Genomic DNA, 109,719 nt, shown 5'->3' on the forward strand with positions numbered 1-109,719 from the left:
ACAATTCCCATGCTGTGTATTGTTAGCACCACTTCATGCCTTGCACCTTTATCTCACGTAGCTTGATTTGTTTTCATAGTGTTCTCCCTGAACTTTTACAAGAACACAAATGAGAAAATACCAGTGAGTATAGTAAGTTCAAGTTCCAAGCAAAAATGCAGAGCTGAAAGAACTGCCTCCTCAATGATTTTTTATCTTAGACACGTCATTACTACACTCAGAAACTGTTTTCTCAATTTTTCTTGCTGTGTAAAAACAGCTGCAAAATTGTTTCAGAGAATGCTTGCACTTTGTTGAACTCAAAATATGAAAGTCAGGTTTACCTTTCTAATCCCTGACTACAAATAAGAAATATAAAAGTTTCTTCTTGACTATTCAGGTTAGCAAGAACAAAACCTGCTTTTTGTGAGTGTTAAGTAAAAGCCTGGCTTGTGTGACTATTCCTGATGAGAGAGAAAACACAGGATATGTCAAAATAAAAATAAAAGCTTTTAAAATGTGAAGGAATAAGTCCAACATAACATGGCTATATACAACATTACTTCATCCATATAACAAGATAAACAAAAGAGAGCTTTAAATACTTCAGAGTTTGACATCTCATTCCCTGCCTTCAGCTGAAATCCAGCTTGTTCATAAGTGAAAAAACCCACATGTTAAAAAAAATCTTTAACTGGCAATAAATGCACCATTAATAAGACTTCATGTCTATTTTTGCTGTAGAAACTGTGAGAATTATTCATGACATATTGCAAAAACACTTAAGCATGTATCATGCTCAGTTCTTCAGATATAAAAAATGTAACCAAGAATACCACTTGCAAATGGATATATAACATAGATACCATACAGGTGCTTTGTTCTGTCCACACCACTCGTTTGATGTGTTTGCTGGAACTACCTTTCTATCTCATTTCAACTTTGACAATCGGTCTTCCTGTGCTTGTCTTTAACACAAAAAAAATCGTCTGTAATTGAGGAAAATAATGAAAATTCCATAAGCATTAATTTCTCTCTTCACATTAATTCTATGCAGAGGACTTCAAAATCAATTACTCAAAGTGAAGGAAGGAATATGCTGTCCTATTAAGAGGAATTATGAACATTATTGCCTTCTTAATTTATGCAGTCTTCCCTAAACCACTCTTTACTAGGAAACTTTTTGTATGGGAGAAACAGTGGATGCACTAACACCAATGGAACTTTGACCTTTACATTTGTTTTGGCCAATACTTAATTCCACAAAAATCTTCAGTCTCAGCCACCACAAAATCCCACCCCTGGGTAACCATGTGGTAGTAAGAACTATGTAGCTGGGCTTACAGCTGTAATGGAGTGGCAGTGCTTGGCAAAAAGTTTGGATTTACCCCAAAGAACACTACAGAAAAAACAACAGGGTTTACTTCCAGAGGAAGACTGCGGGTGGAGGATTGGCATCAGCACAATCTGAAGTGTGATGCTGCAAATGCAAAGTAAGGTGATTTCCTGAGTGATTTCCCCAGAGAAATCTGTGAGGGATAAAGAGTCCCAGGTCTCCACAGGCAATCAGGATACATTTACATTGCATTCAACACACAGGGAGAGACAGGGATAACAGATTTCAATTACTGAAGCCTGGTCACTTGGAAATGTATTTCTCCTCAGCCATGCATTCCTGCATCCATGTATTCCTGAATCCATCCGTCCCTCCACCTCTCTCCAGTAGAATAAACAACAGGAATTACATACCCTTCGCTGCAGCCAACTCGCTGGAAACTCACGCACCGCGACTGGCAGCCCCAGGGCCCGGCCCTACGAGGAAGGGCCCGCCCATCGCACCGCCCCGTCTGGTCCCGTCCCTCCCCGCCATCGACGCCTGATGCTGCTTACGCTTTCCGCCCGGCCTGCCGCCCGCCATGCTGTCCCCGGGGGCGTTCCGCCAGCCCCTCGCAGCCGCCGCCGCCCGCCTGGCCCGGGCCCGGCCCTGCTCTCAGGTAACACCCAGGGCCCGGCGGCAGAGTGAAACCAGGCCGTGGGGGCGAGGGGAGGGGGCGTGGGGCGTGTCCCGGTCTTTGAGGGGCGGGGCTTGTGCCGACGGTGCCTGGCGGTCCCGTCCGCGGTTCTTGCCCTCCGGCCTGCTGTTGTCTCGAAGTCGTACAGGTCTTCTCAATTTCGTGTGATGTGTTCTGTGGACGGGAGAGGGGGTCCGGTAGCGGTCCAGTGTTTGCTTGAGCGACAGGAAACATTCAGGCTTGTTTTTCCCTGCGGAAATCCGGCACTGAATGGGTCTCTGACATATGACTGCTGTCGTGATTGAATCATAGAATCACAGAATCATCGAATCATAGACTCATAGAATTGGCTGGGTTGGAAGGGACCTCAGAGATCATCAAGTCCAACCCTTGATCCACTACCGTTGCAGTTGCTAGACTGTGGCACTGAGTGCCACATCCAGTCGCTTTTTAAATATCCCCAGGGATGGAGAATCCACTACTTCCCGGGGCAGCCCATTCCAATGCCTGATCACCCTCTCAGTAAAGAAATTCTTTCTAATATCCAACCTAAACCTCCCCTGGCACAACTTAAGACCGTGCCCTCTTGTCTTGCTGTGTGTAGGATCTCGGTTTACCCAGGATCATGTAGAAATTTGGAAACTGTAAATGCTAAACAAAGCAAAGTGACATGTAGCAACCAAAATCAGATGTGTGGTGCTCCACAGGGTCGCGAGGAAACAAGGCTGCTGGTCTTGGCTATTTGTGTTTTGTGGCTTGAGATGTACAGTGCACATGCCTGCTGATGTTTGTGAAATAAGTCGCTTCCAAAATCTGTTCTGAAACCACCTCTCTGCAAATACAGGCAAAGGCCAAAGATCTGGTTTAGCCTTAATTTTCCTGGGTTTTTTTGAGAGTTGAGTAGGTTATTGAGGCAGTTGCAAAAGTAATCGTATTCTGGGACTTCTGAAGGGGTTTGTGTTATATGAATAGAAAGCTGGTTTTCATAGAATCATAGAATTGGCTGGGTTGGAAGGGACCTCAGAGATCATCGAGTCCAACCCTTGAACCACCGTTGCGGTTGCTAGAGTATGACACTAAGTGCCACATCCAGTCTCTTTTTAAATATCTCCAGGGACAGAGAACCCACTACTTCCCAGGGCAGCCCATTCCAATGCCTGATCACTCTCTCCATAAAGAAATTCTTTCTAATATCTAACCTAAAATAACCCTGGCACAACTTGAGACCGTGCCCTCTTGTCTTGTTGAAAGTCGTCTGGCAAAAGAGACCAACGTCCACCCGGTTACAACCTCCTTTCAGGGAGTTGTAGAGAGTGATGAGGTCTCCCCTGAGCCGCCTCCTTCTCCAGGCTGAACAGCCCCAGCTCTCTCAGCCTCTCCTCATAGGGCCTGTGCTCGAGTCCCTTCACCAGCCTGGTTGCCCTCCTTTGGACCTGCTCCAGGACCTCGATATCCTTCCTGAACTGAGGGGCCCAGAACTGGACACAGTACTCAAGGTGTGGCCTCACCAGCACTGAGCACAGGGTCAGAATCTCTTCCCTGGACCTGCTGGCCACGCTATTCCGGATACAGGCCAGGATGCCATTGGCCTTCTTGGCCACCTGGGCACACTGCTGGCTCATGTTCAGCTTCCTGTAGATCCAGACTCCCAGGTCCCTTTCTGCCTGGCTGCTCTCCAGCCACTCTGTCCCCCAGCCTGTCCCCAACCCCAAGCATGGGGTTGTTGTGGCCAAAGTGCAGGACCTGGCACTTGACCGTGTTAAACCTCATCCCATTGGAATCAGCCCAACTCTCCAGTCTGTCCAGGTCCCTCTGCAGAGCCCTCCTGCCTTCCAGCTGATCGACACTCCCCCTCAGCTTAGTGTCGTCTGCGAATTTGCTGATGATGGACTCAATCCCCTCATCTAAATCATCAATGAAGATATTGAACAGAACTGGGCCCAACACTGATCCCTGGGGGACACCACTAGTGACTGGCTGCCAACTGGATGCAGCCCCGTTCAGCACCACTCTCTGGGCCCGGCCCTCCAGCCAGTTCTTAACCCAGCACAGGGTGCTCCTGTCCAAGCTGTGGGCTGATAGTTTTTTCAGGAGGATGCTGTGGGAGACGGTGTCAAACGCTTTGCTGAAGTCCAGGTAGACCACATCCACAGCCTTCCCCTCATCCACCAGTCGGGTCACCTGATCATAAAAGGAGATGAGGTTGGTCAGGCATGACCTGCCCTTCCTAAACCCGTGCTGGCTGGGTTTGATCCCTTGCCCATCCTGCAGGTGCTGTGTGATTGCACTGAGGATGATCTGTTCCATGACCCTGCCAGGCACTGAGGTCAGGCTGACGGGCCTGTAGTTTCCTGGGTCCTCTTTCCGGCCCTTTTTGTGGATTGCTGTGACATTTGCCAACTTCCAGCCATCTGGGACATCCCCAGTGAGCCAGGACTGTTGGTAGATGATAGAGAGAGGCTTGGCAAGCTCTTCTGTCAGCTCCCTCATCACCCTTGGATGGATCCCATCTGGTCCCATAGACTTGTTGGGATCCAAGCATCTCAATAGGTCACTGACTGTGTCCTTCAGGATTACAGGGGGGCTGTTTAGATTCTTGTCACCTTCTATAAGCTCTAGAAGCCATCTGTCTTCAGGGTAACCTGTCTTTCTTTTGAAAACTGAGGTAAAGAAGGTGTTAAATACCTCAGCCTTTTCTTCATCTTTGACAACTATATTCCCACCCGTGTCCAGTAAAGAATGGAGGTTTCCTTGCCCCTTCTTTTTTTGCTGCTGATGTATTTGTAGAAGGACTTTTTGTTATCCTTCACAGAGGTGGTGAGATTCTGTTCACATTGTGCCTTTGTCTCTCTGATTTTCTTTCTACATGACTTAACTATATTCCTAAATTCCTCTTGAGTAGTTAGCCCTTTTTTCCATAATTGGTAGGCCCTCTTCTTAACCCTAATTTCTTTCAGAGTCTCCCAGTTCAGCCAGACTGGTCATCTTCCCTGCCGGCTCGTCTTTCGGCACACTGGGACAGCCTGTTCCTGTGCTTTCAAAACTTGCTCCTTGAAGTACGTCCATCCCTCCTGGACCCCTCTGTTTTCAAGGGCTGTTTCCCAGGGTATACTCTGAACAGGTCTTCTGAATAGGCCAAAATCTGCCCTCCGGAAGTCCAACGTCGAGGTTTTATTGACGACCCTCCTTGTATCCCTGAATACTGAAAACTTTATTATTTCATGATCGCTAAGTCCCAGGCGTCCACCAACCACCACATCTCCCACCAGCTCCTCTCTGTTTGTGAAAAGAAGGTCAAGCAGGGCTCCATCCCTGGTGGGCTCATCTACTAGCTGGAGCAGGACCAGCCCTGGGGAAGTAGCCAGTGAAGAGCATAGATACAGAACTTAATAATCTGGTCCTGGAAGGAATCAGTCTTTTCCAAAGCATCTATATCTACTTCTTTCTTTTGACAATGATATGTAATTTGCTAGTAACTGATGTCATATTTTAATTATAAACCAGGCTGCAGTAGCGTGAGCTGGTCAAGTAGAGGCAACACAAGCTGATGCTGATGTTCTCACTGCTGTGGTTGCTTCAGCAGCCTCAGGTTTGATTAATGTGTTTAGACAACTCACTATGTATTGCTTTGGCTTTTCATCCTGCTAAATTCCTGAGGAGAGACTATGAGAAGAGGAAAATACTGGTTTGTTATGGGCTAATATTTAAACTAAAACTAAACTAAATATTTAAAATTGAGTTCAACCAATAGAAGATGCATCATGGCCTGTTTCTCTGCCTAACAGAGTTGCAGGAAATAATGCACATGTGAAATATTTCCAAGGGAAAAGGTCACAAGATACTTTTGTACTAGAGATCATGTAGTACTCCCTCGCACAGTTTCCAGTTAAAAAAATTAAACATAATAAAAAAAATCTGTAGCCTCTTAAAAGAAGTCTAGAAATAATTAGTAGCGGTCAGTTTCTTGTCTTGCTAATTTGCTCTAGTTCTTTTTCTTCAGGTACTTGCATCGTTTGCTACAGGGCCCAGACAAAATAATAGCATTTTCTATGAAATTCGCACATATGATATTAAGCCATCAAAGATGAAGGAATTTGTGGAAATGGTCAACAAGTACTTTCACCTTCGCACAGCTCACTCGGAGCTGGTGGGATTCTGGTCAGCAGAGCTAGGAGCAATGAATAAGGTTGTCCATGTGTGGAAGTACGGTACGCTGAGCATACCTGTATACCGCTCTGCTCTCTTTCTGTGCTTTCTGTCTCCTAGGCAAGAAGGTGGGGAGAATGCTTACCAGGCTTTAATTTTTGATCTTATTGGGACAGTGTTCAAAAAATATTATTCCTGTACTGATTACTGAAAAGAGCACTGCAGAGCCTGTCAGGGCAATTTTGAGTTATTGGGACAAGGGTGTTACAACTGTTCTTAAACAATAGTCTTTGCACTTTGTAGAGCCCAAGAGAACTTGATAATTCAGTTATGGAGGGAAGGCACCCTAGGAGAATTTCTTTGTATACCTGCTGCAGTCCAGGGTACATCTGTATGCTGAAGTAGAAAATTTTATTTCTGAATACCTCAGTCTGCTCACTGAAATACAGCATATTTATGGTACCTTTTGAGAATAAGGTCACCTCTTTTGACTTAGAGAGGTGAAGGTACCCCTGTCAATGGGAACATTACAAGTTCACATGCACCTATGATAAATAAATTGTCCTGCTTCTCAGAAGTTTTCAGCCTTGTTATTTCTGCAAAGACAAATGCATTTTTCATAATCTATGAGCAGGTTTTAAAATAGGAAACTAAGGAAAAACCTACAATTTCTGTTTGTATCCTAATGGTGTTTACATGTATAAGGTACAACATCCTTTCTCTTTGATTCATCAGACCCCTGCTTATAATTTTTTAATAGTAAAAAAAATAAATGGGATATTTTTCTCTTGGTCCCAAGATACTGATAATTTTCAGGGTTCTTCCCATTCTGAGATGCTTTTTTTTTTCCTTATTGAAAGCTGTCTGCATAAATATACTGCTAAAGATGACACTGCAAACTAGCCAGTTGAAATTCCAACACTCTTAATTCAGTGGATTTGGGTTTACTTAAAAAAAAAAAAAAAAAAAAGTAGGGTCTAGTAGAGTCTAGATTTTATGCATTTAATAACTTGATATGCAGAGGAACAAACAAAAATTACTCCTACACTTGTTATTTTAGTTTTCTTTTATATAAGCCAGAACCCAAGTTTATTTCTTTATTTTCTCTTAGTAGCATAATATTCCTTCTGAATTTTCTTTTCCACTTTACTTCTTTATCCACTATGCTTTCTACAAGTCTCCTTATCACTGGTAACTGTTGACACATCCAGTAGTCCCTGCCATATATGAATTTCTTCTTTACAGTAACATTGTTTAGTATATTTTAACTCTTTTTTCAAAGTTCTTTGGAAAATTTGGGTTGGCTTGAAACCACTTAAATCTCAGAGTTAAAGCAAAGATTTTTTCAGAGATTAAAGGAAACTACCATATCTGATTCAAGCTAATACACTGTTTGAAAATGTGAGTTTCAAACTTAAGTACCACTTGCTTCCTTGTAATTGCATATTTGATTGGATTTGAGGTGAAAGTAAAGGCATTTTTTCATATTTTTGTTTGGGTTTGTTTGGTTTTTTTTTTTTCCTTTCTTACAGATAATTTTGCTCACAGAACATCAGTTCGGCATGCACTAGCCAATGACAAAGACTGGCAGGAGAAATTCCTTTCCAAAGCTCTCCCCTTGATAGAAGTGCAGCACAATGAAGTTGCTTATCTGGTACCCTGGTGTCAACTTGGGAAGCCTCCAAAAGAAGGGGGTGAGCTTATCTTCTCTTTTGCTGATTAAAGTTACTATTGCTGACCAACTAACAAAAAATGGTTTAAAATTTAAACCAGATATTACATGGCTTTATAACCCCTTATGTATCAAGTGCGTGTACATACAACCATGTGAAAAAGGTGACATAACACTGATGAGGGACTAAGTTTTTAAGAGGGGTTTTACACTATCTTATATTAGTAAATGCCTAAACCCCTGATCAGTAAGGTTGCAAAAAAGGTTTGTTGTGAATTGCCTAAACTAACATGCAAAAAGACAGCAAGGTAGTAGTGGTCAGAGCAGTCATCCCAGACTTGCTTTGTCCATCTTTCTGTGAGAGGGCATTTTCTGTAGACGCAAAAGACAATGCTTGTTCTCTTTCATAGAAGTTTTTTTTAATCAATTTCCTTTGATGTTTCTGCTTCTTACATTTGGTAGTTTTAAGAAAAAACACAAATAATCCCTACTTTTAAAAGATACATGCAAGTCAAGCATGCTTTGTAACAATCATTGGTGGGGTGTAGATGTCTTGTCCTGATGTAGTTTAGTTCTCTCTGTAGCAAATGTGCTATTAATAGTATTGACTGTTCCCCACTTCGTGAACTTTTGTAAACTTCATTGCAGAGTGACGTCAAGCAGGCCTTGCTTTAGCCATCAACATGTGCATAGATACAGCAATCTTTCTTCTTTATTTCCCTATGATTCTCAATTTTCTGCTGTTACAACTGAATTTGAAAGCAGGACAGAGAGATGACTTTTCAAATACTTTGTTTTGATTTATTTCTAGCCCATTGCTGCAGAATGAGACCAGACAAAGATCACCATATGTCAAGGGTCTAGTTTTCTATTAAAGTGTCAGAAATTGTGATATAGAGTAACTTAAGGGATAGGAGACAGAAAAGATGTCTTTTAGCAGGATTGGAGTTTTTTGGCAAATCATGCCATTTGTCTACAAATGAGGGGGATTGTTTAGCTGAGCAAAAATGCTAAGCTAGTCCTGATCTGTCAGCTCTGCCTTCAGATCTTGCTCTGACCAACTGCCATGAGTGAAAGAGGTTTTTATAACATCATAAACCACTTCAATGCTAGAAAACATCACCAGTCTTAGAAAAAGCTGCCTTGAATCATTCAATCTGCCATCCATATCCTGCACACATGTATGAGTATTTGTGATTTCTGCAAAGTAGCCTGAATCTCAACAAATTTACAGGTAACACTGAAAATTACTATGCTTCGCTTTGTCTGAAGCCTTCTGTTCCTTAGGGTCTGAGTACTGCCCTTGAACTATCTGCACTCCTTCAGCCACTTTTATGTGCTTTTTTGAGCTCTGGGTGCTGAGAGATGATGTACACACTGGGAAGAAGGGGCAGTTTCACGTCCTACTGCCCTCAGATGGCAGGGATTTCCAGTATTGATTTCACAACATATATGTCATGGTCATGACATGCTGGTATGTTAGTATGTTAATTTAATTTCCTTCCTTGAGGATCACCTTTGCCTTTTCTTCCAGGAGTGTATGAATGGGTGACTTTCCAAATGAAGCCTGGTGGGCCAGCATTGTGGGGTGAAGCATTTCAAGCAGCAATAAATGCTCACATCAACACAGGCTACACCAGGTTGATTGGTGTTTTCCACACTGAGTATGGGTTACTCAACACAGGTACTGTTCAATTTTTTTAAATACAGACTTTGGCATGGCAAGGGGCAGATGGAGAAGGGCAAGCCCTTGTCCTGGATCAGGATTGGCCAGCTTGATGGAAGTGTTGGTATGGGTCACCAGAGTTCTGTAAATAGTCCTTGAATCCAGTTTTGTGTACTGCTACCTAAAAGACGATTAGATCTGATAAGAGTTAAAACATTTTGAAGGCTAAGCAAAGCATCATCCCACTACTCATTTTCCTGGATGTTTTTTTCTGCTAGTTGCAAGGCATCTACAAGGTAATGGCAGAGTGCTAGAACTTAAATGAATGTGTTTTATTGCAGTAAAAGTAATCAGCTGACTCTATTTATACTTTCTCAGTTCATGTCATCTGGTGGAATGAGAGCCCAGATCACCGGGCAGCGGGAAGGCACAGTGCCCATGAAGATGCAAGAGTGGTAGCAGCTGGTAAGAGCTTATGGATCCAGACAGCTCACTAGAGTTACCTGCTTGCATGCTGAGAAAATTATTATTTCTCACTGGATTACTGTTAACTAAATATGCAATTAATTTCAGTGCGGGACAGTGTCAGATTCTTGGAGTCCCAGCAAAATATGCTCCTAATTCCGCTGCAGTGCTCACCATTGAAATAACCTGCTTCTAAAGGATGTGTCTGACTGCAGAAAGGACAAGATGGAAATGCTGCCAGGAAGTACCTTCACAGGGAATGTCATACCCTCTTGAGCTCAGCCAACTGATCTTCAGCTTACAATAACTGAATGTAAAATTATCACTAATGAAAGTCAGTAAATTTTTGCATTCTAATAGCAAATGCTAAACAGAAGTTTATGGTGATGTTCCTACACCTTCTGGATAAAGAACCCAACCCATATCATGTATGGCATGAACGGAACTTCAGTTATCTTTTGTTTTAACCTATGAGTTCTTAATACTTCCCTACACAGCTAGATCACTTATCATACCTAGTAAGTTAAGTGCTCTCATTACAGCTAAGGGCTGGTTTAATTTTCATTACATGCTTTGGTAACTCCTGCAATGATCACATCTTGGATAGTGTGTGCTGGTTTAAAAAGGAGAGCTCCCATGTATCTGTTACCCAGTTATGTTTTCATCAGACTTCTCATTGGGATATTTTTTATTGTCTAATGTAAAACATGAGCATGGTTGGAATTGCTCCTAGGAGGTGCTGCAGTGAAGCTGGTCAGGTGGTAGGTGACCATGAACACAAGAAGAGCATTTACTCACTATCTTGTTTAGAGTTATCACCCCTTTCCTTTTTTGTTCAGTAAATATTTCATTAAAACTGTGGATTATATACATAATGCTGTGCCTTAGGTATTTTAATACTGGTTTAGGGTGCTGGTATTGGACTGGTCCTTCTTGTTCGACTGTGCAGACCAACTCATCTGCTCTTACAACATGTGCTAACAGTCTTTGAAATACTTCTGACAGACTCTTAAAAGCCAAATAAATGCGGATAAAGCATTATTTTTTACTGTTCGCAGCTCAAGCTCTTACTCTTTTTAAACTGTGGAACAATAAACTACATTCTCCAAGTACAGCATTCAGAAGGTCTTGCATTTTTGCCAACAAGTCTTGGTAATAGTTACTGTAGAGCCAGTAAGCTAGAGTGAATAGCAGCAGGGCAGAGGGCACAGAGGCTGAGAAGTCAAACTTTTGTTTTATGTGCAGTGGATGGAGCCCCCTCTTCTCCTATTTAAAGGTCACGAACTGACAGAGCACTTGGGAGGCTTTTCCACAGATCAATCACTGACCTGAGTAATTGATTTCACATCTCTGCTTGACTATTTTCATGCATTCTTCCTAATGATGACTGTGAAGTCCATTAATATCTCATCAAAAGCACTAAAAAAACAGCTGTGGGCAATTATGCTTACATCCAATTGCACAAATAGGATCCAGTTGCTGTAGTAAGGTAGTATGTGACAGGAACCAGCTCCTACACCCAAGTCTTCACTGTCATTCCTCCAACAGAGCCATTTAGCATTCTAAGGGTGGAACACACACTACTTCAGAAACCACTGTTGTGTATTGTACAAATCAATTCTTGAGGTATAGGTGGCTGAAAAATTGTCACTACCAAGTTGATTCAACATGATTAAAACAGAAAACAGAGGAAATATGAATTGGCTTCTTATTTCATAATTTTCCTGCTGAGTATAACTTCACAAACTGGTTGGATTCTGGAACTTAATTGGTTGACAGTGAGACTACAGACAATAGAAGGCAAAACTTAAAAACCAGCTTTCCTTTGAACAACTGGGCAATTACTCTGCTCTCATTTATAAACAGCTCTTCATAATCAACCTAGTATTAACTGTAGTGATCTTCATTTATTATTAGCTAAGGACTGGTTAAGGTTAGTTCATTTCAGATTCTTTATACTCAAACACAGCATTTTGCTTTGTCAGTGAAAACAAGTATAGGGTTTTTTAGTTAAGAGGAGGAAGAATTGCCAACAGCGTCAACTTGCTGTGTCTCTAATGGAAGTACTCAGAGGCAGGCTCCTGACTTGAGATTTAAACACCCAGATTCACAGAACTGTCACAGTTGGAAAAGACCTCTTAAGATCACCATGCCCAGCCACCAACATCACCCCCCCAATAAAATAAGAAAGATATATTTATCAATATCTCTATCACCATGCCCACTAGAACATGTTCTTAAGTGCCTCATCTACAGAGACTTTAAAGACTTCCATGGATGGTGATTCCACCATATAAATTTGTTAGGCGCTGCAGCTGGATTTGACAGTTACTCTAATCACTTTTTTCCAGACTTGCTGGAGACCTTTCCATTTACTAAATTCTAACTTAAAGTAGCATTTGCCTTTCAATCTTGTGCCACTTCACTTACCTGAAAATCAGATGTGGCCCTTGTAATTTGCAGATACTGCAATTTGGTTGTACATCATGCATCAAAGTTCACAACAAAACAAAACCAGGCAAAATGAGCCACTAGCAGTAGTTCTCAAAAGAACATAAGCAAACAAGACTCTCTGCAGACCAATGGTGCCAGAACAGCTTTATTTTTCACTTAATACAAGGCAATTAGAGTGCCTTTTAATACTTCACATAACAGATATTAGCAAATACAAATATACATTTTCCTTGCTTTTAGAGAAAACATCCACTTAAGGATTTAACTTACAAATTTCGGTTGTGAAAGATCTCTAGATTTTTGCAAAGTTAACAGATATTCCAGTGCAAAAATAGATCCCATTACAGATAGCATAAAGTGCTTGGAATGAAGGACTAAGTATAATTCAGGAGGGAAGGATATGGGATATGCACAAAGTGGTGGTTTACCTGTGGGGAAAATACAACTCCTTACTCAAATATAAACATACTACAAAGAGGATGGAACATGTCAATAGTAATAAACTTTAAAATAAGTTAACATCTCAGTGCAGTTTCATTATCAAGAGTGGTTCATACACTGTATGTCATGCTAGAGTGTTTTTTTTCCCCCAACACACACTTAGAAGCGTAAATTAGTGGCTTCCTGAACTTATGACAAATCTTCATGTCAGAGTTGCGTTATGCTGTCTGTTCAGTACAAACAAGACAGATAAGAACTGTGAAACAGTTCAGTTAATATTCATGTTTACTGTAAAATTTAATCACAGATAACACTCTGTATGACCATGACAGTCACAGGGGAATAGGAATCAAGAATCTCTTTTCAGCTAGCTCAGGAAAGAAGATGACTGTGACTTTTGTTTCCTGCTAAATTAATCATTTACACAAGCAATTAAAAGAGCAAACCACAGCCCATTCAGGACCAAATCTGCATCCTCCTAGAAATTGTTCTAGTTCTACACGCACTAGTTTGATGCAGTGCAAAACTCAGGCCTTCACTCCGGTGACTTAGTGCTGATTTGTAATAGTGATTTTTAGCAGTTGTAATTTTTAATACATACTATTTTTTTCAATGATACCATAACATACCTGCAGCCTGTTACAGAGAAGTCATAGCTGTAGCTCAGGTGTTAGTAATTTTTCTGCACCTGGATGTCTGGTGTATCCATCACCCTGTAACACATCCCCATAGGGTGACTATGCCATAAAGGTAATAACAAAGCATGTTTTAAGTGAGGTATGCCAATCCCCATTACACTCCTTTCTCAATCCCCTTACCAATGTATTATACAGATGAGAAAAAAAAAAGAAAAACAGAAAAAAAAAAGAAAATCAAACCAACAAAAAGTATGAAAAAGGCACTTCAGCAGAGCGTGTAGTAAGCTCTTACTTAATCCCAAGGCAGGAAACAGCAGGTACTGGGAACTTGTGCTAAATATTTAACTGTTGGCATATTAAAATATGCTGAATTGGTCAGTGTTACCAAGCACACCTGGAAATACGTACTCTGCCTTCTTTCTGGCTCATGCCAGCCTCTTTGCTGTTTGTTGGGCTGCTATGGGCATTCACAGAAAGAAATGGTCCATGACAGATGCATGGCAGAGTAGCATCAAGAACAAGTGCAGAACCAGTTACAGGTACTTAAGGCGGAAGCATGAGATACAGGAATAGGCCAGGACCTGGGCCTGGATTCAAACCACATTACTGAACCTGTTTCTGAATGTAAAAGCAAGACAGAGGGGCCTGTAAGTGTATTAAAGAAAGAATTCTCTCCTATCACTGCTGTACAGTGCAAGCAAGAATTGGTTACCATTTAATATCCCCTCTAATATTATTCTGGCTTTATAATAACTAGCATTACTATTTTGAACTACCTTGTTCTTGAAGGGGATTTTTACTAAAGCAGATTTTCACATGTATAAGAAGGATGTGTTTTCCAGTTAGGGATCACCTAATGACAGAAACTACACTGCACAACAGAAGTAAAAGTTTACGCATTAGTCTTACATGATACCAGTTCCCAAATGGGAAAATTTTACATGAACAACTTGCAGTAATTGCAGATAGCAGCTGATTGCTCGAATCTGGAACTTGGTCAGATCGTGAATGTAGCTATTGCTAAATGGATAGAATGAGAGCATAGCATCACAGGCATAATGTAAAGAAATACTGTGGCTACAAAGATCAACTGAAAGCACTTTCAATCCCTAATTATGCTACCTACCTATTTAAAGTCATAAATAATACTGTTAAAAAAAAATCTACATCTTATTTCTAGCTTTATCTGGCAAAACCAGAAATGGCAACATGCTTGTGCTAAGCAGTAACTCCAGATGATGTGTACCTTTCTGGTGCAAAGCAGGCATTAAAGAGCAGATATTGCATATGTGAGTGACATCTCATGATTTAGAATTTGCTCTTGGCATTAGCAGCTTGTACAACTACTGAGTTTGTTGCTGTGGTCCAAACCCTAGGACTGCTTCTCACCCACTTCCTCCTATTAGGTGTTCATGCAGCTATTGCAGTACCTCAAAGGAGACGGAGAGTACTTAGCCACACAAAAACCTAGTCAGAGTAGGTTATTGGTTGTGATGCTGGTGGGACAATCCTGTGCATTTGCAGGGTTCACAGTTCTGGGCATCACCACTAACTTACGGAGATGTATAGACACGATGGCCTGCCTCTTGCCATCCTGTTTGTAGAGTACAGCTTTGTGGCCCCAGATTTGTCACCAACTGACCTACAGCAGTCCAGGAAAAGCAGCTGGTCAGGTAAGTTTTCAAAACCTAGTTCACTGGTGGTGAATTTTCTTGCCACTGACTATCTTGGTGCATTCATTGCCAGCAATGGATGTAGCACCAGGTCATTCCCACTCCTGACATGATTGTTTTAAAAACTAAAACATGCATGCCTAAAATATCTATAAATAACCACTGGCCATGATTCCTCAATGAACAATTTCTGCCAATTTAGTGAGAACATACCGTACATGGCAAGATACGGCATGGTTGGGATCCCACAGCATCTGGTGGGTGCTTTACCACAGCTTCAGAGTTATACTGTAATGAGCTAAGTTCAAGTCTTTCACTTGAGAACAGTACGACTCCATGAGGCACTGCCCCTGTAAAGGAATTTCTGTTTTCATTGCATTGAATTGCATTGCATTGAATGGTTATCAGTAGAGTGTCCAGTTTCTCTTCCTCTAGCTTCTTCTTTGTGAGTATCCTATCCCAGGAACAGGAAATTGGATTCTGCTTATCATTTCTTTGCTGAAGTTGGCTCACACACAACTTTCTTTTACCTTCTCATCTTGCAGGAAGGAATTGAGGATTGCAATGTCTACCACAGTCTGGTTTTTGTGCAATGACAAGTCCTTAGTGTGGTCGTCGTCACTTTGGTCCTTAGCAAAATTTACAAATACCTAAAAAAAAAGGCCACGTCACACATCACCCTGTATTTTCATTAACCTGGGGCATTTTATACACTGGAGTTCAATACTATGCTGAAATTCCCTTTAAAAGGTAAGTCCAGTAAACTGGTGGATTTATTCCTACCTCTCACAAAGAGGTTTGTGGCAGACAGGCTACTAGAAACTTACTTGGTCAAGTGTGGTCTGAGAAACAGAGTAGTCTTCTATATGGAGTCTCTTTTTGTTCTGAGAAAGAATACTGAATATTCTGGCCAGGGAGGATGGTGAAGATGGAAGCTGGTACTGCAGCATGTTCCGATGCTTTTCCTTCAAGACACTTCCAGGGAAGGCATGACCAAAGAACTCCTCTACAGGCTTCAGGTCTGGGCTTGCCCCTGCAATTCTCACTACTATGGTGTAACCATCTCCAAACCTATGAACAAGAAGGCCAGCACAGTAGTCAAGTGTCCTTGAAATAAAAGTGCAGCTTAAAATCCAACATTTCCCATGGCCAGAATCTCAATGAATATACTGTGTGAGGAGTTAAGTCTGACTGAATCTCCCCCAAGATGCAGAGAACTTTGTGGTACAAGTGAAAATAGCTACCTGTTCTTTAGATGCTGGACGCTGCCCAGACACCTGAATCGTCCGTTGACCATTATCGCCATCCGAGTGCACAGGGCTTCACATTCCTCCATGCTGTAGGCAGAAGTAACTTTATTAGCACTGCAAGCAGCAGTGAAGGGAAGAGCAGCCAAGCAAAGTTTAGCATCTAGCCCTGGTAGATGCAAAACCCAAGGTATGATACAATCATCACTACTTGCCTGTGTGATGTGAGCACCACTGATCTCCCTTCTTTGATTACGCTCAGAGCACAGTTCCACAAGAAACGACGTGCTTTAGGATCCATCCCTGTTGTTGGCTCATCCTGCCATCACATGCAAAAAACAGACTATGTTGTTACATTCTACAAACAAATACCTCATTTCTGAAATGACTTGTCCATTCTTATCATGCATACTGGAAAAGTTGAAAAGAAGCAAGTTTGACTAATTGTGCAAAATGAGAAAGTAATTTATGCTCAAAATTTTAAATTAGCAACCATATATTTTAGAACTGAGTAGTACTGCTTATTCCGTAACTGTAACAAGTTGAAATACCAGATCTAAAGTTAAAATCAATTAGCTTGTTTAAATAGAGCGCTAGATTACTTTCTCCTATACTGTGAACTTAAGTAATTTTAAGGTTTGTTCTTCAGTTTCCTGTAAAGAATTCTGTAATACACATTTCCAATTTTCACTGAATTATTAAGAACACAGGACTGATTCTTCTGCATAGTAAGATTTGCTTTTGCCCAGCAGGAAGGCTGTTACTTTTTTTGATGTATTCAAAAATGTATTTAAAAATATTTGCAGCAGTACTAAAATTGTGAAGATGCTGCAGAGCTGACAGTCTGGCATAATATTGGAGCCCCCCACTTCCCCAGTGATTTTTTAGAAATTGAAACCTGAAGGCACACTATAGCTTGCACCTACATTTATATAGGGCATCTTTATTTCCATATGACCTTTGTATTTAAGCATTAGTTGGCCATGAAATATCTAGACTTCATTTGAACCTGATTTTTCTGTTCTTTAAGGACAATGTTAATGAGCAAAGATTGTACAACTCACCAGAAATACCACAGGTGGCCCTCCAATAAGGGCAATGGCTGTGGAGAGTTTGCGCCTGTTCCCTCCACTGTAATTCCCAGCGTATTTTTCTCCATATTTCACGAGGCCCAGTTTCCTAATTGCCCACTCGCCAACCTACAAGAGACAGCACACCACCATCTTGAATCAAGCAAAGAAGCCTCACACGGTGACATTTTTTGTTATGAGCTTTGACTTTACATTTTCAACCACTCATCTGAGGATCTATTGTGGCATGGCTGTGGGTTTTGAAACACCCTATTCACCTCTAGATCAGAATATAAGCAATTCTACCCCTGAGAGCTGGAAAATCAAATGGCTGCATTTTATTGGGCAGTGAGCATGAATTCAACATCAGCTGAGCCACCATTAATCACCACTGTGGCACTCTTCACAGCTCTGGCTTTCTAGTTGCTGCGGGCTTATAGCAGGGACATGGTCACTCCTGACACACAGCAATCCCACTGTGTGTCTTAGCCCTTCGGACAGATGAGGAGGAACGGGTTTGTTATCCAGGAGTATTGTGACAGGTGACAACAAGCAGGCATTGCTGCCCTGAGGACTACAAAGTGTTAGGATGAAGAAATTCAGTTATGACTCAGATCATACCCAGAACTGAGTCTCGTTTTCATAAGGGTCTGGTGGGAACATCACACAGAGGAACTCGCCAGCAACCTTAGAAGTAGCTTGCAGATTTCACCCACCATCACTCCTCTCAAAGAAGGTATTCAAGCTACCTGGACACATATCAGGCACCAGTTCTGGCCCTATTCAAAGCACCACAAACATCACTTTCCTAACCTATGGCAGTTCCTGTTGTGCAGCTTGCAGGACACATACAGAGAAAACTGCTGTTAATTTAAGGAAACAGCACTGAGAAGGGTGCTGTATGGTACTGTCAGCTGTCATTAATTTCCTAAAGACTGTTAGTATAACCCCATGTCTGAATGCTGAAATAGCAGCACTTCAGTGATGCAGTGCAATCAATTGGAAAGATTTAACAGACAGCATGAGGCTTCTGTTAATCTTTAGGGTGTTTGTTCCCTGGACTTCAAAGAATTAACTCTTGACAGAAGGTGAAGCTCTGCATGACCTGCAGCTCCACAGGCCTTAAACTCTTAAAGGAAAGAAGTCATTCAATGGAGAAGTGCATCCACTATGAGAAGGCAGGACCCAAACTATCTGCCCTTCCATTTAGCACACTTCTCCAGGCAGCACTGAAAAAACGCAGCAACTTTGGTTTGCTCTAGAAAAGGGGGGCAGATTTCATCATATAGTATCTTCAGCAACTTCACATGATGACATTGCAAGTGTTGCAGCGGGGATGCATGCAAGCAGGAACATCTGGTCACTGGGGTAGGTTCTGTGGTATTTCATTCACCTTGCAGACTTCTTTCTCTGGAACACCTCTAAGTAGTGCGAAGAACTCCAAGTGCTCCCGCCCTGTTAACAGCTCATTAACAGCATCGAACTGTGGGCAGTAGCCCATGTTCTGATGGACTTCTTGGATGTTGGACAAGATACTGTAAAAGAAAATAAACTTTTGTTCGGATTTCACACCTATGCTGCTATTTTAGGGGTTAAAAGGAGAACAGTAAACCAGTTTTTGGAATCGCTGAACTCAGAAAAATAGCATCCTAGAAGTCTGTCTCAGGCAAATTATTTGCTCATATTTGCATATTATTTACTCTGTCCTCACCCCCCATTTTATTTTTTAAAAGATTCATATATTAAATACATATTATATAATTAAAAAATAAAATGTTGTAATGAATGTTATATAACATTCAAATGTGAGGGGGCAGGCAGTCAGAAATGACTATGAGACTAAATCAGTTTTCCTAAGCCACTGCAGTACTTTACCAGACTTGGCAAAGAGCTGCAACAGATGCCAAGAATTGGAATAGGGAGAAGTGGGATAGAGTTTAGACTTGCAAAAAACAGAACAAAGGCTATAAAGCTGAAGAGAAGGACAGAAAGAGGAGAGATTAATGGTCTTTCACCTGTTTCCTTTGAGGAAAGCTTCTCCTCCTGTCACATCTGTATCACCAGTTAGCATCTTAAAAGTGGATGACTTGCCAGCACCATTTACTCCCAGAAGTCCAAAGCACTGGGGATAGTAAAGAGCAGATGAGAGTGTATTTCAGAACATTGTTCAGCTATGTCATTTGCAGTGCTGACAAGATGAGAGAGAGCAAACTTGACAGCTGAAGGGAGTGTTCGGTGCATTCCCAGAAAAACGCTTCTGGACTTTCATTTCAAGTACAAATCTTTAGTCTGGAAAAAGGAACCAACTATGGTGTCACTTTGGTGCATTGCCACCATAATACATCTGTGCCAAAACTCAGAGGGTACCAGAGTTTGGCCTCTCACCCCAGACAGAGAGTGCAGTATCTCCTTCAGAGGCAGAGAGAGACAAAATCAGAAACTGCTTCAACTTCTGGGCAATTTCCTGGGATGTAATTTGAAAATCATCTGGTTTTGATGTTACCCTACCCTTTGCTGTTGCTCTTAAATACGGTGGTAATAGCAAAGCAATGAATTTGACAGATGAGCCTACCTCTCCAGGGGGGATTCCAACACAGATCCTATCAACTGCTGGCTTTCGCTTCATTCTGTAGATCTGAAACCAGAATAAAAAGAATGAGAAGGACAAAGAGAACTATAATTATATGTATTCAACACTCCAAATACCCTCCAGTCTTAATCCCACTGAATTCCTCTGAATGAGGCTTCTGGTAAACTGTGGAGTGTATATGCTAGTTGTAAGAATGCAGAACTTCTCTTCACCTTGGTTAGCTCCTTGATTTCCAAGATGTCACTCTGCCCTCCTCCGCTAATTATCCTCTGTCTCTCTCTGGTTACATCCTCATCTTCATCATTCACAGGAGGCAGTTTAGCATAGACAGGCCTGGAAAAAGCAACATGATAAAGCCTTAGCAGAAGATAATGGCTTCCACAGTTAATAGTCTCCCCACTTCATGAGGGACATCAATGAAAGTTCACCTGATTACAGTGGTGAGGTGGAGTTGACAACCTACCTTGGTTTGATGAAAAATCTGTACTGGATAAGCACCGTGATGAGGAAGAAAACAACACCCTCCACTGCCATGGCAAAGAGGTTCCTTCCTACCAAGTCCCAGGACAGAGGGGACACAAAACGATTTTCTCCTGCCATGAGATCAGAAGCATGGTCACCTTTTCACACAGCACACTAGCATTTCTTCTTGAACAGCTCACCAAGTTGGACAACAGGGCAACTGGAGAGAAGCCACTGGGAGGAGGAATGGGACAGACCACACAAAGGGCCAGCTGGGGCATGCATATTTCTTACTGAAGGAAGCTGGGATTCATGCCCAGAAAATTTATTCTACCAAAGAAGGGCTGGCCCACCTTCCCAAAAGGTTAGTGAAACACAGAAAGCCTACGATTCTGGCCTGACAACTGCATCCCAGATAAAAAAAAAATAATCCGTCTTTTCAGAATCTCGGCCATTCCTTACATTTGGCCTACTGAGACTCTTGATACAGTTGGCTTTATGCATTTTTAATTAATGCCCCTAGTAACTCAAAAATATGGGCATCTACTTGCCAGCCCCCACTTCAGTCCTCATAACAACCTTAAGAGGACAGCTGTGAAGATGTGCCAGCTTTGATCAGACCTGTGACGCAAATCATTCACTTTCAGTTCAGACCACTATCCCTGTGACTGTATGCAATCTCACTTACCAAATCTCTCCAGAGCATCAGCCATGGCCTGGTTTTTCACCATGTCAATCAGTCCCCGCCCCAAGCAGAAATGGGGGAAGATTAGGAAGACAGACTTCAGAATGTCATTTATGTTGTTCAGCTTCTGTTAAGACATAATTCAAGTGCCAGTGAGGCACAGCAGCAGAGTATTGCCCCACCTTCCAACTGTGACCCATGCTGTAATTGACCTCTCCCTCCCCCAACACTGCAATCCCACAAAAAATCAAAGATTAGAAATGCTCTCTGAAGAGCCAGTGCCATGACTCTTCTGGATGGTCAGTGTTTTTTTTCTGGATGGTCAGGGTTCTACAAATACAAGAAAACAGCAGCAAAGGAGAGATTTCTCTAAATGCTCCCCATCTAAAAAGCAGCATCTACAAACAATAAAATCCAGAAACACTACAGGTTGATGAGACAGGAAAGCTCATGTTGCACAGACTGTTTATCTCACAAGCTCTGAGTAGCACCTCCCATACTGTTCCATACTAGAAGCTCTAACCCTTTTATTTTTTTGACTTAGTCCACAGGTTTGACTGACAGTAGACTGAGGAGATGCTCTTGTTCTACCCTGCGCTTATTTTCTGCCATGTACATGTTTGTACTAAGCTAAAATATGCCTCATAATAAAAGGGGCCATCACCAATGTCTATTAATGCCCCTAGACAATGCTACAATCAACAGGTAGTTTCCACAGGGTATCCTCAACCAATCCCTATACAAGGAACACTTCACATCACTGGGTTTTAAATGAGGCCTGCTAAGACTTCTTGTGTTGCATGTAGGCATGAGAGAAAGTTGCACCTTCTCCAGTAGATACCTGGCTTTGGAAAAACTAAAGTAAGGTGGCTAAGTTCTCAATACAATTAAGAGAAGTACCTACCACAGGAGACAAAACTGAGGGCAACTAAATGCTTGTGTGCTTCAAATGGCCTGTAGTAGAAGGAAACTGACCTTTATGGAAACATACAGGAAAATCTATTTGAATGTAAGAAAATACTTTTTTTTTTCCCTATGAGTGATTGAGAACTGCAAGAGGTTGCCCAGAGAGGCTGTGAAGTCTCTGTCTCTGGAAATGTTCAAAATCTGATGGCTGTGAGCAACCTGCTCTAATTGACCCTACTCAGAGGTTGGAGTAGATAATCTTGGAAGGTCCCTTCCCACCTTACCTATTCTGTGGACATTGCTGAAGTGGGATCTAACCCATTTCCATCAGAATCTGTGTTTAAACTTCTGCAGTAGCTCATTGGTAGAGGCCTGGGGCCAGTCTTTCTAAAGAACTGTCTGTTAAAGTCAACATGGCATCAACATGGAACTACAGTGTAGCAGCACAAGACAATTAGTAGCTTCTGGAAAAAACATACGTTGTTGGTGAAGAGCTCCAGCACAAAGGTAGCCACACTGCCATTGATGCCAATGAAGAGGTTCACACTGGTCAGCACAACATATGCTGTGCTGGGGATTTTGAACACAAAGGAGGCTGGGTACATGAGAGGGGTGATGGACCACCTGGCAAGAAGAAAGAAAGCAACATCAGGTAAGCACCTTCCAATTCCAAGAGTCTTCCCACTCGTCCTTCTGATGAGAAATCCCTTACCCATAGAGAAACAGAAGGAGAGCCAGCACAGGCAAGTTGGAGGAGGATACATAGGACTTCTGCTGGAAGCAGATGAAGATGATGATGACTAACGTGGCTGGAACAATGTAGTTGCACTGGAAGGTGAAAAATATGGTTTTAGATTTGTTTTCAGATGATAAAAGAAATTAAAGATGTCTTTCTGCTCTGAATGAATGTTTTTCAAAATTCTTCAGTGTTCCCAAAAATGTTTCCAACAGGAGACTCTTGGGAGTGACACTTGCGGACAACAATGTAGTACACATGAATTTATATTTCTTGGTTCCTCCAGCAGTAGTCAATGGACTTTTTTTTCAACTACAGTTGACAAAAACTGCTTTGAACAGAGCAGAACAAGGAGCTACACAAGCAAACATTTGGGGGCAGGTATTTTAAAGTGACATCACAGATGCTGATGACTGAGCTTATGGTTGCCCTTCCATCCTCTGTTGCATATTCCTTGTCCCACTGAAGTGAACCACAACTCCTTCCAAGAGAATAAACACAGAATTCACAGGCACAGTTCTCATTTACTGAATCCATGTGGCATCCACTGGCCCTCAGTGCACGTTGCACTTCGGTGTCATTGACACCCTGCAGGCACTGAATGGAGGACAATTTGGAATCTTCGTAAATTTCTTACCATATCCCAGACAAAGTTGGCCAGCCAGTAGATCACAGGCTTCACACCACTAATGAACTGCAAGTGTTTAGCCTTGCTGACACGCTCCTGGATAAGGAAGACCACAAAGCTGGCAGGAACAAAGGACATGGCAAAGATCACACAGATGGAGACTAGGACATCCACAGAGGTGGTCATCCTGAACACACACAAAAAAAGAAAGCAAAGTGCTGATGTTGGCTTCTTTGAAATTAAACAAGACAGGACATGCAGGACAATACAGAAACCATTCTGCTTTCTTTTGTGCTTCCTTTCCAGGGTAAAAGGTTACTACATCAGGCTGTCTTTAACTCAGCAAGAAAACATAGACAGCCTGTTGACGTCTCAAGGACAACCTGGAAATAGGTTGGTAACTTAGGTATGATAGACTGCCTGCTGTCTTCCTTATCAGGACCAATTTATTTCCCACTTAATGCATTTCTTAGGGTTGTCAGGACTTTCTCTTTTTGTGTGTGTCATTTTAATGTTCAGAGGTATCTGACAGTCATCTGCCACTGCCCTAAGATTTGAGGAATGTATCCGCAGACAGCTCATGAGTTTTGAATCAGGTTGTGGTAGGAGTGGACTTATCACTGCCTCACTGGAGTAAGCCCTGAGCACTTCTGTGTGCCCCAGGCTGAGACAGTGGGCAAAACTGAACAGTATCTATCAATGGTTACTAGTCTAATGGTGGCACCTTGGAACAATAGAATGACGATATATTCATGGAAAGGTGCCCTTCTGGATATGGCCGAGTGGAATTTACCAAGTGGCAGAAGGCCACCAAAAATTACACTGGTTCTTAGGAACTGCAGCTTCAGGGAGTTGGAGAGACAAAAAGCCTGCAGGGCATTGCTGCTCAACAGCATGTGTTGCCACCTGCCCGGACCACAACAAATAAGGCCAGAAAGTTAGAGCCTAAATGCCACAGGTCACCAAGTGACAGCCAGTGAGGCTAGCAGCTCCCATGTTGCCTTTTTTCAGTAATCAGCAGCTGATGAGCCCAAACCTATTCACATTCACACCAGGACTTACAGAGCCACTTCAGAGAGCTGTTGCTTGGTGAGGTTGAGTGGGTGATTGAAGGCAGTGATCCCATAAGCACTAGGGTTCTTGCCCTGCTGCAAGTTGGCCCGAAGGATAGCATTGTTGATCACATTCAGGAAGGAGGCGATGGCATGCCATCCCTTGTTGTTGAACCACACCTGTAAGAGATCACATCAGCATTAGAAAGGCACCAAGTATATCAGATACCCAATGGGCTCCTGAGCCTTGCAGAACATCTCTTCCTCTATAGAGGGGATATAGGGACAGAACATACAGTTTGATCAATAACCACAAGAGGCTGCTGGAAGCTAGCACTGATCTCCTTCCTGGGCCTTAGAGCTAGACTTCAAGGGGGCACCAGATTTTGGGGAATCCCACTCAAGAATACAAGCTATATTTGTTCCACTAGCAAATACAGAGAGCTCTGGTCTGCACAGTTGTTCAAGGCAAACTGCTAGGAAATTACTAACTAAAAATAATTTGAGGTTACCAGAAATTCAAAAAGCAGGCAAAGCGGTGAGGACTGGTTAATTTACCTTCACATTGTTCTTTGTATCCAAGCCTTTCATGAAACTTGACAGGCTGTTGAGAAACCGATCTCCAGAACTTCCCTGTAAACATCAAAGGGAGAGTTACTTCCCCTCTGAGAATACCTTATTTGTGTCCTGGAGTCTTGCAGGGTCACACTATGCTTGTCACAGCTCTGACAGCTTCCCTTCTATCCTGTAGCCTGTTATCAGCCAAGCTGGAGGTGGTAAGAAGGCTGAGAAATTGCTGAGAAATTGCACCCTTTCCCTTCTGCAGTCCCACTGGTAAGAGACGTCAGCCTCAGGCCTGCTTTTTTCCCAGAAATAAGCATTAATCATGGTTGCAGTCAACTTTCAGAGAGCCCACAGGCAGACTCAGAACAAAGTAATGGCCCAAATTCTCTTCTAAACTCAGGCAAACTATGCACATGAGGGCTCAAGTGAGGTTTTGAAGGAGGTGGCAAACCCCTGTTAATTCCCTGACATAGGCCACCCCATTCTGCCATGAAACACTCAGAGGTGCCTGTAATTCCCACTGGTTTGCAGCTAGTGGTAGGCAGAACCAACATCAACAATGTGGGCTGCATAAAACACAGCTAAGGGTGTCCCCAATCCTTCTGCTGATACCAGACATCTGCTTGGGAGACCCTAGCTAAGAGGAAATGAAGAGAAGCCATGGCTGACACACTCATCATTTTATAGCTTTCAAGACACCTCCTAAGTAAGAGGATGGACATAAATGCATCCTGAGTTTAAGGGGACAGCTGCTCACCTGTGCTAACTCAAAGATCTTCTTCACCTGTTTAATGGCATCAGTGACTTCATGGCTTGGAGGAAGCATGAGGGAACTGCTGGCTCCCAAAGAGAAGCCACCATACCTGAAAGTTGAGACAGAGAGTGATACTAAGATCTCATTGCTCACTGATCTCCAGAAAATGCCACTCCTCCTCCACCCCTCCAGATGTCTCCTACACTATATCCAAGGCAAGTGTTTCCAGCTCTTACTTGACAGGGTGACTTTGATCTTCCTACACTGCTGCTAAGCCATGATCTCTCCTACTCCTTGTTTCTGCTGTTAAATACCCATCTTATGATTGCTTGCTGTGGTTTTCCATTTAACAAATTCAGCTATCTTCTATTGCTGGTGCAGTCAAAGCAGGGCATCTCCCCACTTCCTTTGCTCGGAAGAAGAGCACCTCCCAGGATAGAGTATTGGGAGGCTGATCCTGCAAATCCTTCCAAGCCAATACTGCCCTCTGAATAAGGCAGGCATGCTTTTCAGTGATGTTCTCTGAGGTTGTCCCTTTTTATCTTTAAACATGCTCCCTAAACATCTGGTAGTTAAGAGTCACAGAAAAAAAACCTGCAAAGTGAGGTGAGTCTGTACTGCTTAATATCATGTTCAAGGCTCAGTGGATACATACAAGCTAAAAAGAAAAGCAGTAGAAAGAAATCTCACCTGAACTCATTCACCCAGATCTTGTTCTTTAAGCTGTAGAGACAGAAAATAAAGCCAGAGTACAATACTTGAAACAAAATGAGAGACAGACCTACCAGTGCTGCACGCATGAGGCCAGGGAAGAGAGTGTAACAGCCTCTCACATCTGGTGTATGTCCCACCACCCCTCTTCATTGAAATCCCTAGGTATGGTGCCCAGGTTTTTACCATACTCTGCCTACAAAGCTCAGGACACACACCCCTGAGAGCTGCCAAAGCATCACTAAACAAGCAGAAGAGTTTGAGTTGTCCAGATATATTTGCCTGAGCTATACAGCATTCCCAATACAGCAAGCAGCATTTGGTGGGGAGGAAGGGAAGAAAGAGTGTTTAACAGCTACCTTTTCCCAATGATCTGTGCATAGGTCTTCACCAGGTAGTCTGATATATTGCGTCCTGTCAGGTTCTGGAGGATGTCAGAAGTGTCTTGCACAAGCTGGCATCACCAGGGAAAACACAGATAAACAACAGTCAGGAAATGCAAGTGCTAAGTCAAATGAACCATGTGCAGTGCTACACACAAGAATAACACAGCCAACCTGCACTCCAGGAGCATCACTCATTGCAGCACCACCGAGCTCCCTCCTACCTGTGGGGGTGGCAGCCCACCTGCACCAGGTGGGCATACAGGCAGCATCTTCTTGATCTTCTCATTGCTGCACTCACAAGATGGGGATGGGTCCTCCATGGTCCAGTTGCCTTTCAAGAATATGTCCAGGACTGAGTCTGGGACCAAAGCAGTGGCCCATTCCTTCTGCCCCACCATGCAAGGAGTGTCTCTGAGTCAGGAAAGAGGCAACGCAGAACAGTTTTATAAACAACTGTGACGGTCTTTTCTTACCTGGCATTTAAATAACAGACACCACAGATCCCAGAAGAGGCAGGCTGTTTTTCAAAGGAGCCTGACTTCACTGAGACACACAGTTCACAGCAACAGACCAGGCTCTGCAGCTTTTAATAGATCTCAGTGCCAAAGAGACTGAGGTTGACTGAGTAGCTGGGCACTCCTCTCATGACTTGCTCTCAACAGACCAGGCTCTGCAGCTTTTAACAGATCTCAGTAACAAAGAGACTGAGGTTGTCTGAGTAGCTGGACACTCCTCTCATTACTTGCTCTGCAGCATGCAAGAACTTTATTTCAGTCAGTCCCCGCACACAAAGCATCCAGAGTTCAAGGAGTATCTGGACAATGCTCTCAGTCATATGGTCTAGTTTTAAGTAGTTCTGCGAGGGGTAGGGAGCTGGGACTCACTGATCCTATGTGAGCCTCTTCCAGCCTGAGATATTCTGTTATTCTAAGATCACAGCAGTCATTTCCTAGATGGTATTTCTGCTTTTGGGGCACTAGAACACTGCTCTTCCCCAAGCCAGCATCAGGGGCAGCCTATTGCCCATGTCCCTGGGAAGAGTAACCCAGACATTTTGCAGGATACAACTTCTTTTCCACCAGTGGCCAGAATATAGAGCCCACTCCACCCCTTTCCATCATCCAGAAAACACGAGCTGCAATTCTTTCAAGCTAGAGACACACCATCTGAGACTCTGTATACATCTCCTGCGCTCACAGTCCAGATTGTCAGTGATTTGCCCAAGGCCATGCAGCAAATCAATTTCAGAGCTAGGAAACACCAGCAACATGTACCAGCATGACTAGGTCCTTTTCCATGTTGAGGACTGAACAGCAGTTTGGATACACAGATGAGGGCTAGCAACTGTCTTAGAAGTCCTGAGCAGAAGAACTGAATGCTATTGCAACTCTTTCACTTTAAATCCTGCTCTGGCCATTCATAACTATCATTCCCTAAATCTACTAGTTGTGGATCAGAGGCTGGGGCTAGGCTTTTTTTCCCAGGACCAGAGAATCTACTTACGGGATGGAGTGTCCCTGCATGCAGCGTGTCCCAAAACCAGGCTTATTGAGAAGAGCATCCAAAAGACTCTGAGTGCCCTCATCTTCTGGGGCATCATTGCTATAAGTGCAGCAGAGAGACACTATCAGGTCAGTGGGATAACAGGCACACAGTAAAAGGAGCAGGGGAGGAAGGCTGCAAGCACAGTGAAATCACTGAGGAAAAGGATATGGGTGGAGATTTCCCTTTGAAAAATGCATGGCCTAGCAGCACATACACACTCCTGGCCTTTGTGCACAGCATTACTAGAGTCATAGAGCCATTCAGAAATCAGTACGGCTTTGCCAGCAATTAGAGTTGGCAGTTAAATGTCTACAAAGCTCTATTAAATTGTTCTTCTGAACCAAACACATTTAAACAACCTCAAAAGGAACTCAGTAACTCACATTTGCAAAGAACAACAGAACTATAGGATTTAGCACTATTTCTAGGCCACAGGAAACATACCTAATAAAAGTATACTGCTCATCATACATCCAGGGCTGTAATTCCAGGCTGGGATACTTCCCAAAGGGAGGAACAATCAGGCTGAACATGAGAGCAATACACACAAAGACAGCTGGCAGCACAATCTGAAATTGCAAGGGTGAAGAGTAAGCCCTTTTTAAAGTGAATATTCCCAGAGGCATATGAAACTATATGTGACTAAATGGATCAAAACTTTTTCAAAGTTTCCCAGGTAGATCTTTGCCATGTAAAATAAGACACTGCTACAAATCAACAGAATACCCATTGTGGCATTAAGTGAGGGCACTCACTTGGGATGTAGGTGATTAAGCCTCCAAATGCTGCTCTCAAGGCAGCATCTGAATTGTACCACTTAGTTATCATGTAATTCTTCTCACTTGCACAGGCCCCCTTTTGTTCAGATGTGCAGTTAAGACCAGTCTTGGTTACCTATATTCCCTTGAGGTTTTTTGCTCTGCTTCAACTCTGAATATAATACATGGTTCAGAGCTGTCCGTACTCAGGAACCCTGCCCATCTTGGGTGTTCTCACCTGAGCAAAGAAGCCTTTCCGGCTTCTCTTGGCAATAAGTAGCCTCTTCCACAGCAGAGCCATGAACTGCTGCTGGGTGAGCTTCCAGCCCTTCATCTGGTAGGACCCTTTCCCATCCATGCCACTGAGAAGGTCTGTCTCTCTGGATTCTGCTAGCAAGAAGAAAAGACCCTCATTTATAAGCTCACAGATGTTCTTCTGGGTATTGCTGTGCTGGAGGCAGAAGCAGCTGAAGCAGCTCATGAGAAGAGAGTGGTGAAAAAGAAAATAACAGATATTCCCATGAATGCATTTTCTGTATCTCTCTGAACATCAATGGGAGGACTGAGCTAGCTGTGGATACTGCTGTATCATATCAATAGTGCCCACTATTCATAGAAATATAGAATGCTTTGGGTTGGAAGGGACTTTAGAGATCACCGAGTTCCAACCCTTCTATAGACCAGGTTGCACAAAGTTCCATCCAGCTGGGCACTTCCAGGGATGAGGCATCTACAGGTTCCTTGTGCCAGTTGTCAGTGGGGCCACTTGTGCCAGTGTCTCATTGCCCTCACAGTGAAGAATTTCTTCCTAATGTCTAACCTAAATCTACCCCTTCTGGTTTAAAGACATTATCCCTTGTCCTGTCACTACACACATTTCTCTCCCTAGCTTTCCTATAGCCCCTTCATGTACTGGAAGGCCTGAAGAAGAATCACCATTCCTCTGGTAGTCTCGGCCTTATGATCTGCAGTATTTATAGTAAGAAAGAGTGTCCACAAGAAGAAAAGAGCCCCAGTTATACCTGGATCTATGTCCGAATCATTAGGATCAAGTGCATCATCTTCTGTAAATGGACGAAGGCAGCTTTGCCGGTCTCCAAATACACGCCTATTCCTTCTGGCTGGCAATGTTCCATCTGAAAATAATTCACTTACGATGAGTTGAACTGCTTCAGTTCATCTCCAGCTAGCCCCAGAAAACATGGAACAGTGTAACTTTCATTTTACATCTTTTGCAAACTGAGGAGCTGATCTGCAGTCACTCCAGTTCAGTTTATACTAAAAACAAGACTGTCACACTACAAGGGACACATTTTTTATGCAGCACTTTTTGTGTGCTGTCCTAGAAGCTTCTTTCAGTGTACTGGACACTTTTTTTTTCATTTACCCATAAAAACTGCAGGCTGTTATTACTGTAAGAAAATTCTCATTTAATGTGCTTGTGATGCGAAGTGCAGTTTGCCAGCACTAGGTTTATCAGAAAATACTGGTACAAGCACTTAGTGCAGAGAACTGCTGTCAGAAAAAGTAATTTGGTCCCTGCTGTGGCCTAACCTTGTCAAGAGTTTCTCCTGTTCCTCAGAGCAGACATTAATGTCAGTCAAATAATTCACAATACACAGTTGAAAGACTAGAAACTCTCCAACTATAAAAAATAAACATAAATAATAAACTATAAAAAATAAACACCTGCCCAAAGCTGGTGAGACCAGGAATATTTCTCATTTAGGCATATACTAGAGCCTTTATTCCTGTGGAAACTATTCCCTGTGCTGAGATTTTACTCTTGAAATACCCAGGCTTGGTCAGTCTTATGTGTGAACAGCACAGATACCAGACGAAAGGGTACCTCCACCTGAATTCTCATTTAACACTGTAGGAGACAACTACACCCACCTGAGGTTTCTGCATCCACACCACTATCATCAGCCACTTTCAGAAATATCTGAAAAGCAAAAACAAGTGTCCATGAACATTAGAAGGGGAGTGATACAGTGGGAACTGCTTCAGGAGATGGCATGAGAGAGAACAAGTCTGAAAGTTGCAGCACAAGAACAGAGGTTACAATATTTCCTGCATGATGGGGACATGGACTTTGTGGCTTCTTTCCAGCTTCTAGGAGCCACCCTGTAATCAACAACCAGCCATTCCCCCATTCTGGTGTCAGTTCTCAGTGCATCTCAAACACAAGCTCTTTCCTTTGTTTCAGATAAATGACCTAGCTACTAAACCGGAGGAATCCCATCTTCCTCCTAGTCTGACAGTGCTCACACTCCTGGCTCAAGCCTGAATAGGCACCTTTGTGGAGCTTGTCCCATGGACTCTCCAAAACCAGAGGAAAAAAAACCCCAACTTTCTCAAATTGCAGATGGTAGCCAAGGCCATCACATCTGTGGCAGGACACAGAGGGCACCCTAAGTAAGTGACACCACAATGGCTTCAATTTCTCTTCTATTATTAAAAAAAAAAATTCACAGAAACAAGGTACGAAGTGCAATATTCTTCTGTGATAAAAGAAAGGGAAACATGTTCAGCTGGACAGACCCTAACAATGTTCCTGACAATGGCATACACCTAAGCGGTTTCTGTAAAGTACAGTTTCTAGTACTGAAATATATGCGTTCAGTTAAGTGCAGCAAAAGCGTTCATAAAAATACCTCAAAGATATTTAGAAGCCAAATTGTGGGCCAACCTTCACAGAATATTTTTCTGAAGTGAAACCAAGCACAAAAGACCTGTCTGTGCTTGCCTGTACTACATTTCAGTTTTTTAAGCATGCACCTAAAACAGGTCAGAAGACACTCCATTTTGGAGAGGAAAGCAAAGCTGCCCGCTCCTGGTAAATATTTATAGGAAGAGACAAGACTCTGCCTCGCTCCTATCGCTGCCATAATCCATTTGGACTGCTTAAAGTCAAACAAGAATCTGCAGATCATTCACCTCCTCCAGGGTGGTTTCAGAGATCCCATAGCTGGAAATGCCAAGATCAGAAAGACGGTCATCAATTTCATGGAACAGCTCCACAAAAGCTCCTTCTTTAGCAGCCTTGTATGGCAAGACATAGGTTAATTCATGGCCAATGTCCTCCACCAGCCTGGCCTCAGGAACATGCTTTGTAATGAGATTAGAAATTGCAGAGACATCTAGAAGAACCACAAGGAAAGACAGTGTTCACTTTGATACATTTCATTATGTGGAAAGAGCCATACAGTCTTAAAAACAATTATAGAAGGAAAGGAAGGAAAATGGGACATGAGCAGGTAATTTCCATGGAAAATTAGGTTTCTTTCTACATTTATCACAAGCCTGGATGAAAGGCTGGACCCAAGCCTGTCTATTCTTTTTGTGTGCAAAATGTGGGAAAGCTTTTATGTGCTACTCGAAGATCTGCAAGTCACTGATGTACAGTTCATCAGCAAACATTACATATTGCTAACAGATTTAGCAACTAAATAATCTTTGGTTATTACATTTCAGAACAGTTTGAATTCAAAATGGTTCGCTAATGAAAAACCAACAGATTTTAAAATATCATATCTCTGTGATTTTAATAATTGTCCCAAGACAGTACCTACAAATGGGCACAAGGTTAAGTTGTCCAAGGTCAGAGATAGTGCACCATCAATACTGGGACTGAATCTCACCTATTGTCAGCGTGTCACTTTCATGGTCACTGCCAAGGCCAGCATCAGAGCTGCTCTGGGAGACACTGTCATCCTGGTCACAAAAGAGAATACAGCCATTGTTTCCTGTTGTTTAACCACAAAGGGACTCACCAAGATGCTATATTCTAGGCAACTCTAACTAGATCCTGCAACACACTGGATACTCCACAGAGGAGTCAGAAGATAATGGTGTCATATCACTACAAAGGCCTGAAATATGAGTCAGAGGTTACAGTTACTGATGTGTCACAAAAGGGTGCATTTAATCTATTCTGAATCTCTCCAATCAGTTTTGGAGCACCAGCATTGAAAGAAACTGTAATGGAGATATATAACTCATGCAACAGTTTAGCCAGGACCAATCTGGCCTTGTACACAAGCAAGTAACATATCTTTTAAAGTGTAAGAGATTTCTCTTTGAGACATTCTACCATGTAAAATCCTACATGCTGCTTCCCACAAGCCTAGGATTTTGTGAAGGAAGAATGAATGTAAGGGTCAGCTGTACCTTTTTCAGATAGGACACTGTGCTGCTGCTGTTTCGGCAGGAGCTAAGAGAGGAATCCACATCCTTCTTGACCAGGGTCAAATAATAGCCTGTTCCCAGCTGGTTCTTCAGGAAAAGAGAAGAGCCAACACAGCAGAGCTTGCCATGAGAAATGATGGCAATCCGGTCCCCCAGAATGTCTGCTTCATCCATGTGGTGTGTGGAGAGAATGATAGTACGGCCTGGAAGAAAGCAAGCGAAGACACTGCTGGTAAGTCAACCATCCTCATGTTCACAAGCCAAAGCCACAGTTTTCTGGATCTTGCCACAGCATTGATGGGATGTTTATGCCATAAGTCCAGGCTTGTTTGAACAAGGCTAGTGGTACAGAAAGGATACACACTACTGTCATGGGTTTATACTCCCCATTCTCATGAGGAGTCTCAAGGGCCCTTGTCATGCTCAGCAAAGGCAGGTTAATTTCATGCCAACAAGGTTGGCTGTACAGAGCAGAACAGGAAACTGATGTATGCCAAGGGTGAATTTCTGACTTTAACTGCACTCACAACCCAGGGAGGAACCTTGCTTATGAACTCTGACATTCAATGAGAAAGGATGACAGGTGGGAGATCAGGCTACCCTTGTCTTGCATGTTCTTTGTTCCTTCATCAGTGCAGTCAACAACAGATTTGCAAAGACACGACTATTTTGGCAGCTGCCATGAATCAGATTTGATTTTCTTTTCCTTCTATGATATTTTCATTAGCAGTAGAGAAAGAGACCACATACCTTGCCGATACTTTAGGAGCAATTCCCATATCCCTCTGCGAGAATAAGGATCCACCCCAGCTGTAGGCTCATCCAGAATGACAACCTTGGAGCCACCAACAAAGGCTAAGGCAACTGACAGCTTCCTCTGCATGCCACCTGACAGGCAAAATAACAAAGAGCTGTTTAGGCTGAGGCAGAGATGAGGGAAACAGGAACGGCTGCATCACCGTGGATAACAAACTCGCCAAAAGAAAACAGAACTGCATAATGAGAAGACTAAGCACTACTACCATTTTAGGTTCTCAGGATCCCATCACCTTCAGGACAAGCCATAATTCATCTGGATAGTCTTCTCAGAGGAGTCCCACTTTCCTTTTATTGCAGGAAATCACACCTCATAAACTCTTCCGTAAGTGGATCACACTATCTCAACATCAATAGCAGCAAGTCACCTAACTGTATTTGAGGATCTGGAGCACAGGTCTACAGAGCAGACTTCAGCTGCAGAAATAGGTCCTCAACAGATACCCCTGTTGCGGAAGTGTGGCAGAGGCAGCAGTGAGGAATTATGTTACACTGTTCAATACTAAAAGCAACCTACTGTCACCTGCTCTCCCTTCCCAGGGTCAAATACAAGGTCTGTGATGACAGCTGAGTCAGAAATAAAGGAGTCTTAGGCCCTCAACTATCTTGTATAGATTAATACAGGAATCCTGCTGTTCCTGACTAACAGCAAAGGACACGCCAGGACACCAACTGAAGAAGCAAAAGTCAGCATAAGTGCTGACATACAGTTCACAAACAGCAAGGGACCTGGAAATTATGGTCTGAGCCTCTCTCACTCAAACCCATAAAACCCAAACATATTAGTAAACATTTAGAGAACACCTATCACTTTTAGCTGCATTTTGTCAGTACAAAATAGTCAGAGAAAGTGATTGACTTATTATGGCCATTAGATAGCATAAGATAGTGGAAGATGTTAAATTTACTATGATATACAGATTAGGTAACTTAATAAGTAGCTGATTTCCTGAAGTGCTTAATTGCATGGTAGTCTATATTTAATTGGAGGATCCAACCAGGATCCATGATGCAGCCCCTGTGAAACACAAGAGAGATTTTCTGGGGATAAGGAAGCAAAAAAAAAAAAAGGTGAGAAATGCAAAAACAGCTGAACACCTACCGGAGAGTTTACTTGTCCGAGCTTTCAGTTTGTGAGGCAAACCAACATCCATTGCCATCTGCTCCATCTCCTCTTTCACTTTCTTTTCTGGCAGCCCTTTGAGCCGAGCATAGAACCAGATATGCTCCTCCACAGTCAGCCTAGGGAACAGGAGCAGTCTCAGGGCATAGCTGATACCACAGTACTGGGATCCATCCCTTGCATTAGCATTGCAGCATGTTTTCTTGCTCAGGAAAACAACTTTTAAGGCTGAAGTTTCAGGAAGGAGCTACAGACTAGATGTGTTCAGCTTGAGCCTCACTTCAGAGAGTGGCTATTCAGCACCAATGTAAATAATTCTTCATTATGTGTGCTTGACAGGGTACTCCACACATCCCAGATCACTAGGTACTGGGGAAACATCTGGCCTAGTTAGTCTTAACGAAGTAGATTTCTTTAAAAAGAGGCAAAAGATGGAAGGAAGTATAAGCTCTTACTGATAATTCACAAGCATACATGCATGTGCTACTGAACAGCATGTTCCAATGTACCAATCCTTCTCCTACCAATCTCATGCCACCTTGCTGTCTCACAGCATGCACACAGATAAAGATGAGAACTGTTCCAGCTGAAAGCACACTACTGTCTCCTAAATAACCCAAAAGTCTGTTGGATTACGCAAGTCCTGCATTTCACAGATGCTACTCACAAGTCAAACAGCACATTGTGTTGTGGGCAGACACCCAGGTTCTGCCTGATGGTACTGAGTTCAGAGCGGATATCTTTGCCCAGGATGAAGGCTGTACCCGAGGTTGGAGGGAACAAGCCAGTCAAGATGGACCTGAAGGATAAACACAACAGATAAACAAGTTCTACCACTAGAAAATGGTTGCAGTACATACCAGGATGGATAAAGGAGGAGTGGGTAGAAGCGCTGGGGAACTCTCACACCAGAAAAGTAGTCTGAGAAGCATCTCACTAATGGATAAAAAAAAAATCACCTTCAAGGGTTTTAATAGTGATCAAAGCTGATCCACATGACTCTGCTTGGAGGAAATATTTTTTTCTTCTAAAAGCTTCTTGTCCTTTCAGTCTCAACTCACTTCCTTACACTTGCTAAGTTAGGATCATAAATGGTATTAATAAAACTCCTACCATTCACTTCCTTCAGCACAGTGTCAATCTGAACTACCTTCATTTTCAGTCCTCTGTATCTGTGCATCTTCTGAGGCACCTGCCCAACTAGGATAAATCAGCAGAGTCTGTGCCAGCTTGCACATTTCAGATATACCACTACCTCTACCATATTGATAGGAAGAGCAGTATTCAGAGTCACTACTCCCACTGTTTTAAAGCACTGTTTTGTTCTTACATGGTAGTGGTTTTCCCTGCTCCATTATGTCCCAGAAAGGATGTGATTTGTCCTTCATAAAAGTTCAGTGTGAGACCATCTACAGCAACTTTCTTCCCATCACGGTAAACCTTGACCAAGTTCTGGATGGAAACACCAAGACTCAGATGCATAGGCTCTTCCTCTTTGCAGACTGGGAGAAAACAGAGCATAGCAGAGGGAGATAAGATAGACTTTAACAGCAATTGTGTGGGACTTTTAAGAAATGTAACATTCCCCCAAGTCTGTAATGGTCCAAGGAGAAAAAACTATACCAAAAATTGACCCTATTTCTTCCTCAGGGACAGGAACTTCGCACAGAAGTTATTCTTTAGCTGTTTTCTCCCTGTTGGGCTCATCTGGAACAATCAGGCAGACATCTTCAGTGCCACCAAGGTTTGCAAAAATTGTGGGAATTCTCAACTCTATAAGGCTGAAATACCCACCTACACTCAAGTGAGTGAAGTACTTTAAGTTTAACTGGATACACCACCCTGATGAGCATACCCAAACTGCGATAACAAAGGAATGACTAATTTCACCTTAGCCATGCCAGTCCTGCTGTCTCTGGACTCTCCTTTCATAAAGGCAAACGCTAATTCTTCCCTGCAGAAAGGCCCTGTGCCCAGCACTTACCTTCCGAAGACACTTTCTGGTCAGGATGAGGGTGCTGCCTGTCCTGTGGCTCCTCACCAAACCAATAGGATTTTGTGAAAGGAAAGTACCATGGCCTGGGAATTCCATACTGGCCTAAAGAGAAAAGCACTACATGAGACTGGTTGCCTCTCTTTCTTTCCTCATATTAGCTTTCAGGACAAGAAGGGAACTACAACAACCTCCAGTAAGCCACTAAGTTAGGAAGGACAAAGAGATCTTTCATGATGAAGATGCTGCCAGACTTTGGGTATAAGATACATCTCTTTTCCCAAACTTCACCTTAGGGTTAAAAGCCCTGTGCTGGAAGGTGCTAAGAAGCCACATGTGGTGCTGACACTCTCAACTCCCGCCTGGCAGCAGGTTCTGTGGACCTAGCAGTTCAGAGTATGCCACAGCAGAAGAGCAGCAAAGCTTCTGGGACTAGCTCAGCCATTGCCACAGCAGGGCAACAGCTGCTGCTGCTAGCAGCAACAACAATACTATGACGCTGCTCTGTGGTTTTTGTCCATGGCCCTTCTGCAGCTCTGGTTAAAAATGGTCCCAATTTGCACTGTGGCAAAAGGTGCCAAGGTGCAAAAAAACATTTTAAAGTGTGAAAACATGATTTTCTGTCAGAAGCAGACCTCACCTGGGAAGACAGACTCAATGTACCAGGTCATGACCCCATACAGGAAGGTGTCAAATAACATCATGATGGCAGATGTGGTAATGCTAAAGCCATCTTCTTCCAAAGGGCTCTCGAAGAAGTTGTCCCACTGAACACCAATTCCTTGCTCCTCAAATAGTGCAAAGTACTCACAGCCAAAGCCAAAGGCTACCGGAGACAGCAGGCTCTGCAAAAGGGAGGCATGAATTTCCATTCAGTTTTTAACAACTACTTGGGCAGCTCAGCTCTAGCACAAGTGAGACATGGACCACAAGCCTTATAGAAAAATCAAAGGTCCGAGAAGTACAACCAGGTTTGCAGATAGGGGACAGTAGACTCAGTCTTGGTTTTAACAAGCATGCAACACCCAAAGTCTCCGATGGACTACCACTCAGAATTTCTCTATTTTCTTTCCCATGCTCTCTGGACTTGTATGTGAGGGAAGAGGTGACAAAAAGCATCCTCTCCAGATCAGTAAAAAATGCTCTACAGAAGAAAGGCAGATAGTTCCTTTAGCCTGCACATCTGGTGGTGCAGCACCAGAGCATGCAGAGATTAAGGCAGCTTAGTCTGGCTGCATTATTTCTAGTACCAAAGCCAACAAAATCTTCCCCCAGCATCTACTAGCAACTACTACTGAAGCTACTGACTACTTCAGTCAACCTCTTCACCAACCCCAGCCCTGATAGCCTCTTATACTAGAAAATTATCCTCCCATTTCCACCTATCCCTTGTTATTGTTGGCTAGCCAGAGAGTGACTGAGTGCCATACTGGTGGAGGTCCAGCACCCAGCACAGTTTCCCTTGAGACTCACCGCAAAGATCTTGAGTGAGAAGCTGATGTAGTCCTGCCAGGCAACACACAGGACATAAGGAAGGTACAGTGTGAAATAGACAATGCCTCCACAGGCAGCTGCCAGGTTGGCCCTGGAGAACACAGTGCTGATAAGGAAGCACTGGAGGATGGTCACAACACCGAAGATGGAGAGGAAAACAAACACCACACTAGGATCGCTATAAGGCAGCAGATTCCCCATCTGAAAGGAAAACAATAGGCTTTGAAAGAGATCTCCAAAGTGGATATACTATAAATAGGTCTGCAGAGCTGTTGCTCAGGGGAGGCTGGGCTTGAAACAATTTGCACAACTGTCTTCCCAGAAGAGGAGTAGTATTGCAGGGACATTTTCAAGAGCCCCTCCCAGTGTTTTCAGCCTCTCAGCCTGCTTTTGTTCCAAAACATTGTTCCCAAAATGTTGCTTGCCAACCCACACTCACTCACGCCTTCCCAGTGTGCCAGTGCAGACCACTGCTCAGCAGCTCAAGGCTCAAGATTCTGCTGCCACTTTGCAGATTCTCCAGTCAACTCACCTTAAGGATCAGCACCAGCAGGCCTGCACTCATCAGAAGAGGAACAAGGCTGCTAATGAACCAGCTTAGCCAAAGGATGCCATTGTCAAGTCCCATTATCCTCATTGTCTCCTTTAGTCGGGCTTCCTTCTCATACACAACGCCCTTAATTATGACAGCCACTGAGTAGATCCAGGCTAGAGTCATGAACAGAGGCATGGAGCGGCTCATGACACGTAGAAATCTGACACAAGAAAGGAGAGGAGTCAGGAGAACAGTGAGACACATCTGCGCAACTTCAGGTACCACTCCAGGGCTAGCAGAGCATGGTGAAGGCTAAGGCTTCACTGCACAAAGCAACCCATATGGAAAAGCATGACACCACATCAGTGTCTCACCATGAGGTAAGGTTTATAGGTCTACAGCAAATCACAAACCTAGAGTGGGAAGTGAAGCTGCAACTGCTGCTCAGAGGGAGTGTGGATGCAGAGACCTGACCATCCTGTGCCTTGGTCTCAAGTGTCCTCTCCTCTTTCCATTCTCTCATGCCTAGGTCTCTGCTTTTTTTTCCCAGTGCTATTTTTGCCTGTATCAGGTTTAGGGATATTCTGCCTCAGGAAAGCACTTCTTGTAAAAGGCTGTACAGACAGTCCTCCCGAGAAGGACTCTGCAAGTCATCACTCATTATGAATTCTTCATGCAGGTGCTGTGCTCTCATTCCATGGATTAGGAACACTAAGGAAACTGATTCCCTACTAATAGTAGGGACATAAACCAATCTGAAGAATGACAAGAAGCCATGCCTCCCAAGCCACAGTCCTCCCGAGAGCTTTCAAAGCAGCTTGAATACATACATATCATCCACATAACAGGGATAAGGCATCTGCTGCACATAAACTCCTGTCTTCTTCTCTGTGCCTGTCTGCACCCTGATGATGGCCTGTTCCACCACATCCTGCAGGTAGGCAAAGCCTCCCCAGACATAGCGCATGTCCTCAAAGGGATCAGCACGGGGACCGGGATCCCAGTACCTGCAACAAGAGAACAAGATCTTCTGTTAGAAATCATCATCACTGCATCCCCCAGCAGAAATTGTTTACAAGGCAGCATGTCACAACTCACCCATCCTTGATCTTGTTGGTCCTTTCTACATTATCAATGTCCATGCGTAACTTGTATTTCACATGTTGAGGGAGTTCTATGCTGTTAGGAGCTATTTCAGTGAAGACTATGCCAGCCCAGAACCTCCTTTCATCCAGAAGTTCTAACGACTTGTTTATGAGTTGGACTTCTGTGGCTGCAGGCTCCAGTTTGTCCAAGTTGACACACTACACAGGGACAGATATAGAAGTACTTGTAGAATAAGTTAACAAACCAGAATGTACTTTGTTTACATTTGGGAGGAAAGAAAAAAGAAAACTCAGCAAATCATAATCCCATGCCTAAGAAAAGACTGTAGTACTGGACTACTTTGCAACAGCTCACAGTAGACCATCAAGTTGCTGAAGATTTAACTTTTTTCCTGCTTGATGGCCACCTGCCAGTTAAACATGTATCATGGGAAATACCCCAGCAAAGATATTTTCTAGACAAGAAATAAGATAGCATTGTAATGCTAGCTATAGGATCCTACTCAAGCATAAAGTTCCATAGTCTTTCTTTCTCTGTTACAAATACACTAAGTCTGATTCAGAGCCTCTAAAGAGGAGAGATCAGAAGGCTTTGGACCATGCCCCTGAGAGGCCAAAGTCTGCTTCTGTTTGCATCCATCTGCCAAGATAACATCTGCCAAGCAGAACAAACTTCAGTATTCTGTGTCCTTCTCAGCTTAAAGCAGCTGCTAGCTTCACCACAGTCCCCCGCTAAAAACCCAGACTGAAATACAAGCCCTTGAAGTGCTGCAGCAAGTGGCTGCAGCTCTCAGTCACCTTGTACCAACAAGGTGGGAAACCTCATGCCATGGTCAAAATGAAAGCTACAAGACCAAGGCCTACAGTTAGGTTCCCATACTTATATCTATGCACCTGAATAAACGGTATTTTCTAACGTAACAGCACCACTAAAGCTTTTCATTCACAGAAAATGTACAAAAGAACATCTATCTTTCCATACTAGGAATGCCCTACTGTGTGTGTGGAGACCAAGCTGCTGCTCTCTCCCTGGCTCCTTGCCCACATTAGCAGGATCTCACCTCCATGAAGCGAGAGATGGTCTGGATAGCCCGGTCTGTCTCATTGAAGGCATCCACCCACGTATATATGGAGCCATTTGCTGTCTCAAAGTCCTCAGGATGATTTGACAAAAAACGGGCAATATCCTCCACTGTCCAGTTGGAAGTTGGCAACTGCAGGTCCCAGAGAGCTTTGCCTTTCAGAAGCGTCTGTGAATATTTTGTTTTCAAAGGAGAAATTGTTTTTGAGAGTTAATGCTGGATCTCTTTTCTCATCACGAAAACAAACACTACAAGGGAAAGGTGCAGAGAGAGGCTCTCTGCTATTCTGAGAAGATAAGCATGGTGGGGGTCCTTCCTCTCGCCCTCCAGTCGCAACGAATGTGTGACTCCCTCGGTACAGCCAGAGGGCAGCAGAGAGCCACGCAGAGCTCGGCACCACCCACGGGCAAATCAGGTCTTGCAAACACAAGTAGTTGAAGAGGGAGGCTGCCAAGCTCTGCTCAGCTTTCCCGAGCAAACCTCTGGTCCTCGTTGGGATAGAGAGGGGCTGTGGCATGGTTGGAAGCTGAACTTTCACAGTGCTGAGCATAAATACCAGCACCAAAGCCTGGGCAGCTTTTCTTTCATATTTGGTACTGCACCATCAGGGATGGCTGAAACAGCCCTGTACAGACACCCATGATTATCCTGCCTCCCTGGTTTATCTGGGGCAGTTTCTTTTTCACCTGGTCTAACTGCTAGCTTTCTGAGAACCGACCATTGCACCTTGATGTGTGAGCACAATACCCCACCCAAGTGCAGTCCCAGTAGAAGCACCTGACATGGAAGCAGAAACCAGTCCTCTGGGCTCAACAGTATAATGAAATCATTACTTGTAAAGGACAAAGTTGAACTGATGTAGAAAGAAAAGAAAAACAACAAAACCCTGCACAAGAGAGGAAACTGTAAAAATCCTAACAGTTATAATCAGGAAATGGATTTTCTGCAAGGGCAAAGAATGGAGCAGTGAGGAGCTTCCCATGCTCTGCTGTTACCAGCAAACCAGAAAGCAATGGATCACAGTTAAAAAAACGGCATCACAACTGGGAAAACAGAACAGGCCAAGCTGGCAAAGGAGTGCATGCAAACAGGAAGCCCAAGCAAACAGGATCTGGTTGCACTGTGATCTCTTCCCATTTGGTGTCCCAAGGCTGGCTTCTGCCATGCTGCCCAACAGTCAGGGGGCACCATGCCTGCAGGGAAGGGGCTCAGCCTAATCATGTTCAGCAGCAACATTAAACCTCATTCACTCATACAGGGGCACATACAGTCCTTCCTGAAGGCAGCAACCATGGTAGCATCAAGCTGGAAGTTCCAGAGATGTGCAAGCAGAGCACTTTCCTCTTTCCTTCAGCAGGAAGCAATGAACTGAACAGGCTGCACTAGTTGGGAGGTGATGACCAGTCACCCAGCAGTGTGTCAGCCTCAGTGGCCAACAAACAACCAAGGACCAACCCTCTCTTTGAAAGCAGCCGCAAATAGCAAGCTCTGTTTCAGGCTATTCATGGAGAAGCAATCGGTGCTGCACCTCTTAAGCTGGATGAGATGCTGCCAGGGACCAAGAACTAACAAGGAAGGACTACTTCTGTGAAGTCTAATAGGTGAAAACAAATGAAAACCTGCTACTGTGCCAGCACAGAAGAAGAGACTAGACTGCTAGCAAGATCAAAAAATAACTACCAGAGCCAACAGGGTTAACAAGAAGGATAAAATACAGAAAAAGAAAAGCCCAAGGCTTATTTTTTAAAAAGCAAAAACACGGCAACATTCATTTTTCAAATTACACAACTGCAAAACAATATCCAAACCTTGGCTTTCTGCCTGCACTCTCTGCAGCAAATGGTTCAGTTCAGTTTACAATTGGTGGCCTCAATTCTTACCTCTCATCTAAACTTAACTTTCATAAAAGCAACAGAGGCAGAGGAATGATGAACATGATGTCTCTGACCCTCTGGTATATCATGTTGATAGGTGAGTGCAACAGGGCAGATCAGAGACAGTTAAACACAGCAGTGCATTGGGGTAAACAAGGAAGGAACTGTGAGGCTTAAGAGACTTGGGATAGTCTCTGTACAACAGCTGCACTATGACATCCAGCCAGCTGTCTTGCTGAGACAGCAGAAAGAGCTACTCTTCAGCTCTTTCTCTGTTGCATCCCCATTTCCCATCACTGCACTTCCAAAGGCATCAGCACAGGGTGCTAAGATCCACACGTCAGAGCTACACTGGATGGAAGCAACAGAACTAAGCCACTTAAGCAGATAATGCGGCAGCCATGTAGGTTTAACACCTGGCACAATGCTAAAGGGAACCAACAGGCCAGCAAAAATCACAACAAATCAGAACAAGACTCACAGCCTGTTCTTTATGGTCTTGTATGTATGGCATGGTATGAAGCTATCAGCCACAGGATGATTGTTTTTCTTAAATGAGAACCCACATATTACTAAATTAAGCATACCATAGAAGTCCAAGTTAAGTTTTGCTTATCTTGTGCCAGGTTACTGCCTGCTCTAGCATGATAACCACTCAATTCCTACTGTACCCAAAAGGGCCTGAGGCCACCCAGCACCTACCAGGATTTGATCTAGGTATATTATCACTCATTTTGCTGCTATCATGAGATTACTGTTGTGGAAGAGTGCACAGCACAGAGAGTGGAACATGTCACCAACCCCACAGTTCCCCAGTTTACAGCAAGACCTCAATCCTTGTTTCATACCACATTAGGATACCACTACAGAAGACACAGCCCATTTCCGCACAGTGGCAGATCAGAAACAGGTGTTGAATACACACTGCTCCTGTTTGCAGCAGGTTGTTACATTAAGGAAAGAATGCCAAGTGTAATGCAAGATGGGTACAATTACAATGTGTTTGGAGAAGGGGTCCCATGCATACTACTTATCTGCCCAACTCAAAACTGAAGCATCGCCTAAAATAAGTATTTATTACTTATTGGAGAAGATGATAGTGACAGTTCTGGCAAGGACAGCATACTGACCCGAATGAGATCCATTTCCTGACTACTTTCCATAAACGTCCAAATCTTTGGGCTTATCTCCTCCCACATCCCTCCGAGGTCACGAAACACACCCAGCTCCTGGAATGTCCTGTTCACCTGCCGACAAAAAGAAGAGGAAGTGGAAGGTTATTTCCAAAAGCTGGCAGATATCCACTGCAGGCTGAGAGGGTGCATTGACCTGCCAAGTGAAGTACTGATACTTATATCCAAACAGCAGCTCAGCGTCTGCAAGCACCAGAGTAGGGAAAATCAAGTGCACTTGGAAAGAAAGCAACAGGGAGTGTCAATGCTTGTGGTTGAGCACTACCCTTCAAGGCTTGGTGGAGAATGACTCTGCCTTGGGCAACACAGAGCAGCCCCTCCTCATATGCTAGAAGAGTCTTTATGAGGGAATTTAGGGTATTAGTGAGCACTTTAGGTAAACCACCATCAGAAATTATTGAGCGTCTGCTGAGCAGTCTGCAGTGAATGAGAGGAAGGACACCTTAAGGCTTAGCAAGGTCTTCTCCACTTCCATATTAAACAAAAGATGCAAAGCCTGTGGATCATCAAAAGGCACCACCAAGAAAGCTTCGAGCTAAGTTTAGAAAAAGTTCAGCCTGGCCTTCTCTTCTTCAGCCTTCAACAGAAAGTGCATGGGAGGTGAGAGACTAAGGACGCTGTGCTTTGCAGGCCATCTTTTCTAGGCTTGTGTTTGGGCCCAATTTAACACACAGCAGCTAAGCTACACAGCCAAAGGACATACATCATCCTACATATCAGAGGACAGGGCTAGAGTTACCTCAGTCATGACCTTCCTTATTGCTGGTGTATCTGGAGTGTACAAGATCTTCCCAATCAGCAAGGGTTTCAAAGCCCTCCAGATAATCCTGGAAAGCGGGCTAGATTCCAGGTTCTTCATCAGCTCATTGCAGTAGGGTGCTGAGGAGGAGAGAAGAAGGGTGAGTGAATGAACAGCATGGCGACAACTGGTGAAGGCATATGCCCCACTTGTGTGGGCTTTAAGGACAGTAACAGCTGAAACTACATTTGTCAGACAATAAAAACTCTCGCCCCCTGTTACAAAGTTCCACAAAAAGCCCCTTTCAGTCCAAGCTTCCATGGTCTACACAGCAAGCATGGAGCACCCAGGTAGCTTCCAGCACTCACAGCCACACTGCTAGTTCTGCACAGCTGCCATAACCCCACTGTGTGGCACGAGCAAAATTTACCCAGAAAAAGACAGATTTCCAAAGGCTGCATGAGACTCTGCTCCCTCTTCCCCTGAAGAAGTTCCACTGTACACCACACAAGACCCCTGGGAATGCTCTGCATCTTGATATTCTGGCTGGCCTTAAGGGCATGTGCAGGAGATGGCATGTGCCGGCCTTTCTGAAACAGTGGAATCTACACTGTTCCTCAGCGTCCACCTGCTTTAAACCTGTAGATATTTGGACAACACTAGCAATGACAGCCATCAAGGAGATGGGACCTCAGGCCATGGAGAGGGTTACACTTACTTGTGGAGTTATCATAGAAGTTAGTTTCGTCATCTTCGGTGCTGTTGCCTCCAAACAGTGCTTTGTAATTGTTATCCTCATACCAGTTGAGGGATTTAATTTTGAGTCCTCCACCTTCAGGGTGGCCACAGACAATGCGTGACACAGCCTGGTAGATCTGTGTAGAGGAGTTTGAGGCATTCACATTGGTGAGGAACATCACCTCTTGCCTCATGTCACTCCAGCTCTTCATGCTCAGCAACTGGATAGGGAGGTGGGAGAAGAAAGTAGAAGCAGGAATAGGAACTGGGTTAAAGAAAGATTTTTCATCCCTCCTTCAAGTCTTACATGTGTTTTTGAACAGACGGAAATCCCCTTGAACACTGTATCAACAGTGAAGACCAGGGAAAGCACACTTCCCTCTGCCACAGTGAGAGAATGTAGAGGGAAGTCCCTCCTCTGCACACACAAGGAAACTGCCCTTGCCAAACTCTAACTTTTCTCCTCCAGAGCTGTGGGTTTTTGTCTGCCCTCCCATATGGATACAGCTTTTCCTCACAGCTGCACAAGAGGTAACATTCCAGTGGAACCCCTCTCACCAGGTAGGATGCATGAAGTCAGAAGAGGGAGTAAGGCAAAACACAAACTTCGAGTTTAGCTCATGGGATAAGCTGCAGGTCTCAACAGTCTTACCTGGCCTGATGCCACCATGGTCATCAGGCCTCCAGTGATTTACATCAGAGCAGCCAATTTGACCTCCTAGATCTATATCGCTTGTCCCTGCCCCAGCACTTCCGTGCCCTGTTATCAACAGCATTCCCAGAAAACCCTTGCAAACAAGCTCAGCTGCAGCATGAGCTGTACACACTGACAGCCACAGCAAGAAGCCTTGTCCTGGCCAGCATTCCTGACACCAGGCTCATGGTGACAATGCATAACCGGCCAGGATGATTGGTACCTCCAGATTCTTTTGTCTGGTTTAAATATCTACCTGCAACATGTCATGAACAAAAGCACCACACATTCAGCCTGAGACACTCACTGTATTAATGGTGCTATATTACACCATGCTATATCACAGTCATGGCCAAGCTCACTACAATGGAAAAAAAAAATGCATCTCCATGAAGTCTCACAGTACACTAAAGCACGGCTCTCAGACTCCCTGTGTGAAGATAAAAGGGTATCAGCAGAGATGTGTTCATACAGACTCAGTAACCTCTGTGATGATGACAATAAATGGATGTTACGAAAATGTAAGGCAAGGACAAGAATATAGGATATTTTTCCCAAGTAACCTTCATCTTCCATTAATTTTCAGCTCAGGGAATTTCTGCTTCCTAACCCTCAATGCATTTTTTCCATAGTGAGCACCAAAAATTTTCAGCATTCACATTGAACACCACTGGAAACAACCTTCTCTCCCCTCTTCTAAAATTAACTATGGTTAGCTCCATTTGGTGTCATGTTTTTTGCAAAAGAAGAAACAATGATCATTCAAAGTGAGTATTTTTTTACTCAGCCGCTCAACTCTGTAGACTTCTGTCATACTCTCCTCTCTTTTCCAAGCTGACAAGTCCCTGACTATCCCTCCTTGTTCACTGTGTAAAAGTAATTCCAAATCTAAATGTCCTAATTGCCCTTCTCTGAAATTTTCCCAGTTCTGCTACCCCTTTTTGAAGTGGCAAGGCCTATATCTGTATTCCATATTAAACAGTAGGGTAATCCAGAGTTTTTATAGTGTCCTACTAACATTTAACAGCCAGTTCTCTATCCCTTTCTAAATCTTTTCTAACATTTGATCCAGTATCTTTACCCCTACTGAAATATCAGGTGACATTAACTTGGATGTTCTTGCTGTGCTTCCCTGAACAGCATAATAAACTAATAGGGGCAAGCAGAGCTGCTGAGACACCTTTCTGTAATTACTTATCAGCTGCATCTCAGAAACCACTCTAGATGCTGTGGCCCGACTGCTCTCTTTTTTAGAGACAATAACAGAGCCAAAGACCATCTGCCAGTTTTGCTCCCCTTTGTTTAAATAAAATGCATATAATTGAAGTCTCAGACAGCTGGCAAAGCCAGCCAGCAACAATGCAGAAAGCGATGGTGTACTCAAACAATTCAACCCAAATCCACTCAAGGAAAGCATAGCAGAGTCTGGCTTTACGCTGAGACAAACCTGACTGACCCATTGTGTTCATCTGTGGTGCTATGCATGCTTTATATGTGCAAACATCTGGACAAAAATTCTTGATGCTACGCAACAGCTACTGTTACATACACAAGAAGTCTCTATTTTTAGCTGCTCAAAAACACAGTACATGTTGATATGTTACAATATGGCTGTGAGAACAGTAAAAGCCTACGGATTTCATACATGTGTCCAGAGTGACCACTTCCAGTGTATTTTCATTTTCTTGCTACTGCCTTTGTCTGCACTCTAGTGCCACTCAATCTGCCTGCAGAGGTTTGGAGTGACAGGGCATTAGCATCATGGGACATGAATGAAAAAAATGTCACACAACAGCTTTTGTTCATTACATGTACTCATATGGATTTTTGGATCTGTTGAATTCTCAATCAAAAGGCCAAGCCCTTTTTTTCACCTTTCACTTTTCAGATGTCAGTTCAATTCAGAGGCACCCCTGGGGAGTTTTTGGTACCTTAGGAAAACTAGGAAATTTTAGGACAAGACGAAAGTGGGTAAAGCTCCACCAGGGTACGTTCAGATTAGATATTAGGTAAGACTTCTTCACAGAAAGAGTGGTGAGGCATTGGAACAGGCTGCCCAGGGAGGTGATGGGGGCACCATCCATGGAGGTGTTAAAGGGGGGTAGATGAAGACCTACAGTGTTTTAGTGGTTAGGGGTTGCTAGGTGGACAGCTGGACTCAATGATCTTAGAGGTCTTTTCCAACCTTGATGATTCTATTAATTTTTCCTCAACAGGAAGTCAACTGCTAAAGTACTATGAACTCCCTAAATCGAGAAAATGGTCTCCTGTTAGCACATTTCTACACATAATTTTAAAGCAGTTTGAGCAAGCATCTGTGTTTCAACTTTGGCTCCAACAATTTGACAACTGACATGCAGAGCTGCTATGGTCACACCATCGGAAGCAAGTATCTCACATGTAAGGTGACTGAGCTATTTCTTCTAGACATCAGACCTGGCTCTTTAAGTGTTTAATAGTTGCACTTGCTCTGTGTTTAATCTGCCCTCCTACGTTTATTTAAAGAGTCCAGTGACACAGATACAATCAGTTCCCTTGCTCGGAGACAAATATCTTGTTCAGACCATTTCTAAATTAAAATTGGTCGTTAGAAAGGCTCCTAGATGTGGCACAAACAATAGTTCTCTCCACCCCCTCAAGCTGCTGCCCATCGAAACAAGGGACCAATTCCCTTCTTTTTACACAGAAATTAGCCTGCCAGACAATAAGAAGTAACTTTCGGTCAAACGAGCTGGAGCAGCTCAGCTGTCGGCAGAGGAAAACGCTGCCTTTGTTTGCACAGCACTAGGGTAGAATAAAAGGTAGTCCTACCCAAAGCAGCTGCCAGGCAAAAGAGACATTACCCTGGAACATTTTCGGCCACATCAGCAAACTAAGTTATCACATGGTTTCAATTATTTTTATCCCAGAACAGAAAAAAAAGGCAAGCTTCAGTGACGTAACGGGAAACAGCTGTAATCAAACTCTGAAGGGCAGCTTCCCTGTTACCAGCAAGAGCTCTGCCACCGTCTTAACTGAAGCTGATCCTGGAACCGTCTGAATTTCACTGGGAAGAGGACCTGGCGGCGGGCTGTGGTAGCGGGTAGGGCTGGCTGCCAGGCCAGGACATCGGGAAGGCGAAGGAAGGACGGCGGGCAGGGCGCTGGCTCTCGGCAGAGGCTCCTCGGTGGGAGGGGAGGGCGGGCTAACCTAAAGTGACCCGCTCTGCTGCAGCCTGCCCGAGGTTACTGCCGTTCACCGCTCCGAGCTCTCTCGCCCTGATGCAAAAACGGAAATCGAGCAAAGGGGGGAGGAGGATGAGGCGACGGCGGCATTGTTTAGTTGAGATGGTTGTGATCTCCGCTTCGAGGGGAGAATGTTTTTGCCTAGTAGCAGTACTTCAAAGTCAGAGCCAGCCAACACGCAACTAAGATAAGTTTCTGGTTTAAAAAAAAAAACAACAAAAAACCAAACAACACTCCAGTTTTTTACTTCTGACTCATGCTAGGCATGCAGGACTTTTAATCTGTCCTTTCACCTGCAAAAACAAGTACTTGCAGTCCCTATATAATGTCACTTTGCCTCTGCATATCGTTATTTATGTTTTCCCAGAGCTTTTTCCAGCCAGTGGTGAGATGGTACTGCAACGAATGCCCCACAAAGGCCGGAAAACCACCTCTTCCCCAAAAAACTACTCGAGTAGTGAACAGTAAAAAAGAGTGAACAGTAGTCTGCAGCCACTAATTTAGGTAAAAACGGCCACATCTTTTCCACATGCCACACCCTCACCACACCCAGACATATATAAGCCTGACAACAGCTGGCAAGTGGAAAATCTGGAAAAGGAACAAGTTCACATTAATTTTGCAAGGCATTGCTAGGCAGCAGATGTACTGTAAGCCTGACAGTAGTGTCACTGCTTGAGAAGGCAAACCCCATAGAAAACTTGAGGACCCAATCTTTATTCATTATAGATGAATTCCTATAGTGTTAGTAACTTGAAGTGCCAAGGGGTTGCAAAGTGCATGCTGGTTCTACTGACACAGGGAGAAAGGCTGTAGGATATGGGGAAGTTTAAATACAAGCCAGGGATTTGAGTTGCACCAAGGAGATAAGTGTTTTATTACTCAATTGTAGGCTGAAACAGCAACCATGGTGTGTTTTTCCTGGCACAAAGGTGCGCTACTTACCTCTTTAACAAGTTTCCCAAGGCTCCCTCTCAAAGCTTCCATGGTGTCTGACAGATCACGCAAAGAGGAGTTAAAAGACATATGTCTCTGGAGGAAGAGAGAAAAGGAAACTAGACGTCACTGCAGGGCATAAACTAAGAAATTAAAATCCTGTAAATATTCTAGTGATGAAGAGTTGTGAGGACTGTTTACATGGCAAAATGCTTACTGAGGAAGACAGAACTGGCTTCTTGTGCCAGTTCTTCTTGTGCCACCTTGATCTTAAAATACCCTGGACTTCAGCCCCCCACAATGCAATGAGTACATCCCTTTCCTTCCTCACAGAGCAGGTATGCAGACGTTACAATTAGAAATGTCCAAATAAAATGCTAAATGCAGGAACACACACTTAAACTGCACTTCAGGTCAGAAACCAAGCACAGCATGTGGACAGACCTGAAGTCCTGCAGGCTAGTTCTAAAAAGGGGATGCAAGGTCTACACAACAGAGGAAATGACAAGTTGGTAGACACAAACTTTTCAGAAGGACTCTACAGATACTAGCTCAGATACAGAGAAATCTTGCTGCATCATCTTCATTGCTCTAGTCCTTCCATCAGACCTTGATATTATATTGTAATGTAAACCAAGGGTATATTCTAAAACACCCAGCTTCCAAAAAACAGGAGACCTATACCATCATCACAAGAGACAGACTGACATGCTTCCAGAAGTAGAAGAAACTGCTTCCAGGAAACTATTTGTTCTAGTTTCCAGTTGTTCTACATGTAATTCTTTGTTTCCAGTTGTTCTACATGTAATTGGTAGGTCCAGCTTTTGGCTTGTGGGTTGTTTTTTTTTCTTTTATGTTCACATACCTGGATTATCTTGCATGGGAAACATTTGGGCACAATCCTGAAACTTAAGCTTTCCTAATGTTTCACATTAACAGCCTAACATTGCAGCATTTGAAGGCAAGCAAAATTGCAGCATTGTGACACACAGAGAAACAATCAATGTCCTTGGCACACATCTTTGGGCCTTAAGGTTTTTATTTTCCTATCTGTCCTCGGGTAATGTCTGGAAGCAAAGTCTGAAGGCTTTCACATGTTCTAGTTGATTTGCTGGAGAGTGATGAAACCTGGGCAGTGCCAGATGGTGGATATGGTCACTGTTCCACTGATCTGCCAGTGAATTTATGACCAAACTTTTTTGAAAGCACAGTTAGCATCTACTCCACAGCCACCTGCAAATTCAGGAGGGTGTCTATAATTGATATGGATGTCTACTAGATATAGTCCTTCAGGTTTGGATAAATTAAAACATATTGTTAGGACAAAAAAAAAAAAACAAACTCCCCACAGGTTACGACCTTGAAGACACATTTAAAGAAATATAGTCAGCAAATATCAAAGCTCCATAGCTGGACCACCATTTCAGCCACAAGATGAGGAAGAAAGTGTCTGTGTTCACACGTAACAGTAGATGTGCTTGTTCATCTTCATATACAACCATGACAATCACCAAACTATACCAATTTTGTGTTGTTTGCTGTATTTGGATGGACAAATATTCAGGGACAGAGTAGGTAAGGAAGATTTTTCTCATGATACTAATTGGTTTGGAACAGTGAGAAGCTAGAAGCCAATTGCAAAGGATTAGTGAAATCCCTCATGCTGACACACTGCTATTAAGAGCCAGACACAATTTAGTGCTACAAAGTAAAGTAAGTAAGTCCTTAATATACCCTTTGGTGGCACTGAACTAGCTACTGCCACTCGGAGAGGAAGATCTTGGAATTACAGTGGTAAGACAGATCAACATCAATATATATTATATTAATTATATTAGATTAGATTTATTATGTATTATTTTTATATTGTATTCTACTATATATATAAAGTTATATCATCTATATATATATTATATTATCAATATATATAAAATCATCATGCAATCCCATTTCTTAAGTACCACAGGCAATTTTGCATCTTCCATCTCTGAAGGAACACAAGGACAGAAAAAGGCCAAGAAGTATGACTCAGGATAAGAAAGGCATCTGAAGGAAGAACAATGAACCACAGTTCTTCCAGTAGAGTCTTGTGACAAAGAGAAGTTACATGACAGAGGTCTGTAGAATTACAAATGGGATAAGAATGGGAACAAAGGATGATGGCTCATTGTGCCTCATCATACAGGACTAGAGGGTTTCCAGTTAAAACATTGGTCTAAACCAAGCCAAAGGAGATGCACAACTAATTGAAAATAGTGGAAATAGTGGTGGATACTATGTAATGCTGGAGGTACCAAAAGTATTGTGGGTTTAATAAAGTCTTAGAAGAACTCATTACATTAAAAAAATCCAAAAGCTTAACACCAATATCTCATAAGTAGCTGAAAAAGTCTTGAGTTGCAAGCTACTGAAGAACAGGACATTACAGGGAGGAATTGTTACTACATACTTACCACATGCCTACTGTCTTTCACGTGCCACATGCTTTCATTGTGGGCCACTGCTGAACCAGCATCCAGGGATCACTGAGCTGAACTGGACTTTGGTCTGACGCAGTATGCAAGTATACCTGCAAGGCTCAAGGAGCTTGCAAACCTTATGCTGAAATGTGCTGAGAACACACCTATACTTTCACATCCTACCACCCTTATATTTCCACTGTCACAAATTCACAACACTGTGAATTTTTCACCCAAACTTGCAATGGTGCCATTGCTACGGAAGGAGTTTTGCTTTATTTACTGCCACCCTTTGCATCCTAAAGCCCACTCAGGGAGCCCACTCACAACTGAAATATGCAGAGACAAAGACAAAAATCAGTCACAAGTGGCAAGTCTTCCTTGTACAGATGAGCATGTTATGAATTTCCCTGGAAAACAGCACTTTGCAGTGGCTCATTAAGCAGTTCGTTACATTCGTAAGAGCTCTCTAGATTCAGTAAGACTGGTCCCCCTGTAACAATGCTTTTAATAGGTGTCTGTACTACATCTTGGGGCTGGGCAGGCAATGAATGACTCATTTTCCAATCAAATGCAGCAAAAACATCACCTGTCCATTCTAGGCACACCATGAAAAGCCCAAGTTCCAACAGGTTTTGAACTGAACTGCCCTTTTCAGTTAGTGTCTTCAGTTAGACTACTCTTTTGGGGCAGCCAACATCACCATACTCTTGAGGTACAGATTACACAGACTGCTTCTATATGCCTGCTACAACACTTGAAATAGAAACAAATACTTAAGATGAAAAGTTGACAGCACAGTCAAGACATGACTTGAAAAAGTCCACTTATCAGCTTCTGCTAGAAGGGACGGACAACTGTTTCTTTAACATTTAGGAGAATGCATGCATTTGAAGTGCTGGCAGGTCATAACAAAATCTAGGCACTGTCTGCATCATATAGCTGTTTCTGCTTAATGAGCAATCTAGAATGGTTTGCTTTGGAAGCAACCTTAAAGATCATCTTGTTCCAACTCTCCTGCATGGGCAGGAACACCTCCCACTAAACCAGGTTGTTCCAAGCCCCATCCAACCTGGCCTTGAACCCTTTCAGGGAGGGGATATGCACATCTTCTCTGGGCAGTCTTACAGTGTGTCTCATGGTGAAGAACTTATTCCTAATGTCTAACCTAAGTTTACACTGTGTCATGCTTGCTTTGAAATAGTTACGACAACGGTATACTGATCTTAGCAGAAAATTTACACCAAATTTGCAAAAAAATCATGTGCTTTAAACTTCTGCTTTTGTTTCCTGTGAGTGCAAGTCCCAAAGTACAGCTGCTTAAAAGCATGGTATCATTGTGCTTGACCAAAAAACTCTGAAAAGAGCAAGGAAAGCCACAGTTTCAGTTGCAGCTGAAACTGCATTTACATTAAGAGACCTTTTCTAAAGCCATTTTCCAACTATATTTATTATTCAATACCTAGTTCATACTATCATTATGACAGAATACCACCCTGTATTACAAAGACAGAAGAAACAATCAGATTTTCATGTGCTCACCCACACTTCTCCCAGAACCATTACAGTACAAAAGCCACAACAGATTTATGGCTTGTAACAGACCCACACCACTGGAACTGAGTGTGGCAAAGCCCTTCTTAGGCAGTACCAGGATGTCAAAGGACCAATTTTAATGGTCATTTAACCTTCACCTCATATAATTTCTAAAACTGGGGAGACTGACAGAGAAAAAGCTGTCCCACAGACATTTTTGCAGTATAAGACTGTCTTCACCCATCAGCAGCTCAGTGGGACAGCTCCGACTTGCTGACATTGCTCTTGCAACAAAGGGTCCCTGTTAGCCTTTCATAAACTGTGGAATTCTTCCACATGAGAATTTCTGGCCTAGCACAGGAAGAAAGCTGGCAAGGAAATTTGTGTGCATGCAGTTAGAGGTACTGTTTTGTTGTTGTCAAATCAGCTTCTCCAGCCACAGAGTCTCATTAACTACATCCAGTGCAAGGAAAACCTTAAGAAGAGGTGTGTCCACACAGGGCTTCATGAGATGTCCTATGCCCTGCAGGACTTAAGTGTTGGCCACAAGACTTCAGAGAGTTAATATTAAGACATGGGTCCTGAAAAAGGGAATTTTATTTTCTGAAACACTTTTTGCTTCTACTGGAGAAAATATTCAGTCATCACTGATCCTCTGCCTTCATGCTCTGTGATAACACCCACTTGTTTTGTTGGCTTTCAATATAAACAGTTGAGCTCCAACAGGTTCTTGCATAACAAAGAGTATGGAAGCCCCCTTTAACCTCCCCACCATGCCTCTTTGTGCTTGGCTCTGTGTTCATATCCTACAGAGCAGACTAAACTTAAGTCATACAAAGTACCAGTGGCAGAACTACAGACTCTAGTGTAAGATTTTCATTAAGGCCTTTATTTGCCTTAACGGTACACTTTGGGCAACACTTAAGCTGTTCTGGATAGAACATGTGAGTCTATTAAGAGGTTCCCTAACAGTGCTGTGACATTTGGATGTCATGAGTTCACCATGTATGCACTTCAGCTTCCTTTTTAAACTGTGCCTGGTCCATAATTTTCTAAGAATTGCTGTTCTATTTTGAGTTACTTGGCTGCAAATGCACCTGCACTTTAAGCTGGCAGAAGCAGGTGTTAACATAGAGGTCTCAGCTCACACACACAAACACACACCCTGGCCCAAGTTCACAGTCTTGCATCCATCCCTTCGTGTTTCAGAAAAAATGTTCATGTACACACACAATCAGGTCAGTCCCTTTTAATCCGGATCAATTCCATGAAGCAATTTGCTGCATGATCTTGTAGATGGAACAACAGGAACACACAGGAGCAGGAATAATCAGGTGGATGCTGGCCTGAGTCTTCTGCATTAAGATAATTCAAGATGTTACAGCCACTCTATGGTCCTGGCATCTGAGAGGCAAACCTTCCTGTTTTACTGTTCAAAACATTGATAATATCCATTTATGCATAAAATTGCAGGTCCTTGTCACTGAAATTGTATTGACTTAGTTTTCATTGAAATGATGACTCACTCTGAATCACAGAATGCTGCAAACAGTGGAGTCCAGGTCATATTATATGAGCCCAAAACCTCTGAATTGCTGTTGTACCTGCATTTGATCTGGCCTTACCTTTACTTTCCGAAATGCCATGCTGCGCAGTACATCAAGGGAAAAAAAAAAACAAAACACTTCTGGTAAAATTGTTGGCATTGGTTTGCAGGCTTTGTAGTATTAAGTTTTCAATGCATGGTAGCTTCAGCATGTATGTCCAAAATTTGACCCACAGTGCCTTAAATGATAAGCTGTTAGTCAAAAGCCTCCTTTGTTCACAAAGTTCCTTCTTTGTTCAAAGATGCTACTGCAGGTCAAGGCACTGTTTTGCCTTTAAAAACAGTTTCAAACGTTTTGGTCCTAATCTTAGAATTAATTTATTCATTTTTTTCCTGGCCACGTTGAAGCTAGGAGGTTTTGTTGATTTTTTTTTTTTTTTTTTTTTTTTAATTTAATTCACTGATGCATTGTGGCCACTAAGTACAGCATAGCCTGTGACATTTACCTCAGGAAAGCCATGGAGCTTCACAAGATGGAATACAGTACACAGCAGGCTTAGAACTTCTTTGAACTCAATGTTTTTTTCCTCTGCAGCCAAGATCATGAGCCAGCTCCTCAGAAGTCCCCCCAAAATGCACATAATGGCTTAATCTACTTTGCTGTTGCCAAGTGGCATGGATGGTTCAACGACTGCTTTCTTTCACCAAACAATGTAGATTTAACAACACTGGTACACTCAGAAGAAGCTGCTTTTGTCAGCTAAATTGTGGAGAATGCCAGAAATGAGAAAAGCAAGACTCCAGAGGGCCCAGAAGACCAAGGCTGAGATGTAGTATCGCTGGGCATTTTCATCCCCTTCAGTCACCAGAATTTTAGCATTTGAGTGCTTTGAAGTAAATGTATGCATATAGATCTAACTGAACAAAAGACACTTCTTTTAGCCATTCCTTTTTCACACAACTCATCTTTGTTATGGGGACAATTTTAGTGCTGTTACCCCATCTCTTAAAACAATTATCTTGCTCTTCTAGCAGAAATTAAAAATGCTGATGGAGGACACAAGGAAAACAGAAGATGAGCTGTGGAGGGCAGTAACTGACCACTATGTACTGCACAGAGAAATAATATGATTCTATACTTGATAATGACCCTCTGACTAGGGATAAAGCCAAGCAAGTGGTACATGACTTTCTGTCCTGAAAGGCTCATCAAATGTGGAAACTGACATAGATGAAGTGTTTATTTCTTCAACAGCAGATCATAGTGTTTGTTTTAGTGGGTTACAGAATAGGCTCTGTAGTCCCTTCTCTCTAGTGGTACTTCCAGCACTCAGGTCTCATCTAGCTTTTGTATTTTACTAGATATAGTGAATGGGTAACAAAGTAGCACTGGGGCTTTTTAGATAAACAGCTAAGTCACCCCCTAAATAATGTATTTTCCTGAAGTTCAATGAACTTTTGGTCCAAAACCCATTCACCTGGTCAGTCTTTGAAATCAGGCTTTAAAGACTTAATTCCTCTTTGTATGAATTAAACTTGCTTAAAGATTGTTTGTTACTGGCTAGAAAATTCTGCACTCAGTGGCCTCATGGTAAGGGACAGAGGATGATGGTTTTATCACTCAGCACTGGCCAGTTTAACATCTGGGCTCATTCCAGTGAAGACAATATCTGACCAAAACACAGGGACAACCAAGAGCCTGTTTATTACTACAAAGCATAAGTATTTTCCTCTCGATAAACTGAGACACAGACCACACATATTTATGCTCAAGCAAGTAACGCACTGCAACAGGAAGAGTAAGAATGACAGGAAGAAGCAACAGGGATACAGACCCTGTTCATGATACAGGGATACAGACCATTTTTCCTCTTCCTTACTCCAATGAAGAGTTCATTATGGAAGTTCAGGGATGAGTTCCTAGATTGAAAGGCCTAGAAAACTGTCACAGTATCAATGATAGCCTCTCACAGTGGGACCAATGGACTTACCTGAAGTGGCTTCAAAGGATTCAGGTTAGCATGGAACACTTGTTCAGTTGTTTGTAGTTGTTCCTTTGGCAATGTGCAAATGGAAGCTTCAAAGTCAATGGTCACAGTCTGATTTTGGATTATGAGAAATTTAGACAGTGTCGAGCTATTGCAGAGATCATGCAATTGCATTCGGTGACCAGACAGAATGACCTGGAAAAATGGGGAAAGCATATAAGACTCCCTTCCTGTTAAGATTCTTAGCACAATGTTGATTATCATCAAGACAAAATGAACGGTTCATAACATTTCCAGACAGAGGTAATAGGGCATTTTTCTCTAGAAGTTGCATGGCCTTGACCCATGTGTAACTCAGTTCTACAAAAATAAAGTTTCCCTGCTGAGCACACGGGGGAAAACTCCTGGGGGAGACAGGACACTCCCCACTTCCCCATATGCGTGCACAGAGCAGCAATGATCCTGTCCTCCACAAAAACCGTTTTCTCCAGCCAAGGGTTCATGCATTGCCCAATCTTCAGCCTTCTGGGAAGTGAGCTACAGAGACAAAACAAGGCTTATGACCAGACACAAGTCTGGCAAATGTATGTGAAGGGCAAGAGACTTATGCCCCTAACTCCTTAGTTATAGCTCCCAGATATATTTTCTGTGCTGCTCTGGATTAGGATCACCTTCTTCCTTAGCTCTGAAATATCTAGCTGCTGAGAGAAACATTCTGCAGTGGTTTTTGGCAGATAAGTTATCTGTGGAAAAATTTATCTTACCAGCTGCAACAAACAAGAGATAAGATCCTAGTCTTCTTTCACAGGCATATTTTACTTAAGGTTCTGGATTGCTTGTCAATAAAAAATTTCCTAAACCACAAGAAACCATCTTATTTATGAAAGAAATGCATAAAATCCCTTTGAATTACCTTCAATCCCTTTTAGTCCTTGTGGCCTAGTTTCTTTTAGTAAGGTCAGAAGAGGATTTAAGTTTGCTGAACAACAAACCTGTACATGTCAAACAACTGCACACTTCATAAATGTAATAAACACAAGGAAATTCCTGAGTCTTCTACTGGAAAGAGTTCTTTGTTTGCCTTGGGGCTAGACAGAGGGAACAATTATATTGTAAATGAACAGTGAGCAAGAGTTTACACTTCATTTTTTCTTTCTACTCTTTTGTAATATTCAAGATGCATTGCCCAATCATCCAGCAACAATCAAAGAGGACTGATCTTCATCCCAGAAGAGTTAAGAGTTCCTGAGTCATGCTGGTAAGCCTGAAAATTCTCATCTTTCAAAACCAAAAGGACATTAACAATCCAAGGGGAAAAGAAGCACTATACTCAAAAACAAGCAAATGGAACTGATACAGGAGGGAATAGATTCATAATGCAATACTTGTGCAAACCTTTAACTTTAGTCTGCATCCAATGCCAAAACAGACTGTTTCTATTTGCTACTCAGCTGAAGAGAAGGGATAGTTTTCTCATCAAAAATCTCTCATCTCACCTTTTGAAAAAGTTTAGGTGTTTTGGGGTTTTTGCCTTCAGCATTACTACCACTGTAGCCATGCTGAAAAGAGAATATTCTTGGAATAACACTTAGCAGACCTGGGATCAGTCTAAAGCAGCTTTCCTGGCTTGACACAGAAAAACGAGTGTCTCCCAGTATCTCAGTGCTTACCAAGTGAGGGTGAACAATCCCTGATTTTAAGCTCTTTTGGAGAAAAGCTGCTCCTTCCAAATACAAGATGATCCACAGCACATGACTCTAGAGCAGAAGCCCTGCCTGCTTCCTTCAGTTAAAACACAAAGTTGCACAAAGCCAATTCTCTGCAACCATTTCAGGTAATCTGAAGCTACAGAGCTTTCAACAGACAAATATATTTGGATAGGTTATGTCTCTTAAGGATTCTCAAAATGCCAGGCTTATGTCTGAAAGAAGTCACAGGTGATTGTTTTGTGCTCACAGGTCACATCATCCTCTCCTGGGACTGTCCTTGCTCTACAAAATGGGGAGACTTGTCCTAGGCTGCATACACTCTGGCCACTATCATTTACTCCTCACTGTCATGCTGTGGCTCCAGTACAGAACCTGTCTACTTATGAGGATTTTTCACAGAGACAGGACCCAATCCTGCTGTCAAAGCTGTATTATAGCTGTGTGGACACATGGGAGCATCCAAGACTTGATCAGATAGCTGCCTGGCCACTGCTGATCTAGACTCCTTCCAAAACCCACACCCTTCCTGCAGTATGACTGTCGCTGTTGGAGGTACACAAGGTTGAACCCCATATCCCCAAGAAGCAATGATCCTATCAAGACATGGTTTGGGCTATTTGTATATATTTGCATTGGTTTCAGTATGCTGGATACATGGCCCTGTTTGGCATGGTGGAGTATTGTCACTCAGTAACACCACTGATGAACTGTCTCATCTCCTTGATGACCTCAGTTAACTACAGCAACTTTTGAGTTTACTGGAAAACACAGGACACTTAAACTGCAGGAGAAGGGTGTATTTGCTGAGAAAGGTTTACATACTCTGAATAAGTCTTCCATATGGCTTTGTGTATAAACCTGTGACCCACTCGTACAGTCAGAGACCAAACAACTATTGCCTATTATTATTGTAGTCACTATATGGCTCAGCAGTGAGGTCAGATCTCCACCTCACATTTCCAGAAAAATCAAAAGGTCTGTCTTGCAAGTCATATGAAGTTGTCCTGTAGGAAGAGAGACCTCTGTGTCTCATTTATTATCTGTATCAGAAAAGGCCACTGCTATCCTCTGCAGCTTACTGCCTGGCTGCTTAGATTAACTCTTCCTGACCTGCCAGAGCAAAAACTGATCTTAAGGCTGAATATCATTCCCACGTCTTGGAAAAATAAGCACAAGACTTCCACAAAGAACAAAGCTTAAAGCATGTAAAGACAGAACTAGCCAAGTGATTACACCTTCACCACCATTCAGATATGTATGCAGAGAAAAACTAAGCTTTTTATCTCCTTTCACTGGCTCTGTGATATACAATGGATATAATATGGTAGTCACACAAAATAAAGTCTGAGACAGCTTCTTCACCCCTTTGAAAATCTTTCTGCCTTCCCATCAGCCTAGGCAGAATGACTATGTCATTGTTTCTAAAGCCTTCTGGTTATCCCTGCAGACCTACCCATACCACAGTTCTGTTTTACTTTAATATGAATTCAGGCAAATAAGTTTCAAGCAAAACAAAACTTTCAGTCTAAAATGGTTAAGAATGTATTTTTTCCACCTTAGTTTCTTTAGTAGAACATATCCTTTGCTTGTAGGATTAATTATCAGACCCCAGTGAAATCGATGGCTTGATAGAATGCACCAATAAATGGCACAAGTGTGCAAAGGGGGACAGTGTCTGTTAACTGTATGAAAAACAAAGCCTGAAAGGACTATTAATCAGCTCCAAAGAAATTATCTGAAGCAGAATGGGTTTCCTCCTCATTTTCCACATCAGTTTTTGTACTGTCTTAAGAGAATCACAGGTCTTCCTTTCAAGTCTGAAGCAACCAGTTCTGACTTCACCAGAAATTATGCAGAAGGTGGGCTGATTCATCCAGGCTAGAAAAAAACATGTTCTGAGCTTGACAATGGCCAGACAGGTATCCCAGGACAGAGGCTCCAGCGCACAGTCACCATGGCCAATGTTTATGAAGACAGTCACAGGAGCACTCAGGAGTTTCATTTGAGTTCTTGTACTCATAAGGTACACATTTACTGGTCTTGAAGAGGTGGCTGCTGGCTGGAAAGCATTTCTCCAAGGCAGAGCAACACAGAGAAACTCTCTTCGAGACCATGCTGAGTGGTCAGGAAAACCCACTCCGTTTACATTTCTAAAAAAACTAATATAGTTTGAACAGCACCAGGAACTTAATGTTTTACTTTGGTTAAAAAAAACAAACAAACAAAAAAAGGAAAAAAAAAAATAGAAAAATATTCAGTTTAGCGTACAGAGTACTAAGCTATTCTCTTATGCAGATCAAAACATTTGCATGCAGGTCTCAGTCAGTGTTTACAACGAAGTAAGACTTGAAGGGAAAGGGAAGAGAGAAACACCAATTACATTTTCCTCTATGTGTGTACAACAGCAAGCACAGAGGGGTCCTGCACGGTGGGTCTTGACAGTATGGTTAAACAAACAACAGGACAAGCATTATGTTCAAGGTTGAAAGTGCTCTTTACCTGCTGGAGGTTGACCTCTGCATTCAGTAGCTCCTCCACTGCAGATGATGGCATGGACACATTATAGTGGAGGAAATCTGAGAAGGTCTCATTGTCAATCAGGAAATCCTTAAGTTTAAAGTCTGGAAAGTGACAAAATAAGCAACATTCTGGTCAGCACAAAGCCAAAAGGAAACGTAACGTGGAAGCTCTGAACAGTTAAAGCAAAGCTGACAAATGAGGGAGAGGGAACTGCACAAAGGGAAAAGAACTGCTAGCAAAGAGCTCTGAAGTTTATCAGTTTTCAGAGCTGTCAATCCATAATTACTTGATCTCAAAAAAAAGGAGGAAGGTTTAAAGACATCTCCCTTTAACACCATTACTTCAGCTCAATTTGCACATCCATACACAGATGGAGGAACGCAGACAAAAGGCTTCTCCCATGCTCCGAAGTGAAACGAACACCAGCATTAGCCTCACACAAAGATGATGCTTCTGTTAATCCCCATGTTGTTAGTCAGCCATGGGACTGAGCTAGTGCATGGACCACTAAGGAATTTACTAGCCTCAATTTAATTATGTAGATGTCGTCTACCATAAACTACTTCAAAGTCTGACATAGGCAGACACACAGATACAATACACACTCCTATGCAGATTCAGGAAGCAATCTTAACCATTCAGCAGATTTTCTGCAAATATTTTAAAATTCGGTTTTCTTTCCTAAAAGCTGTACCTTCTGAAGCCATTGTTGTTTGAGCTTTTGGCTTTAAAACAAATCTGTATCAGAGCACTGATCTGGGAATTAAAATCCTCGTACACTACTGAAGTTCAGAAACCTGAAGGTTAAATGGCTCTCATAACATCTTTTGGCGTTCTTTCCTTTTCAAAAAGAGAGAGCAACTCTATCTTTACTGTGTTTAAATAAGCAGTGATAAGGAAAGCAGGTCTGTCAGGAAGAACTGAGAGTAGGTCCCAATGGGATTTACCAGGGTGAAAGAGTTCCAGAATAAGTCAAGTCAGCCAACTAGGTATCATGTGGCTTTTTCAACTGTGGGAAGAGAGGATGTCACACCCCACAGCAAACAGCGGAAAACAACGAGCTCTAAAGGGAAAGTATTGCAAGAGGAGCCTCAAGAGTTTGCACCTTCCTCCTCCTACAGGGAACAGCTGCAACAGAAGTTTTTGGGGTTTTTTTCCACCCCCCCACCCCCGTCTTCTGTGCTTTGTCGCTTAGCGCCGCGAGTACTACCCTTAAAAAAACCCCAGCCCTCAAGAAAAAGCCTCCAGGGCGGCCAGGGTGCCCACAGCAATGACGGGGTGGCTCCTGCTCCCGCTTCCCAGCCTCGGCGCTGCCAAAGCAAAGGGGACGGGAGGAGGGGGTGGGGAGGCAGGGCGGCCAAGCGCTCTGCTCTTACAGCACGGGACACGCGGGGGGTTACTGACGGTCATTGCTCTCTTCTCTACATATCCAGTTACCAATTCCCTGTCACTTTTTTGTTCCGAGCGAAAAAAAGTAATCACGACCCGCCGCCGAGGCGACGCGGAGGTTACTCCGGGACGAAAGTTTCTCCTTCACCCCCCACTCCCACAGCAGGACCCCTCCTCCGTCTGCTGGGCTTGATGGCACCATGCAAACGCCCCGCTGCACCCCCTCCCTGCCAGGGGAAAGGCGAGGAAGAGTCAAGATCCTGCAGTAACTTAAAAACGTCCTTTTGTTCCCAGCAGAAGCTAATGTTTTTGTTCCCCGCTTCACAGCAACTGCAGGAAAAATTCGCCCCACCGTGATTCCTTGGCTACTTCCTTAGCACGCTGAACTCCCTAAACGCTTCTGCAGCTTGTTTATTTTTCGGTGAGATCATCAACCGTCCAGAAACTCAGACAAAGGGGTGGCTGGCTGAAGAAGGCACAATGGCATGCAGAGATCAGATGTTTGCAAGCTTTTTCAGTTATCGATCCTCATTTCAAATATTTTACAAGATCCTCTTAAAGGGCCATACATCTTTTAAAAATGTAATCAAGGCAATAATTCTCCTGCCTTTGCTCTGTTTCCTTGCTATTGTTTCCCTTTTGCGTTTGTCTAGGCTTTTTCACTTGTGGGTTGGGTTTGAGGGTTTTTTAGCCACATGGAACCAGGATTTTCGTGGCTGGGGACACATTCCACAGGTAACTTAACTGCTGGAAAGCAACCTGAACCATTCTAGGATTCCTGCTGGTCTGTTCATTGTCATGATGGGGAGTAACAAGGAGCCTGACACCACCCATAGATGTAATTACCCGGCTTTGTGTTAAGATGGCATTTCCCCCCTGCCTTTTTGCCATGCCAAACATCTTCAGACTTGTTCAGAACTAGAATTCACTAAAAATGGAAGCTGTCTTCCTAGGGCAGCTCCTATAAACATCAAAAGGCGTTCTTGTTAACATTTGAAGTAAAACATGAAGGGAACAGAAGGTAAAGTTACCAACCTGTGATGTTACCAAAATTGCTTGTGGGACAATGCTTGGCTTTCAGCCAACTGGGCACAGACCCATGATCACTACTTAAAATCCTTACCTGCCCAAGACCACATATGGTCTTTGCAAGACCAAGGGACCAAATCCGAATGCCATGGTCCTACTGCAGGACTCTAAGCAGAAAGCCAGCCTTTCTTCTCATGTGTTTTCTCTTATGCCCCTGGTCCTACTTCTACCACTTGTCCTTCAGTGTCTTATGCAATCCCCTTCCCCCATGGAGGCCTGCCGAAGTTGCAAACCACAAAAAAAATACCAAACATTAGAATCATAGAATTGGCTGGGTTGGAAGGGATCTCAGAGATCATCGAGTTCAACCCTTGAACCACCGTTGCGGTTGCTAGACCATGGCACTGAGTGCCACATCCAGTCTCCTTTTAAATATCTCCAGGGACGGAGAATCCACTACTTCCCTGGGCAGCCCATTCCAATGCTTGATCACTCTCTCCGTAAAGAAATTCTTTCTAATATCTAACCTAAACTTCCCCTGGCACAACTTAAGACCGTGCCCTCTTGTCTTGTTGAAAGTCGTCTGGCAAAAGAGACCAACCCCCACCTGGCTACAACCTCCTTTCAAGTAGTTGTAGAGAGCAATGAGGTCTCCCCTGAGCCGCCTCTTTAGGCTGAACAGCCCCAGCTCCCTCAGCCTCATTTAGATTTAGACAATCAGTCTAAATTGCTGTCCTGAATGCTTAAAAAAAGATGAGACCTTATTAAAGGTTTCCTCTTAAAGACAGCCATTCCTTTCCAGGAGGGCCTAAGGCAATACAAAAGCATTAGCTAAAAGAACTCCTCCAAAAATAGAAAACAAAAGAAACAAAGTCTTTTGAAGGCTAATACCAAGCTTACTAATAATGCAAACATTTAGAGTGGAAGAGCGCATTTCACAATCGGAGGCCAAGTACTGCAATGTTTTCCTGACACAAAAGCTCAGACATACTATCAAGTTAGTCAGAAGACATGAGGCAAAGTATGTCAACTCAAATGAGATTAACTCACACATCTTCTCTCACACTTGAGACTGACCAAGAACATAGGTAGAGTCAGAGAGCAGTATAGCTACAGCATTCAGACAGTATGTCAGAAAGAACACCCTCCATGTACTTTGGATGACATGAACATGCAGCTTCTCCTCCCCTCTCCCCTTCACCTTCAACAGAAGACCAGGGGAGCCACAATCGTGAAGGCTCACCACCACAGGGTACAGGCCTCCTGCTCAAAACCTTAGGGTCACAGCAGCCAAGACAACACCCAGGCACAAATGTGAAGATGAAGCCAGACTGAACCATCACTCTTAAAGACAGTCAGATCTGTCTTGAACCATCTCTAAATCAGTGGTGGGATGCATATCTGCAGAAGAAATACTGGGATAGCTTGTCCTCACAGTAGACTATACTTTCAGTTGTGACCTCAAGGGAGGAACAGAACAACAGAGAGCATACGCAGGGGCTTTGCTTATCAACCATACAAATTAGCCCTCAATGCCAGCAGGGCAAATAGGGCTGAAAGGCTTTTGTTCTGCTTAGTTCCAGCTTGGGCACTGTATGGCAACAAAGCAGGCAGTAGTCCCCATCCACATGAAAAGATCAGGAGACCACTCCCCACACAGGACAGGAAGAAAGGTCACATAAGGAAGCCTCCAGCAGAACCAAGAGTTCCCGGAGCTGTTGGTCTTGTGCCTTAACTATGAAATTACACTTCTCTCTCAAGTCACAAGTCAGGATTAGATAATTGCACAGGGCAGCATTTCATGGATACTGACTTCATGAAAGGCACAGCTGTCCTTCATTTCCACACAGTTCAAATCAGTGCTGGTAGCTGAATTCTAAGCAAGGAAACTTTCATGAGTTTCAGATTGTATAGTATCTACCACAGGACTGAAACACTGTTTTACATTTTGTTAAGATTTACAGTTTCTTGATATCTCAACCTTTTCCAGCACTTTCATACCTGAACCTAGAGCTAAGCTGGTCATTCCTTGCTTGAGACTCAACTTCTTGTGACAACAGGGAAAAAAGCCTTGAACCTACTCAAGATGATAAAGACATCTAGATGAATTAGCAAAAAAAAAAAAAAAAAAAAAAAAAAGAACCTCCACCATTGCTACATATCAGTTACATGAGACAGCAGAACAAAAATATTAATAATGAAAAACAGCAAGTCACTGCTATATGGGGTGTCTGCTCCATGCACATCAGAACTGAAGCACTGGTTTTAAGGTGAAGAAGGCATGCATATTCCATACATTCTCCCGAGCCAGAAGTTTTTAGCATTCTCATTCTGATGCCACATCTCCAGTTACTTTAACAAGCTCAAATGTTGGCTCAATGCAGGAAAAAAAGAGAATACACAGCCAGTAACCTAATTAGAACTTGCTGATCGTACTACAAGTATGGTTATGACAGGTCTTATAGTAAGCAATGTCAATTTCCAGCAATATTGGGAAGATCTACAGAGAAATGGGAAAAAAAGTTTGTAGTGATAGGTTACCTATAGAACAAGGCTGTTCTTTCCTCTTAAACTTTTCTCCCTTTCTTTCTTGCTTCACTTGGAAGTACAGATGGTTCAAACCTTCCTCATGAACTGAGTATCATCCAGAGGAAACAGCACTCTCTGCAGTGGTTATGGACTGGTGATGTTTGCAGTCCTGATGGATATGGGTCAGGCAAAGCATGAAGACAGGACCATGAATTTTAGGAAAGCAAACTTTCAGCCCTTGAAGGAGTTACTCACTAGTACCCTGGGAAATTGCTGTCAGGTATAACAGGGCATTAGCAGTTCTGGCAGATCTTTAAGGACACTTTCCACACAGTGGAAGAGTTCTTGAATGTCAGGTGTAAGAACTGAGGCAAAGACGGCAAGGGACAATCATAGCTTAGTCAAAAACTGCTGGTCAAACTAAAGGGCAAGTAGGAACTGCACAGGCACTGGAAGCAGGGACAGGTATCTTGGAAATAACAAAGGAATGCTGCCCAACTGTATAGGAATGAGGTAAGAAAGGCCAGTGAGTGGCTGGACATGAATTTGGCAAAGGACATACAGAATAAGAAGCATTTGTAATATATGTCAGACAGAAAAGGAAGGTCACACACACCTGGCAACAACATACAAGGAGAAGGTTGAGGTACTCAGCTCTTTACCTCAGCCTTCACTGGCAACCTCTCTCCACATATCCCTCAAGTGGACAGACTGCAAGATGGAGATGGAGAAGAAAAGTACCTCCCAATATAAGAGATCATGACATTTGTGACCACCTAAGGAACCCGAGCATATAGAAGTCTGTGGGACCTGGAAAGATGCAGAGCCCTTTTGGAACTGGCTGATGTGGTTGCCAAACCATTCTCCATTATATTTGAAAAGTCATGATAGTCAGGTGAAGTCCCTGGAGACTGGAAAAAGAGAAAGATTGCATCTTTTAAAGGGGCAAAAAGGACCCTGGGAACTACTGACCTGTCAGCCTCCCTTTGTGCCTGTGATGATCATGGAAATAATCCTTCCAGAAGCTATGCCAAGGCACATGGAGGACAGGGAGGCAATTCAAGAGAGTCAACATAGCTTCACCGAGGGCTAGTCCTGCCTGACAAACCTAGTTGCATTCTGCGATGGAGTGACCACATCAGTGGACAAGGGAAGAGTTATAGATGTCATCTATCTGTACTTCTGTATGGCCTTTGATACAGTCCACCACAATATCCTTCTCTAAGTTGGAGATATACAGATAGACAGTTGGAGATACACAGACATTCCCCTGTCTGGTGGATGAAGAATTGTTTGGATGGTCATATCTAGAGTGTAATAATTGCTCCATGTCCAGCTTGAGGTCAGTGAAAAGTGGCATTCCTCAGGGTTCCATAATGGGACCAGTGCTGTTTATTATCTTCATCAGTCTTGATCGGGAGATGGAGATCCTCAGCAAGTTTGCAGACCCCATCAAGCTGAGTGGTGCATTTGACACAGCTGAGGGACAACATGCCATCCAGAGAGGCCTGAACAAGCTCAAGAAGTGGGCCCAAGTAAATGTCATGAGGTTCAACAAGGTCAAATGCAAGGTCCAACACATAGGTTGTGGTAACTCCCAGTATCAATACTGGCAGTACATGAAGGGCTTGAGAGCAGGCCCGAGGACAAGGACTTGGGGGCCCCAGTGCATGAAAAGCTGGACATGAGTCAACAATGTATGCCCATAGTCCAGAAAGTCAAATGTATCCTGGGCTGCATCCAAAGAAGCATGGCCAGCAGGGTCAAGGGAGGTGATTCTGCCCCTCTACTCTGCTCTCATGAGACCCCACCTGCAATACTGTGTCCAGATCTGGAGTCCTCAGTAAAGACTTGGGACCTGTATGAGCAAGTCCAGAGGAGGGCCTCAAAAATTTACAAAGAAATGGTAGATGCCCCATTCTTGGAAACATTCATGATCAGGTTGGACAGGCCCTGGGCAACCGGAGACAGTTGAAGATGTCCCTGCTTATTGTGAGGGGGCTGGACTACATGACCTGTAAAGGTCTCTTCCAGCTATTCTATGATTCTATACTGAAGACTGTTACAGTGTTGTACCCCCCTAAGCCAGTGACCCAGATTCATGGTGTTAACAGCAAACATTTCAGATGGCCTGAGGCTGGGCTTGTCAAGCTGGCAAATTTTCATCTGCCCTCACTGTGTTCCTAACTTTAGTCAACATATCCAGAAAACATGGTAATTTTTTTTTTTTTAAAGCAATTACTATGTTTTCATTTCCCTTTTCCTGAAAGGCAGTCTTCCCCCTTTGTGGTTGGAATAGCAATCAGAGCTGCTTGTATCCCTGCTGATACTGGCAGGAGCTAAAACTGTCCTCTGAACAAGTTCAACAGCCTCATCCTGATTTGCTGATAAGAGAACAAGCAGTTCAGCAGTCCAGTTGTGCAGGATTGACTAAGTGGGAAAACAAGCCTAATTTGCTCCCAAAGTGCTGTTCATTCCACAGCTGTAGCGTGACCCATTTTTGTGCTAGGTTACAGCTCTGTGTCTGTCAGATGTGTAATAGTGCTGCCTCTACAGACATTAGATAATACCCAAGTGAGCACCCACTTAACCAGAGCCCCTATGAAATGGTGACGTGGGTTGCAAGAAGACAATCTGTGCCTGCCATTGATCTCCAGCATCTCAGATTTCTTGGGAGAAAGGGAAATGTTCTGTGACAGACCCACATCTTCTCTCTCATCTTGGGCCTGCAGACATTGGGACCATCTCCATTCCTTTAACAAGTCCCTACTTTTGCTTAGAAGAGCTTTAAAAATGGCAGCCAGCACTCTCACAAGCACGGCTGACACCATGGAGACACACACAGGAGACAAATCCTAAGTTATCCTTTACTTCATTTGCACAGGGACATGGCTTAGTGACAGATCTGTCAATGTGTTAGGTTAACAGCTGGACTCCATGAGCTTCAAGGTCTTCTCCAACTAAAATTATTCTACAATGCCATATTAGCTTCAGGGCTGCAGAACACATTTAACCCAGCTAAGATGTCATGTTCAGAGATACCACCTCCAACCTACATGGAGAGTCAGCAGCAAACGTAAGACTCCTACTTCTCTTTGTGTATTACTTAAATCTCAAATGCCATAAAACACCCTTCTCCCTGCTGCATGACAGGCATGCCAACAGAAGAACTCCACATCAGAAAGAAAAAAAGAAAACAAGACACAGAAGTCACCAACAACCCTGCCAGCAAACACAGCCCACAGAACTTCTGCCTACGAAGGGGTGAGTCCAACCACATCCCTGGGCCCTGTTGTAACACCACAGGAGAGACATGCTTGCCTCTTCACCTGCTGCAAGCCAGATTCTCTTAGCAAGAGACAACTATATAGCACAGCTTGCTAGTGAAAAATTAGATGACAGGTATTTGGGCTTCTAAAAGTGAAAAAAAAAAACTAAGCAGGCTCAAAGGAAGCATCCTAAGGATCTTCAATGCAAGCAGCAAATCCTGAGCACAGCTTCAAATTGTATGCCAGTTATAACTGGTTGAAAGTTCTGCTAATTTACAGAATAAGGACAAGGACTTGTCAGTCAGAGAGATGACAAAGCTCAGATCTGACCAGATATAATACTTCAGTATTAAAGAAAGGGATTTTCAAGAATTGCATTTAGGACTGGTACAGGCTGTGGAGATAGTCTTTGAAGGTTGCATCCAGCTCAGAAAGAGAAGTGCTTTTAAGGAGGCAGAAAATAAAGGTTTGTGGTTAAAAAGATTGGATTTTGACTGCTCTCAGAACATTATACTCTAGTTAATATGCAGATTTTAAATATTTCAAACCATCAACTCAGATCTGGTAAAATACAATCAATAAAGACACACTGGGAAAAAATGCCATGGACACATCCAGCCACATGCCACTGTTCAAATGGCAAACACTGGTGTAAGCATACCAGTGATGGCACACTATTAAAAAGCCTAGAGCTAAGCAGAAATTGAAAGTATAAGCCATCACCAAGGAGGACGCAGTCCAGAATCCAGGGTCTTCAAGGGCTGACTATGTGACCAAACACCTGGGAAACTGCTGGTTCAAATGCAAACAGAAGAGACTTGTATCAGAGGCATTTGGAAGCCTCAAAACACACAGGCAGAACCACTCCAACAGTACCATGCTACTTGAAACTTATCACACTACCAGCTATGAAGTCTGAAAGGCTTCCCCCGCAAAAATGGCATGGGTAATGATGAACCTCAACCAACATGGCAGGCAGAGCTACCCACAATCGAAGTGCCCTGTCTGTCCTTACTTGTATTAATTTAGCCTTGAATAAAAACACTGATAAGAAGAGAAAAAGCCACCTCTCCCTTGGGTGTGAAGCCTCATCCTGCCATGGCTCCCCTCCTGTAACTCAGAGACTCAAGGAACCCGAACCACATCAGCTTTCTGACACTATGTCAAGTCTGCAGGCATCAGGTCATAGTGGCTCTTGCTTCCCCTATGTTCAAAAGACATGGCACTTTTGGATTCACTGCCAAGTTCTAATGCCTCTCATCTAGCAAAAAAAAGCAGAACAATGGGTCAGACCAATCCAAAAGATATTTAAAAAATTAAATTAAAGCTTAAAAAGGATAAGCCAGTCATTTCTAGATCATTAGTTTAAGTGGGAACAGTGCCTACTTAAGCTGGAAATATACCTACATCTAAATTATTTCAGCCCCCTATGATACCTCTGTTTCAGTTTAGTTGGACATTGCAAAGTTATTCAAAATGTGGTCTCGTTTTGCTTTTGAGATTCAAGTCTGATAAAAAAAAAATTAATTATCAAGTGTCAGTGCTGAAAGAAAATGTTCTGCTAAGTTTAGAAAAACCTCTGCAACCACTCAGCCCCTTCACTAGTATAAATCAGACTGCTGAGCAACAGCACTTCAAATTAGCTCAAGAACTTCATTAGTTCTAGGTAAGGGTGAAAAGTAGATGTTTAGTAGATACAGATTGCCCCAGTTTCCATAAAGTCTTGGCTAGAGATCATATCTTGTATCATAAGCACAACGCTTCACTGCTGATCACATCAGGATGCTCCCCAAAGACCTGTCTTGGTACACTTAAGAAACTTAACCTTCAGTTTTGTCTCCTTCTAGACCAACAATATTTTAACTATTCCCTTACTTCAGTACTGATATACCTTGCTGACTGAAAATACCTTTGAATACTTGCAGCAGTACCAGTGTCCACTGTATTTTACATGGACTCCAGGAATAGGGTAATAGGGTTAGGAAAAGGATGGACTCTATGATCCTGAAGGTCTTTTCCAGCCTGAGCAATTCTATGGATCACTAGTAGACACAGAAAGAACAATGGCTCTTATTGCTTTAGGAATATTGTGCTGTGTGCCAGTGTTTCAGAGCAGTTAACCTGAAGAAAAATGAGTGTATATTGCTGGAGAGGTCTTTTACATTATTTATACAGATGCCCTGGCAAAATTCCTTGCACTTTCATCAGGTAGCAGCAAGAGGTAACATTAAAAGGAAGGAAAGGGACCAGGCAGGTGAAGACACTTGTAGCCTTAGAACAGCTACTCCATTGTCTTGATATCTGTTCTCTGGCTTTACACAACACTTTTCCTCAGCTGCTGGGCAATGGACAAGTATGCAAAGAGAGCATGGTAATAACACAAGTAAGCAAGTGTCTCTGATGGCTGTGGACCATGTCATCACACAGCTATGTGTGCCTTTGCTACAAAGAAAGTTGTTGGAACAATGTGTTTTCACATCTACATCTTAAGTCTTAAGTGGCAAAGCACTTCTACTGTTTCTACTGTTTGGACTAGCATTTTGCTGGGTAGACAGTGACTGGTGCCTTCCTAAGCATCTGGTTGGCAAAAGTCAGAACAAGCACTCAGACTTGGAAGTATTGCTATCTTGCAGTAAGCTGTCTTTACCCCATCAGCAAATCCCTGCTTGGCATATATATGTAGGCTCAATTACATTTCAGCTGTACTTTTAAAATAGGTGGAAAACTATAAAGAAAGGACATCCTGAGATGTAACACATCATGCATAAGTTCTGCTTGTCTATAGTCATGCAAACCTTCCAGTACCAACCAAAAATGCATCTAAGACTACCTCAGGTAATATTTGTCTCTAAAACCTTTGGAAGAACAGAAAGTTTCAGAGAGGAAAAAAACCAAACCACAGGGTCTTTATTTAAAATATGTCCAAGTAGCCTTTTGTTGCACCATCCTTAAAACTAAAGCTAAATTAGAAGGCAAAGGAAACTTCAGCTGTTTTCAGAAGATGTGTCACATCTCCCAAATATATAGCTGAAGGATGCCAGGTCAGCATAAGTAAAAATACTAGGGCAAAATCTTCAGCTAATAGCTGAGGTACATTCCACTGATTTTGCAAAGCTACATTTTTTCATCAGCTGAGTAACTCATGTCACAAAGGCATGAGCATATGTTGTTTTAACAAGCTCAGTTATTAAAAATAAGTTAATACGAAAATGTGTACAGGAAAGATGCCTATAAAATCTGGAAACAAAACATAAGCAAAGTAGGATACGAGTGTAAAACCTGTAACTTGAACTAAAAACACATCTCTAATAAGACAATCACTACCAGAGCAAACACAAAACAATCAGCCTGGTTTGACAGCGAAGATGACTGCAATTTGGTGAAGCTGTAAAGAAATTTAGCAACAGGAGGTAGAATATATTGTTTTAGTCAGGATCTTGGCTTTAACACTTACTTTATGACTAAAACTATGTAAACATAACAGCATCCAATTTGCATGAAAAAGGCTGCCTAAAAATTGAGCTTCCATGGATTTTCAAAAGATTTTATCAAGCAGATCCTCTTGCCTGGGTAAAAATGCATTTGATTCAGCATAGGAGTACTTTGAAATCACCACTTTTTATTGCATCCTAACTACTTTGAGAACTGCCACAACCAACTGTGCTTCAAAGTGAGGGCTTTGGTTCCTTGGCAGCTGCTTATTTAGCTCAAAGGAATGCTGTAAAAATTAGGTAACAAGGGTTCATAATGCACACCGAAGATGAAATGTATTATTACTAGAGAAGGCTCCAAAGTTGAGTATTATCTTGAAAGATACAGGAGGTCAGATCTAAGTCAGGCATTCCAGCCTCAGTACCAAGTCAGACACAAAAGTGGACAGTTGTGGCAATTTTGTAATAGTCACTCTCATGAGAGCTCAGCCCCACAGAAATCCCTGAGAAGGCTGACCTTTTCACCAGATGCCAGTGGTACAGATTTCCTAGGAGACTGGTAATACCAAGCTCAATGTGAAAATCTCTGTCCCACTCTCCCAGCCAGCCTCAAGACCTCAAGGTAAGTAAACCAAATGCAGCCTTCCACATACCAGGCACTTTATTAAGATTCTGAGATTAGAAGTGAGAACAAATTTGTTTGTTCTCCACTCTGACACAAAGTTGAACTTAACACCAAGTTTGAGTTTTCAGCAACGTAATTCTAGTACTAGCAAGCTTTGCTGATGTTGCATACAAAAGAGGGAGATAGTGTTAAATTATTACATTTTCCACACTATTTTATTTGCTGATTGAAAATAAAAGTCAGCATTGACAGACCAGGATAATGAGTTTTTGGAGACTAAAGAAAGAACTTAGTACTGTCTGCTTCTGCAGCACATGCTGATACTATGCTTGATACTACTCATACTTACAATTACAATAAGCTATTCTTGTTTATCATTGTGTCTTTATCTAGGCAAGTTAAAAGTAAGATAGAGATGGTGCCTTTAAGGGACAGCAATTTGGTATCTGTTGGAATAACTGTGTTGCTAATTGTAAATATGGGCACTGTTGGCTTCTCTGTATGCTGTCAAAACATTAGATAGCACCATCAGGCTAGCCTGTCTTAGTGTAACCAAACTGACATTGCAGCCCTTCACCAATAAAGACCAATGCTGACCTGTGATCCTTCTCATTTATTTTTAAAAAGGTTCATACAGTCTTGTGTGACAGGATCATCCGATATATTCTCAAGCTCCTGCCACCTATAACACAGACGCTACAGCAAGGCCAGATTAACACTGGACATTTTTTTTGAATTCTACTTTCAGAGGTATCTTTCCTTCCCACATCCACACAAAACCATTCTACCTAAAAAACCCAAGTCACCATAACTCTAATACTCTTATTTCAAAAGCATCTCAGAAGGGAAGTTCAGACCAAATCAGAAGACAAAGATGAACATTATGCTGTATCTGCTTACCCATTTCAGCCTCTAAGCAAAATCATGTAATAACAATGCTCTTTCAGACAAAGAAAATTCAAAGCTCACAGGCAGCCCCATGGGAAATAAATGTATTTTCCCTGGTAACTTACTTATGGCTACAGCAGACCTTTGTCACCATTATTTACTAGTGCTGGTTAACATCTTTGTCAGTGACAGGAACAGTGAAATCAAATGCACCCTCAGCAAGTTTGCTGACAACACCAAACTGTGTGGTGAAGTCAACTCAGTGGAGGGAAGGGATGGCATCCAGAGGGACCTTGACAGACTTGGGAAGTGGAATCATGCAAACTGCATGAAGTTTCACAAGGCTAAATACAAGGTTCTACACCTGGGTTGAGGCAATCCCATGCATCAATACAGGCTGGGAGGAAAAAGGACTGGGGACAGCCCTGAGGAGAAGGATTTGGGGGTGGTGGTGGATCAGAAGCTCAACATGAGCTGTCAGTGTGCACCTGCAGCCCAGAAAGCCAGCAATGCCCATGGGCTCTTCAAAAGAAGCACAGACAGCTGGTAGAGTGAGGTGATTCTTCCCCTCTACTTTGCTCTTGTGAGACCCCACCTGGAGTACTGTGTCCAGTTCTGGGGTCCCCAGCATAAGGAGGACAGAGCTCCTGGAATGTGTCCAGAGAAGAGACACTAAAATGATTAGAGGGTTGGAGCACCTTCCCTATGAAAACAGAATGAAGAAGTTGGGTTGTTCAGCCTGTAGAAGAGCAGGCTCCAAAGTGACCTTATAGCAACCTTCCAAAATCTGAAGATGGCCTACAAGAAACCTGAGGTAGGGCTTTTTACATGGGTGTGTACTGAGAGGACAAAGGGAAATGGTTTCAAACTTAAGAGGGGAGGGTTTAGGTTAGACACTAGGAAGAAATTCTTGTATTTGAGAGTGATGAGACACCAACATAGGTTGCCCAAGGAAGTTGTGGCTGCTCCCTCCCTGGAAGTGTTCAAGGCCAGGTTGGATGGGACCTTGAGCAACCTGGTCTAGTGGGGGGTGTCCCTGTCGATGCAGAGGAATGGAACTAGATCATCTTTATTTAAGGTCCCTTGCACCCCTAGCCATTTTGTGATCATTTTATTACTGCAATCTTTTTTTTTCCCTTAAAAATACTAATGAAAGCAGAAGACAACTCCACTGAAAGAGGCAGTGGAGCAAATGTGTAATTCAGCAAATAACATACCACCTCACTAACTAATGAACTATGCATAGGTTACTGTCCAATGCAGAACTTGGGACCCACACTGCCATAAGGAGGTCTTCTGTATCTTTGCATACCTCTTGACTGTCAGCATCTGCATTTTAGAACAGAAAGAAATAACAGACCCACTAGAATTACACAAGAACTTTGTTCACTACCTGTGGCATGGGCCTTTCCAAAACTGCTTTGGAAAGATTGGTCCAGATGAAATACAGTTGCCTGCAAAACTGTTCACTTAAGGGTGAAAAAAAATTAAGAACATTCTGCTCTGTGCCTGCTCAGAGATCCAGTGATTTGAAGAAAATGTTAATAAGGCAAATGTGGGAAAACTGCCATGTGTACCTGAATCTCCTAACTGCCTGACCAACACGGCACACTACAAAACCCTTTGTGCAATCCAAATACCAAGTACTGGCAGCCAGTTCCACTTGCCCCTCCTGAAAGACTGCATCTGGCCAAAATAGTAATTACACCAGGGCCCACACAGTCCCAGGCTCCCCTTCCTGGCTGGATGCTTTGGGCTGGGAGGCAGCAGTAGCAGCCAGGAACACACTAGGGAGTGCTAGCACAAGTAACCCCTACTGAAAACACAAAGGCAAAGAAGCTCTCAGTTGCCTCCATAAGACATGATCTCCCTACTGGTACCATAAGGCAGTGGGTTTGGTGGCATTTTCCCTGGCCTAAAGGAAAGCATGGCATCAATATGGATGGTAGTATCAGATAACTCATTTGTATATTTGTGTGCAACAATGCAATGGCATGAATGCCACCCTTCCTTACTTGGTGTCTGCAGGTGGTGAAGGCCATCTGGACATATGGTTTCTCCTCATTCTAGGCTGGCTGTTTTTTGCTAGGATCCTTCCCAAAGGAACTCAGGGAGGAAACATGCTTAAGTAGTGAGAGCTAGGCAGGTGTAAGAATCAATCTGAATATTTCGCTTGTGGTCATGGGGTCATTTTTCTTAGGAGAAGACACTGAGAAGGAATTTGGCTATCACCATCATGTTATCTAGCATGCACAACATCCTTTTCCCCTGAGCTCTCTGACAATCATACAGCAGGGCATGGGCCACTGGAGAGCCTCTCCCAATGCTGCTTTTCAGCCCAAGCCCTCTATTACCCTTTATCTGTTAAAATAAAAGAAGCTCTATTAGCACTGACCAGACAGGCTGCAAAATCCTTCACCCTCAATATCTGTCTGTGCATCAAGGTGCAACACCAGCAGACAATGCCACTCAGCTGAAGTTCCTCCTACACCACAAGAGATACTAATCCAGCAAACAACTGGGCAAGGCAGGGCACATGTGGAATAATAGGTTGAGATGTGATGCAATTTCTTAGGTGATGTTGTTTCTTGCTGCCTATTTCATTGCTCCATTTTTGTGTAGTGGGGTTCATTTCAAGAAAAACAGAAACATGCCCTTTGGCATCACTGAAAAGAGCGATGAAGTAAATACCAGCTAGACTAGCTTATGGACTATACACTTATAGACTATACACTAGCTTATAGACTATAGGCTAGCTTATGGAACGTTTAGCAACAAATAAGTTGGCTATAATTTCATCTCTTGATTTATTACCACATGGCACTGCAGAATAAAACATCAGGGACCCCTGCAGAGATATGGAAGAAAAAAAAATTGTGCCTCAGAGCTAATAGCAAGCTGTGTCTCCACCTTTCAAAATGGAAGGAATTATCATTTCTTGTGCACACTTCATCCTTTTGTAAAAATGTCATTGACACCAGCTGCAGAGCTATTGCCTTCAAGAAGTGAGCCAAACCTACCAGCAGCAATGTCATGCTCTTAAAAGTGATACCACTAAAGTCTTTGGCTTTCTGTTCCAGTTTGTACTCTGTTTATCAGGAGTATTGAAGACATTGGTGATATTGCTATACAGAGATGTAAGTGCAAGGAGAGTGCACCTGGCACCTGCCTGCAAAATTGAATGTATTGAGGTATGTGTGAGCCTGCACATAGATTTCAGTAATCAGGGCTTGCTGAAAGAGGCCACAGTGCTATACAAACATCACAGCTGCTGCCTGTGCTGAACTCTCTCATCCCATTAGTTAAGTACTTCATCCTGGCCAGAGAAGGTGCTACATGAAAAGCAAGGGTGAGTTGTTCCCTACTAATCATACCTTCCTTTCTCTCTGCCATAGCTCAGATCAGTAGATAACAGAAGCCACTCCTTTAACTCCTGGAATGAGCAAAGATACAAAGATAATGTTGGCTTAAGCACATACCACTGCCTGAACAACATCTTAAGTGGCCTACTTTGTCTGTAACCAAGACACTAACTTGCAGATGTCTGTGTAAGCACCTGCCATTTTAAGAAAGACATACTGAACTTCAGGGAAGGGAGACTAAGAGCAGACAACACTAACAAGTCCCACCTTGAACATAAGGTATGAGGGTTGCTTTAAAGAAATTTGAAGTGAAAGGACTTTGGCAGCTGCTCTCTGAACAGGTTGAAACACCTGAAGCAAAATACAAACATGCATGCTCTGCATGACTAGCTTTAGAACAAAAGCCTGCACCATAGCTCCATTTTGTACACTGGTAATGCAAGATCACCTCCTGATGCCTGTTTCAAAGCCATCAAGCAGCAGTGGGAAATGTGTGGAAGCATGCCATCATGCCAATGTAAGAGAGGATGAAGAAGCTGCAAAAACTCAAGCAGAGCCCACATTACACAGTAGGAAGTACACAGGCACTCCCATTGAGGAAGCACAAGCTGCAAAACTGCATCTCCCAGTACCGCTGATTCACGTGGCTCCAGATCCAGGGCAGAGCTAGAACAGAGGAAGTACTACACATGTTTTCAATTATTAGCTCATCAGGCAATCAGCCCTGCTGCTAATTGGGGAAATACATGTATAAAGGCAGTGCTTTCAGATCCCCTTGCATAGATAAACATTGCTATGCATAAATACACAACAAGTACTCATAAGATTAGAGGATGCTGTTTTATGCATAAAGTTAGAAAATGTATCAGGCTGCCAAGGAGAAGGCAGCAAAGACCACTAAACTGGAGGCTTTGTAAATGATCATATCATGAAAAGGACAAGCAGGCTTTGTTTGTTCCCTAAAAGCACTAACAACAATGGGCAGTCTGTCATTCTAATGACACAGAGTCTTGATTTCTTATTACACATTTTAAATATTTTACTATACAATCATGATCTTTGATGACTGGCTTGAGGCTTAAATTTGCAGTCACTCTGCTAGTCTTTATACTATAGAGAAATATGAGCTTCTGACTTTTGACTTGTACAATACTCCCTATGCAAAATGCTTCTTGGAATCATTCCTCCCCCTGAAACATTCCTAGCAATGACAGCTTCATCTTACAGCTTTTAAATAGTTTTCTTGTAAATATCCACATCTGATATTCATTGCATGTTACAATACAAAACACCAGTATCTACTCTTCAGAAGAGGCAACTTGCCAATACTACTGTGGGCACAAAATGTAAAACCCAGGGACAACATCTGTTATTCTGTTGTAGAGGGCTTGTTCCCGCAAGACCACCAAGTCAAACCAAGGGTCTGAAGAACTCCATTAGAAGCAGTATTAAATCTGTCCTTAGGAAATAGCCATGTTATCTCATTTTAGCTTATTTAGCATCTCTCATTTTAGGTTCACTGTGTGTCCACATCTGGACCCTTTACCTTGCACCCTCTCCCACTTAAGAATGCTGCGTATTCAAGTAAAAACATGACAATGCCACTTACCAGTTCTCAGAATAAAAAGGGGGGAGCCTAGCTATAGGGATATTGGTGCCAGCAAGGAAAGGTATCCCTTATACATAAGAACAAGTGTAACCTAAAGTTAAAATTGAGTAGATCATAGTAACACCTGCAGATCTGATCACATCAGGATTCTGCACAGCCCTGAAGAGGAGAGAGGACAGTCATATGTCCAAGACAAATCCCTTGCCCAGCTTGTACTTGTACATACATCCAGCACACATCTACTGAACTGTCATCAACATTCCAAATTATTTCAAAGTGACCTGCAACATACTGCAAAAACCAGAAAAGGATGCAGAACTACCACCTGTGATTTAAAACTGTTCACAGGACAAATGAGACACGAAACACTTTTTGTCACACCCGGTCAGGTATTTTTGTTTCTGGAGCCTGCCTGAGACACACAAATGGAAAGCTAGGAAGAACCCAAAATGCAAAACCAGGGGCAACTTTCACAGAACACTAAAATACCACCCACATTCAAAGAGCTTTATGTGCCTGGATAGAGGTTGTAGTTGAAGACACTTAATGGTTGTGTTCCCTGCTATATTTCCATTCTGTATTTCTTTCTAATCCATTACTTGCCAACACTTTCAATAGAAGCATGCAGCACTAACACAGCAACCAAAAGAAATAATCTTTCAAAGAGATGTACCCCCAAAACTTCTTAACAAGCTGCCATGTTAGAGGGACCAAGCAATTATGAGATCTGCCAGCTCTGTGAGGCCAAGCAGAGCTGTTGCATGTCTCAGCTCTGCTGCAAGCTTCCTATGTGATCTCTTACCTGAAAAAAAAAAAAAAAAAAAAAAAAAAAAGAAAAAAAAGGCACACCAGACTTTCCTGTACAGGCTAAAAACTGAAGGATTCTCAACTTTCACTGCAAATTGGGCTGTGTAAGCCCCCTAAGACAAAACATTTTCTTTTGGACTCTGTAATTCAAAATCCTGCCAGACAACAGCAGAAGATAAAGTATCCTATTCCAAACAGTCAGAAACAAACTGAGAACGGAGATGCCAACTTCATTGTCAGATAATAATCAGCTTCAAGTCTCTAGACTGGAGGCTAGCACCAGCTTTTCCTCACCTGCATCCTCCCAATACATTTCCCTCTGCAGCTCAGGGGGTAGAGCTTAAGGTACTCCCCATAGGATTGGTGTACTACCCATAGGGTTTGATCAGCTCTAAATCATAACCATGCACCTTCCCATTATGGTACATTTCAGAAATTCACACACATGCAGATTTAGCCAGACCAGAAATGCCAGGTGTAGGAGGCTCTTCTTGCCATTACCTGAGGCAGAGGAGTTTCCCAACTTGTGCAGTTTTCCCAGGACCTTCTGAACATCCTTTACACTCTTGTCTTGCTGGCTGTACAAGAGTAACCTTTTGGCATCTGAGAACAGGCGGGAAACACTGGTGATGGGACAAACACAAACACAACCAGCAGTCATCATCTCTCTGAGCCAGCATCTACAGATACAGTTTTACATCTCAGTTCCAAACTTCAGCACTTTATTATGCCACTGCTCTTTCCAGTACAATGAGCCATTTTTTCAATGACTTCTCCAGGACACTGAAAGGAACCTAATAAAAGATGGCAGCTATTACAAAGTTAGACAAAATTAGGCAGGGAATCTGAATCTATCCAAAAGCCATTATTTAATACCAGAATGGAAAGGGCCTCCTGTTGCCTGTAAATGGCTTCCTTTTGAAGCTCAGTTAAATATGTCTGCTCTGTTGCAAATGCTTCTCTGGGATGCAGATACATTTTTACTCTGCATTAAGCCCAACTTGCCTGCTAGCATGAGTGGAGGAAGAAGGGAGGGATATAGGGAAGCTGGCCACAAAATGAGCTATCTACAACACATTAACTCGTAACAAGTGACAGAAATGTCAGAAAGCATCCCTTAAACCCACTCTTCAGCTGTCTCTGTCACTCTACACTATCCACGTCAAAGGTTCATTAACCAGGAAAAGCAGCTCTCTGGAAAAAAGAGGACAGACTCAGTCTTGTCCCACCTTTTTCTTCACCAAGAACTTAAAATTCTTGGACTCAGGAATACTGCACATAAACCAGCTCTCTGCTAGCCCCTCTAAACTTGGTAACTGAAGAACTTGGTACTTCAGTGGCAGTAGGAACAACAGAACTCCTAGTAGCAAAGGGTTACACAACTAGTTGGTAACTTCCAAATATCCCCTTTTCCAAGTTTGCTCCAAAAAAAAAAAGATTAGGAGAATGCAGGCAGACTCACATGGAGGCATTGAAGTTCCCAACAACACCAGGGGATTCTCCAGGTGTTGGGTAGCGAAAACAAGGGTTGTTGGCATTGCAGATGATCCCCTGTATCCATGGCAAGGTTCCTGCTGAAGGCATAGCTTTGTTTGGGAAGTGACCTGGAACAAAAACACAGGAGTTAAGAGACAAACACAAGATACAATCCATTGCTACATAGCATGACATTTGAAGAGCAATACTAATCCTGCTGCCCTGAATTGCTTTTGAGAGAACAGAACAGCCAACATTAAGAGGTGAGCTTCTCTTAAGTTCTCCATATGATGGGCCTTCTCCACTTAAAAACAATGCCTTGTCAAGTCTCTAGAAGTTTTTTGCTATTCTCATCTTCAAACCATTGGTTTTGGCCATGCTTGTGAGGACACAAAACTTCTTGCCAAAGAATGACAATGAGCAACCAACTGCAAAGCCTGACCCCAATTACATGCCCCATAAACACCAAGCAAAGAGTTAGCAATTGCAGGATGGAGGCTTACAGTGGCTTCACTGAGGTAAGTTTTTCATTATTCTCCCATATTGTCTTGATTTTCAGACAAGTCTTAAAGCTTTAGAGTTCCTAAAAAACATTTAGGCAACTTATACTTTTGGCTAAAGTCTAAGTTTTCCTACTAAAGACCTACTTAAGGTGTAGCCCAGAATTTACATCCTACATGTTAGTGGAACCAGAAACAAACCACCTATGGCAGACCTCCACTGGTACACCACTGCAACACTGGAAAATCCCTTACCCTCCAAAGATAAAGAAAAACTTCCCTCAACATAATCATGCAACTTAAACAAGCCAACAAGGTGTTTTCCATAAATGATCTCACTTCCTCACCCCCAAACTAGTCCCTTTCACAACGACTCAAGGCTTTGACCTTGAGATGCATATTCCTCCCTCTGGTACCCACGTTGTACTTGCAGTATGCCTGCAATCACACTGAGCTAGCTCCCTACCTCCACAGCAGCAATGGAGGTACCAAACCTCCAGGAGGAAGAGGACAAAGCTGCTGAATTATAGCAAGCCTGGTTCATGTAGGTAGCTGAAGAAAGACCTATCAGCCCTTCCTGAAGAAAGCCAAGGACTCTGTTCAGGAGAAAGGTGAAGGAATCAAATATTTATTGTTTCGAGTACCCAGGAGACTGACTGTCCCTAGTTCCCTTTTTAAAATAGAAAAGCTGTTTACCTGAGCTGTCTTGTTTAATTTTGCTTTTTTGTCCTTCTTGGCAGAGGCCCTTGAGGGGGTAGGGGAAAGGAGGAAAAATGCTAAGACTTCCAGATTATTTTCCCAAAACTTCTCAACAAAGCACCATTCAATTTACCTGCCTAAGAACTCAAAGAACTACTAGAAGTACTGGAAAATAGGAAGGAAACAATTCATGGTAACTTTTTTACAAAGTTATGCATGTAACAGCAGTTTCTCAAAGCAGGAATGAGCCAGTTTTAAGTCAGCCTACTTGCACAGGAAACAGTGTAACAGCCCACCATTTTCAGTGACACTGCTGCAGACATTCCCCTTTTTAGGAGAAATTAAAGTCACTTTGTCAGATGATTTCTTTCTTTCCTCTCCAAACGAAGTGCATTTTGGATACATAAAAGGGTCACAGAAACAGAAAAGATAGTAAAGCACTACAAGACTAAAGTCTGCAGTCTTGCTCAATATCAACCCAAGATGTCTTTTCTGGATGGTCTGGTGCCAGTCATGTTAACTACTGAAGAGCAAGCAAAGCTTTCACCTATGTTTTTAGAAAAAGGTTCCTCACACTAGGCCAAGTTGCTAGAAGAAAAAAATAAATCCTGGCTGCAAAGCTACAGCTCAGTCCTTGGTACTTCTCACTTTCCTCAAACAGGAAGACAGACATGAAGATCTCCTCTGCTGAAAAAACCCTGTATCATTAAATCACTGAGGCTATCTAGAAGCTACAAAGCACTTGCACACATCTGTTACTGCTATCATGAGGCATTACCTACAAGCCATTTCGTAATAGCACACAGCACTGCCACTACAGATAACAGTCCTGTTTCCCTCAAGGCTTCCACAGAGTTGCCACAGAGTCCACCATGAACTCAAGGTTTCTTTCTATCTCTGTTCACAGTTCAGCAAAACATGTTCCAGTATGCAATACATCTGTCAGCATAGGAGTGAATGTTCAACAGAACCAATTAGAACTTAGGTAAATGTTACCTGTTCAGAAACTTTTAGAAAAATGGAGAGCAATTAACCACAAAAAGCACATTAAAAAGTTACACCAGATGCTCTACACTCTACACTTGCTGCTGACAACACAGACAGAGGGCAGACAAAACCACCAGTCAACAAAAGTGTGAAGGAAAAATAGCTGCAGGTGAAAGATTCAAAACTCTGCTTATGACACCAGGGTGCCGCAACAAAGGATTTACAAGGAAGTTACTAACAAGCCCAGTCTAAACAGCTCTATGAAAAAGCAACTCTTGCTAGGTTTGAGTATATATACATCATTGCCATAGCTGGATCAAGTTATCACTGAGGTTGCTAGCTATTTATGCTGAGTAGACTGCTTATTGCTTCTTTTCAGCTTGCACATATTACACGGATCACTCCAAATGACAGTGTTAACTGTCAGAAAAGGCAATTCTAGTATCATGCAGGAAAGGATGATATTTAACTTAAGGAAGCTTCAATTAGCATTGTAGTGAATTTGGCCATCTCAAATTTAATGAGAAAATGCAAACATTGATGCTTCAGCTTCAAAAGGATACTTGGTAGCTTAGAGACCAGCAAGCAGCCTCAAATGCCCAGGACACTGCAAAGAACCACAGAGTAAGTGCTTACTTAACAGAGTTCTTCACCCATTTTAAGACTGAAACACTTCAGAGTGCCACCAGGAATCATACTGTCCTGACCCTTTACTCTTACCTTGAAATAATCAGGCAAAGGAAAGATAAACAGAGACCTTTCCTGTCAGATAATTGTAGTCTGAGGCCATCACCACACACAGCAAGATGAAGCATGTTGCTCATAAACAAGTCATGCTTCTTAAATCAAATGGCAGAGGCCTCAATTGTCATCTGCAAAGAATGAGCTTCCTTTGAAAGAGAAGCAGAAATAAGCTTAGGATAGAAAGAGCAAAGCAGAACAATATTCCCCATCTAATGTATGACTGCTGAACCTACTGAATACAGAGCTGACAGTCTGTGGTTGGAAAGAATGGAATTGCTCTTGTGCTCTTCAATGTGATACATTAATCCACATTACTGCCTGAAAAGGAGATTGCTTTCTTACAGGCTGAACAATGCTTTCTTTTTATGCTCAGTCACACACAGATCAGGGATGAGAAATAATACTCAGGTGCTGCGTAGGCTCTGCAGACGTGTCACAGTTCTATAGCAAATTCTCAGCTAATGTGTTACAAATGCAAAGCTGAGAAAACAGCAAGAAAAACAGCAGCAATCATAGAATCATAGAATTGGCTGGGTTGGAAGGGACCTCAGAGATCATCAAGTCCAACCCTTGATCCACTAACGCTGCAGTTACTAGAATATGGCACTGAGTGCCACATCCAGTCTCTTTTTAAATATCTACAGGTATGGAGAATCCATTACTTCTCGGGACAGCCCATTCCAATGCTTGATCACCCTCTCGGTAGAGAAATTCTTTCTGATGTCCAACCTAAACCTCCCCCGGCACAACTTAAGACCGTGCCCTCTTGTCTTGCTGAGAGTTGCCTGCGAAAAGAGACCAATCCCCACATGGTTACAACCTCCTTTCAGGGAGTTGTAGAGAGTGATGAGGTCTCCCCTGAGCCTCCTCTTCTCCAGGCTGAACAGCCCCAGCTCCCTCAGCCTCTCCTCATAGGGTCTGTGCTCGAGTCCCTTCACCAGCCTGGTTGCCCTCCTTTGGACCTGCTCCAGGACCTCGATATCCTTCCTAAACTGAGGGGCCCAGAAGGGACCTCTGGTGAGGGTGTGGCCTCACCAGTGCTGAGTACAGGGTCAGAATCACTTCCTTGGACCTGCTGGCCATGCTGTTCCTCATACAGGCCAGGATGCCACTGGCCTTCTTGGCTACCTGAGCACACTGCTGGCTCATGTTCAGCTTCCTCTACAGTCCCCGTCTACAATCATGTCAGGGCACACCAGTTCCTAAATTCTCAGGAAAAGACCACTAAAACTTCCCTGAAGATTTCTGACCAAATTATGCAACTACTACCCCTGCTCCTTGCATCTTGCCAGATGCATTTTTACCTTCTAGCCATCTTTACCTTCTTGCATCTGCCACAATTAAAGGTGCAGCTGCTGTGTTTAGTACTTACATTCATGCTGCTCGTAGGGTGGATATGAAAGTCTTACAGAAATCAGGATGAAGAAGATAAACAGAGGCCAGGCAACCTCAATCAGCAGCTGGAACTGGAAATAATAAAGACAAAGTATTAAGACATCATATTTAAAATAAAAAGTAAAACAGAAGTTCCAGTACAATTCTCTTTTAAGCCAGGACATTTTGCAAGCATTACCTCACTTTTCTGTATGCTTAACCTGTGCATTCCAGGACCAAGTTTGTCCCTCCATCTTCAGAGGGCAATCTGCAGTTACAGGCTTCTCTCCTTCATATGTGTCCATTATGGGATGAAACCTGAAATACTTGAGGGCTATTTTTGGCTTCTTTTTATAGTTCTCTTCATCCCCTGACTGAAAGAAAACTTGCCAATAAATCTTCCCAGCAACGACCTTAATTTTTTGGCCTCTTGTTTTAAAGGCAGTGGGAAGTACTTGCATCCCATTCTCATAGTAAACTACTGAGTTGCTACCCTAACACCTCAGGCATGAAAATCATACCGGTGCATACCTATACAAAGTCTTGCCATTTCACTGCTGCAAATGTATATTGGTATCAGGAAAGCAGAGCTACAAAGGGTGAAGCTCATACCTAGTTATTGGTTTGTTCTAATGTACACTTTTTTCCAAAGAGAGGCACCAACAGACAGTGTCCAGTAAAGATATCAAGAACTCTATTATTTAGAGGTACCAGATGAGAATACAAGAAAGGCCAGCTATTAAATGCAGAGTATTTTTTAAACAGGGAATTGAAGCACAGAAAAATTCACTGTGATGCACCACATCCCACAGAAACATGTGGACAAAGCAGCACTACAGCTGAGAGCTTCTGAGACACAAGTTTCTCAGTCTTGAGCTTCACCATCTAAAAGTCTTCTTTCCTGTTTCAGAAAGGTTGCCTAAACATGTATCTAGGTAAGCCAAGACACAAGGAGAAACTGAAAGATTTTAATGCTGATGATTCTTATGTTTCTCCTTCATTGGGAGATGGAAACTAGAATGTAAAGATATATCTTTTCCCCTCTTTCCTGGAAAATCCTACCTTTTCTAATATGATATCTAATAACATCCTTATTATTATTACAAGGCATTTGGGATAAGACCTGAACCCCAGTGGTAGACAGAAATCCACAGACAGTTATGTTTTCCCATGCTACACCATTAACAGCTAAAATTAGATTCTTGATCCTCAATACAAAACACTATAGGTAGACTTTGGGATGATACTTCTTTGGTGAGTTACCTCAAAAGAACTGCACTTTTAATGCACTACAAAAGCAGTGCATTAAAAGAAATGCTGCTTGATTCAGAGAAGGAACCCATCTAGGATGGCTTCTCACAGATACCCTTGATGGTTGACTTCCACACAAATAGCAACTTCATCTGAAAGTCAGCAAAACTGAGCTTCAGAGTCTCCCAGCCATTTCTGGTAACAGTGCCAGACTCCACATGACAAGTTTGGGATATTGTTTCCCACCCATTACTTTCATGTACATGCTGTATTACTACTGGTTAAGAAACTTCACAGAGACCATGCTAACAAAGATGCCAGGAAGATGCCTCAGTATCTCAGGTCTGTTTTTACAATAAATAGTGTAGTTTCAACACACTGACAGCCATTAACAGTGACGGCCTTTCTCCTCCTGCATCAGTAGTCTGGCTTCCAGAGATCAGAGATGCTCAGAGCTAGACTGAAAACTAAAACTTGTCCCTGTCTCCCTCTCCCTCTTCAAGATTCCTTTCCAATTGTTGCCAGGGTTGTGCAGAAAGAATTTTACTCCTCTTGACAGAAAGTTACCTGTGAAACCAGGACAACCCATTCCCTCCACCAGTACTGACAGCCATATTGTGGCTCACACCACAGCCCTCTGCCACTCTGGCTTTAGGCAAGGAGCACACACCCTGACTGACCACTACAACACCACTTGGGGATAGAGAAGTGTCAGCTGCATCAGAGATTTCTCTGAGTGACTAAAAAGCCCTGATAGTCTATAATAGCCCTGTGACTGCTACAGAACCAGCAAGAAAATGCTGCCCTTGAGAGCAAGTCCTGGCTTGCTCAAAGGAACAACAGCCCTAGCTGCATCACACTGAGGTGGTCAGTAGTACTTCAATGGCCCTGTTGTTGAAGGGAAGCCTGGCTACCTGCACACATAGCTCCTCTTTTGCACTCCCAATTACAGTTAATTACATAGTCACTAAGGTAACCACATTTGGTGTATGTGCACAGTGCTGTATACCTCTGCACATTCAAGTCTAGCTTAGCATTCTGACAGGCTTGGGGAGGATGGAGAAAGGAGGGATGCAGCTTGGACTAAGCAAGCTATACCTTTATATCTAAAGATTGTTACACGGTGGCAGCCACTGAGATGTTACTCAGCAAGAGATGTCTGGAAGCTGCTGCACCAGAGGCTTGCACGGGGTGAGAGGCACCCCACCTTTACAGTCCAGTTTCAATGCAGGTAGCTATCAGCAGCTCACCAGTCTCTCCACACTAGTTTGAGTTGTCCCTTCATTTGTAGGAGAGAAAAATAGTCTTACACGATGACCCCCAAAACATATTTCATTTCATTCCACTTCCCTTTCTTCCCTTCTTTCCCTTCCCCTGCAAACTCTGTCCTCCCACTCCAGCACTTTTGGAAGTTATCCAGTACAAAGTAACACTTGAATTGCACACGTCAGGCTGAGCTTTGAACCCATCTTTCGCAACACAGCCCAAACTCATAGCACCCAACAAGGGTCAGTGAGGAGAAAGGCTAACCTACAGTTCTCAGAGAAAGAATAAGGATCAGACTACTTCCAGGCTACATCTTCAAGCAAGTACAAACAGCAGAGATCCATCTACATTACATCCAGCTCAAGGACACTGGTGTCCAGTAAAACAAATAAATTAATGACTATGTGGCCATTATAACAGTGTGGTGAGATGTTCTGCTACTTCTTTGCCATTTTCTGTTAAGTGGCTTTCCCCTTCTGACATCTTCAGATAAAGCCCAAATGGAAACCATTTATGAGAAAAACGCAGAGGTATAGGAAACCCACAGAAACAAGCAATATCTCAGGCCTTCGTTATGAATTGACAGAAAATATTGGTGTGAAATAGCCTATGAGCAGACCCATATCTTTTGGGCTAATTAATGGGAAGCTGATGCAGAAGCCACCAGAATGTACCAAGAAAGAGCCAAGCAGATACATGACAGATGTACAAGCAGGAAGGTCTTTTTCACTCATACATGCTTAGCCTACATGTATGCATTTTGTTGCACAAAAGTATCTGAAAGCACCTCTGCTTCGCAGCAAGCTAGCCAAAGCCTACCCTACCCTGTCCTTAAGACAGGACATGCTAGACTCAGACCTCTTCAAGTAACCTTCAAACCTGATGCATCTATTTCAGAAGGTCCTGACAAAAAAGCACTCATCCTTGGTGTACAACTCGGCTCCTCTGGAATGTCTTCCTTTTTAACCAGTTTAAGCACTGCTCCAGAGGATCTACCAGTGTGCCAGAGCTACCCTATTTGCTATGGCCAGTTTGGGAGGTCAAGAGCAAAATCTCTATCAGCAGGGAGAAAGAAATTGTTTTCAGCTGTAAAAGCCAAAGTTACATGAACAATAGCTGAGAACAGCCTATCTTTTTTAGGAGCTGGAGCCAGTTTTCAGACCACCTTCCCCAGCACCATTGCAACATCCTTTCTAAATCAGGAGTCTGTTCATAAGGTCAGGATGCTGGCCCACGCATGCAGAGAGCAGACAGCCCCACTCCTTGTGGCTGACACAGCCCCACAGCCTCTCAGCTGAGCAGCCCTGTCCTGGGAGAACAAGGATCCTGGGATAAGGACTGAAACCATAACTATCACACAGAAATCCCTGCCACCACTGGCAGCTCTGTAACCACAGAGGTATACCAGGAAAGTCAAAGGTGACATGAGCCCCCTATGTCTGGTTGTATTTAAGAATGGACTAACTCCAGCCCTGAATTCACTGGACACAAGCTCTATAAAACAAGCCTCAAACACCTAAGCAAAGACTTCAGACACTGTCTCCATCTCCAGTGGTGAATATGATATCGTTCCCTTCCTTGGAACTACAGGTTTCAAAAATTACCCAGCCCCAGACAGCTGGCAAGCAGCCTGATATTTGCTTATCAAAGAGGACACTTTCCACTCACCACCTCAAACTCATGCTCTCTTCACATTCCCTACTCATACCTCTTCAAGGTCAGATCTAAGAGTTATCCTTTAAATCTCTGGAGGGGAAATAGCTGGAGGCTTTTAGTAGAAGCTTTAGCATACTGTGAGAGCTCATTAATGTAAAGGCAGAAGAACACTGAGAACACCATAATGGATTCATTCTCATGTGCCTTTGTCACCACAAGGAGAGAAACATTCATCATACATTGTCTGAACAGGTACATTCCCACACTGCTAAGATTGAGACTAGCACTGAAACTAATCAGAATGCACCGTGTGTAGAAAAACAGCAGTTACCTGAATTTCTCATCATTGATGTGAGACATGTTTCATGCCAGTCACTTAAACTACACCTCCTATTGTACAGTTACACAGCAGGCTTGGGTTTCTCTTTCTTACTAAGAAGGCTGAAGATGTCCACCGTTTTTCCCATCACTTCTGCCAATGGGAAATGGCAGATTTTTGCTGTTGCTGCAGCAGCATGCAGAACTGAAAAACTCTGAGATACAAGTGCATACCTCTGCAATTTGGCAATACCCCCCCCCCCACACACACACACACAAAGTGGAGCACACCGCAGCACAGGTTTTCATTGTGGCTGCACATGGCAGTCATCCACTCTCTCTGCCTGGAGTGACATGAATGTTCCAGTACTCCAACACTCTCCTGAGCTGGAATTCAGGACATAAGTCCTCAGTGCCTCCAAACCCTCTGGTTTATGTCCACCCATCAGTCTCTTCAATTTGAATTAGGTTTTTCCAGAGGCAGACTATTTGGTCTGCCAGGGACTAGATATTAAACATGAAGCTACAAGATTTTTCCCTGTTTTCCTTTAAAAATAAGCTGCAAGGCTACAATTTAGAACTCAAAAAGCCCTTCTGGCTAACACTTACAGTTTGTCTTCTTCTGTAGGTAAAGTTTTTCCACAGCAGCAATCCCAGCTGCGTCCAGAAAGCCATCTTCCTTCAGACACGTGCAGCAGCAGTGGCAGTACACAGCAGAGATGTTGTGGCTGGGCATTAACTAGAGGAAAGAAATTAAAAGAATAGAAAGCAGAAGGCTGTGTTAGAGTGGAAAAGGTAACAAGACTGGGAGAGGTAGAGGCTGCACTGTGACTTCATGTAACACTACAGCCCTTCACAGGACTCCCCATCACTGCCTTCCTAAAATGCCATGCACTACAGCCAGGTCTCACGGGTCTCAGTAAGCTCATATTTAGACTCACTGTCTCTAACCTCAGAGCTCCAGGGCACAAAAGAATGCAGTACCCACAGGAAAACAATTTTCCTCTTTCTTGCCCAAAAATTCCAAGAGAAAGAACAGTCCAGAAAGGGGAAAAAAAAAAACCATGGGCTTTGAAAGCTGATTAAGAAAACCTCAGAATGAGACTGAACTCCTTTTTGTAAAGCTTCTTTCTGTATTATATTTTATAATGGTGAAAAGCCTACTGCCAAATTAGTAAAGCCTTTGTTTTGGAGTCCAGTCAATATCATGCCTTGTAGAAGAAAATGCTATGCACTTAGCAGGCAAGAGAGAAATGTCCATTTCCTTTAAGGTAATTGACTAAGAACAACCCCGCAGCCATTCATATTTGGATGAAGGGAATGGAAAATTGCTGTTAAGTCACCCTTGGGTCTTGCATCCTCCTGCCTTTCAATACTGGTACTAGGTACATCCAGTAAGAGTGTACACCTGCAAGAGCATGAGAAAGTACAAAGCACTGAAAAACATTTGTCTCTTTGGTGGCTATTAATTAATAATAATAATTTGCTTCCAGAATTAATTTGGCATAGCTTAACTTACCTTTGAGGTTTAGCTACTTCATCTTAATAGTATTCTAATTCTGAGTAAATGTCCACACAGGACATAAAAATTATTTCTGACTTATTAACTCAAATACACAGTTGACAAGCTCAGTGATAAAGAGACAGCTAAGAACTATTTAAACATACAGCAAGAGAATCATCCCCTCCAGTATTTGTTAAGCTGGAATCACACGTTTTTTATTCTAGTGGTCCACATACTAGTACCCTAAAAAAATGATTCAGAGTTGCATGCCTGATTACAAACTGCATTGAAAAGCTACCCAAAATCCATAAGTGTGCTAGGAACATAAGACATCCCCACGATATGATCTGACCAGTCCTACTGGAGTGAAACTAGATGATAAATGGCAATTCTGAGCATGAGTTGAGCTAATGAGTACTTGTGGCCTTTAAGTCTCATCCAAAAATAAATTCTGTTATTACAATGACTTGCAGATTAAAAACTTGACTCTAATAATACAGGTCTGCTTTACAAAAAATTTCCATAATATGACTAACAAAACAAATAAACCCATTACACTTTGTTCTACAGATAATTACACTGTAGTGTCACAACAGGACAAGAGTGCTTCTTAATGCCAGAACAGGGAAGGAAAGAACAATAACAGAGGCCTACAAAACCATACAAATTGAACCTCATGCCAGCACACAGGCAGCTGAGTGTACAGTCAGCATGCACTCATTAACTTCTGCTAGCTACTGCTGCAGTTGACTGACATGACCTCTATAAATGCTCATCCTCACAGAGGAATACCCAAATGATATGACAAAAGAGCACTTCTCCCCTGCCCAGCATTTCCTGCTGATTGGAGCACCTGGACACCAACACATTCTAGCTGCATGCACATCTGGCTGGTAGACAATGAATTCCCAGACAAGCTTAGAGCAAGACATTTGACAGCGTTATAGCATGTCCACTGCAGGGAAAAACTCACTCTTTGTGGATAGTCTCAAAGGACAAGCCCTGGCTGCTGTGGCATGTGCACACATGCACACCATGTGCACACCTTTGCCAGAGGCACAGACACAGGGGAGCTTTGCAGCATCTCCTCTGTCAGTATTACACATTTAAAGCTGTAATTAACAGGGAACAGAAATTAAAGTAGGGAAGGTTATCACTCCTTCCTACCTCCTCCAGTGACCCATTTCTGCCAAGGAGTCAGGGAATTTGCCAGCAACACTTCTACTCACCCACTGAGCAGCCTCGATTGCTACTCTTAACAGAGCACAGCGGATATAAAAACCCTTCAGAGAACACCAGAAGAATTGCTCTTTCCAAGCATTTTTCTGCAAGGATACTGGTCTGTGGGTCACAGATCTCCATTTGCTTTGCTGTGCTCTCCGGTGCACCACAAGACATAAGCCCTTCTGCCTGAGTCCAGTCCCACAGCCAAAGGACAAGTTTGGCATACTGAAGGCCGAGAAGAGGAAGACACTGCACAATCTTCTACAATCACCAGTATTTAAGTGACAGATTTTATCTTGAGAATGATGTTCAGAATACTCACTCCATATTGTCTCCTCCACAGAAATGTCAACTTTGCATCAAACTAACTCTAACTGATGGAAAACTTTGGAAAGCAAAGACCAAAATATACAAAATCAAGTACATCAGGAATCAAGTACCTCAGGAAGAGTGCAACAAAGATCCCAGACAGTACCAAAGAGACCCTTGGCATTCCCCTCAGTGCAAACGCAACCAGCTCCTGTGCTGTAATACTCTTCACAGAAGCAGAATAAAACTTGAAGCAGTCTGTGGGACATATGAGCTAGTCACCAGGCTGAGAGGGCTTAATCCACGTCAGTGAAAATCCAGACACTGGTCCCTCACAATTACAGTCAGTCCACAGGATCCAGAGCACAGAAATAGTAATTGTAGAGGTTGAAGGGTTCACATTGCACTAGCACACTGTAGTGAGATAAGGGCTCTTATTTGATCATTTAAGACAACTCAGATGATCAGCAGAAGGCTGTGCAGCCAGAAGGACTCAGCTGTGCCAGCCACTTGGACTTCAGCTCTCTGTAGTTCAGCTAAACTTTACTGGGAACAAAGAAAAATGTGCAGACTTTCCAATAAGGCCTGTTTGCCTGCATGCAAATTTCAAATGAAGCAAAAAAACTGGATTTTAAGGACTGTACCAACAGACTGCAAAATGTGGCCCAGATGTAGGCACTACCTGTGGAATTCTAACTTTAAACTAGGGATCATAGCCTAGTGTTGGACTGTTCACCAAAAGCACAAAACTGGAATTTGAAGTGTGCACAACTCTTCTTCCAGCCATGCTGGGGTGATAGTTTCAAAGACGTAACAAAGATGAGTAACACAGGTTTGTTGATGCCTAGACCTGCCTCTGACTTTAATTCAGAGTTATACAAATACAACTGTAGATTTAAAGAGGGGGAAAACTCAAGTGGCAGAGAATCAATTCCCCACCCCCATGCCTGGTGTCTGTACTAAGTAAATATAAAACAGTCTTCAAAAGCAGCTTTCTGCAATATTTGGTTCACTGCTAAGTTAACTAGGTCCACTTGAATTACTAAATGCATCAGAAAATGCTCCACCAAATAAATCTCAGATTAAAATGGGTGAGGACTCTTTCAAATGTTCCTTGAGCTGACAAAAGTCAAGACTGGTACGCCTGAGACACAAAACTGACAGACCCAACACTTCCAGCTCTGCTGGAGCTGAAGTCTATTTGTGTTTCCACTTTATACTCCTCTGATAAGTTCAACACAGCTGGGAAATCCAACTTGCCACTTAGAACTCCAGTGCCAAAACATACAGATACCAGCTAGTTTCCAACACAGGCTTGTGTTATCCAAGCAAAATGTCATGACTCAACAGCAGGTGTCAGTGACAAAACTGTCCAAAGCAGCAATACTGCTTCTGTCTAGAAGAAAAGCTGCATTCATTCATTACCACAGCTTGAGATTGCTGTGATGTACCACAGCTCTACTGAAGAAACTTGGGATTGATACAAATAAAGCAGTCCTTTTGAAGTGCAGTATCTTGCTTTTATAAAGCACTTACATCATGAGAGTAGAAAGACTTATCATAGCTGCAACAAATAGTGCAACTTAGCTGTGGAAAGGTCTTTTTGTAAGATATCCTACTTACAATACCAATTTTACAGTAATTTAGTACCTTGTCATGTGTGACCGCTGAAATTTTGCAGTAGGAGTAGATACCAATATACAACAAATTTAGGCTTAGTTGCACTAAACTTGCTTCTCTTAATTGAACAGAAATCTATTTTAGCCTAGCTCTGCTTCAGCATTTTTCCACCTCTACACAAACATATGCAACACAACTCCACGACTTAAACCACATGGAGCACACCAGGGTAGATTCAAATTGTCTGCAACTTTGCAGTACACCTGACAGCTGCCTAGTAACTCTGGTGCCATCTCAGACTGCCACCTTACCACAAATAAGCAGGTATCATCATAAGGGTCTGGTAACTGAAATAAGCAATGCATGTTTGGAATAAGACCATGAATCCAGGCATATACCCAATGCAACACACAGACACAGCAATAAACATTCCATTATTCATCTGGTCAAGATAAAGTAAGGGTACTAAGAAGCCACTTTGTATTTAGCCAGCAAATAAATGGTGAGGATTCAGTATACAGAGGCACCTGCATGCTCTAGCAACATGCTATTCACTTGTGCATACTTCAATAGCATGTTAGGTGTTTCAGGTTTCCCCAGTTCCATCCAAAAATACTCAGGACGTATGAAGTTGCAAAGACATCCACATACATCTATAGATCTTTTCTTAGAGTTTCCCCCAACCTCTTCCTAGGGAGAAGTTTATCCTTGCAATTATGGAAAAGCTTTTCAGCCTGAAGAATCAGTGAACAGAGGATGGGCAGGAGATACAGAGCAATTTGTACATACTTTCTCATCTGGCCTGGTGTTCCTGCTTTGCTCTTAGTGCAGTTCTAAAACTGAGCTAGACCCTTCTTTACTCATTCACAACAACTGCCAGAAGCAAAATTAAAGCATGGGGTCCATGCACTTATCCCATGGTCTGCCTTTGCAGAAGACTCCCACCCTGCACATGAGGCTTCCCATCAATGCAAAAACCCTTCATAACCTTCAGATCTAAAGAGCTGCAATTTAATTTCTGTGTGAAATTCAGAAAATTTCTTATGAAAGTTAAATTGTAAGGCAAACTCAAAATGCTGATAGTGAAACACATACTTTGACCAAGCAACAAATTAGAATGGCTGTTGAAGATTCCATTAGCTGGTATGCCAAGAATCTCCAGACCCAACCCACCTTAAATACAAAGCCATGTATTTTTACAACTGTAGATTTAAAGAGAGGAAAAACTCAAGTGGCAGAGAATCAATTCCCCACCCCCATGCCTGGTGTCTGTACTAAGTAAATATAAAACAGCCTTCAAAAGCAGCTTTCTGCAAACAGTGCAGCTATTTGCTTTCTTTTGGGGGCAAAAAAAACCTTTCCCCTAGAGAAGAAACCATGATTTAAACAGGGAACAAAGCAAACCTATCAAATTTCCAGAGATTTAAACACTGCAGGATTCCAGCAATAGGCTATAAGACCCTTTATGTCTTCAGCAAAGACTTAAATCCAATCTTGGTCAGTAGACCCAGAAAGACTTCACTAGTTGAAAGTTCCTCAATTAATTAGGTTAGTAGCCTCTATCCTGTTTTCTTGGTCAGATTTTGGTGTCATAAAAGCTACCACTACTGGTGGTTCTCCACAGACCAAGTAGCCACAGCCTCACATCTAGAGATTATGCCCTTCTGAGGGGAAAGGTATTTGGCTGATACAGCACAGTTTTCTGTTTACCAGAGCCAATGCTGTTGCTCTCCCACAAGCAGCCATGGTACAGCACTTCATGCTTTCTGACTCAGAGAAAAGCTGTACATCTGCTTAACCCCAATTCCTTTTGATTGGGTACATATATTCAAGTCAAACAAGACTCACTTTGAAAGAAAAGGGGCAACTGAAGTATAAACACCAGGTTTCAGCAGAAAGAGTCCACTTTGGGAATGTTGAGAAATGTCTTAATTAATTTCCTTTAGGAAATGCTGCATTTTGTGGAGCAAGTAATAGCATGAGCCACGTCAACTCCACAAAGCCCACATCCAAGGCCAAAGTGCCCCAGTGCTCCGTATGCCATCAGCAAATGATCCCACGAGATCTGTGAACACAAAGGCAGGACAGAAGCATCTGCCTCAGAAATTGACTTTTTCACTAAGACAAAACAAACTATCAGAGAATCAGTGGTCTGGATGAGCATTCAAGTAACAAAGGTGCAGATTAAGTGCAGAGCCCAGAATTAAATCCACATCTCCTAAATCAAGGTGTAGCATTTTACCCACTTCTCCACAGGATTTCACTTCTTATATTGTAGTAGCTACAAGCAAGTGACTTACTGTCACGCAACCACATCCACTTTGTACAGCTGTGCAAAGCCATAAGAAACATTCAAGGCACAGATTTTTTTAAAAACACCTTCTCTGTAACTTCCACAATTCCTAAAAAGAGCAAAGCGCATTGCATCTGTGCCACCTCAAATACAATTCAAAGAGGATGTAAAACAGCATTAATCCTAATTCTGTTGAGATTAAGCTAGGTAAAGAACAGCTGTGGACAAACACAATCAATATTTTATCCTGATGCTAGAGATCTAATTTGAGGACATATCAACAGAAGAAACAGCGCATAAAGAATCAGCAGTGTCCATTCTGTGATTAAAACAGCTCTTACAAAGTTTTCAAAACCCACAGCAGCAAGTGTGACATTCCCCTCTCTAGAACATTGAAGTCTAAAAGCTTATGGCATCTACCGAACCTCCAGGAAAAAGGAGAAACTGCCATCCAAATGATATTTTATAGGAGTAACAGTATTGCTCTTCTAAAGTAAAGTTACAAAAAGGTGTGATGTAAAGTGTTAGCAGCACAGAGTTCAAGCAACCCACCTGAGGCCAGCACAAGAAAAGCAAACACAGAGATGAAAATATAACTACCAGATCTCGCACGCCTGTCTCCTGGTTTCAGCACTGCTTCTCCGCAGGAACCACAAGCAATGCTGGATCAGCAGTGAAGGTGTGAGCTTTGAACCTACAGCCTGCTGCCTGGAACACAGAATCCTTATCAGCAAAGCCCCAGAGACACTCACTAAAAGCAAGTCTTTCGTAACCTCACCACAGAGGACTTCCAATTCTCTCCCATTTACCAAATGAGTATCAGACACCGAGTTTTCTATTCCATCTAAAAATTCCTTCAGTAAGAACAACATGTCTTCAAAATCACTCAGGTCACACCACAGGGTTTACACCAACTCCTTCTTACCAACAATGTGATTGGAGAGCTTCTAGGTCAGCAGGCAAGAAATTAATTAGGGCCACTAACAATATTTGGTTGGCATCTCTTGGCAAGATTCTCTACTACATCACTTTATACACATTGACTACCTGGCCTTAGGTTTGGTAGTAAACAGGTTCTAGCTTTGTTCTCCAGCTCTCATTAACACTGAAAGCAACCAGCACATTGGATTCAACATGGCCCTCTATCTCCCATTTAAATAACAACGTTTTGTATGATAGAAACACTTCAAGATCCAGTTTCATGATAATCCCCAACCAGGTTGACCCATTTTCCCTCCTTGAGAAGCATGTAAGATTTTCTAAAACTAATATAATATATATACTGCATATAATATATAATTTAATACTTCACCCAGTTCTGGGCTCCCCAGTTCAAGAGAGACAGGGAACAACTGAATAAAGTGCAGCAGAGAGCAACAAAGATGAGTGGCAGATTGGGGCATTTCTCTTATGAGGAAAGGCTGAAAGAGCCTGACACTTTAGCCTGGGAAAGAAAAGGCTGAAGGGAGATCTTGTTGTCTGCAAGTATCCAAAGGGTGGTTGCAAGGAGGACAGAACCAGACTCTTCTCAGTAGTTCCCAGTGACAGGATGAGGGGCAATGTGCCCAAGCTGGAACATGGGATGTTCCATTTAAACATAAGAAAAAACTTTTTTACTATGATGACAGGGCACTAGAACAGGCTGCCCAGGGAGATGGTGAAGTCCCCTTCCCTGGAGACATTCAAAATCCACCTGGATGCAGTCCTCTAGGTGATCTTGCTTTAGTGAGAGAGTTTGACGAAGTGATGTCTAGAGGTCCCTTCCAACTCTGATGATTCTGTGAATATTAAAGCATAGTGCCAAAACATCAGGAAGCTGATGAAACGTTCTCCTGGAATCCCTGTAGTGACCTGCCACCTGTGATCCAGACAAAATAGACATGCAGCACCTTGTTCACTCACTGTACCCTTAAGGCAACATGCATACAGCTACAAAACACTGAATAAATTAGTTCCCTTGTTGTCTAAGGGGGCATAACCCCACAGGAGACCTCCAGTGGAAAAGGACTTATTTTAGCACAAGCTGACAAGAAAACTATTATTTATAACCTGCTTCAACTGCTGCTACTACATTAATAAGTCATTTAACCCCAGCCCAAGACTAGGTTCTGCCTGATGTGCTATGTACCACACAAGAGGGAGCTTGAACCTTGTTCTGGCAAGAGTTGGAAGTAATAGAGCAGAGTGTTGGAAGTAGAAACCTGGCTTCCCAGTTACTTATTTCCCAGTTATATATAAGGGGCTTCTAAAAGAATCTAGCCTTAGTACTAGGACCAAGCAAATGGATTTTACAGAAGTCAGTGTATTGTATGCTAAACCTTTCTGAATGCCACACCATTAATAGCTAAGCAGGCAGTAATTTTTAAAGACATAGATCAAAACTAACATAATGAGTATGGAAACCCTTGATCCTGAATTCTGTTTCAGAGTATGCCTTCCCTCTTCTGTCAAAGCAGATTTCCTAAGAAGTATTGCCAGGCCACAGATGGCCCCCAACTCTATCAACTGTAAATAAACCATATGGGACAGTTTCCCATAGAATCAAGCACTAGTTGACTAAGTACTCTGTAATACAAATCTAACAATGTTTTCCAAAGTCCTCTGTGCCTTCTTACACATTTACACAAAGCCATATTTTCAGAAATGGAGGATGTTGTATAATCATGCCAAGCGGTTTTGAAAATCTGTCCCAGAGCAGAAATGTCTGCCTAGCAAAATGACCACAACTGGTTCTCATTACTTCTAGCATGCTCAAAAGGCTCACTGGTGAAAGCAAATGCACCTCCAATGCAATGGAAGAACTCAGGCTTGCATGAACCACAACTAGACTGACCCAAAGAAACGTACATGCACTTTAGCTGTAAGAATTGCTTAAATATCAAGTATAACATTCAAGATGAACTGCATAATCTATGTTACAAAAAAAAAGCAAAAAAACCCAACAAAACAAAAAACCTCAACAAAACAACAAAAAAAAAAAACCAGCTTCCAGTGGGAGGTTGTGAAATACATGAAGAATTTCAACTTTTAACATTACATTGAACATTCCCTACTTTCCTCATACAACAAAAAAAAGCCAAAATCCAGGCCATTCTCTGCCAAAAGCAAATAAAAACTGATTTGCTTTATCATGGCCAGTGTCCAAAAATCCATAGTCCATGTGAGAAGATTTTTTTTTTTGCTCTCAAAGAATGAGCTCTTCTCTAGTGGAGTCTAGAAATAATAGAACATCCTGCTAAAGTAATAATTGCAACATTTGAGCTTAATTTGTGCCAATAAGCTTTGATCTCTGAGCAACTACAGTATCATCAGTACACAGTCTGCAAAAATCTGTGTTACACAGCCTCAGTTACCTTTTCCAGTTGATGACACATCCTGTTTAAGGACATTATCTTTGCAACTGGGAAAAAGGGTGAAGCATTTAACATTGCAAAAGGTACTTTTCTGCTTAATCACAGCCTCCAGAGGGAGAACGAAGGCAGGACTCCACTAATAGTTAGCCTCAACTCCTTTTAGGAATAGAAATCCACAAGTTTAGTTAAGGCCAGAAATACCTCTAACCACCACTTTTACCACAGCCAATTCTGGTCAGTAAATCACTTGAGACAGAGCAACCATACAACTGGTTTAACAAGGTCTAACATGGATAGGTACTTCACAGTTCTACTGCAGGCTGGGTAGAGCATCACTGAGTGCTGTTTTTTTCAGTTGAGTAAAGTTAATAGGCCTCATAGCTTTGCCATCATGTTCAGAAGGGGGTTTTTGGAAGGGAATGCTTCTCCAACATCTTGTTTTTGTGGCTTGCTCTTCATCTTGCAAGAAGACAACAACACAAACTATGTCCAGCAGAAGGTTAAACTGCAGTTTGAGGTGTGTACCTGCCCTGTAACATTCAAAGAACCTTTACTGTTATTTCCCTCTTTGCCATTTGGGACCATTACGCCATAAACAAGCATGTGTTCAGTAACAGAACAGAAAACAAGAGGGCTTCTAGCGTAGAAAATAGCCAAATGGTCAGTGGCATGTAGATTAAGCTGTCTATTAAGCTTGGTATCCATGCAACTGCACTAATATCTGTGGCATCGGCATAAGTAATAGCAGATGAAAGAAAAAATATTCCTGAACTATACAGAAAAACACAAGCCAAGAAAAAGCCTTGAGCACAATTAAAGGAGATGACATTGTTGAAAAAATTCAACAAGCTAGCAAAGGCAACATTTAGCAGCCATTGTCAGCTTGAGCAGAATTCAATGCTTTAAAGCCTGCAAGAGGCAGACCTACAAGACTTTGGCTCCTACATGGCTACCATCTAACTATGGATTTGAAAGCTAGTAATTTACTAAAGTGATAAACATAACCAAGTACTTTTAAAAGCAGCATCAGTTATCAAGAGGAATAAATTTCTGACTAATCTTGGCAACAGGGTTCAATTGCCACTTATCTCTAAAGTTATTCATAGAAGAATATGAAAATAATTAGCACCCGTGATAAGGAAGCCCAAGTGCCTGCTGTGGCAAGTGTGGCACAGGGCCGCTAGTTGGGAGTGCTGCCTGAAGATACGTGCCATCCTCTCCTGCTTTGCCCGATCCACACACCACCATTGTTCCACACATCACTCTTTACTGCTGCTCAACCCATAACCTTGCTGCTGAAGCTTCAGTCTTTAAGGTCAGTACAACAGGTAACAGACATGGAAAGCAGGCTAACATATGCCTATTTGAACTTCATATACAGACAAATCTAAAAGCATGACAGATTTCATTCATGTCCTAAGCTATGTCTCATGATGCAAAACAATGCAGGACAGAGCTTCGTTAATTTACTCCAACAGTTTCAAGGGACCAAGCACTGATGTGAAGAGCTGCGGTCTACTCAATTTCAGCCAAAAGACTCAGAACAGAAAACACTTCAGGTACATGCACAAATGGCATGAAATGCCAAAAGGAGCAGAAATAAGCTTGAAAGAGAAACTTAAACAGCAGCTTTGCTAGATTTTAATGGATATAGCATTAAAAACTTTCTTCTTTAGCTTAGGATATCCTCAGCTCTGCTCACTGCATAAGTTCCACTGGAGTTGAAGCATTCTCTCCCACAGATAAGTCAAATGGCTGCAGTTATATCTAGTTTTAAACACCACTGAGAAGACTGATGTAGTGATATGGAATATTAAAAGCATGTCACAAGAACTGGGAATGAAGCTTTGGAAGACACGACAGTTGGGACAACAAAAAATCACCTGGAAAAATAAGATCTGAAGAAATCTGAAAACAGACAGCATTTGCATGATGATATCAGTTTGCTCAAAGGAATCAAGTCTAGATGTCTTCGAAGACAATAGAAAAACTCACTTATTACTTTAGGATAAATATTTAAGTAATAGGTTTGGGAAAGCTGAGAAACATAGCAGTCAGAATTTGTACCCTGGTTTTATAGGGTAAAGAATAATTGAAATACTTAAAATATTTTGTGTCAAAGTAGGTAAAAAGCACATTTCCCATTGATAGAAAAAAATACAAATGCAGGATCAATTTAGTTTACTGAAAAGGAATGTTTCATTTAGAAGATAATAGATTCTGAACTTTGACTCCAGTACTACGACCAGCATGAAAGTTGGAGCCTGGATACTTAGAAAAGGTTGGTGCCGCTTCATTGTTTGGATGTGGAGAGCTGGAGTTTTTTATAATGTATCCAAATCTGGTCCTAACTCTGATTTTACTAGCTGTCATAGCAAAATTCTTCCTATGGGAGTGTAACTACAACACCAGGTATTACGAAAAAAGCCATCTACAGTATCACTGTATTTCCCATGAATAAAAACTCTCTAATAATTTCCCATGAATAAAAACTCTTTGCTAATTTCTTTGGAAGGCAAAGCATTCACCTGAAAAAAGCACAAGTTGGATCTGAAATTTTGGGATCTGAACTCAGGCTTCTGAAACTAGCAATACAGCTCTTAAAAATACATGTTTTCTATTGCAGATGGAAAGAAAAACAAAACAAAACAAAACACACTTTCACTTATACCATAAAAACTACAAGCTTTTGTCATATCTTTGTTAAAGTGATGGTAAAAAAAGATTAGAGGAAACAGGGGAAAGTCAGAAGAGGAGAGGTGCAGGTGCTGGAGCCAAGTTCTCCTGGTCCCTAGTGCTGATCTTGTCACCCACACCACAAACACTGCACTCTGAGACCTTCAACATGCCCTAATTTTGGCTTTTACTAAGCTAACAAGAAAGAATCCAGATGAATGTTGGTTGCACCGCTTGCTTTCCTGCTTCTGGTAACAACTGTTCCCTTGAAAACAGGCTAGCACAACTGAAAATTGTTACAGAGAGTAGAGCAAGTAGTGTGTGAACAGGTTTTAACCACTTCTACCTTACACACAGCCCTGCCTGCCATTTGCTGAACAGGAAACCAGACCTCCAGAATGATCTCTGAACTCCGTGGTCAGAGGCTCTGACTTTGTTTGTTCTTTCCTGGAGAATGACCTTGCTATCTAGCCCAAACCAGAACAGTCTTTTTGCTTTTTTGTTTGTTTGTTTGGTTTTTGTTTTGTTGGTTTTTTGTTTTTTGCTTTGTTTTTGTTTTGTTTTTTGTTTGTGGGTTTTTTGTTTGTGTTTTTTGGTTTTTGTGTTTTTCTGTCTAATACCAATTATTCCCTAACAAAGTTAGCCTACTGTAAACCTATCTCTTAATGCATTAGATAGAGCTCTGCTAAGCAACACTCCTCCAGAAAGTAACAGAAGAGGAAAAAAAGGTCAGCTTGCACATGGATATTTATGTCATTCCAAATGACATGCATTCTTGTAATGTGTGATCAAGCGTTTTCGCTGATGACCCAATGAATAAAGATATGAATGCTCCCATTTTTCCTACAGTGTTAACCTGCTGTGTCAGGAAAGTTGCATCAACAGTTTTCCATCCTAGTCTGTCTCAGTTCTTGAGGCAAGCTCATGTCTTTTCCCCAATGACAAATGCTATAAAAATGGGACTGCTGCTTTGCTGCCATCTATTTCAGAGAAAGGAATCAAAAACTAGGTAAGAGAGTGGCCCAGCCACTAGTTTAAATCATGGTAGATATGAGTTGCTCTGTAAGACTTTTGTGTGACCAACAGAAATACAAGACACGTGGCTACAGAATATGAAATATTGTAGGTTTTTGTAGAGATCATTTTATGAACACTGCAAGCAGAGTATTACCATGGTACTTTTAATTTATGGTCCTACTATCAGTAACTGCAGATGAACATGCTGGATAACTACACGGGATACCTCCAAGAATTCAGGATTCAAATCCTCAGCCAACATAAAGAAGAGACAGACTCAAAGAGAACAAATTTCTATCATGCTAGACCTGGATACAGCCCATAGAGTTCTAGCTGTCTCAGACAAATAAGCAAGTATGCCATATGAATAAAGTTAATTTTTACTGAACAGTAAGTGCTGATTCTAACCCCTTTCAAAGCAGGCCTCATCAAGAATAACTAGCCTGGTGGAAACATGCAGGTGTTTGGTGAGCCGTGGCCTCCAGATTTATTTCAGTATTTACTGTCTTGCTCAGCTTAGGACACCTATATAAACACCAAGAGTGCTTGCTCCAAGGTTACTTAAAGTGGTAGTTTGGTTCCCTTTCTGCTCTGCTCCTGTTATCATCTTTGTGCTGGCACACACAAAGCCATGAGAAGGCTCTGACCACAGGATGCTGAAAAAATAAAAAAAATAACCAAACAAAAAGTTAGTTCATTCCCAATTGCTCATCCTGGTCTGGTGAACTCCAGAACCAGCAAGGAAGATGAAACAAAGAGAGAAAAAGAACAGGCACTTGAGGGAAAAACGAGGCAGGTACATTACTAGCTCACTAGCAACCTTCTATTACTCTGGATTAAAGTTCTGAAGAAGCCACACCCTAGGAAATACTGTGCCTGTGTGGTGCAATGCATATGATAAGCACTAGCAGAGCGGATGACATTTGGCCATACATGTATGAGTTCAGGACCCATCTTCCCTCTGCTCTATCTCTGTGGTTCTAACTCTGCCTGGTGAGTTCAATGGGGATACAATAGGCTTGCAGAGATAAAGGCAAGGGAAGACTTGCTTTCTGAACTGTGTATATTACACTTGATTAACACCATGGGACATTGTATGTTCCAGCCCAGAATCTGCATAAAAGGTCAAGAGCCACTTTCTTCAAGTTACTGAGGCTTGTTGCTGAATCACAGCAGACTGTTCTACCCTCATAGAGCCAGGGCAAAGTTCAGGCCAAGGAAAAGGTTACTCCTGGAACAAAGGCCAAAATAATTTTACTGACTGTTTTTTAAACTCATGGCATTTAATTTTCTGTAGTTCAGCATTTCACCAGGAGCCATTCTTACTGACACTGTGATGGCAGATGCCAAATTTGATGCCAGACCAAGTATCTGTTCACACCAACAGCATTAAACTACACTAATTTTTTAAAACAAAGGTAGCACTACAAAAAAAGGTCTGCCAGCAGCTGCCTGTGGCAAACTGATTTATAAACACACCACATTCTCACACGGTGAGGAAACAATTAAGCAGCTCTCAACATACCTACTTTGCACTGCTATGCAGCTGCATTCATAGGCAGTTTGGAATGGATATATTCAAAGGATTACCTTGACTCCTTCGAATGCCAGCATCTTCCACATAGCTGCAGCCGAGGTGCTTGTTCATATAAATATTTTATCTCTAAGTGTACCTCAGCAGCAAAGTAATAGGGAAAAGTTATTGTGAATGCTTGGAGCTAGCTGCTTGATTATTACTCTGAAACTCCAGATGAGATAAACTGTGATCTCTTTCAACTCAGAGGGCAGCAGGTATCTCTTCAGAATATTTACAGTGAACATTAAAAACTGCTATTTTAAAATTATTTTTTTAAAGCTAGGCTTTCTCAATTTTAGAAGTTCAGCTTAAATTCTACCATACAACTATTGTGTTCCACACTACCAAATTTAAGTCCTCACTTTGTGAAGAGCTGACTTCTAATTCTTACCATAATCCACCCTACCAAATTAAGATTACATGAGAAACAGTCCTTTGTGTCACACATAAAGGCATCAGACTCCTGTCCTATCCAGACAATACCAGATACAGACTGTACCACATCACTACTACACATATTTAAATTCGAATTTTCACAATGAATTCTGAAGACCCACAAGCATGACTTGTAATCACTAACACGCTGGTCAGTCGCAGGTAGTACCCATTTAGCTTAATAGCCTGCAGGGACATCATAGATTCACGTACTGATCTGCCTTACGGGAAAGTCTTAGCACGTATCGCCATTCCCATTCGTCAGGGAAACAAGCTGTGCCACAAAGGCCAAGCACAAAAAGCATTTGCACTGCATGTTTACTACCCCCTTTCAAAACTGAGTGAGATTGCTCAGTTACAAAAAGCATTTCGACAGCAAGCTTGGCCATCTGTTGTTAACGGAACATCCCTAAGATAAAGATGCTCTCTGCTATACAGCCACCAACTCATTTTCAAAGGCACTTCCAAACTGCATTTTAACATGTTAATCCAGATGAGTAATTTTCTAGTTCCACGCTCCTTAGCTTTCAACCCAACAGGTTTACAAGTATGCAGGCATATGTTTACATCGCTCTGGCTTCACTAACGTCTACTTCAACACACTAAACTCACAACACACTCAACTTTGGTCCTGTAAGTAAGTTATTAGTACAACCTTAAGATCTCCAAGCCCAACAACATGTGTGGGGAGAATAGTGGGGCACTCCTGGCTTATATTTAAAGATGAGGAAACACTGCTTAACATGAACTTTGAATTTTATAATTGGAGAATCTTTCCTTTCACATTTTAATCATCTGGGAAGTCATGCATCTCCAGAACTAAGCAGCAGTATTTTGTAACAGGGTGATAGGTTGAAATGTAGCAGTCCAGACCTAACAACAGTCTGGCACGCAGGAGCAAGATCTGTAGCATGCAACTGAACCTCCAGCCCATCACAAAAGCCGCTAGATCAATCTTTTATTTTTGCACTCCTCCCCATCCCAAGGCCCTCCCCGTTATCTTCTCGCACCCACCAGGGCTGGAAGAAGGCTGCAGTAAGGTGAGCCACCCTAGGCGATCGCTGCCAAGTCAGAGTCGCTTAGATCAAGAAAAGCTGTAATAAAGTAATTATTAAAAATATAAGCACACAGAGAAGAAAACCTCACTGTTTTACCCCTTTCCGATTCCCTGCTATCCCGCAAGCCATCCTCCGAGCCACGTTCCGAACCCGGTGGGCACAGAGGGTAGCACCACGCCGGAAAACAAAACCAACCAACCAACCAAAAAAACTCAAAACCCACTTATTTGCTTTTATCCTCTCGCTTTACACCGCCCGCTCTGGGCGGACAAACGGGAAGCCTCCCCCAGCAGCTACCCGCTGCCACCGCCTACCTCCCCGGCCGGCGGCTGCCGTCCGTGCCGCTGAGAGGGGAGCGGAGCCGATCCGCTGCTCCACCACCTCCTCTTTTCCGCACTACAACTACTCCTCCTCCTCTTCTTCTTCCTCTGCTTTTTCTTTTTCTTCTTCTTCCTCCTCCTCCTCCTTCTCCTCTCCGCTCCGGCTCCGGCCCTGACGCCAGCCCCGCTCACGCTGCCCCAAGCCTGCGCCCCGCAGCGCCACTTATAGGGCGGCACAGAGCTAGCTGCGGCGAGGGGGCTGCCCTTTCCGCCAACAGGACCGCCCAGCAGCCTTCTTCTTTTCCCGTTTCTCCGGCGTCCTCTGTCTTCTGTGCCTTTTTCTATTACCTCTTTCCCTTTTTCTTATTCCTTTCTCCTTTTCTCTCCCC

The 109,719-nt window shown here is 42.7% G+C and overlaps 2 protein-coding genes across 7 annotated transcripts; one reads left to right on the top strand and one right to left on the bottom strand.

Annotated features, from left to right (window-relative positions):
- Nucleotides 1–1,826: 1,826 nt before the first annotated feature.
- Nucleotides 1,827–11,075, top strand: NIPSNAP3A (nipsnap homolog 3A). Of its 2 annotated transcripts, XM_030466706.1 has the most exons (6): nucleotides 1,827–1,973; nucleotides 5,992–6,199; nucleotides 7,670–7,831; nucleotides 9,344–9,493; nucleotides 9,854–9,940; nucleotides 10,049–11,075. In XM_030466706.1, exons 1-6 carry the CDS (start codon nucleotides 1,896–1,898, stop codon nucleotides 10,123–10,125), a joined length of 762 nt encoding a protein of 253 aa, XP_030322566.1. In that variant the 5' UTR covers nucleotides 1,827–1,895; the 3' UTR covers nucleotides 10,126–11,075. The 2 variants fall into 2 exon arrangements, with proteins under 2 accessions (XP_030322566.1, XP_030322568.1); XM_030466708.1 differs by lacking the exon at nucleotides 9,344–9,493 and having other exon boundaries at nucleotides 1,829–1,973.
- A 3,310-nt stretch (nucleotides 11,076–14,385) lies between these two features.
- On the bottom strand, nucleotides 14,386–109,425 carry ABCA1 (ATP binding cassette subfamily A member 1). Of its 5 annotated transcripts, XM_030466700.1 has the most exons (51): nucleotides 109,325–109,425; nucleotides 108,967–109,046; nucleotides 92,555–92,684; nucleotides 87,453–87,546; nucleotides 83,137–83,278; nucleotides 82,176–82,297; nucleotides 62,716–62,837; nucleotides 58,511–58,702; nucleotides 50,988–51,074; nucleotides 46,105–46,345; nucleotides 45,387–45,526; nucleotides 44,585–44,701; nucleotides 41,560–41,748; nucleotides 40,491–40,696; nucleotides 40,223–40,399; nucleotides 39,390–39,612; nucleotides 38,837–39,058; nucleotides 38,004–38,208; nucleotides 37,355–37,468; nucleotides 36,701–36,872; nucleotides 36,038–36,169; nucleotides 35,350–35,489; nucleotides 34,182–34,319; nucleotides 33,414–33,634; nucleotides 32,885–32,957; nucleotides 32,181–32,383; nucleotides 31,137–31,185; nucleotides 30,263–30,376; nucleotides 29,479–29,630; nucleotides 28,927–29,051; nucleotides 28,441–28,539; nucleotides 27,159–27,348; nucleotides 26,911–27,005; nucleotides 26,531–26,563; nucleotides 25,844–25,949; nucleotides 25,081–25,155; nucleotides 24,533–24,702; nucleotides 23,480–23,657; nucleotides 22,819–22,934; nucleotides 22,586–22,730; nucleotides 21,204–21,327; nucleotides 20,517–20,646; nucleotides 20,266–20,386; nucleotides 20,036–20,098; nucleotides 19,479–19,585; nucleotides 18,857–18,998; nucleotides 17,458–17,592; nucleotides 16,609–16,712; nucleotides 16,391–16,483; nucleotides 15,974–16,217; nucleotides 14,386–15,796 (listed from the first exon to the last, which is right to left on the bottom strand). In XM_030466700.1, exons 3-51 carry the CDS (start codon nucleotides 92,618–92,620, stop codon nucleotides 15,656–15,658), a joined length of 6,789 nt encoding a protein of 2,262 aa, XP_030322560.1. In that variant the 5' UTR covers nucleotides 92,621–92,684; nucleotides 108,967–109,046; nucleotides 109,325–109,425; the 3' UTR covers nucleotides 14,386–15,655. The 5 variants fall into 5 exon arrangements, with proteins under 5 accessions (XP_030322560.1, XP_030322563.1, XP_030322559.1 ...); XM_030466703.1 differs by lacking the exon at nucleotides 108,967–109,046 and having other exon boundaries at nucleotides 29,479–29,627; XM_030466699.1 differs by lacking the exon at nucleotides 108,967–109,046.
- Nucleotides 109,426–109,719: the final 294 nt, after the last annotated feature.

Source organism: Calypte anna, chromosome Z (genome assembly GCF_003957555.1).
Source record: "Calypte anna isolate BGI_N300 chromosome Z, bCalAnn1_v1.p, whole genome shotgun sequence".
Lineage (NCBI taxonomy): Eukaryota > Metazoa > Chordata > Aves > Apodiformes > Trochilidae > Calypte > Calypte anna.

Bases quoted from the DNA above. Each gene is read 5' to 3' on its own strand.
- ABCA1 (XM_030466699.1), bottom strand. From the start codon at position 92,620: ATGGCTTTCTGGACGCAGCTGGGATTGCTGCTGTGGAAAAACTTTACC. The intron at 25,156-25,843 runs GTGAGCAGCTGT...TGATGTTTACAG, and splicing joins AGATCTTTGAGTTAGCACAG to GGAAGTTCTGGAGATCGGTT. The intron at 17,593-18,856 runs GTGAATGAAATA...TGTCTCTTGTAG, and splicing joins CAGAGAAAGAAGTCTGCAAG to GTTGGCGAGTGGGCAATTAG.
- NIPSNAP3A (XM_030466706.1), top strand. From the start codon at position 1,896: ATGCTGTCCCCGGGGGCGTTCCGCCAGCCCCTCGCAGCCGCCGCCGCC. The intron at 6,200-7,669 runs GTACGCTGAGCA...CCTTTCTTACAG, and splicing joins TGTCCATGTGTGGAAGTACG to ATAATTTTGCTCACAGAACA. The intron at 9,941-10,048 runs GTAAGAGCTTAT...AATTAATTTCAG, and splicing joins TGCAAGAGTGGTAGCAGCTG to TGCGGGACAGTGTCAGATTC.